Source organism: Bos mutus, chromosome 8, assembly GCF_027580195.1.
Source record: "Bos mutus isolate GX-2022 chromosome 8, NWIPB_WYAK_1.1, whole genome shotgun sequence".
Classification (NCBI taxonomy): domain Eukaryota; kingdom Metazoa; phylum Chordata; class Mammalia; order Artiodactyla; family Bovidae; genus Bos; species Bos mutus.
In genome coordinates this window covers 52,100,407-52,222,302 of record NC_091624.1, presented here as the reverse complement: position 1 = coordinate 52,222,302, position 121,896 = coordinate 52,100,407, and the positions used below count along the sequence as shown (strand labels likewise).

General features: G+C 46.1%; 9 protein-coding genes across 9 annotated transcripts; 2 read left to right on the top strand and 7 right to left on the bottom strand.

The window, feature by feature from the left end:
* Positions 1-327: 327 nt before the first annotated feature.
* Positions 328-1,428, bottom strand: LOC102269886 (olfactory receptor 2S2-like). The gene has a single exon (XM_070374931.1). It carries the CDS (start codon positions 1,426-1,428, stop codon positions 328-330), a length of 1,101 nt encoding a protein of 366 aa, XP_070231032.1.
* Positions 1,429-14,848: 13,420 nt separating this feature from the next.
* Positions 14,849-15,811, bottom strand: LOC102269614 (olfactory receptor 2S2-like). Its single transcript, XM_014482927.2, has one exon. It carries the CDS (start codon positions 15,809-15,811, stop codon positions 14,849-14,851), a length of 963 nt encoding a protein of 320 aa, XP_014338413.2.
* An 8,356-nt stretch (positions 15,812-24,167) lies between these two features.
* On the bottom strand, positions 24,168-25,106 carry LOC102284033 (olfactory receptor 13J1). The gene has a single exon (XM_070376111.1). The coding sequence runs from the start codon at positions 25,104-25,106 to the stop codon at positions 24,168-24,170; it is 939 nt and encodes a 312-aa protein (XP_070232212.1).
* Positions 25,107-29,538: 4,432 nt separating this feature from the next.
* LOC138988976 (olfactory receptor 13J1-like) lies at positions 29,539-30,712 on the bottom strand. The gene has a single exon (XM_070376110.1). The coding sequence runs from the start codon at positions 30,475-30,477 to the stop codon at positions 29,539-29,541; it is 939 nt and encodes a 312-aa protein (XP_070232211.1). The 5' UTR covers positions 30,478-30,712.
* Positions 30,713-38,444: 7,732 nt separating this feature from the next.
* LOC138988841 (olfactory receptor 13C7-like) lies at positions 38,445-39,419 on the bottom strand. Its single transcript, XM_070374930.1, has one exon. It carries the CDS (start codon positions 39,417-39,419, stop codon positions 38,445-38,447), a length of 975 nt encoding a protein of 324 aa, XP_070231031.1.
* A 10,150-nt stretch (positions 39,420-49,569) lies between these two features.
* Positions 49,570-50,507, bottom strand: LOC138988975 (olfactory receptor 13J1-like). The gene is given in 2 exon segments (XM_070376109.1): positions 49,570-50,075; positions 50,078-50,507. Coding segments are annotated over 2 exon segments (936 nt in total).
* Positions 50,508-77,067: 26,560 nt separating this feature from the next.
* On the top strand, positions 77,068-109,887 carry HRCT1 (histidine rich carboxyl terminus 1). Its single transcript, XM_014483036.2, has 2 exons — positions 77,068-78,236; positions 109,598-109,887. The coding sequence occupies exon 1, from the start codon at positions 77,256-77,258 to the stop codon at positions 77,598-77,600; it is 345 nt and encodes a 114-aa protein (XP_014338522.1). The 5' UTR covers positions 77,068-77,255; the 3' UTR covers positions 77,601-78,236; positions 109,598-109,887.
* On the top strand, positions 78,853-83,529 carry SPAAR (small regulatory polypeptide of amino acid response). Its single transcript, XM_070375660.1, has 2 exons — positions 78,853-81,347; positions 81,814-83,529. The coding sequence occupies exon 2, from the start codon at positions 82,154-82,156 to the stop codon at positions 82,379-82,381; it is 228 nt and encodes a 75-aa protein (XP_070231761.1). The 5' UTR covers positions 78,853-81,347; positions 81,814-82,153; the 3' UTR covers positions 82,382-83,529.
* Positions 109,888-119,161: 9,274 nt separating the features above from the next.
* On the bottom strand, positions 119,162-120,337 carry LOC102287779 (olfactory receptor 2S2). The gene has a single exon (XM_005909968.2). The coding sequence runs from the start codon at positions 120,335-120,337 to the stop codon at positions 119,378-119,380; it is 960 nt and encodes a 319-aa protein (XP_005910030.2). The 3' UTR covers positions 119,162-119,377.
* Positions 120,338-121,896: the final 1,559 nt, after the last annotated feature.

Sequence of the window (121,896 nt, the reverse complement as noted above, 5' to 3'; positions counted from 1 at the left end):
TTCAACCTCTGATGGACCTGGAGAGTGAGCAAGAAAAAGAACCTTTGTATTTTTAAGACTCTGCAATTCTGAAGTCACGCCACAGTATAACTAGTTCCCCAGGTGGCGCTAGTGGTAAAGAATCCCCCTGACAATACAGGAAACATAGGAGGTCCTGGTTCAATACCTGGGTCGGGAAGATCCACTGGAGAGGACCTGGCAACCCACTCGAGTATTCTTGCCTGAAGAATGCCATGGACAAAGAAGACTTGTGGACTAGGGTCCATAGATTCCCAAAGGTTTGAACAGGACTAAAGCAACTCAGCACAGACAACTGGCCTGACGGACTTAGAGAACAGCAGGAAAGCAGGCCATCTGCTTGGAGAGATCTCCCCTCAGCAGAGCTACGGTTGCAGCTTTCACCTCTGCATTCCTCATACTGTAGATGATGGGGTTCAGTGAAGGGGTCACGACCCCATAGAACAATGCAAGAAGCTTATCCAAGTAGAGGTCCTTGGCCTTGGGCTTGAAATACATGAAGGAGATAGTCCCATAGTAAATCACCACCACTGTGAGGTGGGCAGAGCAGGTAGAGAAGGCTTTGTGCCGACCGGCAGCAGAGGGCACCCTCAGAATGGCAGTGAGGATGAACACGTAGGACAGGAAGATGAGCAGCAGCGGGGGCAGTGTCACCACAGCTGAAGACACTGTTAATATCAGTGCATTGAGAGAGATGTCCCCACAGGCGAGTTTCAGCACTGCTAAGATCTCACAGAAGAAGTGGTTGATGATATTGTGGCCACAGAAGGGGAGGCTCCAGGTGAGAATGGAATGGAGAAGGGAGTTGGCAAAGCCTGCCCCCCAGCTCAGCGCCACCATCCCTGTGCATGTCTGCCGGTTCATGAGCTCTGAGTAGCGAAGCGGCTGGCAGATGGCCATGTACCGGTCACACGCCATCATGGCCAGGAGCACGCACTCTGTGGAGCCCAGTGCCAGGGTCAGGTACATCTGCAGGGCACAGCCAGGGAAGGAGATGGTGCTTTGGGTTTCCAGGAAGTTGACCAGCATGAGAGGCACGAAGGAGGATGTGCCACAGATGTCCATGAGGGCGAGGTTGCTGAGGAAGAAGTACATGGGGGTGTGCAGGCGAGGGTCCAGCATGTTCAGCCCGATGAGGAGGGCGTTCCCCAGCACATTCACAGAGTAGATGCCCAGGCAGAGCACAAACAGGACCATCTGTAGGTTGTGGTGGTCGTGTAGCCCCAGCAGGAGAAATTCTGTCACGACTGTCTGGTTTGCCCCATTCGTCTCACTCTCCATCCATCTCATTCTCACTCTTTTTCCCGTCTGTACCACGAAGATGTAAGCACCAGTGGGCCTGGGAGGCAAGCAATGTGGATGTGTGACCTTGAGCAGGTCAAGCCTGCCTCTGGAACTCAGTTTCACCATCGGTACAATGAGAGAATGGACTTCAGGTCTGCAAGCCAGCCCTCTCAGTTCTATAGTTCTGGTGTAACTTACCAGAGATGGGGTCCATTCTAATCACCTAAGCTCCTCTCTCTTCTCCCCAGGCTGGCCTAGGGCAGACAAGAGAATAAATTCATGTTTCTCGAGCTCTTTTTGAATCTGCAGTGTTCTTGGCTGTTAAGAGGAAGCACATTTTCTAGGCTATGACTTCTCATGGCTAATGACGCCAGTGGGATTTCAGATTCATTCACTCACTGAGGATTTGTTGAGTGCCTACCCTGTGCAGGGTGTTTAGTTGCTGGGCTATAGCAGTAAGAAAACTACATGGACCAAAAGATGCCACATTTGTAACAAGTGTTGCTCTCTTTCTAAAATTAAGTGGGATGAGCTTGGGAAGGCAGGTGGGTGATGAATGATGGTCACCTCATTCCTTTGGGCATAAAGGTTGAACATTTCTACTGCATAGGATGTACAAGCCTTATTCAGGTGTCTCTCCTTAAGACCAGAGACCATGCATTGATTTTTAAAAGAGTATATTAGAACATATATATCCCAGTAGAGTCATTGACACAACATTTAATCCTGGTCCTAAAGACCAAATGAGTCTCCTCTTGGCCTCCGTTTTTAGGATAAATGATATTGACAATAACATTTCACCGGAGGGAAAGGCAGGTTCTAATCTGGCAGAAGTGTCCTGGGTCACTGACCAGCTCTATAAAGGGAAGGTGGGAGGCAGCCACATTCTTTTCCCAGGAGCCTCCGTGTCTCTTCTGAGCTGGTCTCAGCCCCTTGGTAAATGCCAGTGTCTGGAGGGAGACAAGTGTCAAGTGTTAGATGGAAAGCTGTCTTGTAGCCCATGTGATCCCTGTTCTAAGGGAGGAACGGGAACTGATGGTGAATTTTAACCTTTCAGAAGACATAATTACTCTTCCCTCTGTCCCTTCACACCTAGATGACTTGAGGCCAGTGTCCTGTGAAAACATTAGAGCCAGGTCTCTCCTTCAGGGCTGGCTATATCCCTGAATTCTCCTGCTAGATTGTATCTATCATTCATATAGGCCAATGGACCTACCCTTTTCTGAATAAACCATGCCTATTCCCAGAGCTACATCTTTGCTCAAGAAGTTTCCTTTTGAAGGCGTGTCCTTCCTTGCTTCCCCATTAGGGGATCTCCTCTTCCTCTTCAGAACCCAGTTCATCTCTCTTCCTCTCCCACCTGCCCCCTGCAGAGTTACCTGCTCCCTTCTTCCTCCCACAGCCCTTGGCCATCCTCCCTGTTCCTATGCTGCACATCTGTCTCCTCTGCCACACCGGAGAGCAGACTCTCTCTGTCTACCTCCCTCCTGTGTTTCATACAGCAAGTGCTGCCAATGGCAGTCCCACAACAGATAGTCAACACACAATTCAAAAACCCATTGTTAACATAGAAAACCCTAAAGATAGTACCAGAAAATTACCAGAGCCTATCAGTGAATTTAGCAAAGTTTCAGATATAAAATCAATACACAGAAATCACTTGCATTTCTATATACTAACAACAAAAAATCAGAAAGAGAAATTAAGGAATCAATCCCATCCACCATTGTAAGAAAAAGAATTAAATATCTAGGAATAAACTTACCTAAGGAGACAAAAGAACTGTACACAGAAATTGTAAGACACTGATGAAAGAAATCAAAGATGACATGAACAGAGGGAGAGATATTCCATATTCCTGGGCAGGAAGAATCAATATTGTGAAAATTACAATACTACCAAATGCAATCTACAGATTCAGTGCGATCCCTATCAAATTACCAATGGAATTTTTCATAGAACTAGAACAAAGAATTTCACAATTCATATGGAAACACAAAAGACCCCAAATAGCCAAAGCAGTCTTGAGGAAGAAGAATGGAGCAGGAGGAATCAACCTTCCTGACTTCAGATTATACTACAAAGCTACGGTCATCAAGACAGTATGGTACTGGCACAAAAACAGAAACATAGACCAATTGAACAAGATAGAAAGCCCATAAATAAATCCATGCACCTATGGGTACCTTATTTTTTACAAAGGAGGCAAGAATATACAATGAAGAAAAGACAGCATCTTCAATAATTGGTGCTGGGAAAACTGGACAGCTATATGTAAAAGAATGAAATTAGAATACTTCCTAACACCATACACAAAGATAAACTCAAAATGGATTAAAGATCTAAATATAAGACCAGAAAGTATAAAACTCTTAGAGGAAAACATAGGCAGAACACTCGATGACATAAATCAAAGCAAGATCCTCTATGACCCACCTCCTAGAGTAACAGAAATAAGAACAAAAGTAGACAAGTCAACCTGATTAAACTTAGAAGCTTTTGCACAGCAAAGGAAACTATGAGCAAGGTGAAAAGACAACCCTCAGAATGTGAGAAAATAATAGCAAATGAAACAACTGATAAAAGATTAATTTCAAAAATATACAAGCCACTCATACAACTCAATACCAGAAAAACAAACTACACAATCAAAAAGTGGGAAAAAGACTAAACAGACATTTCTCCAAAGAAGACATACAGATGGCTAACAAACACATGAAAAGATGCTCAACATTGCTCATTATTCAAGAAATGCAAATCAAAACTACAATGAGATACCATCCCACACCGGTCAGAACGGCCGTCATCAAAAAGTCTACAAACATCAAATCTGGAGAGGGTGTGGAGAATGCTCTTGCACTGTTGGTGGGAATGTAAATTGATACAGCCACTATAGAAAATGGTAAGAAGATTCCTTAAAAAACTAGGAAGAGTACCACCAAATGACCCAGCAATCCCACTCCTAGGCATATACCCTGAGGAAACCAAAATTGAAAAAGACATATGTATCCCATTGATCATTGCAGCCGTATTTACAATAGCTAGAACATGGAAGCAACCTAGATGTCCATCAACAGATGAATGGATAAAGAAGTTGTGGTACATATACACAAAGGAATATTCAATTCAGTTCAGTTCAGTTCAGTTGCTCAGTCGTGTCCGAATCTTTTGACCCCAAGATCTGCAGCACACCAAGCCTCCCTGTCCATCACCAACTCCCGGAGTTTTACCCAAACTCATGTCCATTGAGTCGGTGATGCCATCCAACCATCTCATGCTCTGTCATCCCCTTCTCTTCCTGCCCTCAATCTTTCCCAGCATCAGGGTCTTTTCAAATGAGACAGCACTTTGCATCAGGTGGCCAAAGTACTGGAGTTTCATGTTCAACATCAGTCCTTCCAAAGCACATGTTACTCAGCCATAAAAAGGAATGCATTTGAGTCAGTCCTAATGAGGTGGGTGAAACTTGAACCTATTATACAGAGTGAAGGAAGTCAGAAAGAAATATAAATATCGTATTCTAACACATATATATGGAATCTAGAAAAATGGTACTGAAGAATTTATGTACAGAGCAGTAATGGAGAAACAGACATAGAGAATAGACTTATGGACATGGGGAAACGGGAGGAGAGGGTGAGATGTATGGAAAGAGTAACATGGAAACTTACATAACCATATGTAAAATAGATGGCCAACAGGAATTTGCTGTATGACTCAGGAAACTCAAACAGGAGCTCTGTATCAACCTAGAGGGATGGGATGGGGAAGGTGATAGGAGGGAGGTTCAAAAAGGAGGAGATATGCAGAGTACATCATGAGAAACGCTGGACTGGAAAAAACACAAGCTGGAATCAAGACTGCTGGGAGAAATATCAATAACCTCAGATATGCAGATGACACCACCCTTATGGCAGAAATTGAAGAGGAACTAAAGAGCCTCTTGATGAAAGTGAAAGTGGAGAGTGAAAAAGTTGGCTTAAAGCTCAACATTCAGAAAACGAAGATCATGGCATCTGGTCCCATCACTTCATGGGAAATACATAGGGAAACAGTGGAAACAGTGGCAGACTTTATTTTTTTGGGCTCCAAAATCACTGCAGATGGTGACTGCAGCCATGAAATTAAAAGACGCTTACTCCTTGGAAGGAAAGTTATGACCAACCTAGATAGCATATTGAAAAGCAGAGACATTACTTTGTCAACAAAGGTCCGTCTAGTCAAGGCTATGGTTTTTCCTGTGGTCATGTATGGATGTGAGAGTTGGACTGTGAAGAAGGCTGAGTGCCGAAGAATTGATGCTTTTGAACTGTGGTGTTGGAGAAGACTCTTGAGAGTCCCGTGGACTGCAAGGAGATCCAACCAGTCCATTCTGAAGGAGATCAGCCCTGGGATTTCTTTGGAAGGACTGATGCTAAAGCTGAAACTCCAGTACTTTGGCCACCTCATGTGAAGAGTTGACTCATTGGAAAAGACTCTGATGCTGGGAGGGATTGGGGACAGGAGAAGAACGGGACGACAGAGAATGAGATGGCTGGAAGGCATCACTGACTTGATGGACGTGAGTCTGAGTGAACTCCGGGAGTTGGTTATGGACAGGGAGGCCTGGCATGCTGCGATTCATGGGGTCGCAAAGAGTCAGACACGACTGAGTGACTGAACTGAACTGAACTGATATGAATACCTATAGCTGATTCATGTTGAGGTTTGACAGAAAACAACAAAATTCTGGAAAGCAATTATCCTTCAATAAAAAAATAATTTAAAAAAACCATCGCATAACAGCTTCATCACTAGCCTAACTGTGTGATGTTGACCAAGTCACTAGACCTTTGAGACTCAATTTCCTTCTGAAGAAAGGGGATTCTGTGTAGTGCAGATGAGACTCACAGAGAAAAAGGCTGCTGATCCATCCAGCAGCAAGTCTCCAGATCAGAGATCGCGCCTTCAGCTATTGACACCTGCTGAACCTGTGCTCCCTGCCTCCAGGACAGGAGCTCCAGCATCTGCCATGACCCTCTCTCTCCCCAGAGGCAATGCTGATTTTCCCTCTTCCAGCTTAAATCAGGATGATTGTTAAGGGAGTTTATGAAACAGACAGGGGTAGTTGTTTAATCTGTGTTAATCATTGACCATAAATCTTATCCATGTAAACATTAAAGGTAGGAATTCTCCTGCTGAAGTCTGGCGAAAACGGTGAAGAATTGCCTGAGTACGATGGCTCATCCATCCACACATCCAGCAAATTATTACTGAGCACCTCCTATGTGCTGGTGCTGGGAACACAGCAGAGGCAAATAGGGCCTTCTGCCCTCGCAGTGTTTATAGTCATCCCTTGTCCCTTGGTGACTTGGTCATATCCCTTCCTCTCTCAGGGCTTTAGAAACCTCTAGATTCTCTTTGAGTCTAGGATGTAAAGACAAAATAAAACCTGAGGTCTGGGAAGCAAAAGTTAAAAGGGCGCCTGGGTCATGACTTTATGTGGCTAGATTAATCCTGCCGCTTAACTTAATTCATTTATAAGAACTTGGTCTTTGTTGGTGTGTTGCTGCAAAAAGAACTGGTAACCTCCAGTATTGACCCCAGATACAGGTATGGGGAGTGTTTTCAGGGAGATAAAAGGCAGGATACCACCTGACTCTGCTTTTCTCTTCAACACCCTTGTCTCCATCAGAGAGATCAGGTGGGAATGGATGGACACCAGAGGCCTTTGTCATCAGGCTGTGGCCTGTGCCTGCCCTCACCTCCTACACATCCCTTTGTGCTGGCCTGCTCCAGCCTCAGCAGACCACTCCCCGCTGGTGGACAAACCCCACAGGCTCCTGTTCCCTCCCTCTTCTCATGCTTGCCTCAGGCCGGAGCACCTTTCTCTCCGACCCATCTTCCAAGGCTCAGCTCACACCCACCTCCTCTGTGGGGTCAGCTTCTGAGACGTCTCCACAGCACTGACCATCCTGACAGCATGATGCCTACAGCTGTTAGCACGATTAATTTGTTGTGTGTGTGTATCATTCTCTCTCACACAGTGAGCTGCAGAAATCACAGGGCTGTGTGCAACTCCCCCCCAAAACCTTCCAGCACCCCACACAGGAGCTGCCATTTGAGATGGTTCTTTCCTTTTGCTAAAATCCTGATCCCGGATTTCCTAGTCACTCTCGTTCCCATTTCCCCCATGTACACAAACAGGATTTGACTATAGGGACAAGAGATTTGGGGGTCCATTTTCTCCATGCAAGAACAACTGCTCTCTCTCAAGAGCTAAATGAGGAGACAGGTGGTTTTCCTTGCAATTTAAGCAACTGATCAGAACATTTTCATGGAAATCAGCAGCAGCCCATGAAGCTATAGGCTTGTGACCTCAAAGAAATAAGATTCTGTCTAGAAAACACCATGCTGCCAGGTTACTGACAGCTTGGACTGCAACATGGGCTCAGGTTGGCGCCACAGACAGCAACTGTAGTTTTCTCGGCCCATCAATTAGGATGAGCTGAGTTTTGGCTATTTTCAGAATGGATAACCAACAAGGACATATTGCACAACACATGGAACTCTACCCAGTGTTATGTTCCAGCCTGGATGGTGGGGAGGGGTAGGGGAGAATGAGTCCATGTATCTGAATGACTGAGCCCCTTCCCTGTTCACCTGAAACTACCTCAATATTGTTCATCAGCTATACTCCAATACAAAATAAAAAGCTTAAAGTTTGAAAATATAAAAGATCTTACAGTGAAAAGAAAAAAGATGAGCAGAGTCTTGCTGCAGTAACACACAGCCTTGTGATTTTAGTGGCTCGCCAGGACAGAGGTTTAGTTCTCACCCTTCGTGTAGATTGGAGGTTTTCAGGGGGCTCTGTTCCAGATTGTCAACCTCAGAGACTCTGGTTCCACCCTCTGGGACATCACCAGTTCTCACAGCTGGGGAAGAACACAGCAGAATATCTCACACTGACAGGTCATTCCTCTGACTCAGAAGTGAGATGTGTCCCATCTGTCCACAGCCTGCTGCCCTGTGTAATTCTACCACATGCCCAGAGGAGGAGGACCAGACACGCTGCAGAGCATTTTGGTGCAATGGTGTTTTGCAGTAGACTCAGGAAACCACTCTAGCATCTGTCTGACAGGTCTCTCATTCCATCATGTCCTGAAAAGTCAGGTTTACAGAGTGATGGGAGATTGAGTGTCTCTGAGAATCACTGTCTAATTCTCTCCTCAGTTTTACTCCTCCTGAGAGGCAGGGTGATGCCATGGAAGAAGCCCCAGGCTGAGAGTGAGGGATCCAGGTTTGATTCTTGCCTTTGTTCCCTTTCTTCTGTATGACCTTGGATGAGTTTCTCTTTGTGTGAAGTGGAGCCATTCGATATGTGATCTCTGGTACTCTGTACCATCACCAAAACATTCCCTCATCTTTCTGGCAACTTCCAACCCAGGTAAATATCATGTCAATTTCATTGGCTGGTAATTCTAGTTTGAACCATTTCGTTTTTATTTTAAGCTTCAGAAATGATTTTAAAGGAAGGTGAGTGGCACAAGAAGAAGCTCCTGTTACAATGTCCCAGAAGTGCCTGCATCTGGATTCCTGAGTCACTCCTCCTCACTGTGATGGCAGAGCCGGTGAGTGTGGGCTTTGGAGTCAGACTGCCAAGCCCAAGTCTGAGACCTGCCATTTGTTAATGGTTTTCGCAGTGTCAGCCTCCTTACCTGTAGAAATAAGAGTAGCATTTCTCATGGGATGATTTTGAGAATCCAGTGAAAGGTCTTAGCAGAGAGCTTGACACAGGGTAAATATTCAGTAAGTGGCAACCGATATTATTAATATCATTATGTTCCCTTCTCCAAGCAGATATTCTGGTTTCAGTATGTTTAAAAAAGATTTCAGGAGAGTAGTCAACACGCTAGATGGACTCTCCTTGCCTCCCACCTGTTGTCCAGTGACATTAGTAAAGGCAGGTAGCTGAGCTGCTGCCAGGTGAGGTGACCCAAGGCTTGGGAGAGCAGAGTGAGGGAGTGCTGAGTTCATTACCAGGAAACACACTGTGCTGGGGTGGGCCCGGATCGAGGCCCGAGCCCCCGAGGCCCAGCCCCCTGGTCCCCTGCCACGTAGACATCTCTCCTGCTCCCTGCCCCCAGGGACTTCGCAGTCCCTGCCCAATTTAAAGTTCAGACTCTGCAATGACACAGGTTTGCAGACTTGGCACGATGGGGCTTCAGAGACCCCAGGTTCCCTGTGCTGCCCCAGGAGGGCCTGGCTGGGTGAGGTGGGCCCAGGAGAGACCCTGGACTGGAATATGAAGACTGGGTCTCACTGCAGTCCTTCCCCTTGGACGTGAGGCTCGAGGGTTGTGATTCTGTAGCCTCGCCTGGGTGTCCAGGGTGTCTCCTGGCAAGAGTGCTGTGGGGACCTGCACTCATGAAAGGTTAAGGAAAGTGAATTGCTGTAGTGGGTGAAGTGCTGGACACTTGTTGGGGATGTGAAGTCAGGGATTGAGGGGGTGGGTGAGTTTGTGCAGGTCCCCTTTCATTTTTCCCTTCTTATGCCATTCTCTTTCCTTCACACGAAACAATAACTTGACACAGTTCAGGGCTTACAAAGCAGCCTTAAGTAACACTGCAGCAATTGTAAACTTCCCGTTTACTGTGATTTGTCTCTTGGAATTTTTTTTGGTCAAAATACAGGTCAAATAAAATATTGGCATTCATCACCACTTATTTTCTAGCTGCTCAGGACCGGGCCCATCTTGGCACCCCATGGATGCCCACAAACATCCAAACAAGCTCCTTGACAGCACTCCCTCACCCTCCAGCCTACTTCTCTTTTCTTCCCAATCTCTCAGGGTGTCTCACAGCATAGAGCACTATCGGCCCAAATAACCCAGAAGCCTGTCATGGCCCTACAGTCCCCTCCTCCCTCAGCCACCTCTGCCATCAGTTGACTGTCCCCAAGCTTTCTCAGCTCCACCCTCTTTGCCTGACTGCCCACCTGGGTCAGGCCCCATCGGTGTTTCCTCACTTCCTGCCCTTGGGCGGGCGCCTTTCTACTCTGTGCTCTATCTGAAGCCACATGATCTTCCATTTCTTAAACATAATATTTTTTAAAATTCAAAACCATGTTCATTTTAGAAGTATTGACCATTACTGGAAAGAATAATCAGGAAAATAGTATTTATCGGTAATCCCATCTCCCAGAGGAATCAATTGTTAGCCATATTTTTTATAGTTTTCCATAATACTCTATAGACATACTTATTCATATATCCATAAGAAAAATACCTTTAAAAAGTGGGATTATATGGAATACAAACTTATTTGTTCTGCCTTTTTCTGTTAATTACAGTGTGAACATTTCAAACCATCAAATATTCTTAAAAATATAAGATTTCTAATGGCTGGGTCACAATCTATGATTGGGCTCCACCAGGATTTATTTAAACATTCTGCTATGGTTGCGCTTGAAGAGTTTTACAATTTTTTTTTTTTTTACCGCAAATAACTCTCGGATTAATACCCATATAGAAATCTTTGCACCTCTAGTAATTTTCTCAGAGTATTTCCTAGAAGTATAGGGGTTGGGTCAGAAGGTTTGGTGTTTTGAAATCTCTTGATGCATACCCATAACTTAAATAGCTGGGATTCAGGACACAGTCAGCATAGCACAGAAGGCCCTGAAGAGGGAGACAGAGCTGAGACAGACCTCACCCAGGAAGGAGGGATCAGAAGGGGCTTTCTGGAAGGGGGGTGGGTGTGGGCACTGAGTGAGAACTGAATGAATTTCCATAATGCCAAGATATTGGGGAGGTGGTCTCTCTGGCCCCTAGTGTGCATACTGCATTCCTCACATGAGATTTGCATCATCCCATCTGGTCCCCAGCCAGTAAAGCCCTGAGGACACTAGTACAGTGCCTAGCCTGGTGTGTGATAAGTGTCCAATATAAGTTAGCTAAAGGGCCAGAGGTGTTTGGACATGAGAGGCAACAGCAAGGGGAAGACAGAGAGGCCAGAAGGGGCATGATGTTCATGGGGAAACTGGGACTAGTTTAGTGTGTCTGGAATGTGTGTGTGTGTGGTGTGTGGTGGAAATAAGCAAGCAGTGATGAGGTTGGGCCGGTAGATGGTCTGGCTTTTATCCTATGAGCAATGGTGACATTGGAGGGATTTAAGCAAGTGTGTAGTATGATCAGATTGGTGTGATTTTTTGTTTTCTTTTCTCAGAAAGATTTTTTTTTTTTTTTTTTAGTGCAGAGGATGGATTTTAGAGTCTGGCACAGCTGTTTCACTATCTGAGAGAGAGAGGAGGTGACAGTGACATCAGAGGAAGGAGAGGACTGACCAGGAGCTGCTGTGAGGTGGCTGCTCTGGGCCGTGGTGATGGATTGGATGTGTGGCGTGGTGAGCGTGAGATATATATGCCTCTGATGACTGCCTGGTTTCTGGCTGGGTGACTTAGGGAGTTTTGGTGCTGTTCCCTGAGAGGGTGACAGACCTTTAGGGGCAGAGGGATGAGTTCAGCTGTGGGCAGTTTAAGTGTGAGGTGCCTTTGGGATTCCTGGAGGGGAAGGGCCAGCAGGAACACCTTGCTGGGAAAAGCAACTGAAGCACGTCTGGAACCGTGGTCTCCTGGCTCCCCAAATGGTGGTCCTTTGCTGTCTCCTGACTTGTTTCAGTGACTTCCTAGAAGGCAGGGCTGTCACCATGAGATACTTTTGCTCCCCACTCGTGTCTGTTCAGACTAAGCCCCTGACTGCTTAGTACAGCACAGGATCCAGTCCCCAGATGTGACATGTGAGGGCTTTTGAGTGACAGTTCAATTCAGTTCAGTTCAGTTGCTCAGTCGTGTCCAACTCCTGTGATTCCACGGACTGTGGCATGCCAGGCATCCCTGCCCATCACCAACTCCCAGAGCTTACTCAAACTCATGTCCATTGAGTTGGTGATGCCGTCCAACCATCTCATCCTCTGTCTTCCCCTTCTCCTCCTGCCTCCAACCTTTCCCAGCATCAGCGTCTTTCCCAATGAGTCAGTTCTTCGCATCAGGTGTCCAAAATATTGGAGCTTCAGGTTCAGCATCAGTCCTTCCAATGAATATCAGGATTGATTGCCTTTAGGATTGATTGGTTTGATCTCCTTGCTGTCCAAGGGACTCTCAAGAGTCTTCTCCAACACCACAGTTCAAAAGTATCAATTCTTTGGTGCTCCGCTTTCTTTATGGCACAACTCTCACATCCATACACGACTACTGGAAAAACCACAGCTTTGACTAGACAAACCTTTGTCGGCAAAGTAATGTGTCTGCTTTGTAATATGCTGTCTAGGTTTGTCATAGTTTTTCTTCCAAGTCGCCAAGTGTCTTTGAATTTCATGGCTGTGGTCACCATATACAGTGATTTTTGGAGCCCAAGAAAATATTCTGTCACTGTTTCCATTGTTTCCTCATCTGTTTGCCATGAAGTGATTGGACTGGATGCCATGATCTTTGTTTTTTGAATGTTGAGTTTTAAACCAGCTTTTTTGCTCTCCTCTTTCACCTTCATCAAGAGGCTCTTTAGTTCCTCTTCAATTTCTGCCAATAGGGTGGTGTCATCTGCGTATTTGAGTGACAGTTCAATAACCTTCTGTTGGGAAAGCTCTGTGGAGCTGCAGAGACAAGCCCCTAAAGAGTCCTGTCCTTAGGCACCCACATTGTTATGAAACATTGTGGACACAAAGCAGAAGGGCTTCAGTTCAGTTCAGTCACTCAGTCGTGTCCGACTCTTTGTGACCCCATGGACTGCAGCATGCCAGGCCTCCATGTCCATCACCAACTCACGGAGTTTACTCAAACTCATGCCCATTGAGTTGGTGATGCCATCCAACCATTTCATCCACTGTTGTCCCCTTCTCCTCCTGTCTTCAATCTTTCTCAGCATCAGGGTCTTTTGAAATGTCAGTTCTTTGCATCAGGTGGCCAAAGTATTGGAGTTTCAGCCTCAACATCAGTCAGAAAGGTTTACATAGCAAACAAACTGTGCCAACAAAGTGTGGTGGGACACAAAGAAGAGCCCCTTTAAAAAGCTAGGAAAGGCTGTGTTCAAGTGATGGTGTCTAAGGTGGCTTGAATAAAAGTCCCAGATCTCCCCAAAGAACAGCATGAACAGCATACAGAGATGTGGGGAGTACCGACAGTGTGGAGAGGGGTTGGTGGTGTGCGGGGGTGAGTAGAACATCAGGCTCACAAAGTGGGGGCTCTTTTCTGGAGTCCCGAGGACTCAGCTGAAGAATGTGATCTTCCTGCTCTGATAATGGGGAGCAAGCATAGGTTCTTGGGTGGTGAATCAGCCAGAATCCAGCCAAAGTAGCAGGACCAGTGTGAATGATGTAAAGCTTTGTTGTGGAGAACAGAGCTGTCATTTGCGGGAGCTGTAGGAGAAGCCTGTGCCATGCTGGGCCTTTGCACTTGGTGTCAGGTCTGAAGCTGCGCTCGGGTTGCATGAAGGGGCAGGTGGGGACAGACCAGCACCCAGGAGGACACACTGGAACTCGTGTCTGGCCCTCGCTGCCTTGGACTCAGTGACACTGGTGACTCACAGGAGGAGCTGGCACTCTCTGCATTGGAGCTCCCTTCTCTCGGGCCTCAGAGCGGGTGCAGGTGGCCTGGCAGGAGCCCGAGGGGCTGCACTGACAGCAAGTGAGGGCTCTACCACCTCAGCACGGCCTTGCCTCTGCCTTTCTACCTCTTCCAGATTCTCTTGTGCTCAACCTGAACCCAGAACCTGAGAGCAAAGAAAGCTCTTGGAGGGCCGGTGGAAACCTAGCTGTATACTCCAGTCCAGAGTCACCACAAGCCAGCTAAGCAGTGCTCCCTGGGTTGATTAACCTGGAAGCAGCCAGTGAGACACAGCTGGCCAGAGAATGGAAGCTCTAGAAACCTCTAGTAGCTCCTGGGTTGATGGTAGGGTAGTGGCATTGTCACCAGGCTCTTCAGGATTCCTTAGTGTTCCCCCTCCCTCCAGAAATGGGGTAGGTGGGCATCCCCAGGCCTTGGTGTCTGCTCTGGCCTGTGCCTTGAATGATTGGCCAAGGAGGTAGAAGTGGAAGTACCAGGTCATTTCTGAGTGGGAGCTGAAAGAATCCACACAGGCTTTGTCATCTTCTCTTCTTCTTTTGCCATTTGACCAGTAGTGTGCATAAGGCAGATGCTTTATCATCTTGAGGCCCACAGGATGAAAAAGATGAAGTAGATCCCCCATCCAACCTCTGATGGACCTGGAGAGTAGCAAGAAAAAGAACCTTTGTGTTTTTAAGCCTCTGCAATTTTGAAGTCACGCCACAGTATAACTAGTTCCCCCAGTGGCGCGAGTGGTAAAGAACCTCCCTGCCAATACAGGAGACATAAGAGTTCCTGGTTCAATACCTAGGTTGGGAAGATCCCCTGGAAGAGGACCTGGCAACCCACTCGAGTATTCTTGCCTGAAGAGTGCCATGGGCAAAGAAGGCTGGCGGACTAGAGCTCATAGATTCCCAAAGATTTGGCCAGGACTAAAGCGACTCAGCACACACACACCTGCCTGATGGACTTAGAGAACAACAGGAAAGCAGGCCATCTTCCTGGAGAGAAGGTCTCCTCTCAACAGAGCTATGGCAGCAGCCTTCACCTCTGCATTCCTTAGGCTGTAGATGATGGGGTTAAGCGAGGGCATCACGACCCCGTAGAACAATGCAAGAAGCTTATCCAAGTAGAGGTCCTTGGCCTTGGGCTTGAAGTACATGAAGGAGATAGTCCCATAGTAAATCACCACCACTGTGAGGTGGGCAGAGCAGGTAGAGAAGGCTTTGTGCCGGCTGGCAGCAGAGGGCACCCTCAGGATGGTAGTAAGGATGAACACGTAGGACAGGAAGATGAGCAGCAGCGGGGGCAGTGTCACAACAGCTGAAGCCACCGTTAATATCAGTGCATTGAGAGAGATGTCCCCACAGGCTAGTTTCAGCACTGCCAAGATCTCACAGAAGAAGTGGTTGATGATATTGTGGCCACAGAAGGGGAGGCTCCAGGTGAGAATGGAATGGAGAAGGGAGTTGGCAAAGCCTGCTCCCCAGCTCAACACCGCCATCCACGTGCACGTCTGCTGGTTCATGAGCTCTGAGTAGTGAAGCAGCTGGCAGATGGCCACGTACCGGTCACACGCCATCATGGCCAAGAGCACACACTCTGTGGTGCCCAGCGCCAGGGTCAGGTACATCTGCAGGGCACAGCCAGGGAAGGAGATGGTGCTCTGGGTTTCCAGGAAGTTGACCAGCATGAGAGGCATGAAGGAGGATGTGCCAGAGATGTCCATAAGGGCGAGGTTGCTGAGGAAGAAGTACATGGGGGTGTGCAGGCGGGGGTCCAGCATGTTCAGCTCAATGAGGAGGGCGTTCCCCAGCACGTTCACAGAGTAGATGCCCAGGCAGAGCACAAACAGGACCATCTGTAGGTTGTGGTGTTCGTGTAGTCCCAGCAGGACAAACTCTGTCATGACTGTCTGGTTTGCCCCATTCATCTCACTCTCCATCCATCTCATTCTCCCTCTTTTCCCGTCTGTTCCACGAAGATGTTGGATTAAGCACCAGTGGGCCTGGGAGCCAAGCAACATGGATGTGTTACTTGGGGTGACTCAGCCCTGCCTCTGGAACTCAGGTTCACCTTCGTTATAATGAGAGAGTGGACTTCAGGTCTGCAAGCCAACTCTCTCTGTTCTGTAGTTCTGGTGTAAGTTATAGGAGATGGGGTCCATTCATACTTCTAGGCTCTTCTCTCTTCTCCCCAGGCTGCCCTAGGGGAGACAAGAGAATAAATTCTTGTTTCTTGAGCTCCTTTTGAATCTGCAGTGTTCTTGGCTGTTAAGAGAAAGCACGTTTTCTAGGTTATGACTTCATATGGCTGAATGATGCCCATAGGATTTCAGATTCATTCACTTACTGAGGATTTGACAGTGCCTACCCTGTGCAGGGTGTTTAGGTGCTGGGCTATATCAGTAAGAAAACTAAGTGAACAAAAGATGCCACAATTATAACAAGTGCTGCTCCTCTTTCTCAAATTAAATGAGATGAGCTTGGGAAGGCAGATGGGTTTTGAATGATGGTCACCTCATTCCTTTGGGCATAAAGGTTGAACATTTCTACTGCATAGGATGTACAGCCTTATTCAGGTGTCTCTCCTTAAGATCACAGACCATGAATTGATTTTTAAAAGAATATACAAGAACATACTTATCCCAATAGAGCCACTGGTCACAACATTTAACTCTGGTCATAAAAGCCATTTGAGTCTCTTCTTGGCCTCCATATAGCTTTTTAGAATAAATGATATTGACAATAATATTACAGAGGAGGGAAATGCAGGTTCTAATCTGGCAGAGGTGTCCTGGGTCACTGACCCACTCTATAAAGGGAGGTGGGAAGCGGCCACAGTCTTTACCCAGGAGCCTCCATGTCTCTTCTGAGGTGGGCTCAGCCCCTTGGGAAATGCCAGTGTCTGAAGGGAGCCAAGTGTCAAGTGTCAGATGGACAGCTGTCTTGTGGCCCAGGTGACCCCCTGCTCTTAGGGATAAATAGGAGCTGATAGTGAACTTTAACTTGTCAGAAGATCAAATCATCCCTCCCTCCATCTCTTCACTCCTTGATGGACGTGAGGCCAATGTCCTATGACAACATTAGAGTCCTCTCTGTCCTTCAGCAATGGTTCCCTCCCTCTCATTCTTCCTGTAGAATTGCATCTATCGTTCATATCAGCCGGTGAGCTTACTCTTCCTAAATAAACCATGTCTGTCCCCAGAGCTATACCTTTGCCCAAGAAGTTCCCTTTTGAAGGCCTGTCCTCCCTCTCCTCCCCACTAGGGGGATGCTTCTTGTCCTCTTCAGAGCCCAGCTCCTCTCTCCTCCTCTCCCACCTGCCCCCTGCACAGTTGTCTGCTCCCTTCTTCCTCCCACAGCCCTTGGCCATCCTCCCTGTTCTTGTGCTGCACACCTGGCTCCTCTGTCACACCTGAGAGCAGACTCTGTCTACTTTGTCCAGGCACCTCATACTGTGAATGCTTCCAAGGCCAGTCAGTCAACAGACAGTCAGTTCAAAAACCCAGCACTGCATGACAGCTTCATAACTAAGTATAGCTCTCCAATATTGACCAAGTCACTTGGCCTGTGAGCCTCAATTTCCTTTTGAAAAGTGATTCTGTGTAGTCCAGATGAGACTCACATAAAAAAGTACTGGTAAATCACCTAGCGGCAAGGCTTCAGGTCAGAGACTGTGCCTTCAACCATGGCACCTGCTGGATCAGTGCTCCCCTCCTCCCAGACAAGACCTCCAGCATCTGTCAGGACTCCCTCTCTCCCCAGAGCTTGTGCTGGTTTTCCTTCCTCCAGCCTAAATCAGGGTGATATTGTTAAGGAAGTTTCTGGATCATATGGGGTAGGTGATTAATCTGGATCAGTCATTGACTGTAAATCTTACCCATGCAAACATTTGAAGGTAGGGATTCTCTTGCTGAAGTTTGGCAAACAGGTGAATAACTGCCTGAGTGTGATGGCTTATTAATTCGCACATCCAGGATATTATTATGGAGCACCTACTATGCACTGAGTGCTGGCGACACAGCAGAGGCTTATGTGCCTTCTTCCCTCGCAGTGTTTGCAGGCATCCCCTTTCTCTTGGTGACCTTGATCCTATTCCCTCCTCTCACTTGGCTTTAGAAACATCTAGATTCTCTTTGAGTCTGGAATGTAAAGACAGAGTAAAACTTGAGGTCTGGAAAGCAGAAGTTAAAAGGGCAGGTCTCTCCCAGGTTATGACTTCATGTGGCTGGATTAAGTCCACAGCTTCATTTCAGATTCAAGTATAAGGCCTTTGTCTATGTCCAAGAGTCCTGATAACCTCCAATTCCGACACTGGACACAGGAGTGGGGGTGTTTTCAGGCAAGTAAATGGTAGGAAACCACCTGACTCTGCATTTCTCTCCCCAAACTTGTCTCCATCAGAGAGACCAAGTGGGAATGGCATGGACATCGGAGGGCTTTGTCATCAGGCTCTGGCCTCCCCTCAACCCGCCTCACCTCCTGCGCCTTCGGGCATGCCTCCCCACCTCAGCAGACCACACTCCCCATTGGTGGACAAACCCCACCGGCTCCTGTCCCCTCCCTTTCTTCTGCTTTCCTCAGGCTGGAGCACCTTTCTCTCTGTACTCATCCTCCAAGGCTCAGCTCACACCCACCTCCTCCCTGGGGCTGCCCTCTCAGATGTCTCCACAGCACTGACCATCCTGACACCGTGATGCTCACACAGTCATTAGCACGGTTTGTTGTGTGTGTCATTCTCTCTTATATAATAGACTGTGAGCCACGGAAATCAAAGGGCTGTGTCCAGTTTACCCCAACCTCCCAGCACCCCACACAGGAGCTGCTGTTTAAGATCCAGTGCTTTCCTTCTGCTAAAATCCTGATCCCCGATTTCCTACCTTGAGATCACCCTCCTTCTCCTTTCCCCCATGTGCACACACAGGATGTGATCACAAGGACGAGAGCTTTGGGGGTGCCATCTCCTCCATGCAAGAACAACTGCTCCCTCTCAAGAGCTAAATGAGGAGACAGGTGGGTTTCCTTGCAATTTAAGCATCTGATCAGAACACATTCATGGAAATCAGAAATAGCCCATGAAGCTGTAGGCTTGTCACCCCAAAGAAATAAGACTCTGTCTAGAAAACACCATGCTGCCAGGTTACTGCCAGCTTGGACTGCAACATGGGCTCAGGCTGGCACCACAGACAGCAACTGTAGCTCTCTTGGTCCATCAAGATGAGCTGAGTTTTGGCTATTTTCAGAATGGATAACTAACAAGGACGTATTGCACAACAGATGGAATTGTACTCAATGTTATTTGCCAGCCTGGATGGTGGGGAGGGGAGGGGAGAATGGGTCCTTGTATCTGAATGACTGAGTCCCTTCCCTGTTCACCTGAAACTACCTCAATATTGTTCATCAGCTATACCCCAATACAAAATAAAAAGCTTAAAGTTTAAAATCAAAAAGATCTTACAGTGGGAAAAAAAAGATGAGCAGAGTCTTGCTGCAGTAACACACAACCTCAGGATTTTAGTGACTTAGCAGGACAGAGGTTTAGTTTTCACCCTTCATATCCATTGCAGGTTTTCAGGGGGCTCTGTTCCAGGTTGTCATCCTAAGAGGCCCTGGCTCCACCCTCTGGGACATCACCAGTTCTCACAGCTGGGGAAGAACACAGGAGAATCTCACACCAGCAGGTCACTGGTCCAACCCAGAAGCAACATGTGTCCCATCTGTCCACAGCCTGCTGCCCTGTGTAATCCTACAAATGCCCAGAGGAGGAGGACCAGACATGCTGCAGAGCATTTTGGGACAATGGTGTTTTGCAGTAGACTCAGGAAACCACTCTAGCATCTGTTTGACAGGTCTGTCATTCCATCATGTCCTGGAAAGTCAGGTTCACAGACAATCACTGTCTAATTCTCTCCCCACTTGTAGCCCTTCTGAGAAGCAAGGTGATGCCCTGGAAGGAGCCCTAGACTGGGAGTGAGGGGTCCAGGTTTGATTCTTGTTCTTGTTCCCCTTCTGCTCTATGACCTTCATTGAGTTTCTCCTTGTGTGAAATGGAATCATTCAATATGTGGTTTCTTACACTCTGTACCATCCCCGAAATATTCCTTCATCGTTCTAGCAACTTCCAACCCAGATAAATATCATGTCAGTTTCATTGGCTGGTAAATCTAGTTTGAACCATTTCATTCTTATTTTAAGCTTCAGACATGATTTTAAAAGGAAGTTGAGGAGCAGAAGAAAAAGCTCCTGTTAGAATGACCCAGAAATTCCCTCATCTGGATTCCTGGATCACTCCACACTGTGATGGCAGAGCCGGTGAGTGTGGGCTTTGGAGTCAGACCGCCAAGCCCAAGTCTGAGACCTGCCACTTGCTATTGGCTATCTCAGTCTCAGCCTCCTTACCTGTAGGGATAAGAATAGTATTTTCTTGTGGGGGAATTTGAGGATTCAGTGAAAGGTGTTAGCACGGATGTTTGCACAGGGTAAGTATTCAGCAAGTGAAGTGGATATTATAGTGTGACTTTGTTCCCTTCTCTAAGCAGGTATTCTGGTTTCTGTATGATGAAAAAAGATTTCATGAGAATAGTCAACATGCTAGATGGATTTTCCTTGCTTCCTACCTGTTGTCCAGTGACATTAGGGCAGGCAGGTGGCTGGAGAAGCTGCCAGGTGAGGTGATCTGAGGCTTGGGAGAGCAGGGTGAGGGAGTGCTGAGCTCATTACCAGCAGACACACTGTGCTGGGGTGGGCCAGGATCGAGGCCCCGAGCTCCCGAGGCTCAGCCTCCTGGTCCCCTGCCACGTAGGCATGTCTCCTGCTCCCTGCCTTCCGGGACTCGTATTCCCTGCCCAATTTAAAGTTCAGACTCTGCAATGACACAAGTTTGCAGACTTGGCACAATGTGGCTTCAGAGACTCCAGGTTCCCTGTGCTGCCCCAGGAGGGCCTGGCTGGGTGAGGTGGGCACAGGAGAGACACTGGACAGGAATCTGAAGACTGGGTCTCACTGCAGCCCTGCTCCTTGGACCTGAACCTTGGGGGCTATGAAGTGGGGTGTCCCCTGGCAGGAGTTTTGTGGGAACCTGTGCTCATGAAAGGTTGTTGTTATAGTTCAGCCGCTAAGTTGTGTCTGACTCTTTTTGTGAGTTTTGTGACCCTGTGGACTGTAGCCCAACAGGCTACTCTGTCCATGGGCTTTTCCTACACAGAAATACTGGAGTTGCCATTCCCTTCTCCAGGGGATCTTCCACCCAAGAATCGAAACTGTGTCTCCTGCACTGGCAGGCAGGTTCTTGACCACTGAGCCACCAGGGAAGGTTAAGGAAAGGGAATTGCTGTACAGGGTGAGGCCCTGGGGCCCTGTGATGGATGTGAAGTCAGTGATTGCGCTGGGTGTGTGAGTTTCTCCAGGTCCCCTTTCATGTTTCCCTTCCTGTGCCTTTCTCTTTCCTTCACAAGAAACGATGACAACTTGACAGAGCTTAGGACTAAAAACAGCCTTAAATAATGCGGCAGCAATTGCACATTTTCTGAATAAACTGTGATATGTCTCTGGGAATATCTTTTTGTCAAGAACACAGGTCGAAATAAAACATTGGAAGACTGTCACCGCTTGTTTTCTAACTGCTGAGGAACGGGACCGTCTTGCCACTCCGTGGATGCCCACAGACAAGCTCCCCCCATCCCTCCTGCCACCTCCAGCCTACTCTTGTCTTCCTTATCTCTCAGGGCGTCTCTCAGGGTGATACGATATACACCCAGAAAACCCAGAAGCTCAAGCATCAATGCATAGTCTCCTCCTTTCTCAGCCATCTCTGCCTTCAGCCCGATGTCCCCAGGACATGAGCTCCATGCTGTCTCTGCCTGACCGCCCACCTGGCTCAGGCCCCATCCCCGCTTCCTCACTTCCTGTCCTCAGGCACGGGCGCTTCCCCTCTGTGCTCTATCTGGAGCCACGTGATCTTCCATTTCTCACAAATAATACTATCTTTTAAGTTCTAACTCATGTTCATTTTAGAAGTATTGAACAAGGTTGGAAAGAATAATTCAGAAGGCAATATTAATCTGTAAATCCATCACCTTTAGGAAACATTTGTAAGTTAATATTTTGTCCTAATTTTCCAGGAATTTCTTTATACATACTTATCCATATATCCTTAAGAAAATATCATTAAAAAATTGAGATTATATTGAGTACAAAGCTACTTGTTCTACCTTTTTTATGTTCATTACAGTGCGAGCATTTTCCATCATCAATTATTCTTCAAAAAATAAGATTTACAATGGCTGGGTCACAGTCCATCATTGGGCTCCACCAGAATTTACTTACACATTCTGCCCCAGTTAGACATTATGAGTCTTACAATTTTTTGTTACCAAAAATACCTCTGTGATTAATGACATATAGATAGATAAATAGACAAATCTTTGTACCTGTAACAATTTTCTCTGAGTAATTCTTAAAACTAGAGGTGTTGGGTCAAAGAATGTGAAGTTTTCATGTCTCTTAACTAATACCCAAACTTACTTGGCAGGAAGTTCATACAAATTTATTCACACCCTCCCCAGCTGTGTATGATATTACCTGCTTCACCGCACTATAGTTAGCGATATATGTTAGAAAAGTTCTTTGCCAGTTTCATGGGTGAAGTATGGTGTCTAATCAGTGACCCTGCTAAAAGGAAGTGTGATTGTAAACTCCCGTCCCCACAGCATAAAGTCCAAACTCCTGTCATGGCATCAAAGGCCTAGCAGAACATCTCTGCAGAAGCTTCGCCCGGGCTTGGTCAGCTGTGGGCTGCGGGCTACGCTGCTCTCCTCTGTGCCTCTGTTCTGACCAGCAGAGGAAGCAGGAAGACAGAGTGGAGGGTACCTGAGGGCTCAGACAAGCACTGTGCTTACCTACCGGGCGCAGGAGAGCTGGCCTGCTGCTCGGTGGCCGAGCTCTCCCATCACACAAGATGGTACCACTGAGGCCAGAGGGGGCAGGGAATGGAGATGCTGTCAAGCCTGAGTCTGTTTCCTCTGTGTGTTCAAACCTAGGAAGAGGCTGAGCTCCAGGAAGAGGTGGAAATGGCAGGGTCTTAGTAGGTGGGTTGAAGACGGGTGAAGCAGAGTCTCCCCAAGGCCACATGAAGCCTGGACGCTCGGCAGGGAGGCAGTGGAGTGGCTGCTGCTAAAGCGACAGAGGAAGCCAGACCCTCCACTGCTCCGGTGACCAGCGTCCCAGGGCCTGGGCTGGGCTGGAAATTGTGGAGGCTGGGCCACGGCACTGCCTCTGCTGTGAGCTCCCCAGGTGCTAGACTGTGCCTGTCATCTGTGAACTTCATCTCAGCTCTGCTCAGATTTGGGGAGGACCCCAGGCTCTGCCCTACATTGATGTATTTTCTGTTTATTTGAGAAACCGGTGTGGGCTTGGGGTTGGGCAGGGCCAGACCTTGGGACAGAGTGAAATCCCGTATTACTGGCTCTTAGAGCAACACTGAAATAAAGCAGGAGGAGCACAGTGAGAGGTGCAGAGTGGGGAGGCTTCCTGGAGGAGGTGTCATTCAAGATGGGCCTTGAGGTGGGGGAGGGGTAAATCAGGAGTTGGGGATTAACAGATTTACAGTACTCTATGTAAAATAGGAAAACAACAAGGACCCCATGTGTAGCTTAGGGAATTTCATTTTAAAAATATAAAGATGGGCCTCGAGGATCAGGCAGTCCTTTTACACATGGAGCTGTGTGCTGGGTGGGGGCTGCCTTGTGGGAAGAACCAAGAAGGACACAGAGACGGGCATTACTGGGCGCAACTTCTGCCGGGTTAGTGTGTGCAGCTGACAGGAGGGAATCTGTGGGGCACAGGGTGGGGAAGGGGATTGGTCATGACCAGCAGGGCCAGGCTACAGGGGTCTGGAATGCCCCCAGTGAAGCTCTTTCATTTCATCCTGAGAGCTCTGGGAGCCATTCAGGGGTTTCAGCCAAGAGAATCATGATCAAATAGACCTTTCCGAAATAACCCTTTGGATGACCCTTGGAGGATACATTGAGAGGAACAAGACTGAAATTTTGAGGACAGCAGGGAGGCTGATGGGAAGACGCGGGGACTAAAGCTGAGAGCTGGCCCAGGGCTTTTGCTTGGGGAAGGAACAAAGGCGGAATTGTGAGCTCGGATCTGTGGCAGGAATAGTGGGAGGTGGTGCTGCCTTTCTGGGTTGAAGATTCCAGACCCCCAACCCTGTGCCCTATCCATCCTCTCTGTAGGGGAAGGCAGACCTGAGCTGCTAACCTGCAGGAGCCCCGGCCTCCCTCACCTGGAGGTCTGTATCCTGCCCCACACCTTCCTGGCAGCCTCCTTCACCTCCTTGTTCCTCAGGCTGTAGATGACGGGGTTCAGCATGGGTGTGACCACAGCACAGAGGACCGTGAAGACCTCGTCAGAGATACGGGCCTCCTTGCTCTTGGGTTTCATGTACATGAAGATGACGGTGCCATAGAAAAGCATCACCACGGCCAGGTGTGCTGAGCAAGTAGAGAAGGCTTTGCGGCGCCCGGCGGCTGAGGGTACCCTCAGGGTGGTGGCCAGGATAAGCGTGTAGGACAGGCAGATGAAGGCCAGGGGCACGGGCAGCAGCAAGATGGCACCCACCAGCAGGAAGACCTCACTGATGGACGTGTCACCACAGGCCAGCTTCAGGACTGCCAGGATCTCGCAGGCGAAGTGACTGACCACACGGTGGCCGCAGAAGGGCAGCCTCATGGCGATGACTATCTCAGTCACTGACATAAAGAGACAGAAGACCCAGGCGGCTCCCGCCAGCAACCAGCAGAGCTGGTGGCTCATCAGCACGGGGTACCTAAGGGGCCGGCAGATGGCCAGGTAGCGATCATAGGCCATGATGGTGAGCAGCAGACACTCTGTGGAGCCTGTAGACAGACTCAGACACATCTGGAGTGCGCAGCCAAGAAAGGAGATGGTCTTCTGGGCTGACACGAGGTGGACAAGCATCAGGGGCACAAAAGTGGACGTGTAGCAGATGTCCAGGATGGAGAGGTTGCCCAGGAAGAAGTACATGGGTGTGTGCAGGCGGGCATCCAGCACGCTGACCACCACGATGCCTGTGTTCCCCAGCAGGGTCACCAGGTACACGGCTGAGCACAGAGGGAAGAGCAGGTGCTCCAGGGCAGGGTAACCTGAAAATCCTTTCAGGAAGAACTCAGACACCTCTGTGCTGTTGACTGGCTCCATATCACAGAGCTCTGGAGGGACACACGGCTGGGAGGCAGGGAAAGAGGGTGCAGGGTTTAGGGGTGAAGCGTATTGCTAGGGCTTTTCGATCCCTGACACACTTTCTCTCTGAAACTCTGGGCAGTCCCCATACTTCTTCCAATCTTCGATAGATCCACGTAAAATGAGGAATGAGGTGGGTCAGAATTTCTCTAAGAGAGTGTTAATGGAAATGTGGGCAATCTGAAAAAGCAATTTGAAACAACGTTGGATTAATCAAAAGCAAAGAATTTACTGTGGAACTTCTCAGAGTCGTTAACACACCACTGTGATTGGTGACTTTCTGAAAGTGATGCAGAGAGCAGGTAGTTCCCAAACTTATTTGACCATAGATCCTCCTTTTACAGAGCACCCGTTAACCTCCTGCAAATAAGTATTCTAGCAGCACAGTTTTGGGAACAATGGGCTGGATGGAAGGTCCTCAAATCTTAGAATCACCTGTAAGGATTACATGAGAATCACCTGGAAAGTTTGTGAAAACAGAGTTTCTATCTTATTCAGTCTGAGTGATGCTGTTCTGTTGGTCAGGGGACCACACTTTGAGAATCACTGGGCTAGATGGTCTCTGAGGGTCCTCCTGGCTTTCAGGAAGCCTTGAATTGTATCATACTGTTCCCACGGATGAAGATGCCTGTCTCATTTATCCCCCAGCCCGCAAAACTCTGATTTACCTCTGCAGTCAGCTCTGGTCTCCATGCATGAAGCACACGTGCTTTGTATTGAGGGGCTCCTGGCCTCTGAGCCTATTAGGGGCTCCTCCACCTGTGAGCCCATAAATCCTGCTCATCAGCTACTGTGGATTGACCTTCAGAATTCATCCTCACCATATTCATTGGAAGGACTGATGCTGAAACTGAAGCACCAATACTCTCATTCCATCATGTCCTGGAAAGTCAGGTTCACAGACAATCACTGTCTAACTCTCTCCCCACTTGTAGCCCTTCTGAGAGGCAAGGTGATGCCCTGGAAGGAGCCCTAGACTGGGAGTGAGGGGTCCAGGTTTGATTCTTGCCCTTGTTCCCCTTCTGCTCTATGACCTTCGTTGAGTTTCTCCTTGTGTGAAATGGAATTATTCAATATGTGGTTTTTAACACTCTGTACCATCCCTGAAATATTCCTTCATCTTTCTAGCAACTTCCAACCCAGATAAATATCATGTCAGTTTCAATGGCTGGTAAATCTAGTTTGAACCATTTCATTCTTATTTTAAGCTTCAGACATGATTTTAAAGGGAAGTTGAGGAGCACAAGAATAAGCTGCTGTTAGAATGACCCAGAAGTTCCTGCATCTGGATTCCCGGATCACTCCACACTGTGATGGCAGAGACGGTGAGTGTAGGCTTTGGAGTCAGACCGCCAAGCCCAAGTCTGAGACCTGCCACTTGCTAATGGCTTTCTCAGTCTCAGCCTCCTTACCTGTAGGGATAAAAATAGTATTTCCTTGTGGGGGAATTTGAGGATTCAGTGAAAGGCGTTAGCACGGACGTTTGCACAGGGTAAGTATTCAGCAAGTGGTAGTGGATATTGTAGTATCACTTTGTTCCGTTCTCCAAGCAGGTATTCTGGTTTCTGTATGATTAAAGAAGATTTCAGGAGAATAGTCAACATGCTAGATGGATTTTCCTTGCCTCCTACCTGTTGTCCAGTGACATTAGGGCAGGCAGGTGGCTGGAGAAGCTGCCAGGTGAGGTGATCTGAGGCTTGGGAGAGCAGGGGGAGGGAGTGCTGAGTTCATTACCAGCAGACACACTGTGCTGGGGTGGGCCAGGATCGAGGCCCCGAGCTCCCGAGGCTCAGCCTCCTGGTCCCCCCTGCCATGTAGGCCTCTCTCCTGCTCCCTGCCTTCCGGGACTCGTATTCCTTGCCCAATTTAAAGTTCAGACTCTGCAATGACATAAGTTTGCAGACTTGGCACAATGTGGCTTCAAAGACTCCAGGTTCCCTGTGCTGCCCCAGGAGGGCCTGGCTGGGTGAGGTGGGCACAGGAGAGACACTGGACAGGAATCTGAAGACTGGGTCTCACTGCAGTCCTGCCCTTGGACCTGAATCTTGGGGGCTATGAAGTGGGGTGTCTCCTGGCAGGAGTGCCGTGGGAACCTGTGCTCATGAAGGGTTGTTGTTATAGTTCAGCCGCTAAGTTGTGTCTGACTCTTTTTGTGAGTTTTGTGACCCTGTGGACTGTAGCGCACCAGGCTACTCTGTCCATGGGTTTTCCTACACAGATATACTGGAGTTGCCATACTTATTCATATATCCTTAAGAAAATATCATTAAAAAATTGAGATTATATTGAGTACAAAGTTACTTGTTCAACCTTTTTTATGTTAATTACAGTGTGAGCATTTTCCATCATCAATTATTCTTCAAAAAATAAGATTTACAATGGCTGTGTCACAATCCATCATTTTGCTCTACCTGAATTTATTTACACATTCTGACCCAGTTGGACATTATGAGTCTTAGAATTTTGTATTACCAAAAATACCTCTCTGATTAATGACAAATAGATAAATAGACAAATCTTTGTACCTGTAACAATTTTCTCTGACTAGTTCCTAAAAGTAGAGGTGTTCGGTCAAAGGGTGTGAAGTTTTCAAGTCTCTTGACTGATACCCACAACTTACTTGGCAGGAAGTTCATATAAATTTATTCACACCCTCCCCAGCTGTGTATGATATTACCTGCTTCACCGTACTATAGTTAGCGATATATGTTAGAAAAATTGTTTGCAATTTCATGGGTGAAGTATGGTGTCTAATCAGTGACCCTGCTAAAAGGAAGTGTGATTGTAAACTCCCGTCCCCACAGCATAAAGTCCAAACTCCTGTCATGGCATCAAAGGCCTAGCAGAACATCTCTGCAGAAGCTTCGCCCGGGCTTGGTCAGCTGTGGGCTGCGGGCTGCGCTGCTCTCCACTGTGCCTCTGTTCTGACCAGCAGAGGAAGCAGGAAGATGGACTGGAGGGTACCTGAGGGCTCAGACAAGCACTGTGCTTACCTACAGGGCGCAGGAGAGCTGGCCTGCTGCTTGGCGGCCGAGCTCTCCCATCACACAAGATGGTACCACTGAGGCCAGAGGGGGCAGGGAATGGAGATGCTGTCAAGCCTGAGTCCGTTTCTCTGTGTGTTCAAACCTGGGAAGAGGCTGAGCTCCAGGAAGAGGTGGAAATGGCAGGGTCTTAGTAGGTGGGTTGCAGACGGGTGAAGCAGAGTCTCCCCAAGGCCACATGAAGCCTGGACGCTCGGCAGGGAGGCAGTGGAGCGGCTGCTGCTAAAGCGACAGAGGAAGCCAGACCCTCCACTGCTCCGGTGACCAGCGTCCCAGGGCCTGGGCTGGGCTGGGCTGGAAATCTTGGAGGCTGGGCCTTGGCACTGCCTCTGCTGTGAGCTCCCCAGGCACTAGACTGTGCCTGTCATCTGTGAACTTCATCTCAGCTCTGCTCAGATTTGGGGAGGACCCCAGGCTCTGCCCTACATTGATGTATTTTCTGTTCATTTGAGAAACCGGTGTGGGCTTGGGGTTGGGCAGGGCCAGACCTTGGGACAGAGTGAAATCCCGTATTACTGGCTCTTAGAGCAACACTGAAATAAAGCAGGAGGAGCACAGTGAGAGGTGCAGAGTGGGGAGGCTTCCTGGAGGAGGTGTCATTCAAGATGGGCCTTGAGGTGGGGGAGGGGTAAATCAGGAGTTGGGGATTAACAGATTTACAGTACTCTATGTAAAATAGGAAAACAACAAGGACCTCATGTGTAGCGTAGGGAATTACATTTTAAAAATAAAAGGACAGGCCTCGAGGATCAGATAGTCCTTTTACACAGGGAGCTGTGTGCTGGGTGGGGGCTGCCTTGTGGGAAGAACCAAGAAGGGCACAGAGTCGGGTATTGCTGGGAGCACAAGGCTCCTGCCGGGTTGGTGTGTGTGGCTGACAGGAGGGAGTCTGTGGGGCACAGGGTGGGGAAGGGGATTGGTCATGTCCAGCAGGGCCAGGCTGCAGGGTCTGGAATGCCCCCAGCAAAGCCCTTTCACTTCATCCTGAGAGCTCTGGGAGCCATTCAGTGGTTTTAGCCAAGAAAGAGACATGATCAAATAGACTTTTCTCAAATATCGCTCTGGATGACCCTTGGAGGATAGATTGGCTGGAACAAGACTGAAATCCTGAGTCCAGCCGGGAGGCTGGGGTCAAGTAGCGGAGACTGATGCTGAGAGCTGGCCCAGGGCTCTGCCTGGGGAAGGAACAAAGGTGGAATTGTGACTTGGATCTGTGGCAGGATCAGTGGGAGGTGGTGCTGCCTTTCTGGCTTGAAGATTCCAGACCCCCAACCCTGTGCCCTATCCATCCTCTCTGTAGGTGAAGGCAGACCTGAGCTGCTAACCTGTAGGAGCCCTGGCCTCCCTCATCTGGAGGTCTGTATTCTGCCCCACACCTTCCTGGCAGCCTCCTTCACCTCCTTGTTCCTCAAGCTGTAGATGACGGGGTTCAGCATGGGTGTGACCACAGCATAGAGGACCGTGAAGACCTCGTCAGAGATACGGGCCTCCTTGCTCTTGGGTTTCATGTACATGAAGATAACGGTGCCGTAGTAAAGCATCACCACGGCCAGGTGTGCTGAGCAAGTAGAGAAGGCTTTGCGGCGCCCGGCAGCTGAGGGTACCCTCAGGGTGGTGGCCAGGATAAGTGTGTAGGACAGGCAGATGAAGGCCAGGGGCACGGGCAGCAGCAAGATGGCACCCACCAGCAGGAAGACCTCACTGATGGACGTGTCACCACAGGCCAGCTTCAGGACTGCCAGGATCTCACAGGCGAAGTGACTGACCACACGGTGGCCGCAGAAGGGCAGCCTCATGGCGATGACTGTCTCAGTCACTGACATGAAGAGACAGAAGACCCAGGCGGCTCCCGCCAGCAACCAGCAGAGCTGGTGGCTCATCAGCACGGGGTACCTAAGGGGCTGGCAGATGGCCAGGTAGCGATCATAGGCCATGATGGTGAGCAGCAGACACTCTGTGGAGCCTGTAGACAGACCCAGACACATCTGGAGTGCACAGCCAAGAAAGGAGATGGTCTTCTGGGCTGACAGGAGGTGGACAAGCATCAGGGGCACAAAAGTGGACGTGTAGCAGATGTCCAGGATGGAGAGGTTGCCCAGGAAGAAGTACATGGGTGTGTGCAGGCGGGCATCCAGCACGCTGACCGCCACGATGCCTGTGTTCCCCAGCAGGGTCACCAGGTACACGGCTGAGCACAGAGGGAAGAGCAGGTGCTCCAGGGCAGGGTAACCTGAAAATCCTTTCAGGAAGAACTCAGACACCTCTGTGCTGTTGACTGGCTCCATATCACAGAGCTCTGGAGGGACGCACGGCTAGGAGGCAGGGAAAGAGGGTGCAGGGTTCAGGGGTGAAGCATATTGCTAGGGCCTTTTTGAGCCCTGACACACTTTCTCTCTGAAACTCTGGGCAGTCCCCATACTTCTTCCAATCTTCGATAGATCCACGTGAAAAATAAGGAATGAGGTGGGTCAGAATTTCTCTAAGAGAGTGTTAATGGAAATGTGGGCAATCTGAAAAAGCAATTTGAAACAACGTTGGATTAATCAAAAGCAAAGAATTTACTGTGGAACTTCTCAGAGTCATTAACACACCACTGTGATTGGTGACTTTCTGAAAGTGATGCAGAGAGTAGGTAGTTCCCAAACTTATTTGACCATAGATCCTCCTTTTACAGAGCACCCGTTAACCTCCTGCAAATAAGTATTCTAGCAGCACAGTTTCGGGAACAATGAGCTGGATGGAAGGTCCTCAAATCTTAGAATCACCTGTAAGGATTACATGGGAATCACCTGGAAAGTTTGTGAAAGCACAGTTTCTATCTTATTCAGTCTGAGTGATGCTGTTCTGTTGGTCAGGGGACCACACTTTGAGAATCACTGGGCTAGATGGTCTCTGAGGGTCCTCCTGGCTTTCAGGAAGTCTTGAGTTGTATCATACTGTTCCCACGGATGGAGATGCCTGTCTCATTTATCTCGCAGCCTGCAAAACTCTGACTTGCCTCTGCAGTCAGCTCTGGTCTCCATGCATGAAGCACACATGCTTTGTATTGGAAGGGCTCCTGGCATCTGAGCCTATTAGGGGCTCATCCACCTGTGAGCCCATAGGTCCTGCTTCATCAGCTACTGCGGATTGACCTTCAGAATTGATCTTTACCATATTCATTGGAAGGACTGATGCTGAAACTGAAGCACCAATACTTTGACCACCTGATGGAAAGAGCTGACTAATTAGCAAAGACCCTGATTCTGGGAAAGATTGAAGGTGGGAGGAGACAGGGAAGACAGAGGATGAGATGGTTGGATGGCACCACTGACTCAAGAGACATGAGTTTGAGCAAGCACTGGGATTGATGATGGACAGGGAAGCCTAGCATGCTGCAGTTCATGGGGTCACAAAGATTTGGACACGTCTGAGCAACTGAACTGACTACTGATGTGTTTTTGAGTGAAAGTTTGATGGGCCTTTCAGCCTGCCTCTTATTTTCTCTTAACCTTTGCCCAGGGCTCCTTGGGCTTCATGAACTCCTAGGCATCAAATTGCAATAAGCTCTGAGAGATTAATCCACTGGAGCTCCCACTGTGCAGGTAGGGAAACTGAGGCTGCACAGCAGGTTCCTGGCAAGATGAGTCTAGAATCCTGTTCTCCTAACAGCATGACAGCTGCACTGAGCTCACAGCAGATGTTTGCTTCTGTTAAACCCCAAATATTGGTTGTTCTTTCATCACCCTAGATGGACATCTTTCTCCTAAGTGTCTCCCCCTACTCCCAATCTTCTCACCAGCTAAGGAGCAGGACTTAAACTTTCCCTCGTGTTTTGGGCTCTTGGAACCCGTGGGACACACTGTCCAAGCCTGGTCTGGGCTGGGCACCAGTCCTCTCAATGCCACCCTTGCGGGAGACAATTTCCTTCTGTTAGTCCTACCATGTTTATTGCTTTCAGAATCGAGAAGGGATTGAGTTCCTCTCACACCCCAGACAGGGTGCTAGGCATTAGCGGAAGGAATGAGAACACATGTGCCTCCAGGCCAGGAAGCCTCAACCATTCCCTGATAAAAATCCTCTCCAGTTCCTAGCTGAGCCTCATCCTGCTTCTGTTGGCATGCCTCTAGTGACGGGAAGGTTACTCCCTTAGACACACTTTTCTTTTTGCTGTCAGGCCACTCGACGCGTCACAAAATCCTTCCTGATGTGGACTCTCTCTGGGTCTCCCTGGGCCTCCAGCACCCAGTCAGGCCCAGGCTGGGGCCCCTGTGGACTCTGCCCTCACATGCACAGACGTGGGGTCCCGAGCTTTGCGCGCTGCCTCGGAGGCGGAGGGGCATTTCTGCAACAAAGAGAGCACTGGCCTTGCCCTGGGATCTCAGATAGAAGGCCTTCCCTCACTTTACCTGTTTCTATGTACATTGCTGGGTCAGCAGAGCGTGAGCTGGGAGCTCCCTTCAAGTCTCAGCAGGGAAACTCCAGGCTGGCTTCCTGGAGAGGCACCCTGGACAGAGTAGCAGTGGCAGCAGGAGGCATGCCAGGGTTGGGGAGGCACAGAGGTGGTGGGCACTGTGCTGCAGCCCCAGTGGCTGGGTCAGACCATGGCCTCCTTCTTTGCGTAGTTCAACGGACCACAGAATTTATCCCCTAAAGTCATTGGCAACTGTCTGCAGTCAATGGCTGCAGACACGCCTGTCAGAAGATACATACACCCACACAGGCCACCACACAGGCACCTACCTGCCTGTGTGCACAAACACTTGACTGGCAGCCAGGTGCACACATTCACCTGTGAGTATACACACCACATCAGGCTCATGTGTGCATGTACAGTCCTTTGCTTGAGTGTATGTGCAGCAGGCACTCACTCTTGTTCTCTTTCACACACACACATGCACACACACAAACACACACACAACCAGTAGAGCAGGCCCTTGGACCTGTGGCCAGAGCTTCAGAGGACCAGGCAGGACAGAGGAGGTGCGTGGAGACCAGGCAGGGGCCCTGGGCATATCACAGGAGAAGCAGCAGCCCTGCGCTTGGGGAGCAATCTCTGCCTGGGATGAACCATGAGCACAAAGAAAGCTCAGACCCCTGGACATGGTGAGCAGACCTGCTCAGTGCTTCATCTGCATTCTGGCCTGAGTGCTGAGAACCTGAGAATCTGAGCCGCTCAGCCCTCTCTCCTGGACTGGGTGCCAAGAAGAGCCAGGAGGAGCGATGTGGCTGCAGGCTGTGGGACTCTGCTTCCCAGAGCTGGGCCAGGGAGCTTTGTTTGCAGAGCCCACAGTGTCTTTCAGTGTATCTTCTGGCCAAATGCTATGTGAAAACCAGTTCAAGTGCCACTTCCCCTGGGGAGCCTCCCTTTATCCTCTCCCAGCCCACCTGAGCCCTCTGTCCTGTATGCATCATGGCCGTGTGTGTGCACCTGGAGGATGGTGCTCACCTTTCTCACTGGCTTCCAGCCTGTTGCTTAGCCCCACCAGCCCACAGGGAGGTCTCCCACTCCGCTTCTCACCCAGATTCTGAAGGCCAAGCTGAAGCCCCTAGCCTGGCCACAGCCAACTTCTTCCTGTCCCATTGCCACTTCCTGAGGCTAAGACACATTGGGAGTGAGCAGCTGGCTGCTCAATCCAAGCGGTTCCTAGCCTGGATGACACCTGTCTGAACTGGGAGGGGGCTTGCAGATCAGCAAGACCACCCCATGTTATGTATGGGAGAAATGAAACTCAAAGAAGGAAGGGGCTTGCCCAGTGCTGCACAGTGAGTTAGAGGGGAAACCAGGGCTGCAGGAGTTCCCTGGGGCTCCTGATCCCAGCCCTTTCCTCTGCCCCATGTCACCATTTTTTTACTTACCTTCAGCCTCTTCCAGATCCATGTGCCTTGTTTCCTGGAAGATGTTTCTGAGACCAGGAACCTTCACTGGCTGTAATCAGGAGAAAACAGGTCCAAGAAGCAGGTCTGAGCCCCCTCTAGCCAGGGAACCTCAGTGGACAGGACCCGGAGTTTCACATTACTGGAGCTTTCCAAACTAAGAAGACACACCTAGGCTGTCGTAGAGTTTAGTGAAGTGTTTGCAATATGATACAGTTAAGTGGAGCTCTTAGAATTTGGGAGAAGTAGACCACTTTCACTTAGAATGCAATGGCAACCCATTCTCTGCAGGGACAGGAGAGCCTGTGTCAGGTTTGGTAGAACTAGGAGATTCTGGTGGGCTCAAGGCTGAGCAGGGTGCCCCGTGGTTCACTGTCAGCAGCCAGGGACTGCCCACCTGATCAGCTCCCAGCCCCATGCTGGCTGACAGCCTCCTGGGGAGCAGGGACCTTTCAAAGCTCCCTGCACCAGGGGAATGCACCATCCCCAAGGCAATTTAGAGGCAGAAGGGGAAATTCACCCAGCTTAGAAACTTTGGGGTACTTCAGGGATGATGTCCCAAAGACCCAATTACACAGAGTCTACTTAGAGATCTTAATTGGTGTAGAAAAGTTGGAGGAGGTGGCTCAGGGCCAGGAATCCACCCTCACAGGTCAGTCCTCAGTGTGGGCCATGAACGTGTACAGGATCAATAAATGAATGGATGGATGGATGCACAATTAAGTCAATGTATAGGCCACTCTTGGTGAATACATTTAAAGACATTGGGGTGACTGAATGAACAATTGATAGGCAGTTTCACCTTTAAGGGAAACTCTGTCCCCATTAACAGCCACACTCCATTTCCACTCAAGTCTCTTCTGGCCCTCAGTTCAGTTCAGTCGCTCAGTCATGTCTGACTCTTTGCGACCCCATGAATCACAGCATGCCAGGCCTCCCTGTCCATCACCAACTCCTGGAGTTCACTCAAACTCATGTCCATTCATTGGTGATGCCATCCAACCATCTCATCCTCTGTCTTCCCCTTCTCCTCCTGCCTCCAACCTTTCCCAGCATCAGCATCTTTCCCAATGAGTCAGTTCTTGGCATCAGGTGGCTAAAATATTGGAGCTTCAGGTTCAGCATCAGTCCTTCCAATGAATATTCAGGATTGATTGCCTTTAGGATTGATTGGTTTGATCTCCTTGCTGTCCAAGGGACTCTCAAGAGTCTTCTCCAACACCACAGTTCAAAAGCATCAATTCTTTGGTGCTCAGCTTTCTTTATGGCACAACTTTCACATCCATACACGACTACTGGAAAAACCACAGCTTTGACTAGACAAACCTTTGTCGGCAAAGTAATGTGTCTGCTTTGTAATATGCTGTCTAGGTTTGTCATAGTTTTTCTTCCAAGTCGCCAAGTGTCTTTGAATTTCATGGCTGTGGTCAGCATATACAGTGATTTTTGGAGCCCAAGAAAATAGTCTGTCACTGATTCCATTGTTTCCTCATCTGTTTGCCATGAAGTGATTGGACTGGATGCCATGATCTTTGTTTTTTGAATGTTGAGTTTTAAACCAGCTTTTTTGCTCTCCTCTTTCAACTTCATCAAGAGGCTCTTTAGTTCCTCTTCAATTTCTGCCAATAGGGTGGTGTCATCTGCGTATTTGAGTGACAGTTCAATAACCTTCTGTTGGGAAAGCTCTGTGGAGCTGCAGAGACAAGCCCCTAAAGAGTCCTGCCTTCGAGGCACCCACATTGTTATGAAACATTGTGGACACAAAGCAGAAGGGCTTCAGTTCAGTTCAGTCGCTCAGTTGTGTCCGACTGTTTGTGACCCCATGGACTGCAGCATGCCAGGCCTCCCTGTCCATCACCAACTCCCGGAGTTTACTCAAACTCATGCCCATTGAGTTGGTGATGCCATCCAACCATCTCATCCTCTGTCGTCCCCTTCTTCTCCCACCTTCAATCTTTCCCAGCATCAGGGTCTTTTCAAATGTCAGTTCTTTGCATCAGGTGGCCAAAGTATTGGAGTTTCAGCCTCAACATCAGTCAGAAAGGTTTACATAGCAAACAAACTGTGCCAACAAAGTGTGGTGGGACACAAAGGAGAGAGCCCCTTTAAAAAGCTAGGATATAATAGCCAAGACATGGAAGCAACCTAGATGTCCATCAGCAGATGAATGGATAAGAAAGCTGTGGTACATATACACAATGGAGTATTACTCAGCCATTAAAAAGAATACATTTGAATCAGTTCTAATGAGGTGGATGAAACTGGAGCCTATTATACAGAGTGAAGTAAGCCAGAAGGAAAAACATAAATACAGTATACTAACGCATATATATGGAATTTAGAAAGATGGTAACAATAACCCGGGTATGCGAGACAGCAAAAGAGACACTAATGTATAGAACAGTCTTATGGACTCTGTGGGAGAGGGAGAGGGTGGGAAGATTTGGGAGAATGGCATTGAAACATGTAAAATATCATGTAGGAAACGAGTTGCCAGTCCAGGTTCAGCGATGCTGGATGCTTGGGGCTGGTGCACTGGGACGGCCCAGAGGGGATGGTATGGGGAGGGAGGAGGGAGGATGGTTCGGGATGGGGAACACATGTATACCTGTAGGATTCATTTTGATATTTGGCAAAACTAATACAATTATGTAAAGTTTAAAAACAAAATAAAATTAGAAAAAAAAAAAAAAGCTAGGAAAGGCTGTGTTCAAGTGATGGTGTCTAAGGTGGCTTGAAAAAAAGTTCCAGATCTCCCCAGGGAACAGCATGAACAACATACAGAGATGTGGGGAGTACTGACAATGTGGAGAGGGGTTGGTGGTGTGCAGCGTGGGTAGAACATCAGGCTCACAAAGCGGGGGCTGTTTTCTGGGGGCCCAAGGACTCAGCTGAAGAATGTGGTCTTCCTTCTGTGGTAAGGGGGAGGCACCATAGGTTCTTGGGTGGTGAATGAGCCAGGATCTGGCCAAAGAGGCAGGACCAGTGAGTGATTAAGGCTTTGTTGTGGAGAACAGCGCTGTCATTTGTGGGAGCTGCAGGAGAAGCCTGTGCCACGCTCGGCCTCTGCGCTTGGTGTCGCGTCTGAAGCTGTGCTCCGGTGGGTATGGGGCAGGTGGGGACAGACCAGCGCTCAAGAGGACATGGTGGAACCCATGTCAGGCCCTCATTGTCTTGGGTTCAGTGACACTGGTGACCCACAGGAAGACCTGGCACTCTCTGATTGGAGCTCCCTTCGCTCGGGCCTCACAGCAGCTGCAGGTGGCCTGGCAGGAGCCCGAGGGGCTACACTGACAGCAAGTGAGGGCTCCACCACCTCAGCGCGGCCTTGCCTCTGCCTTTCCATCTCTTCCAGATTCTCTCGTGCTCAACCTGAACCCAGAATCTGAGAGCAGAGTAAGCTCTTGGAGGGCCGGTGGAAACCTAGCTGGATACTCCAGTCCAGAGTCACACAAGCCAGCTAACCAGGGCTCCCTGGGGTGATTAACCTGGAAGCAGCCAGTGAGGCACAGCTGGCCAGAGAATGGAAGCTCTAGAACTCTCTAGTAGCTCCTGGGTTGATGGTAGGGTAGTGGCATTGTCACCAGGCTCTTCAGCATTCCTTAGTCTTACCCGTCCTTCAAGAAGTGGGGTAGGTGTGCATCTCCAACCCTTGGTGTCTGCTCTGGCCTGTGCCTTGAATGATTGGCCAAGGAGGTAGAAGTGGAAGCAGGAGGTCATTTCTGAGTGGGAGCTGAAAGAATCCACACAGGCTTTGTCATCTTCTCTTCTTCTTTTGCCATTTGACCAGTAGTGTGCATAAGGCAGATGCTTTATCATCTTGAGGCCTACAGGATGAAAAAGATGAAGTTGATCCCCCGTCCAAAATCTGATGGACTTGGAGAGTGAGCAAGTGCACTGGGATGACCCAGAGGGAGAGTATGGGGAGGGAGGAGGGAGGAGGGTTCAGGATGGGGAACACAGGTATACCTGTGGAGGATTCATTTCGATAATTGGCAAAACTAATACAATATTGTAAAGTTTAAACATAAAATAAAATTAAAAATAAAATAAAATAAAATTAAATTAAGAGAGGAAAAAAAAAAAAAATAAAAAAAAAGAAAAAGAACCTTTGTATTTTTAAGCCTCTGCAATTTTGAAGTCACGCCACAGTATAACTAGTTCCCCAGGTGGCGCTAGTGGTAAAGAATCCCCCTGCCAATACAGGAGACATAAGAGACCTTGGTTTGATACCTGGGTCAGGAAGATCCCCTGGAAGAGGACATGGCAACCCACTCGAGTATTCTTGCCTGGAGAATACCATGGACAAAGAAGCCTGGAAGACTAGAGTCCATAGGTTCCCAAAGATTTGGACAGGACTAAAGTGACTCAGCACACACACACCTGCCTGATGGACTTAGAGAACAACAGGAAAGCGGGCCATCTTCCTGGAGAGGAGATCTCCGCTCAGCAGAGCTACGGCAGCAGCTTTCACCTCTGCATTCCTTAGGCTGTAGATGATGGGGTTCAGCGATGGGGTCACGACCCCGTAGAAAAATGCAAGAAGCTTATTCAAGTAGAGGTCCTTGGTCTTGGGCTTGAAATACATGAAGGAGATAGTCCCATAGTAAATCACCACCACTGTGAGGTGGGCAGAGCAGGTAGAGAAGGCTTTGTGCCCGCCGGCAGCAGAGGGCACCCGCAGGAGGGCAGTGAGGATGAACCCGTAGGACAGGAAGATGAGCAGCAGTGGGGGCAGTGTCACAACAGCTGAAGACACCGTTAATAGCAGTGCATTGAGACAGATGTCCCCACAGGCTAGTTTCAGCACTGACAAGATTTCACAGAAGAAGTGGTTGATGATATTGTGGCCACAGAAGGGGAGGCTCCAGGTGAGAATGGAATGAAGAAGGGAGTTGGCAAAGCCTTCCCCCCAGCTCAGGGTCGCCATCCACATGCACGTGTGCCAGCTCATGAGCTCTGAGTAGGGAAGAGGCTGGCAGATGGCCACAAACCGGTCACACGCCATCATGGCCAAGAGCACGCACTCTGTGGTGCCCAGCGCCAGGGTCAGGTACATCTGCAGGGCACAGCCAGGGAAGGAGATGGTGCTCTGGGTTTCCAGGAAGTTGACCAGCATGAGAGGCAGGAAAAAGGATGTGCCAGAGATGTCCATGAGGGCGAGGTTGCTGAGGAAGAAGTACATGGGGGTGTGCAGGTGGGGGTCCAGCATGTTCAGTCCGATGAGGAGGGTGTTCCCCAGCACGTTCGCAGAGTGGATGCCCAGGCAGAGCACAAACAGGACCATCTCTAGGTCATAGTGGTCGTGTAGCCCCACCAGGACAAACTCTGTTTCGGCCGTCTGCTTTGCCCCTTTCATCTCACTCTCCATTCGTCTCATTCTCCCTCTTTTCCCATCTGCACCATGAAGGTGTTGGTTAAGCACCAATGGGCCTGGGAGCCAAGCAACATGGATGTGTGACCTGGGGAGGGTCAGCCCCGCCTCTGGAACTCAGGTTCACCATCAGTATAATGAGAGAGTGGACGTCAGGTCTGTAAGCAAGCCCCCTCAGTTCTGTCGTTCTGGTGTAACTTACAGAAGATTGGGTCCATTCTAATCTCCTAAGCTCTTCTCTCTTCTCCCCAGGCTGACCTAGGGGAGAAGAGAGAATAAATTGTTGTTTCTTGAGCTCTTTGAATCTGCAGTGTTCTTGGTTATTAAGAGGAAGCACGTTTTCTAGGTTATGACTTCATATGGCTGAATGATGCCCATAGGATTTCAGATTCATTCACTTACTGAGGATTTGACAGTGCCTACCCTGTGCAGGGTGTTTAGGTGCTGGGCTATAGCAGTAAGAAAACTAAGTGAACAAAAGATGCCACAATTATAACAAGTGCTGCTCCTCTTTCTCAAATTAAGTGGGATGAGCTTGGGAAGGCAGGTGGGTGATGAATGATGGTCACCTCATTCCTTTGGGCATAAAGGTTGAACATTTCTACTGTATATGATGTACAAGCCTTATTCACGTGTCTCTCCTTAAGATCAGAGACCATGCATTGATTTTTAAAAGAATATACAAGAACATACTTATCCCAATAGAGCCACTGGTCACAACATTTAACTCTAGTCATAAAAGCCATTTGAGTCTCTTCTTGGCCTCCATATAGCTTTTTAGAATAAATGATATTAACAATAATATTACAGAGGAGGGAAATGCAGGTTCTAGTCTGGCAGAGGTGTCCTGGGTCACTGACCCGCTCTATAAAGGGAGGGTGGGAAGCGGCCACAGTCTTTGCCCAGGAGCCTCCATGTCTCTTATGAGCTGGTCTCAGCCCCTTGGGAAATGCCAGTGTCTGGAGGGAGCCAAGTGTCAAGTGTTAGATGGAGAGCTGTCTTGTGGCCCAGGTGACCCCCTGCTCTTAGGGATAAATAGGAGCTGATAGTGAACTTTAACTTGTCAGAAGATCAAATCATCCCTCCCTCCATCTCTTCACTCCTTGATGGACATGAGGCCAATGTCCTGTGACAACGTTAGAGTCCTCTCTGTCTTTCAGCAATGGTTCCCTCCCTCTCATTCTTCCTGTAGAATTGCATCTATCATTCATATCAGCCAGTGAGCTTACTCTTCCTAAATAAACCATGTCTGTCCCCAGAGCTATACCTTTGCCCAAGAAGTTCCCTTTTGAAGGCTTGTCCTCTGTCTCCTCCCCACTAGGGGGATGCTTCTTGTCCTCTTCAGAGCCCAGCTCCTCTCTCCTAGTCTCCCACCTGCCCCCTGCACAGTTGCCTGCTCCCTTCGTCCTCCCACAGCCCTTGGCCGTCCTCCCCGTTCTTGTGCTGCACACCTGTCTCCTCTGTCACACCTGAGAGCAGACTCTGTCTACTTCGTCCAGGCACCTCATACTGTGAATGCTTCCAAGGCCAGTCAGTCAACAGATAGTCAGTTCAAAAACCCAGCACTGCATGACAGCTTCATAACTAAGTATAGCTCTCAATATTGACCAAGTCACTTGGCCTGTGAGCCTCAATTTCCTTTTGAAAAGTGGGGATTCTGTGTAGTCCAGATGAGACTCACATAAAAAAGTACTGGTAAATCACCTAGCGGCAAGGCTTCAGGTCAGAGAGTGTGCCTTCAACCATGGCACCTGCTGGATCTGTGCTCTCCTCCTCCCAGACAAGACCTCCAGCATCTGTCAGGACTCCCTCTCTCCCCAGAGCTTGTGCTGGTTTTCCCTCCCCCAGCCTAAATCAGGGTGATATTATGAAGGAAGTTTCTGGATCATATGGGGTAGGTGATTAATCTGGGTCAGTCATTGACCGTAAATCTTACCCATGTAAACATTTGAAGGTTCTCTTGCTGAAGTTTGGCAAACAGGTGAATAACTGCCTGAGTGTGATGGCTTATTAATTCGCACATCCAGGATATTATTATGGAGCACCTACTATGCACTGAGTGCTGGCGACACAGCAGAGGCTTATGTGCCTTCTTCTCTCGCAGTGTTTGCAGACATCCCCTTTCTCTTGGTGACCTTGATTCTATTCCCTCCTCTCACTTGGCTTTAGAAACATCTAGATTCTCTTTGAGTCTGGAATGTAAAGACAGAGTAAAACTTGAGGTCTGGAAAGCAGAAGTTAAAAGGGCAGGTCTCTCCTAGGTTATGACTTCATGTGGCTGGATTAAGTCCACAGCTTCATTTCAGATTCAAGTATAAGGCCTTTGTCTATGTCCAAGAGTCCTGATAACCTCCAATTCCGACACTGGACACAGGAGTGGGGCTGTTTCCAGGCAAGTAAATGGTAGGAAACCACCTAACTCTGCATTTCTCTCCCCAACTTGTCTCCATCAGAGAGACCAAGTGGGAATGGCATGGACATCGGAGGGCTTTGTCATCAGGCTCTGGCCTCCCCTCAACCCGCCTCACCTCCTGTGCCTTCGGGCATGCCTCCCCACCTCAGCAGACCACACTCCCCATTGGTGGACAAACCCCACCGGCTCCTGTCCCCTCCCTCTTCTGCTTTCCTCAGGCTAGAGCACCTTTTTCTCTGTACTCATCCTCCAAGGCTCAGCTCACACCCACCTCCTCCCTGGGGCTGCCCTCTCAGACGTCTCCACAGCACTGACCATTCTGACACCATGATGCTCACACAGTCATTAGCACGGTTTGTTGTGCATGTCATTCTCTCTCACATAATAGACTGTGAGCCACGGAAATCACAGGGCTGTGTCCTATTTACCCCCAACCTCCCCAGCACCCCACACAGGAGCTGCCGTTTGAGATCCAGTGCTTTCCTTCTGCTAAAATCCCAATTTCCTACCTTGAGATCACCCTCCTTCTCCTTCCCCCATGTGCATACACAGGATGTGATCACAAGGACGAGGGTTTTAGGGGTGCCATCTCTTCCATGCAAGAACAACTGCTCTCTCTGAAGAGCTAAATGAGGAGACAGGTGGGTTTCCTTGCAATTTAAGCATCTGATCAGAACATTCATGGAAATGAGGAATAGCCCATGAAGCTGTAGGCTTGTGACCCCAAAGAAATGGGACCATCTTGCCACTCCATGGATGCCCACAGACAAGCTCCCCCAGCCCTCCCGCCACCTCCAGCCTACTCTTTTCTTCCTTATCTCTCAGGGCGTCTCTCAGGGTGATACGATATCCATCCAAAAACCCCAGAAGCTCAAGCATCAAACCACAGTCTCCTCCTTCTTCAGCCATCTCTGCCATCAGCCCGATGTCCCCAGGACATCAGCTCCACGCTCTCTGCCTGACCGCCCACCTGGGTCAGGCCCCATCCCCGCTTCCTCACTTCCTGCCCTCAGGCACGGGCGCTTCCCCTCTGTGCTCTATCTGGAGCCACGTGATCTTCCATTTCTCAAAAATAATACTTCTTTTAAGTTCTAAGTCATGTTCATTTTAGAAGTATTGAACAAGGCTGGAAAGAATAATTCAGAAAGCAATATTAATCTGTAACTCCACCACCTGTAGGAAACATTTGTTAGTTAATGTTTTGTCCTAATTTTCCAGGAATTTCTATATACATACTTATTCATATATCCTTAAGAAAGTATCATTAAAAAAATTGAGATTATGTTGAGTACAAAGTTACTTGTTCTACCTTTTTTTTTTTAATTACAGTGTGAGCATTTCCCTTCATCAATTATTCTACAAAAAATAAGATTTACAATGGCTGTGTCACAATCCATCATTGGGCTCCACCAGAATTTATTTACACATTCTGCCCCAGTTAAACATTATGAGTCTTACAATTTTTTGTTGCCAAAAATACCTCTGTGATTAATAACATATAGATAGATAAATAGACAAATCTTTGTACCTGTAATAATTTTCTCTGAGTAATTCATAAAAGTAGAGGTGTTGGGTCAAAGGGTGTGAAGTTTTCAAGTCTCTTGACTGATACCCACAACTTACTTGGCAGGAAGTTCATATAAATTTATTCACACCCTCACCTGCTGTGTATGATATTACCTGCTTCACCGCACTATAGTTAGCGATATATGTTAGAAAAGTTCTTTGCCAGTTTGCTGGGTGAAGTATGGTGTCTAATCAGTGACCCTGCTAAAAGGAAGTGTGATTGTAAACTCCCGTCCCCACAGCATAAAGTCCAAACTCCTGTCATGGCATCAAAGGCCTAGCAGCACATCTCTGCAGAAGCTTCGCCCGGGCTTGGTCAGCTGTGGGCTGCGGGCTGCGCTGCTCTCCTCTGTGCCTCTGTTCTGACCAGCAGAGGAAGCAGGAAGACAGACTGGAGGGTACCTGAGGGCTCAGACAAGCACTGTGCTTACCTACAGGGCGCAGGAGAGCTGGCCTGCTGCTCGGCAGCTGAGCTCTCCCATCACACAAGATGGTACCACTGAGGCCAGAGGAGGCAGGGAATGGAGATGCTCTCAAGCCTGAGTCCATTTCCTCTGTGTGTTCAAACCTGGGAAGAGGCCGAGCTCCAGGAAGAGGTGGAAATGGCAGGGTCTTAGTAGGTGGGTTGAGGACGGGTGAAGCAGAGTCTCCCCAAGGCCACATGAAGCCTGGACGCTCGGCAGGGAGGCAGTGGAGCGGCTGCTGCTAAAGCGACAGAGGAAGCCAGACCCTCCGCTGCTCCGGTGACCAGCGTCCCAGGGTGCGGGGAGCTGCCCGTGAGAACGGGGTCCTTTGTCTGAAGGACACAGCTCTGGGAGCTGCCTCAGTCTTTGAGGGTTTGCTTGCAAACATAGCTCTCTGTCCCGCCACCCCAGAGATTAGGCACTTATTTACTGCAGGCACCTGGAGTTTTGTGCAAACTTCTCATGCACAGAGAAATGTTATCTGGTGTAAGAAATAATAACAGGGAGCCATTCCCATGCTCTCAAGATTTCTTGTGACTGTTTGTAAGATGTATAGGCCAACCAAGAAAAAATGTCAACTGTTTTGTCTCTCTCACGCTTTTCTGTATAAATATGAGATGTTGAATAAAGTTGGTGTCAGACTGCGTCCCTTCGTGGTGACGTGTCTGAACCTCTCGACCCCATCTTTGTAGTCTCTTGCTTTAGTTTCTTTCTTAGCCCCGCCGTGCACGTTCTCAGGACCTGATCGACTTTGCCGGCTGGCTCCGGCAGGTGGCGCCCGAACAGGGACTCGAGAATCAGAGTGCGACGACGGCCGCTGCCCGCCAAGATTGAGGTAAGTAAAGAAGAATTCCTAAGTAATTAAAAGTAAAGGGCAGGGAGGGTAATTGTCGAGAGTAATAAATCATGGGACAAGGCAATAGCCGCCAGTTATTTGTACATATGTTGAAAACTATGTTAAAAGGTAGGGGAATTCATGTAAATAAGTTACAGCTAGAAAAGTTTTTACTTTTTATTGAAGAGGTTTGTCCTTGGTTTCCAGAGGAAAAAACAGTTAGTCTGGAAACTTGGAAAAAGGTAGGAAAACAATTGCAGACATATTATTCCTTACATGGTCCCAATCGTGTTCCTGTGGATGCTTTTTCTTTGTGGACTCTCATAAGAGACTGCCTGGATCCTGAACATGAGGGACATAAAATTCAAACGGCTCTCAGAGATTCCACAGGACCCGAAGTTACAGAGCCTTCTGCCCCTCCACCTGAGCCGCTTTATGCTGTGCCTGAGGGAACAGCTTATAAGGCTGGAGGGAGTGATGATGTGTTAAGCTCTGATGAACAGAAAGAGTTAAATGAACAAGCGGCTCAGTACCATAGAGAGGATATGCCTTGGGAGATGATGGTTAACATGGAATCCCCCCCGGAAAAAGGGGAATTAAAGCATTCAGGGCTTTCTGAAGAACAGCTAGAAAATTTAATTCAGAAGATTGTTATAGCAGTAAAAAAGGATGCACAGAGAGACTCCCACTCCAGCCAGCCTGCGCCTCCAGCATATCCTCCCTCGGTTCTTGCTGGACTCGATCCACCTCCGCCTTTCGTAGAACCGTGAGAGCTTATATCTATCCCTGCTTCTTTGCCCGGTAAAAACATAAAAATTAAAAGTGAGATATTATTATCTCCTCTTCAACAAGCAATTAAGCGAGCTAATGAAGAAAGAAAACGTATTCCCGGGTTTTCAAAAATCTATCCAGTGTTTGAAAATACTCAACAACAGAGGTATTATGAGCCGCTGCCCTTTAAGCAACTGAAAGAGTTAAAAATGGCTTGTGCACAATATGGCCCGACTGCGCCGTTTACTCAGGCTATTATAGAGGCTTTAAGAAATCAAAATCTGCCACCTAATGATTGGAAACAGGTTGCTCGAGCTTGTTTATCTGGAGGAGATTATTTCCTATGGAAATCTGAGTTTGCTGAGCAATGTGGGATCACAGCCGATATCAACCGGCGACAGGGACTGAACACCACTTATGAAATGATGGTGGAAGAGGAAAAATATCGAGACACTAATAGTCAACTTAATTATTTACCTGGAGCCTACCCTCAAATTAGTGCTGCGGCTCTACAAGCATAAAAAAAGCTTCCAAATTCTGATAAAAAGACTGAAGATTTATCTAAAATTCGCCAGGGGCCGGATGAGCCATATCAGGATTTTGTTGCCCACCTGCTTGAGACAATTGGTAAAATGATAGGGAATGAGCAGGCGGGGATGGTGTTGACTAAACAGCTTGCTTATGAGAATGCCAATTCGGCTTGTCAAGCTGCCCTGAGACCTTACAAGAAAAAGGGAGGCTTATCTGACTATATACGGATTTGTGCTGATATCAGCCCTTCATACGTTCAAGGCATAACTTTGGCCACTGCATTACAAAAATTATTGCCTTAGCTGGTTTTAGTGGACGGCTTGATAATCATTATCCCTCAGATAAAATTTTGCAATTTGCTCATTATCACCAATTTCTCTTCCCAAAAATCATTGTTTCTCAGCCCCTTGCCAACGCCCTAACTGTATTTACTGATGGCTCTTCTAATGGAATAGCTAGTTTGATTATACAAGACAATACTACCACCTGGCATACTAATTATAAGTCTGCTCAAGAAGTAGAACTATTTGCCGTTTTTCAGGCTTTATTACAAATTTCTGCTCCATTTAATTTATATTCTGGCAGTCAATATATCATAAGAGCCTTAAACACTATTGAGACTGTTCCTTTTATTGGTACCCTGAATTCTACTATCCAAACTCTTTTTCGTGATATACAACATTTAATTTGCTCCAGAGTTAACAAATGCTATTTTGGTCATATTCGTGCTCACTCTGGACTTCCTAGACCTTTAGCACGAGGCAATGCTTTGGCTGATGAAGCTACACGTATGATATTTCCTTCATTGGAACAAATGGCAAAAACTTCCCACAGCTTACACCATCAAAACAGCAATAGCTTAAGACTTCAATTTGGCATTACTTGAGAAGCTGCCAGACAGATTGTTAAACAATGTCAAACATGTCCTCAGTTTTTTAGCGTCCCCCACTATGGAGTTAATCCTCGAAGATTGTTGCCAAACGATATATGGCAAATGGATGTTACCCATATTCCTGAATTTGGTAAACAAAAATTTGTTCATGTTACTATTGACACCTTCTCCGGCTTTTTACATGCCTCTCTACAATCCGGAGAAGCTAGCAAACATTGTATAGCTCATTGCATTAAATGTTTTACTGTTATGGGAACCCCTAAAACCATAAAAACAGACAATGGTCCAAGATACACTGGAAAAAATTTTCAATTATTTTGTACGCAATTGTCTATCTCACATAAAACAGGTATCCCTTATAATCCTCAAGGTCAAGAAATTATTGAACGGGAACATCAAACTCTCAAACATCAATTGCAAAAACTAAAGAAGGGGGAATTGTATCCCAATACCCCCTCCAACTCTCTAAACTATGCTTTATTTGTTCTAAATTTTTTACAATTGGATATAAGTGGCCGTTCAGCAGCACAGCGATTTTGGAACTTTGATGCACAAACAATAAAACCTAAAGTCTTTTGGAAAGACCCACTTGTGGGAAAATGGTATGGACCAGATCCAGTACTAATCTGGGGACGAGGGCATGTTTGTGTTTTCCCACAGGATGCCGAAGCGCCGCGCTGGCTGCCGGAAAGGTTGGTACGCACGGCGGAGACAGTCTCTAGCAAATCAGATGAAGAGATTGACAATTCAAGAGCATGATGAATTACCATCTCGGGAACAACTTCAGGCATTGATGCGAGAGGCACAGAATCGTGTTGTGGTGCAGGGCGATCCGATATCGCCTTTAAGCTTCCTGATAACCTTATTAATTATCTTAAATCAGATTAACACTGCACACTCTGAAGAATATTCAAATGCTTACTGGGCTTATTTTCCTGACCCTCCCCTTCTCCAACCTGTGGGCTGGGAGGGTCAGTCCATTCCCATATACACTAATAAAACTGTTTTATTTCTTGCACCTTGTTTAATTAAAAAACTGATTGATGATCTATGGATCATAAAGGCTTCCATCTATGGAAATGCTCTGCGGTTAAAGGAACATAAGTATGTGCCTATATAAAAAGAAAGGGGGAGATGCGGGGAGCTGCCCGTGAGAACGGGGTCCTTTGTCTGAAGGACACAGCTCTGGGAGCTGCCTCAGTCCTTGAGGGTTTGCTTGCAAACATAGCTCTCTGTCCCGCCACCCCAGAGTTTAGGCGCTTATTTACTGCAGGCACCTGGAGTTCTGTGCAAACTTCTCATGCACAGAGAAATGTTATCTGGTGTAAGAAATAATAACAGGGAGCCATTCCCATGCTCTCAAGATTTCTTGTGACTGTTTGTAAGATGTATAGGCCAACCAAGAAAAAATGTCAACTGTTTTGTCTCTCTCACGCTTTTCTGTATAAATATGAGATGTTGAATAAAGTTGGTGTCAGATTGCGTCCCTTCGTGGTGACGTGTCTGAACCTCTCGACCCCATCTTTGTAGTCTCTTGCTTTAGTTTCTTTCTTAGCCCCGCCGTGCACGTTCTCGGGACCTGATCGACTTTGCCGGCTGGCTCCGGCACCAGGGCCTGGGCTGGGCTGGAAATCGTGGAGGCTGGGCCTCGTCACTGCCTCTGCCGTCAGCTCCCCAGGCGCTAGACTGTGCCTGTCATCTATGAACTTCATCTCAGCTCTGCTCAGATTTGGGGAGGACCCCAGGCTCTGCCCTACATTGATGTATTTTCTGTTTATTTGAGAAACCGGTGTGGGCTTGGGGTTGGGCAGGGCCAGACCTTGGGACAGAGTGAAATCCGGTATTACTGGCTCTTAGAGCAACACTGAAATAAAGCAGGAGGAGCACAGTGAGAGGTGCAGAGTGGGGAGGCTTCCTGGAGGAGGTGTCATTCAAGATGGGCCTTGAGGTGGGGAGGGGTAAATCAGGAGTTGGGGATTAACAGATTTACAGTACTCTATGTAAAATAGGAAAACAACAAGGACCTCATGTGTAGCTTAGAGAATTTCATTTTAAAAATAAAAAGAAGAGCCTCGAGGATCAGATAGTCCTTTTACACATGGAGCTGTGTTTCGGGTGGGAGCTGCCTTGTGGGAAGAACCAAGAAGGGCACAGAGTCGGGCATTGCGGGCACACGAGGCTCGGCCGGATTGATGTGTGCGGGCTGACAAGAGGGAGTCTGTGCGACACAGGGCGGGGAGGGGATTGGTCATGAGCAGCAGGGCCAGGCTACAGGGGTCTGGAATGCACCCAGCGAAGCCCTTTCATTTCATCCTGAGAGCTCTGGGAGCCATTCAGGGATTTCAGCCAAGACAGACACATGATCAAATAGACTTTTCTGAAATATCCCTCTGGATGACCCTTGGAGGATAGATTGGCTGGAACAAGACTGAAATCTTGAGGCCAGCAGGGAGGCTGGTGTGAAGATGCGGGGACTGATGCTGAGAGCTGGCCCAAAGCTCTGCCTGGGGAAGGAACAAAGGTGAATTGTGAGCTCGGATCTGTGGCAGGATCAGTGGGAGGTGGTGCTGCCTTTCTGGGTTGAAGATTCCAGACCCCCAACTCTGCGCCCTACCCATCCTCTCTGTAGGCGAAGGCAAACCTGAGCTGCTAACCTGCAGGAGCCCCGGCCTCCCTCACCTGGAGGTCTGTATCCTGCCCCACACCTTCCTGGCAGCCTCCTTCACCTCCTTGTTCCTCAGGCTGTAGATGACGGGGTTCAGCATGGGTGTGACCACAGCATAGAGGACCGTAAAGACCTCGTCAGAGATACGAGCCTCCTTGCTCTTGGGTCTCATGTACATGAAGATGACGGTGCCATAGAAGAGCATCACCACGGCCAGGTGTGCTGAGCAAGTAGAGAAGGCTTTGCGGCGCCCGGCGGCTGAGGGTACCCTCAGGGTGGTGGCCAGGATAAGTGTGTAGGACAGGCAGATGAAGGCCAGGGGCACGGGCAGCAGCAAGATGGCACCCACCAGCAGGAAGACCTCACTGATGGACGTGTCACCACAGGCCAGCTTCAGGACTGCCAGGATCTCACAGGTGAAGTGACTGACCACACGGTGGCCGCAGAAGGGCAGCCTCATGGCGATGACTGTCTCAGTCACTGACTTGCAGAGACAGAGGACCCAGGCAGCTCCGCCAGCAACCAGCAGAGCCGGTGGCTCATCAGCACGGGGTACCTAAGGGGCCGGCAGATGGCCAGGTAGCGATCATAGGCCATGATGGCGAGCAGCAGACACTCTGTGGAGCCTGTAGACAGACCCAGACACATCTGGAGTGCACAGCCAAGAAAGGAGATGGTCTTCTGGGCTGACAGGAGGTGGACAAGCATCAGGGGCACAAAAGTGGACGTGTAGCAGATGTCCAGGATGGAGAGGTTGCCCAGGAAGAAGTACATGGGTGTGTGCAGGCGGGCATCCAGCACGCTGACCGCCACGATGCCTGTGTTCCCCAGCAGGGTCACCAGGTACACGGCTGAGCACAGAGGGAAGAGCAGGTGCTCCAGGGCAGGGTAACCTGAAAATCCTTTCAGGAAGAACTCAGACACCTCTGTGCTGTTGACTGGCTCCATATCACAGAGCTCTGGAAGGACGCACGGCTAGGAGGCAGGGAAAGAGGGTGCAGGGTTTAGGGGTGAAGCGTATTGCTAGGGCTTTTCGATCCCTGACACACTTTCTCTCTGAGACTTTGGGTAGTCCCAATACTTCTTCCAGTTATCAATAGATCCACGTGGAAAACGAGGAATGAGGTGGGTCAGAATTTCTCTAAGAGAGTGTTAATGGAAATGTGGGCAATCTGAAAAAGCATTTTGAAACAACGTTGGATTAATCAAAAGCAAAGAATTTACTGTGGAACTTCTCAGAGTCGTTAACACACCACTGTGATTGGTGACTTTCTGAAAGTGATGCAGAGAGTAGGTAGTTCCCAAACTTATTTGACCATAGATCCTCCTTTTACAGAGCACCCGTTAACCTCCTGCAAATAAGTATTCTAGCAGCACAGTTTCGGGAACACTGGGCTGGATGGAAGGTCCTCAAATCTTAGAAGCACCTGTAAAGATCACATGAGAATCACCTGGAAAGTTGGTGAAAACAGAGTTTCTATCTTATTCAGTCTGAGTGATGCTGTTCTGTTGGTCAGGGGACCACACTTTGAGAATCACTGGGCTAGATGGTCTCTGAGGGTCCTCCTGGCTTTCAGGAAGTCTTGAGTTATATCACACTTCCCACTGATGAAGATGCCTGTCTCATTTATCTCCAAGCCTGCAAAACTCTGACTTGCCTCTGCAGTCAGCTCTGGTCTCCATGCATGAAGCACACGTGCTTTGTATTGGAGGGGCTCCTGGCCTCTGAGCCTATTAGGGGCTCGTCCACCTGTGAGCCCATAGGTCCTGCTTCATCAGCTACTGCGGATTGACCTTCAGAATTGATCTTCACCATATTCATTGGAAGGACTGATGCTGAATCTGAACCTCCAATACTTTGACCACCTGATGGAAAGAGCTGACTAATTAGCAAAGACCCTGATTCTGGGAAAGATTGAAGGCGGGAGGAGAAGGGGAAGACAGAGGATGAGATGGTTGGATGGCACCACTGACTCAAGAGACACGAGTTTGAGCAAGCACTGGGATTGATGATGGACAGGGAAGCCTAGCATGCTGCAGTTCATGGGCTCACAAAGATTTGGACACGTCTGAGCAACTGAACTGACTAATGATATGTTTTTGAGTGAAACTTTGATGGGCCTTTCAGCCTGCCTCCTATTTTCTCTTAACCTTTGCCAGGGCTTCTTGGGCTTCATGAACTCCTAGGCATCAAATTGCAATAAGCTCTGAGAGATTAATCCACTGGAGCTCCCACTGTGCAGGTGGGGAAACTGAGGCTGCACAGCAGGTTCTTGGCAAGATGAGTCTAGAATCCTGTTCTCCTAACAGCATGACAGCTACACTGAGCTCACAGCAGATGTTTGCTTCTGTTAAACCCCAAATATTAGTTGTTCTTTCATCACCCTAGATGGACATCTTTTTCCTAAGTGTTTCTCCCTACTCCCAATCTTCTCACCAGCTAAGGAGCAGGACTTAAACTTTCCCTCGTGTTTCGGGCTCTTGGAACCCGTGGGACACACTGTCCAAGCCTGGTCTGGGCTGGGCACCAGTCCTCTCAATGCCACCCTTGCCGGAGACAGTTTCCTTCTGTCAGTTCTACCATGTTTATTGCTTTCAGAATCGAGAAGGGATTGAGTTCCTGTCACACCCCAGACAGGGTGCTACGCATTAGGGGAAGGAATGAGAACACATGTGCCTCCAGGCCAGGAAGCCTCAACCATTCCCTGATAAAAATCCTCTCCAGTTCCTAGCTGAGCCTCATCCTGCTTCTGTTGGCATGCCTCTAGTGACGGGAAGGTTACTCCCTTAGACACACTTTTCTTTTTGCTGTCAGGCCACTCGACGCGTCACAAAATCGTTCCTGATGTGGACTCTCTGTGGGTCTCCCTGGGCCTCCAGCACCCAGTCAGGCCCAGACTGGGGCCGCTGTGGACTATACTCTCACATGCACAGACGCGGGGTCCTGAGCTTTGCGTGCTACCTCGGGGGCGGAGGGGCCTTTCTGCAGCAAAGAGAGCACTGGCCTTGCCCTGGGATCTCAGATAGAAGGTTTTGCCTCGCTTTGACTGTGTCTAGAGACACACCTGCCTGCCTGTGTGCACAAACACTTGACTGGCAGCCAGGTGCACACCTTCACCTGTGAGTATACACACCACATCAGGCTCATGTCTGTGCATGTACAGTCCTTTGCTTGAGTGTATGTGCAGCAGGCACTCACTCTTGTTCTCTTTCACACACATACATGCACACACACACACATACACACACACACAACCAGTAAAGCAGGCCCTTGGACCTGTGGCCAGAGCTTCAGAGGACCAGGCAGGACAGAGGAGGTGCATGGAGACCAGGCAGGGGCCCTGACATATCACGGGAGAAGCAGCAGCCCTGCAGTTGGGGAGCAATCTCTGCCTGGGATGAACCATGAGCACAAAGAAAGCTCAGACCCCTGACATGGTGAGCAGACCTGCTCAGTGCTTAATCTGCCTTCCGGCCCGAGTGCTGAGAACCTGAGAATCTGAGCCGCTCAGCCTTCTCTCCTGGACTGGGGGCCAAGAAGAGCTGGGAGGAGGGATGTGGCTACAGGCTATGGGACTCTGCTTCCCAGAGCTGGGCCAGGGAGCTTCGTTTGCAGAGCCCACAGTGTCTTTCAGCGTATCTTCTGGCCAAACGCTATGTGAAAACCAGTCCAAGTGCCACTTCCCCTGGGGAGCCTCCCTTTATCCTCTCCTAGCCCACCTGAGCCCTCTGTCCTGTATGCATCATGGCTGTGTGTGTGCACCTGGAGGATGGTGCTCAGCTTTCTCACTGGCTTCCAGCCTGTTGCTTAGCCCCACCAGCCCGTAGGGAGGTCTCCCACTCCCCTCCTCACTCAGATTCTGAAGGCCAACCTGAAGCCCTCAGCCTGGCCACAGCCAACTTCTTCCTGTCCCATTGCCACTTCCTGAGGCTAAGACACATTTCAAGTGAGCAGCTGGCTGCTCAATCCGAGCGGTTCCTAGTCTGGATGACACCTGTCTGAACTGGGAGGGGGCTTGCAGATCAGCAAGACCACCCCTTGTTATGTATGGGAGAAATGAAACTTAAAGAAGGAAGGGGCTTGCCCAATGCAGCACAGTGAGTTAGAACAGAAACCAGGGCTGCAGGAGTTCCCTGGAGCTCCTGATCCCAGCCCTTTCCTCTGCCCCATGTCACCATTTTTTTACTTACCTTCAGCCTCTTCCAGATCCATGTGCCTTGTTTCCTGGAAGATGTTTCTGAGACCAGGAACCTTCACTGGCTGTAATCAGGAGAAAACAGGTCCAAGAAGCAGGTCTGAGCCTCCTCTATCCAGGGAACCTCAGTGGACAGGACCCGGAGTTTCACATTACTGGAGCTTTCCAAGCTAAGGAGACATACCTAGGCTGTCGTAGAGTTTAGTGAAGTGTTGGCAATGTGATACAGTTAAGTGGAGCTCTTAGACTTTGGGAGAAGTAGACCAAGCACTTAGAATGTAGCGCATTCTCTGCAGTGTGTCAGGTTTGGTAGAACTAGGAGATTCTGGTGGGCTAAAGGCTGAGCAGGGTGCCCCGTGGTTCATTGTCAGCAACCAGGGACTGCCCGCCCGAGCAGCTCCCAGCCCCATGCTGGCTGACAGCCTCCTGGGGAGCAGGGACCTTTCAAAGCTCCCTGCACCAGGCGACCGCACCATCCCCAAGGCAATTTAGAGGCAGAAGGGGAAATTCACCCAGCTTAGAAACTTTGGGGTACTTCAGGGATGATGTCCCAAAGACCCAATTACACAGAGTCTACTTAGAGATCTTAATTGGTGTACAAAAGTTGGAGGAGGTGACTCAGGGCCAGGAATCCACCCTCACAGGTCAGTCCTCAGTGTGGGCCATGAACGTGTACAGGATCAATAAATGAATGGATGGATGGATGCAGAATTAAGTCAATGTATAGGCCACTCTTGGTGAATACATTTAAAGACATTGGAGTGACTGAATGAACAATTGATAGGCAGTTTCACCTTTAAGGGAAACTCTGTCCCCATTAACAGTCACACTGCATTTCCACTCAAGTTTCTTCTGGCCCTCAGTTCAGTTCAGTCACTCAGTCGTGTCTGACTCTGCGACCCCATGAATCACAGCACGCCAGGCCTCCCTGTCCATTACCAACCCCTGGAGTTCACTCAAACTCACGTCCATCAAGTCAGTGATGCCATCCAGCCATCTCATCCTCTGTCGTCCCCTTCTCCTGCCCCCAATCCCTCCCAGCATCAGAGTCTTTTCCAATGAATCAACTCTTCGCATGAGGTGGCCAAAGTACTGGAGTTTCAGCTTTAGCATCATTCCTTCCAGAGAACACCCAGGACTGATCTGCTTTTGAATGGACTGGTTGAATCTCCTTGTAGTCCAAGGGACTCTCAAGAGTCTTCTCCAACACCACAGTTCAAAAGCATCAATTCTTCGGTGCTCAGCTTGGCCCAGGCCACCACTAATCTACTTTCTCTATATATAATTCTATTCTGGTCATTTTATATCAATGAAATTATATGATATGTGTCCCTTCGTGACTAATTCTTTCATATATTAACAGCGTAATGCTTTTAAGTTTGAGCTATATTGTATAGCATGGATCAGTACTTAATTTGTCAATTAAATTCCATGGTGTTTATATATCTTCCTCTATGTGGGCTGCTAGAACAGAATACCATAGATTGGGCAGCTTATAAGCAACAGAAATTTATTTTTCATAGTTGTGGAGGCTTGGCTATTGTAAATTATGCTGCAATGAACATTGGAATCTTTTCAAATTATATATAGTTTTGTCTAGATATGTGCCCCAGAGTGGGATTGTTGGATTATGTGGCAACTCTAGTTTTTTGAGGAACCCCCATACTGTTTTCCATAGTGACTGCATCAATTTACATTTCTGGGGTCTATTTTATAGAAGCACTAATCCCATTCATGTTGCTTTTGAACTGTGGTGTTGGAGAAGACTCTTGAGGGTCCCTTGAACTGCAAGGAGATCCAACCAGTCTATCCTAAAAGAGATCAGTCCTGGGTGTTCATTGAAAGGACTGATGTTGAAGCTGAAACTCCAATACTTTGGCCACCTGATGCGAAGAGCTGACTCACTGGAAAAGACCCTGATGCTGGGAAAGATTGGGGGCAGGAGGAGAAGGGGATGACAGAGGATGAGATGGTTGGATGGCATCACCAACTCAGTGGACATGGGTTTGGGTGGACTCCAGGAGTTGGTGGTGGACAGGGAGGCCTGGTGTGCTGCAGTTCATGGGGTTGCAAAGAGTCGGACACGACTGAGTGACTGAGCTGAACTGAACTGAATCCCATTCATGAGGGCTTAACCCTTTTGACTTAATCATCTCCCAAAGGCCCCACCTCCTATGATCACATTAGGGTTAGGATCACAACATGTGAATATTTGGAGGATACAGTATTGTCTACGACAATGGATGTTTTCATTCATGTATTCATCAGTTGAAGGACATTGAGTTCCCACTTTTTGACTGTTATGGATATTATCGCTATGAACATTCATATAATACAAGTTTTTGTATGGATATATGTTTTCATTTCCTTGGGTACATACCTAAGAGTGGGATTGCTGGGTCATATGATAACTCTCCTTAATCTTCTGAGGAATTATCAGACTGTTTTCCAAAATGACTGTACCATTTTACATGCCATCAGCAATCTGTTGGGGTTCTAATTTCTCCAGAACCTCACGAACACTTGTTATTATCTGCCTTTTTGGTTATAACCATCCTAGTGGGTGTGATCTCATAGTGGTTTGCATTTCCTTTATGATAAGTGACGTAGAGCATTTCTCACATGAATATTGGCCATTTATATATCTTTTCTGGTGAAACAGTTATTCAGATCCTTTGCCCTTTTTAAAATTGGGTTATTTGTCTTTGCATTACTGTACACTGTTTCCTGGGGCATGTTTAGGATTAACTTCTACTCACTCTGTTTCAGATGGAGTCAGTTCCTTTGAAGGAGAGCTTTGGAATTTTCCCTTCTTATAGACTTCCTCTTCCCCTGGATGAAGTCTCTGAGCCACTGCTCTGGGTGCTGGGTGAAGAGTAGTAGGTAGTAGCCTCTTGTCATTTTAGCTTGTCTCTCCCAGCACCCTGAAAGCTGGGGTGAGTGAGATTGGGGCCCAAGTATCCTCTGCTGCTCCATCTGGTGTAGAGCCTCCACCCTACAAGAGGGGACTCTGGGGAGAAAGGGAACCCCTAACTTCTCAGCTGCACTGACCATAAATTTATCCTCTGCGAGTCAGAGTTGGAGGGGATGAGAAATATTGGTGGCCTGCCCCGCCTCATGATAAATGTTTTCTATGCATTTTGAAAAAAAGTGTGTATCCTGCTGTTACTGGATAAAGTGTTTTATAAATATCAAGTTAGAGGAGAATGTTGTTCAAATCTTCTCTGTCCTTCCTCACTTTCTATTTTTTTTCAATTATTGAAGGAGAGGTCATGAAATCTACAGCTCCAATGACAGATTTGTCTATTTCTCTTTCTGTTCTGTCAGTATTTGCTTCATTTACTATGAAGTTCTACCATTAGATCCATGAACTGGTAGGATTGTTATGTGTGCTTGATGAATTGATCCCTTTGTCATTTTCAAATGATTCTGTTTATCACTGTTGTTGTTTAGTCACTAAGTTATGTCCAGCTCTTTTGTGATCCCATGGACTGTAGCTCGCCAGGCTCCTCTGTCCATGGGATTCTTGTCCATGGCAAGTATACTGGGGTTGGTTGCCATTTCCTTCTCCAGGGGATCTTCTCAACCCAGGAATCGAACGCAGGTGCCCTCCACTGGCAGGCAGGTTCTTTACCACTGAGCCACCAGGAAAGCCCTTTATCATTGTTAATATTCTTTAAAATCGACTTTATACACTATTAGGATAGATTTGGGTCTTTAAAAATTCAATCTGACAACCTCTGCTTTTTAATTGGGATGTTTAGGCCATTTATATTTTAAATGATTATGAATATGGTTGGGTTTAAATCTTCCATCTTGCTTTTTATTATCTATTGTCCCATCTGTTATTTCCTCCCTTTTAAATTGTATTCTGTATTCTTCTGGATTAACTGAGTATTCATTATGATTTCATTTTATCTCGTGTATTGGCAGGTGGTGTGTGTGTGTGTGCTTAGTCACTCAGTCGTGTCTGACTCTTTGCAATCCCATGGAATGTAACCCACAAGGCTTCTCTGTCAATGAAATTTCCCAGGCAAGAATACTGGAGCAGGTTGTCATTTCCTACTCCAGGGGATCTTCTCAACCCAAGCTTTGAATCTGCATCTCTTTTATCTCCTGCATTGGCAGATGAGTTCTTTACCACTGTGCCACCTGGGAAGCCCCGTAGTGGCATACTAGTGATCATTTATTTTTAGTGGTTGCTTTAAGTATAACCTATCAGTTTAGCTTTAATTAATACTGTATCACTTCACCAATAGTGTATAAACCTTTTAACAATGCACTTTTATTTCCCATCTCTTGGGCTTTGAGCTATTGTTGTCATATATTTTCATTTCACATATGTTATGTATCCTGCAGCATTGTACTACTTTTGCTTCAAATAGTCAACTATTTTTAAAAGAAGTTTAAAAATTAGAGGAAAAAAACTGCTATATGTATTTATATATAATATTAAAATCTTTTATATGTATTTATACATAATATTAAAATCTTTTATATTATTTATATATAATATAAAAATCTTTTATATTATATGTATTTACACTTCCAGGTCTAATTGCTTTGTATAGATCTAGGTTTCCTTCTGGTATCACTTTTCTTTTACTTGAAGGAATTCTTTTAACATTCTTATGGATATGGTCTACTGATGATAAAGTATTTCAACGTCTGTGTATCTGAAAATATTTTTATTTTGCCTTCATTTTTGAGAAGTAGTCTTGCTTGGTACATAATTCTGATGGTATTATCTCCCTAACCCCTCCACCCCCATATTTTAAAGATGTTTCATAACTGTCTGGCTTACATGGTTTCTAGAAGGAAGTCTACTGCCATCCTTATGTCTGTGCCTTTGCATAATGTGCCTTTTTCTCTGGCTGCTTTTAATATTTTTTTTATCATTGGTTGTAAGCAATTTGATTATGATGTGCCTTGGTGTAGGTGTTTTCATGTTTCTTCTGCTTGAGGCTTGTTGAGATTTTTGGATCTGTGGGTTGGTAGTTTTCATCATATTTGGAAAAATTTCAACCGTTATTTTTTTACACTATTTATTCTGTCACCCTTTTCCCAGTTGTACTTATCTTAGGGCACTTGAGGTTGTCCCAAAGATCACTGATACTCTACTCTTTCTTTTCTTTTTCAGTTTTTTCCTCTCTATGTTTTATTTTAGATAGTTTATATTGCTATGTCATCAAGTTAACCAAATATTTTGTTCTGCAGGTTTTGGTCTGCCATTAATTCCACTCAATATATTTCAAAGAAACCTATAAAATGTTTTAGGTTGGCAGAAGAATTCCAGAACAGTACCTAGGTTTCCTATATACCCTTCACCAAGCTTTCTCTAATGTTAACACCTTATATAAACATAGTACATCTATCAAAACTAAGAAATTAACACTAATACAATACAATTAAACTACAGGCTTTACTCAAATTTCACCAATTTCCCACCAATGTCATTTTTATTTTCTGGAGCCAGTCAAGGGTACTATGTTGCACTGAGTCATCTAATATAATTTTTATCTCAGAAATAATATTTTTCATCTTTAAAATTCTATTTGGGTCTTTAAAAAAAATTCTGTCTTTCCTTAACATGTGAAGCTTGCTTTGTAACAAATCACAATATAGACATTTACAATGTAGACATTTCCATATACTTACTTGTTTCTTGATAATATGGTGCTTAATAATTTATTGTATAAATATACTAAATTTACTTGACCATTTCCTGTTTTTATCTCCAGCGTTTTTCTTTTTGCCATGCAAAACAATCTGCACAGAATGATTCTATGTGGCTCTTTAACACACACATCTGTTTCTCTAGGATAGATATCTTGGTAGGAAATTATTAGGTCAAAAGTATAATTATTTAAATTTTTGAAAGATGCAACCAAATTACCCTCAAAAATGCTGTCTTAATTTAGATCTCCAAGTGTGCAACAGTACTCATTTCTCCATACCCTGACAGATATTGTGTGTTACTAGCCTTTTGTATTTTGCATTATGAAGGTGTAAATGGATATCATTGTTTTACTTTGCATTTTTCTTATTACTAATCCTGTTAAACATAATTTTATACATCAGTTTTTGCTGTTAAATATTTTCCTTTTGTTAATTGTCTTCATATTTTATGCCCATTCTTCTAATTTTGAAGACTACTGATTTCTAAGAGTCCCTTATGTATTCTCTACGATATCCTTTGTTTATTATATGTGTGGTGAATATTTTCTGTCATTTGGCCTTTTTGTTTGTTTATGGTGCCTTTTGTTATATAGAAGTTTAATGATTTGGAGTAATTAAATTTCTTTCTCTTGCTTCATATCTCCAAACTTTTAAATACATTTCTGTTCTATATTTTACCTAGTACTTTTAAAAAGTTTGGTTTTTCAATTTCACTCTTGTTTTATCTGGGTTTATTTTCTAGTTATTTACTTGCAAGATAGGGTAAGTTTGTTTACTTGCCCCAACAGAATTTATTGTAAAGGCTATCCTTTTCTCAATATTTAAAAGTGCTATTTTTATCAATACTAATTTTTCATACATGTATGAGTCTCTTTCTAGACTCACTGTTTTGTTCTAAAGAAATATTATTGTTTTTGTTTTTGTTTTTTACTGTCCCCATACGCACTGTTCAGTTGCTATAGATTTGTAGGGTGTACTGATATCCTTTAGGGCAAATTTTCTCTTACTAGCCTATTCAATAATATATTGGCTATCCTTGCAAATTTTCTTTTTCAGAAAAATTTTGCAATAAGCTTGTCAAATTTCATAAAAATCCTGAGATTTTGCCTTTCATTTATTGACTAACTTGGGGGCAAAAGTGACATTTTCGTGAAATCAAGCTTTCCCCTTTAGGAACACTGCTGCTCAGTCGCTTCAGTCGTGTCCCACTCTTTGTGACCCTAAGGGCTGTAGCTCACCAGGCTCCTCTGCCCTTGAGGATTCTCCAGACAAGAATGCTGGAGTGGGTTGCCATGCTTTCCTCCAGGGGATCTTCCCCACCCAGGAATCAACCCGCATCTCCTACATTGCAGCCGAATTCTTTATCACTGAGCCACTAGGGAAGCCCTTCAGAAACATTGTTTCTCCATTAATTCAGGTCTTTTACTGATCACACAGCTCTTTTGTAACCTGTTAATGAAGTGATTCCCATCCATATTGTTACCATATTGAACTCTCCTTGTATTTCTGAGATAAACCCATCTTCCTCATGATAATTCATTCTTGTCTGTTTAGGATTGTCTTGGGTTGAGCTGAAGGGCTCCAGCTCCTGGGCTCCACCTTGTGGACAACAGGCTATTCTTCTGGACTTCTGGGGCTGGGGAGTTGGAGTGGCTGTGAGACCTTGAATTACAGGGCTCAGGCCCAGGCAGATCTCTATGGCAGTAGAATGATGGATCTAAGAATCTGGTAGAAAGAAAATCTGTGTACCCCAGCTCTGTGGCTCTTTATCTGGCCACCGTGGGCTTTGCTAGTTTCTTACTGCTTGGAGACTCTGAGAGAAGAGAACAAATCTGTGTTAAAACAATCTATTCTCTTAGAATCCAGCCGTCTGTTCACTGACATGTTCTTTCTTTAAGCTTTATATTTATCTTTATGCCATTTTCAATGAGAATAATCCCTCAAATATAATTTCATTCTTATAAATCTGGATGGCTTTTCACATCAACAAATTCAAAAATCAGAAAACTATGTCCCAACTTTGGTCCAGAAAGTAAGATCCTGAGTCTTTGGTACCAGCCTAGTGGTGACTTTGTCTGACTTTGGTATCAGGGTGATGTTAGCCTCATAACATGAGTCTCTAAGTGTTCCTGCTTCTTCTATCTTTTTCTTTTTGGAAGAGTTTTAGAAGGATTGGTTTTAATTCTTCTTCGAGTGTTTAGTAGTTATCACCTGTGAAGCCAACTAGTCCTGGGCTTTCTTGTTGGAATTTTTTGGTTACTGATTCAGTTTCCTTATTTGTTATTGGTCTATTCAGGCTTTCAAATTTCTTCTCAATTCAGTTTTGGTAGGTTTCTAGGAATGCATCCATTTCTTCTAGGTTATTAAATTTTTGTGTTCAATTGTTCATAATAATTGTTAATACTCCTTTTTATTTCTGTGTGATCACTTGCACTGTCTCCTCTTTCATTTCTGATTTGAGTCTTTTCACTACTTTTTCCTTAGTTCTATTAAGAAAAAAATTAACTTGGTTTTGTTGGCTTTTTCTATCATTTTTCTATTCACTGATTTATTTCTGCTCTACTCTCCATTATTTTCTTTCTTCTGCTAACTTTGGGCTTCTTTTTTCTCACTTTTAAAATCTCATTAAATTACAGACTTTCTTTCTTTTTTCTAATATAAATGCTCTTTTCTTTTCATGCCACAAGTTTTGATATATACTATTTTTGTTTTTGTCTGGTTCTAAATAATTTCCAACTTTTACTTATTATTTCTAGTTATTATTTTCTAGTTTCTTAATTTCCAAGCAAATGGAAGTTTTTAGGTAAATCTTTCTAATTTTTACAATTGATCTAAGCTTGATTTCTAATTTAATTTCATTATAAAAATTAATTTCATTGTAGTCAGCAAATGTGGTATATATGATATCTATTTATTTAAAATCTGTTGTGATTTGTGTTATGACCTACTCTCTGAACGTTTTTCATAAATATTATCTGAGTGTTTGAAAATAATGTGTCTTCTCTGTGTTTCTATATATGTCCATTTTATCAAGTTTTATAATTCCTTTGTTCAAATCCAAATCCCTACTGATTGTTTTGTCAGCTTCATATCTCAGTTACTTACATATATACACTATAACCATGGTGGGCTACAGTCCACGGGTCGCAAAAAGTCAGACACGACTGAGTGACTTCACTTTCACTATATGCTATATCCATTTTCTTCGTTATGAATTTATCAATTCTGGTTACAGTTCTATAAATTTTTAATTTATATATTTTGAGACTATGTCATCAGGTACACACAAGACTGGAATTGGTATATCCTGCTGGTGAAAATAATTTTTTAACATTTATTTTTATTTATTTGACTGTGTCGGGTCTTAATTGCAGCACTCAGGCTTAGTTGCCCACGGCATGTGGGATCTTAGTTCCTGGCCAAGGACTGAACCTGCATCCCCTGCACTGGAAGGCAGATTCTTAATCGCTGGACCACCAGGGAAGTCCCCAGAAAACAATCTTTTGTGTGTATGTAGAGATCCTTTTCAGGCTTCCCCTGTGGCTCAACGGTAAAGAATCTGCCTGCAATGCAGGAGATGTGGAGACCTGGGTTTGGAAGATCCTCTGGAGGAAGAAATGGCAACCCGCTCCAGTAATTTTGGCCAGAAAACCCTGTGAACAGAGGAGCCTGGTGAGCTACAGTCTATGGTGTTGCAAAAGAGTGGGACATGACTGAGCAACCGAACAACAACAAGAAATCCTTTTAAGTAATCATTTTTGCTTGAAAATTTTATCTTGTCTGTTATTAATATTATACCATCTTTCTTTTGCTTAACATTTGATTAACATATCTTTTTCTATCCTTTTGCTTTTTTTAGACTTTTATAATACATAGCACATACCTTAAAAAAAAAAAAAATGTGGGCAGGAAGCAAGAGGAAGCAAGCCCAAGGGGGAATAAGTTCAAGTATCTAATTGACTGGACTCATGACATCAGACCCTGAGACCAGGACTCAATCTAAAAACATCCCACTTGATCCTATCCCTGGTCCTAATCCTTCTCTTTCTCAGGAACCTCATTTCATGAGTTACTCTTCTCCCCTAGTGACTCCTCTGAGAGCATAAAGCTTAACCTTGTTGTATCTTTAAAATAAAACCTGCTTTGACATATTGTTTTTTCCCTCCAGCTGCCGCCTCATCTCTCTCTTCCCTTCACTAACAGGTTTCTTGAAGTTATTCCTGTCCGATTCACCACTCAGTAGGTCATTCCAGATACTTAAGAGATATACTTGACTCCTTAATTTTCCACATCAAAGAGTTAGAATGTCCGCTCAAAAATATACTTTACATCTGTCCATCTGTTCCTCTCCCTAATACTGCCTTAATGCAGGCACCCGTCATCTCTTGTCTGGACTTCTGCACCTTTTTCTAAGAAGGAATTTCTTTCTTTTTTACTTTTTTGGGCACAACATATGGCATGTGGGATCTTAGTTCCCCGGCCAGGGGTCAAACCCATGCTCCCTGCAGTGAAAGTTAGGAGTCGTAACCCCTGGACCACCAGAGAAGTCCCTATAAAGGGATTTCTGAGCTTCTCAAAAGCTGGCTGTGATTCTCCCTCTTCCTCTGAGTCCTTCCACATTTACCAGTTCCTCAACTAAGGCCCTCTGTGGTTTGTGGAATGTTGAGACTCCATGTCCTTCAACCTGAGTTATGTGGGACACCCCTTCACACTCCCCATCTCCCATAGGTCCAGCCCCTGAGATCAGACCAAAAAGATGACTCATTATCCCCGGGCACCACTCCAGAAATATTCTGTGCCTGTGGCATCTTAGGGCTGATGCTGGAGGTGGTGCCCTGACTCTGGAGACAGGCTCTCAGAAGGCTAAGTAGGCTGGGATAATTGAACGCTGTCTATTGGCAGTCTTTATAATCAGACAGGTTTCCTGCTGGGAGCCAAGCCCTTGGGCTTCCCTGACTATCCCTGGGTGTTTTCCCTACCCTTAAGGAGACAGGAATTGGATTATGTGATTCAGGAGCCCAGGAAGTTCCTTGTTCTTGCCACCACAGAAATAATGGTGCTGCCCTCTGTGGTTTGGAGAACAGGCCTCAGAGCCCTTATCCAGAGGGTAGGAACAGATGCGTTACTCTTTCTTTACTTCTGGGTTTCTCAGCAGGTACCCTACTGGTGTTTTGGATAGAAAAATTCTTCCTGGACTATCTCTGTCACTGCGGTAATTACTATACTACACCCTACTTGTGAGATGCTGACCGCCACCCCGGTCAACCTGACAACTGCTCATACCCCAACATATTTCCAAATGTTCTCTTGGAAGATTCAAATGGACACCTACAAGCAGGGAAGTCAGTGAGATTCCTAAGGTGCTGAAATTGTGAAATTATCTGATGTTTTCCAATCTGTGTTGGCTTGTCCCCAGGACTACGACCTTCAGCTCTCTGTGACTGTTTGATTCAGCTTCCCTGGCACAAGGCTTGGTCCAGAGCAGGTGTGAGTAACAAAGGACCAGGACCAGCGGTGACTGGACGCTCTAGACGGCTCTGTCCATTAGAAATGTAACACGAGCTGCATATGTAATTTTTGTTGTGGGATTAAGTATGTAAAAATAAATAGGTGAAATTAATTCCAATAACATTTTATTTAACCCAATATATCAAAATGATCATTTCAACATATAAAAAAGATAAAAATTAATCATGAGCTAGTTTCCATTCTTTTCTGTATTAAGTTTTTGACGTTTAAATTACTTATATAGAAGCTCTCAACTCAGACTAGCCATAGTTTATGTTATGTGCTCATAGCCATGTGGCTAGTAGCTACCATATGGGACAGTGCTAGGAAAATCTATTCTCCTACTGCCCCCTCAACTATTGCTTAATTTCCCCTGCCTCCAACATTTGTGTGTGTGTGAAAATATTCAAACACATAGAATTGAAAAAATTGTCAACAGCCATATATTTAAAGTCTAGTCTCCACAGTTGTTAACCGTCTGCTAACATTTGCTCGATCCATCTATCCAACCATCTAATTTTTTTTTAATTGCCTACTTTTTCCTTCCATTTTTTGGCCATGGTACATGGCATGCAGGATCTTAGCTCCCTGACTAGGGATCGAACCTGTACTCCCTGCAGTGGAAGCATGGTATCTCAACCACTGGACCACCAGGAGAGTCCCTATTATTGTTTCCGTATTTACTTATTATAGCTATCCTGGGTCTTCATCGCTCTGCATGGGCGTTCTGTAGTTGTGGCGAGTGGGGGCTGCTCTCTGTTGCAGCGTGCAGGCTTCTGTTTTGGTAGCTTTTCTTGTTGCAGAGCACAGGCTCTAGAGCACAGTCTCAGTAGTTCTGGTGCACATGTTTAGTTGCTTTGTGGCATGTTTTTCAAATTTTTAGAGCAAAAGTCCTTGAAAGAGTCTTCCTTTTTCCTCTCTGTCACCCCCTCATTTCCTCCTTTTCCCTTTCTGTGGATCGTCAGAGGCACAATTTCTATTTCCAAGGGAGGCATCATGCTTTAATGGGTTCCATCTCTCAGTCTAGCACAGTGCCGCCAGGGATTCAATGTAGGCTTTGGGGTCAGGCAGGCCTGGACTTGATTCTGGCTCTGCCATTTCCTAGCTGTGTGACCCAGAGCAAGTACGTTAATTCTGTAAGCCTGATATGTGACATGGGGATAATGGAATTGTGAGGATTAAGTGAGATAAGTTTAAATGTGTATTAAAATAGTGGGTTGGAGAGGAAAAGGAAAGGAGTTTATTACTTATAAATGACCCTCTCCTTTGCACTTTCCTGGGGCCTTGAAAACACTCGGGTTCCAGAATTTACCTAGCATCTCGTAATCATTTGTATTTCTGTCTCCCATTCAAGGTAACAAGCTCCTAGAGGGCAAGGGCTGTGTCTGTCTTCTCCCTAGCCTCAGCACCAAACACAGGGCCTGGCTACATGAATGTTAATTAAATAAATGAATAGAATTCTAAGTCACAATTACACTATTATAATTACAGTATTAGAAGGTATACAGTATATACCTTATCTGTGTTGTTGCTTTCTATGGTTTCAGTTACATGTGATCAAATGAGGTCCAAAACTATTAGATGAAAAATTCCAGAAATAAACAATTCATGTTTTAAATTGAATACTGCTCTCAGTAAGAGGATAAAATCTTGCCAGGGTCATAAGGCCCTTAGTAGCTATCTAGGTTATTCAGATTGACTGTCTGGGACAGCAGTACTTATGATCAAGTAACTCTTATTTTACTTAATAATGGCTCTGGAGCGCAAAAGTAGTGATGTTGGCAATTCAGATGCACCAAAGAGAGGCCATAAATGCTTCCTTGAAGTGAAAAGATAAAAGTTATTCTTAGTAAAGAAAGAAAAAAATCGTATGCTGAGGTTGCAGAGATCTACAACACACAGAAGAATCTTCTATCTGTGAGATTGTGAGGAAAGAAACAGAAATCACCTGGAGCAGTCAGGTCATGGTAGCCTAACACCGTATCACAGTGCCTCCATCATTCCCCTCACTTCATCTCATCAAAGGCATTGTGTCATCTCCTGTCATCACAAGAAGACGGGTGAGTACAGAACGCTAAGACATATTGTGTGTGTGTGTGTGTGTGAGACAGAGAGAGAGAGGAGTACATTCACATAATTTTTTATATTTATATATTTAGTATATATTAGTATATTGTTGCTGCTGCTGCTGCTGCTGCTAAGTCACTTCAGTCGTGTCCGACTCTGTGTGACCCCATAGACGGCAGCCCACCAGGCTCCCCCTTCCCTGGGATTCTCCAGGCAAGAACACTGGAGTGGGTTGTAATTTCCTTCTCCAATGCATGAAAGTGAAAAGTGAAAGTGAAGTTGCTCAGTCGTATCCGACTCTCAGAGACCCCATGGACTGCAGCCTACCAGGCTCCTCCGTCCACGGGATTTTCCAGGCAAGAGTATTGGAGTGGGGTGCCACCGCCTTCTCCGAGTATATTGTTAGAATCATTCTATTTTATTATTCAGTTCGGTCGCTCAGTCGTGTCCGACTCTTTGCGACCCCATGAATCGCAGCACACCAGGCCTCCCTGTCCTTCACCAACTCCCGGAGTTCATTCAAACTCACATCCATCGAGTCAGTGATGCCATCCAGCCATCTCATCCTCTGTCATCCCCTTCTCCTCCTGCCCCCAATCCCTCCCAGCATCAGAGTCTTTTCCAATGAGTCAACTCTTCGCATGAGGTGGCCAAAGTACTGGAGTTTCAGTTTTAGCATCATTCTTTCCAAAGAAATCCCAGGGCTAATCTCCTTTAGAATGGACTGGTTGGATATCCTTGTAGTCCAAGGGACTCTCAAGAGTCTTCTCCAACACCACAGTTCAAAAGCATCAATTCTTCAGCGCTCACTTTCTTCACGGTCCAACTCTCACATCCATACATGACCACAGGAAAAACCATAGCCTTGACTAGATGGACCTTTGTTGGCAAAGTAATGTCTCTGCTTTTGAATATGCTATCTAGGTTGGTCATAACTTTTCTTCCAAGGAGTAAGCGTCTTTTAATTTCATGGCTGCAATCACCATCTGCAGTGATTTTGGAGCCCCCCAAAATAAAGTCTGACACTGTTTCCACTGTTTCCCCATCTATTTCCCATGAAGTGATGGGACCAGATGCCATGATCTTAGTTTTCTGAATGTTGAGCTTTAAGCCAACTTTTTCACTCTCCACTTTCACTTTCACCAAGAGGATTTTTGGTTCCTCTTCACTTTCTGCCATAAGGGTGGTGTCATCTGCATATCTGAGGTTATAGATATTTCTCCCGGCAATCTTGATTCCAGCTTGTGCTTCTTCCAGCCCAGTGTAATGATAATAATATTTATTATTAGCTATTGTTAATCTCTTACTGTGCCTAATTTATGAATTAAACTTTATCATAGGTACAAATATACAGGAAAAGATATAGTGTATATAGAGTTCAGTACTATCCATAGTTTCAGGCATCTGCTGGAGGAGGGGATTTTAGAACCATATCCTCCTCCTCCTGGATGTGGGGGCAGGAACTCCTGAAAGCCCGGATCTTATCAGTCAAATCCATTCCACCTGCCTTCAATAAGCAAGGTTATTTTAAGACTGGTAAACAGAAAGTAGCCCAAACAAGATGTTTGCCCGAGTTGTTTTCCAGGAACTTGAAGTCAGCTGTGTCTAGTTCAAGCTGAGCCAGTTAAGACTGGGGTGGACCATTGAGCCTCCAACTGGGTGTCTGCTTGGTAACCTCTTGATATCAGAGGGCCGAAAACTCCACCCTTAGATCATGCTAAGCCTCTCCATTTGTGAATGTTTAGAACCTGTAGCTTAGTTATACCTGCGAGGAATGATGGTGACCACAGCTTTTCCCAATCACCTTACCCCACACTCCCCACGCTCCCCAAGCCTCAGACCACCCTGTTGCTGTATTCTTTATCCCATAATTATCCCGAACCCCTTGCCTTTGGGAGGCACACCTGAGACTTGTTCTCCACACTTGGCTGCCTTGTAAATAAACCTCTTTGCTGCAAATCTCAGCATTTTCTCATCTCAGCATTTTCACTGGGCTTCTGAGGTGGCTCTAGTAGTAAAGAACCTGCCTGCCAATGCCGGAGACTTAAGAGATGAGGGTTTGATCTCTGGGTTGGAAAAATCTCCTGGAGGACGGCATGGCAATCCATTCCAGTATTCTGGCCTGGAGAATCCCCATGGACAGAGGAGCCTGGCGGGGCTCCAGTCCATAGGGTTGCAGAGTCGGACTCGACTGAAGCGACTTAACACACACGTTGGGCAAAACATTGTGTATGTTTTTCTAAAGAATAGAAATGTATTCTCTCACGTTCAAAAGGCTACCAGTTCAAAATTAAAGTGACAGCAGGGCCGAGCTCCCTCTGAAACCTGTAGAGGAGAATCCATCTTCCCTCTCCGCAGCTTCTGGCGGCTGGTGGGGGACCCCAGCTCACAGTGCAGCACTCCAGTTGCTGCCTCCGTGGTCATAGGGCATAGTTGTCTGTATCTCGGTGTAAGGACACAACTCATATTGGATTAACAGCCCACCCTTCTCCAGGATAATCTAACCTTTGCTGATTATACCTGCCATGAAGCACTGCTTTTTTATTTTTTGGCAGAGCCATGTGGCTTATGGGATTTTAGTTCCCAGATAGGGGACTGAACCCTGGGCCTTGGCAGTGAGAGCACAATGTCCAAACCACTGGACCACCAGGGAATTCCTGACCCTATTTCCAAATAAGGTTACATTCTGAGGTTCTGGTTCAATGTATCATCCTTGGGGAAGCCAGTTCAAACCATAACACTTGGGGTTGTTTTCTAGTCCTCTGTCAGTTCCCTGAGCCCTGCCCCTAGCTCTTTAAAGTATCTTTTCATGGAAACTTCTTTAATTACCCCCTTTGTATATGCTCTGAAGTCAATCCTTGCTCTGACCCTTATGAGCTGTGTGACCTTGGGCAAGATAGCTAACCTCTCTGAGCCATGGTCGCTTCACCTCTAAAGTGGAAGTAATTGTCATACCCACTCTATGTACTTTTCCGTGTTGCTGAAAGTGCTTGATAAACCAAAAAGGCCCATAGCAATGACTGGGGTCACAATTATCCCGTGTGTGTTGCAAGGTACAGTTGGAAAAGGGCTGTGTCTATACTTCCCTCGTGGTCCAGTGGTTAACACTCTGACCTCACAAGGCAAGTGGCCTGGGTTCGATCCCTGGTCAGGAAACTAGATCCCACATGCTGCAACTGAGTTCTCACACCGAAAGTAAAGAACCCTCCATAACTGAAAAAAAAAAAAGAGGAGGCAAGTCTTCCCCTGGCCCTGGGTAGCATGGCCTTCATCTTCCTTAGAGTTTCACACCTCTGCTACTTGGCTGTCATTTGTGGGACGGGGTGGTTTCTGCATTATCAGGGAACATCATGGGCTGGTCCTCAGCTTGTTTCTTCATTCAGTATATTGAAAGGGGGAGGAAAAAGGATTTAGATCCTCTCAGGAAAATGGCTTGACCTGAAAGACAAAGCCCTACTTTTTTTTTTTTTTCTTTGTCCTGGGCTGGATATGCTTGAAGGACTGGATTGTGACAAAGCTAGGCTGCTATTTTTCCCAACCTATGACTGCAGTTCCTGACCCATCTCGTCTCAGGCCCAGACTCCGTTGGACTCAAAGCCCTACTTTAAATGTCAGAGATTGCATGTTAACCCCTCTTTATATACTTTCTGTAATAATTAAAATCTCTCTCCAGATGGATGCCCTGATGAAGGAGGAAGAAGTTCACATGTTTGCTGCTGCTGCTGCTGCTGCTAAGTCGCGTCAGTTGTGTCCAACTCTGTGCAACCCCATAGACAGAAGCCCACCAGGCTCCTCTGTCCCTGAGATTCTCCAGGCAAGAACACTGGAGTGGGTTGCCATTTCCTTCTCCAATGTTTAGAAAGGCAAAATAAAACAGCACATTCATATGTTGCAAAAAACCACCTTTATCACATGTAACAACTAATCCAACAGATGCCAGTGAATGTTGATCACATGACTGGTTTTCCCCCCGCTTAGCGTGGACTTATAACAGGGGTCATGCTTGTTAGACACATGTGTGTGGTTCCGGTTCCTCACGTTTTCCTTCACAGCCCTCAGGAATACGGTGTCTTTTTTTCCTGCCCATTAGTAAGTACTCTTGTTAATTTTATTGTAAGACATTTTTAAATTTTTGTTGCTGATTTATTTATTCTCTGAAATTTTGAATTAGTTATTCCTGTTATACAGGAAAGCACTGCTCTTTGTATTTTTATTTAAAACTTTTCTTCACTAAAGTCTTGTTAGTGTGAATAGTTTTCCAGCATATTCTTTTAAATTTTCTACCTTTTATTTTATGCTCTTATTTAACTATACTAAGCTAAGTAAAAGTGGTGATAGGTAGCATGCTTGCTTGTTCCTGATTTTAATGGGAATGCCTGTGTTTTCATTAATCATGATATTGGCTATTGGTCTGAGATATTTTTCTTTTTAGTCACGTTAAGAAAGTATCCTATTTTTCTGTTCATTTGCAAAATTTATCAGGAATGCTTAGTGAACTTTATCAAATGTGTTTTTGCCATCTGTTGAGATGATTATATGGTTTTATTTTTTTCTTCTCTTTATTTAAGTAATTACAATAGATTTCTAAAATTATCAAACCACCTGACTTTCCTGGAACAAACTTTACTTGTTTATGGAGTATTAGTCTCTCAATATTCTGCTAGGCATATAAATATGTTATTTATTTTTTAGGATTTTGAGGTTTGTTTGCAGTGTTTTTGTACTGTGGTGAGGGTGTCTCAGGGTTATGCTAGTTGTATAAAGCAAATTATATACATTTAAAAAAATTTTTTAAGATTTCTTTCTTTCTCTAATCTTTGACACAGTTTAAACAGTTCCTGCTGTTTCTAGAATTATTCCCTTAATTCTCTTTATTATTTTTAAAATTGTGTTTGTTTATTTAAGGCTGTGCTGGGTAGTCACTGCTGCACGCTGACTTTCTCTTGCAGCGAGTGGGGCCACTCTCTAGTTGAGGCGCGTGGGTGACTCATGACTGGTTTCTGTTGTTCAGAGCGCAGGTCTTAGGTGCAGATCTTCAGTAGTTGTGGCACGTGGCCTCAGTAGTTGTGGTCCACAGGTTTAGTGGCTTCATGGCATGTAGGATCTTTCTGGGGCTGAACCCATGTGCCCCGCATTGGCAGGTGGATTCTCAACCACTGGACCACCAGGGAAGTTTCCCCTTTTTCTTTTTTAAAGTAGACTTTATTTTTAGAGCAGCTTATATTCACAGCAAAATTGAATGGAAGGTAGAGAGAGTTTCTGTATACTTCCTGCCCCACATACAGATAGACTTCCCCACGATTAACATCTCTGTTTGTTACAATTGATGCACCGACACTGACAGAGCCCCAGAGTCCCTAGTTAACTTTAGGGTTCACTGTTGCTGCCGTACATTCTAACGGTTTACCAATGTATGATGACATATATCCACATTGTGATGACCTACAGAATAGTTTCTTTGACCTAAAAATCCTTTATGTTCTACTTATTCATCCTTTCCTCCTCACTCCCTCCTGGCAACCACTGATTCTTTGTCTCCATAGTTATGCCTTTTCCAGAATGTTATATAGTTGGAGTCACATAGTATGTAGCTTTTTCAGATTGTCTTCTTTCACTTAGTAATATATATTTAAGATTCCTCCGTGTCTATTCATGACTTGACAGCTCATTTTTCCTAGTGCTAAATAGTGTTCCATTGTTTGAATATACTTAGCTTTTCAATCCATTCACCTACTGAAGGGTATCTTGGTTGCTTTCAAGTTTTGGAAGTTATGAATAAAGCAGCTACAAACATCCATGTATAGGTGTTCATGTGGACATACGTTTTACCTTTGGGTAAATACCAAGGAGTGTGATTACTGGATCAGCTGATAGAGTGTGTTTAGTCTTGTAAGAAACTGCTAAACTCTTTCCAGAGTGGCCTACCGTTTTGCTTTGTTATATATTTTTTTCACATACACTTCTACTATTCAAATTTCACCTAAATATACCTTGCTGGTTTGGCTTGGCCTGGCCTCTTCAAATAGTTTGCCTAGTACTCAGGGCAACTTTTGATCAAAAGACAATGCTTCAGATAGGAAATTTTCTTTATTTCTTTAACAATTGTTTCTCCACAGGCTCTGTTCTCTACTTCCGGAATATCTATTATACAAGAATGCAGTTGACCCTTAGACAACATGTATTTGAACTGCATGAATCCATTACACGTGTTTTTTTTTTCAGTACTAAATACTACAATACTACACAATGCATGGTTGCTTGACTCACAGGTAGAGAACCCCAGATATGGAGGGCCACCTACAAAGTTGATTTTCAACTGCCTGGGGGTTGGTGCCCCTGTACCCCTACTGTTGTTTAAGGGCCAGCTGTGTTTCATTTCCTAGGCATTTCTTTCTTTAGTCTTTTTCAGAGTTATAGGGAAGGTTCTCAAAGCAGTCTTTCTTGATTTGGTTTTTAATTTGAAAGTAAGATTTTGCATATTTTTCCAAACTTGTATATGAATTGACTTTTTGAATATTATTTAGAACATAAATTTGGAAATTTTACTAAGTCTCCATTTTCAAGATTTTAGCAACTCTTGTAATAAGGATACAATACCTTATATCTTTTCATGTGTCTAGTAATTTTTCTTTATTTGTTCACTTTACAGAGGGACCTACCTAGATCTATGTTTGGGATTGGAATTTGAAGTGGTTCTAGAAAAGATTATGCAGATTATTTTCAAGCATATTGGTTCCAGGCCCACTTTTTAACGGTTTAGTTTTCTAGGTGGGGGCATCCAGTTGGCCATGATTAATGCATGGGAGGGCTCTTGAGAGAAGTTTGCTGCTGTGTTGGGCAACTTTGCTTTCAGGATTTATGGAGGCAGCTCAAGTTTAGCTGGAGGAGTGTCTCCTTTCTCTAAGTGAGCGTACAGGTTAGGAATCTTCTGACCAGTGTGTCTGCTTTTATGTGCAAACCAAATGTTGGGCTAAGTCTTGGCCAACTTATTTGCAAGCAGACACTTGTGCAGTTCCCAGCATCACCAAAATTACTTCCTGCCTGTGCCAACCTCACCCTAATGCATAGCCCTGGCATCTATCATGGGGCTTAGAGTGGCTCTGCTGGGGCAGCACCTCCATCGGGCTTCCCAGGGATGCCCTTCCATAGTCAATACATCCATTGTACTGCTTCCATCTGCACTGTGTATTGCAGAGATTCCTTACACATTCTTGACCAGAATTTGGAACAGAGGAGAGTTAAGTGGATGGTTTCAAATTATGATCTATAAGCAAAGATCAGGGAACTATAGTTTTTGACAAGTCTGAATACAAAACTGGCTTATTTACAGTGTCACCACTAGGTGGTGCCACCAATTGGTGAAAACAATGGTTACTGTTGTGGGCTGACCAAAATCCACTTGCAGCTGGTACCAGCACAAGTTTGTGAGCTTTTAGGGAGCTTGTGTGTACTTGTGTGTAAGTGTGTGTACACATAGTTCTTGGTGCATGAATTTGCTTCAGTGCAATGTTGGTTTACAAGTGTTCACATGCATGCAAGTATATGCAGAGATTAGGGTTAGGGTGCACCTTCATATCATATCAAGAAGCTAATGATATGAACTCCAAAAGGCTGCCCCATCAGCCATATGTATTGTCTGGAACTCTGTTCCCTCAGCTTGAAAGGCTGCTAGTGGAGTGTGCAGAAGCCCCAACCTTAAGGGAGAAATACAGTGACAACGCCACAGGAAAGTTTTTTCGGGGCAGGGAACCCACAGTCACATATCCTCTAAGGTCATCTGTCCTGCAGCCCCTCCAAGAAAGTCTCAGTCACTTGTAATATCCTGGAGGACCATGGTCTCAATATCTCCCTGAATACCCAAAGCTTCAAATCAAATGCCCACATTAGGACTGCATCTTCTGTCCAGATAGTGAGTGACTCTGCACTTGAGAAAATAAATGTGGGGGTGGGGGTGGGGAAGGCCCCAAATCCCTTCCCCACCAGAGTCATCCATATCAGCACATCCTTTCCCTGTTATCACTATGGGCAGTCCCCAGCTGATCTCAGACTCTCACTCAGGAGACTGGCCCCCACTCCAGGAATCTTGCTGCCTTGATTACATGCTGTACAGAATAGCCCATGAGGCTGGGAAACTTAGACAAGCCTCTTCCCTTCTCTGGCATCAATTTCTCTAGCTCTCAGTGAGGGCTGAAGCTGCATGATTCCAAGGGGCCCTTTGTGCTGATGGGAGTTCTGCCAGTTGCAGGGCCTTGCCCTCCTCCCATGGCTGGTATGCAGTGGGAGTCTCCTTGGAGAAGCTCCCAAGTAGAAGAAAGTTCTGCTTGCCTTCCTCCTCCTCCTTCCAGCAGACTTCCCTCCTTAACAGGCCCCCAGGGGAGGCAGTTGGCCTCCCAGGCCTCCAGAAGCTGTAGGAGGGAGTGCTCACTTGAGCATCATTAAAAGTTCAAGTGGCTTCCTCCCTCCACCCTGCACCCCATGGGGTGCATTAAACCCCAGGACTCATTAAACCCTCTGCCCCAGAGCCCAATTTGGTTGAAGGGAATGTTTGATCTTTTCATCCAGAGGAGGTCTGAACTAAGGGTATGGGGCCTCCCTGAGACAGCTCATTTTAGATCCAGGTCAGAGAGGGAGGGTCCCCAGAGGTCACCTCTTGCCCTGGCACTTTTCCAGAGGAGGAAACAGGCTGCAGGGAAGGGGTGTGTCCAAGGTCACACAGGAGGCTTGCTGCTGGAAGCATTCCTCTGGGTGGCAGAGAGTTGAGCGGGGGCGGGGTGGGGGCTCTCTGTGGAGTGTCCCCAGGGAACTCATGGTCTCAAGATCGAGGTGCAGAGCTGTGGCTTTGGGAGAGACCCTGAAGCATGTGAGGAAGGCCTGTAAGAACAGCCTGACAAGCCCACAGTGGGAGGGGCTGCCTGGAAAGATAGCGAGCAACTGTCCCTGGCCCCCTGGCCATGTGGTGGGGTGGATAAGTGCTTATCTAGATGAACAGAGGGTTCTGGACTGGATGGGCAGAGGGATCTGCAACTGTTCAGGTCCTGCCTGCTCTGTGAATTCTCCCCCAAGCAGGAATGGTGTGTCTTGACTGTTGAGCGGGGAGGCTCGGGTGGAGTGGAGAGCCTGCTGTGTATGGGCAGTTGAGCCTGTTGACTGGGAGCCAGGAGGCTGACCCTGGGGCCTGACCTCAGCGGCCACCGTCCTGCCTCCTGCAGCCCTACACTGACACCCGGCTCCCAGACCCAGCAGTACTGAGGATGCAGAGACAGTTGTTCAGCTTTCCTGCCTGCTGGGCTGGCCTGAGCTTCTGAAGTGTGAGGCAACTGCAGGACAGAACGTGACTCAGTCCCCGTGGCCTCTGTGGGCTGCAGGACAGGGAGCCGCAGTCTCTCAGATGACGCTCGGTCCCCCCAAGTCAGCCGGTCCAAACTCCACGGCCTTAATATCAGTGGCTTCCCTGGTGGCTCAGGTGGTAAAGAATCTGCCCGCAATGCAGGAGACCCAGGTTTGATCCCTGGGTTGGGAAGATCCCCTGGAGAAGGGAATGGAAACCCACTCCAGGATTCTTGCCTGGAAGATTCCATGAACAGAGGAGACTGGTGGGCCACAGTCCGTGGGGTCGCAGCATCCGTCTGATACGACTGAGTGACTTTCACTCACTGACTCAATATCAGTGGCAAACATGTGTCAAGACCTGGTTTAAGTGCCTTATAAACACTAATTCCTTAAATCCTTAGAAAACCCTACTAGGAAATATACTCTAATGGGCCCTTTTACACATGAGGAAACTGAGGCAGAGGGTATAGGAAACTTGTGCACAATCACAAGCCTGGAGAGTCATGTGGTTCTAGAACCCACGATCTTAGCCGCTGTGCTGTACTGTCTCTAAGAGAGCAGGGCCCTGAGGCCCAGGGAGGGGACCGGGCTGGCCCAGTCACTTGGCTAGGTGGCAGGGATGCGGGCCCAGACTCTTATCTCTAGCCTCTGGGCTCTCCCCCCGCCCCGAGTCCCCTCCTTCCAGCTCCTCTCTCCCCACCTAGCCTCACTTGGGCCTCCCCAGAGTTAACAGTTGCTGGGCCTCCCCTCAGCTGGCAGCTCCAACCCAAAGAGGCTGCACCCACATTCCCTGGCTGCTCTCCAACCCACAGGAGCTGAGAAAACAAAGTCCAGTGACTGCGAGGGCCGAGCAGAGGCTGCTGAAGGGGAGGAAGCAGCGAGAAGCCACCAAGTGGAGGCCACTGTCAGCTCCCAGATGCTGGACCTCCTGGAGAGCACGACCCTCGTGGGCTTGATCATAGGCACTGCGGCGGCCTTTCTACTGCTGTTGCTGCTGCTGGCTGCCTGCTTGTACTCCAGACAGGAGGAGCCTGACGTGGAAAGGAACCGCCCCGCCGCAAGGAGAAACAGAATCAGGTGGGCCCAGCCTTGGATCTCCTCAGGCCGGGGCCATCTAGGACACTTGCACCATTTCCGTCATGCTGGCCATGTGTCTCACATGCCCCATGCGAACCTCCACCACCACCACCACCTCGCCCACCACCATGCCCACCATCATGCCGCCCACCACGCCGCTCGTGCCCACCGAGGCCACCATTGATGCCCGTGCAGGGCAACCACTGCCTTCCCTGCCATCACCAGACGAGTGGACCTGCCAATGCTCCCATGCAGAAGGGCACCTCCCTGCAGTGAACACCGGGTCCTGCTTGGGCTTCATCTACCTACTACGCCCAGTGTGCTGTGGAGGAGAACTGAGGAGCGCCAGGGCTGGCCCTGCACACACAGGAGGGTGACAGGGCTGAGCACAGGGGGTGCTGGTGGTCCTTTGGGGGAAGACACCACCCTGTGACCTTAACTCCAAAGGGTACCAGAGTGGACAGCCAGTCCGGTCGGTGCAGGTGTGCTGGTATGTGCAGATGTGCAGGTGTACCCTGCTCTCTCTCAATGACCAGGCCTCTGGCTGGCAAGGTAGCTGGGAGGGGCCCTGGCAATGCCCCTTTGTTTGAAGGAAGTCGTGAGGCTGCACAGTCAAGTCAGTGGTGCCTTAATCCAAGAAAATAAAAACCATTAAGAAGCTTTGTGAAGAGGCTCTTGATTGTAACTCAAGTGGGAGGGAGGGAATGGCCAGGACTATTTCTGCCTTTCCCTGGACCTTCTTCTCTGACGGGAAGTGAATGTCTGAGTGGGCCCTGCCGTGGGGAGACTGGACGGCTGTGCTGGGCTCCGTGGACAGTAGGTGAGAAGGCCTGGGGCCTGAGGTCTGACGGTGGGGCATGGTTAGGATTTGCAGGCAGCCCTGCACAGACAGGGCTCTCTGTGTACCGGTGGGGCTCAGAGAGAAGGAGCGAGGCCATCCAGGCTCGCCCCGAGGGCTCTTTCCGGTCCACCTCTAGGGCAGACTATGCTCTGGGCCTGAAGAAGCCCCCTGCGTGGCTGTGCTGAATGAATGTTTCTTTGGTAAACTGGTCAGGGTTTCTGATCCAGATGTTGCGTCTCAGCCAGACTGACGCCACCGATGCGTGCGTGTGTGTGTGTGTGTGGCTGGCTGGAGTCTGTGTGTATGGCTGTGAGGTTAGGAGGGACGATGTGGTGCTGGGTGGCCCTGGAAGAGGGCTTGCCTCCTCGGAGTCTCAGTTTCCCCTTCCCTAAGATGAGATAGGTGACAGACACTTCTTGCCAAAGCCTGCTCCCAGCTACCCCAGAGCAGCTGATGGGATTCTGCAGCCAGGGCGGAAATCTAGTTCTGAGGCCTTCAGTGAGGAAGGAAGTCCTGTGAACTGGGGTGGGGAGTGTGGGGGAGAGGCTTGAGGGCCAGGCGAGGTGGTGGGGAGGGGCCGGAGAACAGGCCATAAAGTCAGGGGCCTCGTGACTGACTCACTGGAACAGAATGTCCTGTTTCTTTTCTATTTCCCGGTGGATTCTCTATGAGGCCTGGGGTGGGAGGCAGGGAGAGGGAGGCAAATTCACTGATAGCAGGGCCAGATTTCAGGCTTGGGAAAGAGGATCCAGGGTCTATAGCACTCTTTGAATCTGCCTCCCCTCCCTTACCCCTATGGTTGCCCTTAGTTCATCCCTGATCTGGATTTCTGCCACAACCCCTCCAAGTCTGCGCGCCTCCAGCCCTGCCACTTTGCGAAGCCTCTGCACACTGCAGCCTCCTCATTGCCCTTGGGACCAAGTCTCTGCCTCTTGGCTGGCCACCCAAGGCCCCTGTTCTGATTCCTGCCTACTCCTGTTCCTTTTTTCCTGTCCACGCTGCTCCAGTCCTCAGGCTCAGAAAACACCTTGCACGTTCCCCTCTCTGTGTCTTTGCCCAAGAAGAATTTGTCATTCACTCCTATGGGTTTCTAATTTATTATTATTGTTGTTGTTGTTGTCATTTCTGCTGGTGCACTCAAATCTCTTTCCCTAGAGATTCAAAGGCCCCTGTCCTCCTAGATTAGAGAACTCTTGAGGGCCACCCCATGCCCAAGTGTGGAACCAGCCCACATGACAGATGCTCGAGAAAGGTTTCCAGAGCTTCATGCTCTCTGGAAAAGTAAATGTACTTGGAATCATCACTGCCCAAAACTTAGGGCTTGAGGGCTTCCAAGTATAGTAGTGGGGCATTGCAGGGATTAGTCCTTTAAGCTTCTAGGGCCTTGCTGAGAGAGCTCCTGCCTTAGTACCCCATCTGCTCAGTGTTGAGGTGTGTGGAGGTCAATAGCCTGCTGGCCTGGACCTCCCTCATCCCTCTGCAGAGCCCGATGTGAGCCTTGGATGGCCTGCCTTTCCTATGTGCGGCCTCGAGCATCCTCTGGGAGGACCAGGATGCTTGCCATCACCTTCCCCTTCTTAATGTAAATGGAATCTATGAAGGACTTCTCTGGTGGTTCAGAGGTTAAAACTCCGTGCTTCCACTGTAGAGGGTGATGGTTCGACCCCTAATGGGTAACTAATATCCCACATGCCATGTGATAAGGCCAATATCACATATATATATATATATATATATGTAATAGGAATATATATATTTATATGTGTGTGTGCATGTATATGTATATGGAATATGCAATGTATGGGCCACAGTCTTTTCTCTTACCAGTTGACAGTGATGGATGCTGGGAGGACAGATCTATGTTTAAGTGGTAGACATCTTTCAGAGCCCCATTGTGTCTGGGGCTCATGGATAGGGGCTGTTTGTCATAAGATTACAAAATCCACAAGAAAAGAAAATATCTGGAGAAACCCTTAGGACAAGAAGTCCCCCTGGTGCCCTCCACCTCCCAAAGTGACTGACATTGATAATTCAATCTGAAACCATAGGCCCCACAGAGTGGTTCATCATATTTCCTGACCCCTGCTTCTGGTCACTCCAGTTAATACAAGTAATTCAAGATGTCCAGCTTTCTGTTGCAGCCCCAGCTGGCTCTGGGCTCCTCCTCTGTGTGGGTTGTCCAGTTATCTTAGAAAGGGGAAGAGAGAGAATTTGGCAGAGTATCGTTTACTCCAAATAATCACTCTCCCATTCTGTGCATAAGCAGTTTCCTAACACTAGTACCAAAGAAAGTTCACTGGGCCTTGAAGAAATTGAAAAGGATCCAGGCTGTGTGGCCCTGGGCTAGCCCTTGGCCCTCTCTGGGTCTTCACACTCTGATCAGTAAATCTATAGAAGGAGACAATTGCCCTGTGGAGTGGTGGTACCTGGAGAGAGCTCTGAACTAGGAGAAAAAGAAGGGAAGCCCCTCCTTGGCTATTTGGTGCTCTAGTTATCACTGCTAATAGCAATAGGCCATGGGCTAGGACTATCCCTAAAATGGGGAAAATGCTACTTCGCAGTGTTGCTGGAACCATTATATAAGATAGTGCCTGGCTGTGTCTGATACCTGAAATTATTGTCTGTTATGACACCCTTTCTCAGGGTTTGGATGAAGTATGGTTAATAATTCAGCCTCCTTTCTGGAAGTGGTGGTGGTCTTAGGAGGTGCTGGCTGTGGAAAGGCTGAGATCAAGTGAGGATGGGAGACAGAGTGGCCTGGATCTGGCTCACCCCTGCTCCCCTGACCCAGTGAAGCAGAGAGCTGGCAGGGGGCAGGGCTGGAGTGGCATGGGTGTACATGGGAGGTGGGGTGAGTGCAGTCACCAAGGGGGCCGGCAGCTGTGCAGGTCCTGGGCCCTCACTCACAATTGGAGGAAGGAATTCAGGAAGTGCTCACAGCTGCTCAGACATCTCAGAGCTTCGTCCCAGGCAGCACCAAGGCTGAGGCACCCAGGGATGAGCGTTCCATGGCCTGGGCCCTGGGGTAGCCATCAGGTCAGGAGACCCCGGCACTGCATACAGCCACAGCTGCCCCTCTGGAAGCCAGGGGTAAGTTTTCACAGCACCTGAGTGTGAGCAGCAGGCACGAGCAGGCAGCAAGTTGTGGGTGGGGGGGGTGGGGGGCAGAGAATGGGACTAAGGAGCCCTCAGGAGTTACTGAAGGGCTCAGGTATCCCACCCGGAGAGTGACCTGCCCCATCTAAACAGCACTCTCCCAGTATGAGCAGAAAAGGAGGCCAATGAGACGGGCGCTCGTGGTGACCCTGTGTCTGGTTCAGAGCTGACATTGCCTCCTCCCCTCCTTCGGGGAGAGGTTCGAGAGTCAGCAGTGGGGCTGATTCAAGGACTGATCTAAGGTTCCTCCAAGGGAGGAGCCTGGGCTCATCCCGGATCCACAGGAGGAGGAGTGTTGGGTCTTTCGTCCGAGTGTACAAACACTCCTGAAATCCGTAGGCGTCACCAGAGGGCTGAGCGGGGCTCCCTCTGAACAAAGACTTCTGCGCTCTCCTTCCAGCTTCCGCATCCAAGAAGTCTTGAGCTTACGTCTTTCAGGACAGCGCTTCTTCCAGAGCTGCCAGTGGAGTTGCCCACGGCTCTTGGAAGCCTGGCCCAAGGCTGAGAAAACAGTGACAGAGACCCAGTGAGGTCGAAATAGAGCCGTGTGGGGTGCCCAACAGCCCAGAGTGGGTACCAGCCAGGGCCTCAGACCAGTATCTCCTTAGAAGACCACAGGGAGAGCAGCCGGAGGAGCAAGGGTACCTGCCATCACCAGCAGCTCCTCGCTTCAGATGGGGAGCGAATGAGGTCCAAAACACACCCTGGGTTGCTCAGTGGGTTAGTGGCCATACGGGGCCATGGAAACAGCAGTGATTGGAGTGGTGGCTGTGCTATTCGTGGTCACCGTGGCCATCACCTGTGTCCTCTGCTGCTTCAGCTGTGACTCAAGGAGCCAGGATCCTCAGGGGGCCCCGAGCCCCAGCTTCACAGTAGCCACGTTTCGCAAGGAGGCTTCTCTCTTCACTGGGCCAGATCACAATGCTCAGCCAGTGGCAGGTGCCTGGGACTTCTGGACCTTCATGTGAAATATACCAGCCCCCCAGGATTTGCTCTTGTTGTTTAGTCGCTCAGTCGTGTCCAACTCTTTGTGACCCCATGGATTGTAGCCTGCCAGATTCTGCTGTCCATGGAATTCTCCAGGCAAGAATACTGGACTGGGTAGCCATTCTCTTCTGCAGGGGATCTTCTTGACCCAGGGACTGAACCCAAGTCTCCTGTATTAGCAGGCGGATTCTTTACCATGAAGCCACCAGGAAAGCCCAAGATTTCCTCTGCTGCTGGTCAGACTCCTCTTCCCCCAGCAAGCCTTCTCTGGTGACCCACTCCTCCAGCCTGGCATTTCTGTCCCATCCAGCCTGTATCCAGCAGACTCCTGGCCCATCCTATCCTGGTTTGCCATGCCCTCCAGCCTGGGAGATCTATGGTGATGGGACCAGGTAGGAGTTAGCTCTGACCCCTGAGAGTTCAGCTGGACCCTACCCACAGGGTGGGGCTTACGAGAGGTTGAGAGTGAGTGACCAGGCAATATTGGATGGCATGGTGGGCCAGCTCTTCTGATCTACAAGGTGCAGTGAAATATCACTGGACTTTATTGTGAAAAGAGTGTTGATTATCTCAAGTTGTCCCTGTGAAACTGGTTCTATTGCCACCAGAGGAAGCAGCGCCCTCAAGTGGACAGTTTTAGAAACCACTTTTTATCTCTCAAGTGAGTCATTTTGCTATTTGCCTGCGCATGTACTGCAGAGCCCACTTCTGAGACCTGCCTCCTACCTGTTACCTGAAATCCGCCCTGAAATTCTGAAACCAAAGGGCTGCTTCCTGGGAACTGGCGATTCATTTTATAATTGAAAATGCATATCCTTTTATGGGTCTCCCAAGAATCAGGGCTGGGAAACCACAAAAGGAAACAAAGAAAAAAAGTCACAGAAAGTACCAGATGTTTTATTAATAGGAAAGCCAGAAAGAAGACTTTGAAACATATTTGCATGAGACTTTGTTTCTATATTCTTATGGGTCACTTCTATTCTTAGAGACTGTGACTTGCATCACTCAAGAATGATGGAAAAATCACCAACTGAAAGGTAATTTCGAATAAGTTAAAATGTTATATTGTATTGACAGTATGTAACAAAGCTCTTGTTTGCATCACAAATAAAGAGATGTTCTGCTTTTATTTATGGAAGAGCCGTTTTCTCTGTACCCATGAAATGCATGCCAGACCATATTTAGCAAATTGTTTGAAGGATGCAGAATTGAGTCTCCTGACTCATGTCTCCATCCAGCACTGAAGGAATGACTCTCCCAGGACCTGCCGTTGAAGGGAGCAGGACTGACCTAGAGAGGAGGTCTGGTCCCTAAGGGTGCCTGGATGGGCCACCCTGGCCATGTGGCTGCCATAGAAGGACTCGCAGAGAGAGATGCTTGGGGCTGTGAAGGTGCAGAGGTGTAAGGAGCCAGGGAGAGAGTCAGGCTGGTGGAGAGGGGTGAGTATGGCAAGGGGAGAGGCACAACACAGGGAGGGCCCGGAGCGCCTAAGGACCCTGTATCGGTCTCTCTGGACCCTAGAGCCCGCAAGCAGAGCCTTCACAGATGCATGTGGAGCGCTACAGGGAGGACCCGGAGGGCCTCAGCGGAGTGGAGTGAACGGTTCGGTTCACGTTCTCTGAAAGTGAAGCCCAGACAGAGTTTGGGGTGTGAGATGTTTGTAGGGATCAACAGCTGTGAGGGGAAGGAGGGGGAAGCAGGATTAGATAGAGGAAGGAGTCAAAGATGATGCAGGCCCTTAATATCCCCCCATCTTTGCTCTTCTCTGGGTGCCCCCACCCCCTGAGGTTTGACCTCAGGCAAAGTGGCTCTGGAGCAGAGGCTGGCCCTGAAGTCCTTCCTTGGAGGGGTCCTGTGTGGCACGTCTCCACAGGAGCTCAGCAGTGGCCTGTTCTCAGAGTTGGGTGAGGGTGTCCAGGCAGAGAGAAACACCGGGCACAGGAGCTCCAGGTGGGCAGAGCTGGTGGTACAAGGCCTGGGAGGAGACAAGAGTGGGCCTCAGCCTCTCTCTGTCCTCAAGCAGAGTTAGCTCTGCTGGAGGTCCAGCACCTTCAGCTGGACCCAAGTGTCAGGACCCTGGGTCCAGGGCTTTGCCTCTGTGTGGTGTGGTCACATTCTTCCCTGAGTCCATGGAGGAAGGGTCTGTAGGCTGGACTCAGCTCTGAGAACAAGCAATGGTGAGGGGACAGCCTCGCTCTGTGGGTGGGCAGTCTGTCAAGCCCCAGGTTCTCATGTGCTCACTCACTCATCCACCCACCTACCCACCCATCTGTCCATCTGTCCACTGACTCCACCTACTTGCTGAGCCTTACTTCCTTACCTACTCATGCATGCATTCATTCATTCCATCACTCATTCACTCCTCCATTTAATAAACACTGGCTGAGCACCGACTGTGCACCAGGCCCCACCCAGGGAATGTGAAAGTCACCAAGACCCAGTCCCAGCAATCGATGAACACCCAGTTTAGTCATCTGGACAAGGGTGCTCAGGGGAGAGAGAGCTGGGAGTCCCCGGGGAACCCGGGAGGAGGTGATCTTTGAGTTGGACTTGAAGAAAAGTAGGCACTTCAACAAGAAGAGTTTGGGGGAGGGCCCCCCAGAGGGACTGGCAGGATTGGAGATTCAGAGAATGTGTGCGGCAGGGCGTAGGGGGTCAGACTGAGTGGGGGCCAGGAGACGAAACACAGCCAGCTCCTGTGGGAACCCCTTATTGCCACACTTGTCCAGTATGTTTCTGGGCAAGCGAAGGCAACGAAAAGGCAGCCTGGCTTGTTAGTCTGGGCAGGAGAAGTCTTTCCCAGCACACACACATGGGCACTGCAACCTGCCGTTGCTACAGGGGAGTGGTAGCTTCTGCAGTAAGAGCTGGAGGAAAGGTCCCGGGAGACTCAGAGGGTGGCCAGCACTGGGCGCAGGTGGAGCTGAGGGCTAGGGAGAGGATGTCCCAGGAAAGCAGGGCATTTGAGAAAGGCAGGCAGTCAGGCCAGCACCCTGGAGCTGGCTGACAAGAGGGAGAGGGGACCAGGAGGAGAAGCTAGAGAAGGGGCAGGAAGGTTGGGAGTAGGGTTCCAGATTTAGCAAATAAAAATATAGGGCATCTGGTTAATTTTAATTTCAGGTAGACAACAAATAATTTTCAGTATACACACGTCCCAGGCAGTACTGGGAATATACTTACACTAAAACATTACTCGTTGTCTATCTGAGGCTCAGATTGAACTGGGGTGTCCATATTTTGTCTGGCAATCCTACGAAGGTGGGAGTGGTTCTCAGAGAGGGGGGTTAACTGGCTGAAGCTTCAGGGAGGTGAAGGTGAGCATCCGGAAGAGGCCTCAAATTTTGCAATGGACTGTCGACAATGACCTTGGTGAGAACAGCTTGAGTGGAGTGAAGGGAGCAGCCCTATGGGCAGTGTGCAAGTGTACACGTGTCTGCAGTGTGTGTGTGTGTTCAGGTGAGTGTGTGTGTTCACATGTGTGTGTGTGCTCAGGGGCAGTGGAGTCAGTGGGAGCTGAGTCAGCAGAGGATAAGGACTGAAGATAATCTGAAGGGAAGAAGGGCGAGGTATTGTGGCCCGAGGGGCATGGCCTTGAAGGAGAGTTTATTATTGGTGTTTTTAAGCAGGGGAGGGAGGTTGAGCATGCGGAAGACCTGAAGGAGAAGGATTGCAGAGGGAGACAGTGACAATTTTCAGCAAGGAGGAGCCCCACGGAAGGGGTGGGGTGGGAGTCAAGGAGTCAGGCAAGTGGGGGCAAGGGAATGCTGCTGGAAAAGATGCTCAAGAGTACGGGTAAACGCTCATGTTGTGTGTGTGGTGGGGGAGGAGGGAGATGAGGGCATCATGCCAGATGGTTTGTTTACTCAGTGAAGCAGGAGCATCTGCTCAGAGATGGGTTTGGGGACCTGAGGTCAAGGAGAGCCTGGACTGATGACCCAGAGCAGAGAGGAGCAGCCGTCCTGCTGTTCTCACGTGAGGAGTATGTGTGTGGCATCTCTGTGTGTATGCTGTATGGTGTGAGTGTACATGTTGTGTGGTATGTATGTTGTGCATGTGTGCATGTTGTGTGGTGTGTATTTATGTTGTGGTGTGTGTTGGCCTGAAGTGCTCTGCCCTTTCACCCAGGGCAGCCCATCATGTAAAAAGGGGGTGGGGAACTCTGTAACAGGCCAGCATGAAGCACCTCTGGAGACGGAGGAGACGGCAATGTAAGGACAGAAGCTAAAGCTGGTACCAAGAGGCTGGCAAGACTGGGAGTGTTCACTTGGTGGCAGCAAGGGAAGGGGCTGCTCAAGGTCACCTGGAAACCTGGGCAGAGCTGCATTTGAACCCCCGTCTCTTAGTCTCCAAATGCAGCATTCTCTCTGTTCATTCAGTTACTTATTGTTGTTCAGTCGCTCAGTCGTGTCTGACATTTTGCAACCTCATGCACTGCAGCACTCCAGGCTTCCCTGTCCTTCACTATCTCCTGGCACTTGATCAAACTCACGTTCATTGAGTCGATGATGTCATGCAACCATCTCATCCTCTGTTGCCCCCTTCTCCTTTTGCCTTCAATCTTTCCCTGCATCAGGGTCTTTTCCAATGAGTTGGCTCTTTGTATCAGGTGCGCTTCAGCATCAGTCCGTCCAGTGAACATTCAGGGTTGATTTCCTTTAGGATTGACTGGTTTGATCTCCTTGCAGTCCAAGGGACTCTCAAGAGTCTTCTCCAACACCACAATTCAAAAGCATCAGTTCTTCAGTGCTCAGCCTTCTTTATGGCCCAACTCTCACATCCATACATGATTAGTGGAAAAACCATAGCTTTGACTCTATGGGCTTTTGTCGGCAACGTGATGTCTCTACTTTTTTAATATGGTGTCTGGGTTTGTCTTAGCTTTCCTTCCAAGGAGCAAGTGTCTTTTAATTTCATGGCTGCAGTCACTGTCTACAGTGATTTTTTTCCTATTTATTGGACTCTTACTGGGTACCAGGCATTATGCTTTTTATCCAACCTCTCTTCGATGCTCACTGTGATCCTATCATAGTAAACGCTGTGATGAGCATCTTTTCCAGCAGCAGATCAGATCAGGTCAGATCAGTTGCTCAGTCATGTCCGACTCTTTGCGACCCCATGAATCGCAGCACGCCAGGCCTCCCTGTCCCTCACCAACTCCCGGAGTTCACTGAGACTCACGTCCATCGAGTCAGTGATGCCATCCAGCCATCTCATCCTCTGTCGTCCCCTTCTCCTCTTGCCCCCAATCCCTCCCAGCATCAGAGTCTTTTCCAATGAGTCAACTCTTCGCATGAGGTGGCCAAAGTACTGGAGTTTCAGCTTTAGCATCATTCCTTCCAAAGAAATCCCAGGGCTGATCCCACCATTTCCATTTTATAGTTGAGAGACCTGAGTCCCCACTGCGGGGTGCTCTCGAACAGTGCCTCCCAGTGCTGCTGGAACCTGCAGGCACAAAGCTAACCCGCCCTCTCTGTAAACGGGGCTGGAACTCTCCCCCGACCCATTTCATATCTTTAGGATGAAGGGAAGGCAGGAACACCAGGGGTTGGATTTACCCTGGGTTTTCCTGGACAAAAGCCTTGCACGCACATGCCCCACCTGGATCTGTCTTTGAAGAGGATGCGGTCTTTGCCATATACACTTTAAAGGGGCAGCCCACGAAACCTCACCCCAGATAACTCTGCTGAAGGTTGCACTTCCGGGTTAACCGACCTGAGCCCCGGGCTGCCCCGCCACGGCCTCCCTGCTGTATGGACTATGTCTCTCCATGCCCAGGTCTGCCCCAGGACAAAGGGCCAGAGAACCCTGCTCTGCTCCACCCAGCTTTGTCTCCCCTCTGCCCCCACCACTCGCTAGCTGGGCTCCAGCCAGGTGTAGAGGAGGTGAGAGTCTTATCCCCTTGTCTAGAGGTTGTACCAGAGAGGGAAGAGCCTGGAAACCCAGCTGTCAGGAGCCCCTGCCCCCACCCCCCGACCCGACCCCCGCCCTTCCTCCACAATCCTGGCCCGCCACCAGCCTGGTGTTTCTCTCTGGAACACACTGGATTCTGGAATCAGGAGTCCCTGAAATAACATGTTTTCCGGAAAAGTACCTTCCTTAAAGGAAACCACTTGTTCCAAGGAATTGAAAAGGGTCATTGTGCGCTGCCAATTCCTGCTCTCCTCAGGACATGACACTTGAAAAGACAGACACGGCTACACACACACACACACACACAGACACTCTCTCAGATGCATTCATCCAGTGCGTTTGTAAGAGTGAAAGTTAGGAGTGGGCTCAAATACCAATCAGAGGAGGCTGGTGGGGCAAATCCTAGCAGAGACACATCAGACACTAGGCAGGTATAAAAACAATGAGGTAAATTTAAACCCATTACCATGAAAGGGCATTTATCATATATCAGTAAGTTAAAAGTAGAGGGGATTAAAGAACTATAAATGTGCCCTGTGGCAAAATTCAATTTCTGTTAAAATACACTTGGATGCAAAGAAGAATGGATGGATAGTGACATGCCCAGGTGCTAACTAGTGATTGTCTCCAGTTGGTGGGGCTGCTTATGTGTTTCAGGTTTTTCCTTTTTGTCTATCTGTATTTCCTGTGATCAGTGGTTTGCTTTTGAATAAGAAAAAGCAAGAAACCAACAAAGGAAAAGAACAAAATTAATTTTTCTAAGTTAAAAAGTGAACCAACTTCAATCTGAGAAGGAGATATAAAAACCCAATCAAACACAGACATATAATGGTGACAAATTCTCAGGACAGACAGACACACAGACACATTCTGCCTAATTCACATGGTTGAGGTAGGTAAGGCAGAGGAGTAGGGAGATGGTTGCTAAGTTTCTAGAAAACTCTGGGATCTGGATGTGAGGGTGACTGCAGGAACTTCAGGGACTGAGAGGGGCGTTTAGGTGGGTTTGGGAGGGTAGAGGGAGCATCCTGGGACTCAGCCGAGCCTTGGCTACATACCTACCTACCTTCTGCCTCCTGAGATAGCACATGGATCCTGATCCCAGGTCTCCAGTTCAGGCAAGGCTGTGAACTTGCCAAGGCAGCTCCCCACCCCTGCCCCCTCCTGGCTCCTCCCCACCTTGCTGTATAGGGAGATAAGAGGGCCCACTGCTGGGAAGGGCTGCCCCAGTTGTTCAATTGCTCAGTCGAGTCTGACTCTTTGTGACCCCGTGGACTGTAGCACTCCAGGCTTCCCTGTCTTTCACCATCTCCTGGAGTTTGCTCAAACTCACGTCCATTGAGTCGACGATGCCATCCAGCCATCTCATCCTCTGTTGCCCCCTTCTCCTCCTGCCCTCAAGCTTTCCCAGCATCAGAGTCTTTTCCAAAGAGTTGGCTCTTTGCATCAGGTGGCCAAAGCATTGGAGCTTCAGCTTCAGCATCAGTCCTTCCAATGAATATTCAGGGTTGATTTCCTTTAGGATTGACTGGTTTGATCTCCTTGCTCATATACCTGGAAAAGGGAATTACAGTTGCTGGTGGAATTACAGTTGCTAATTAGTTGCCCTTAAAATAAGATTATTCTGGGTTATCCACATGGGCCCAGTGAAATCAAAATGGTCCTTAACTGTGGAAGAGGGAAGTCTGAAAAGCAGGTCAGAGTGATGTGATATGAAAAAGACCCCAAGATGGAAGGGGGCCACCAGCTAAGGAATGAGGACAGCCTCTAGAAGTTGGAAAGGAAAAGACAAGGAAACAGACTCCCTCCTAGAGTCCCAAGTGTTTCAGGAATGAGAGTGGGGCGAGAGAAGATGGTCACATCCCAGGTCACATCCAACCAAGTCCCTGGGATGGCTGTCAAATGTGGGTTCTTGGTTCACACAGGAAAGCATTCAAGAGCAAGCCATAGTAATGAGAAAGAAGATTTATTGAGGGAAGAAACACACTCCATAGACAGAGTGTGGGCCACCTAGGAAGGCAAGAGAGGCACCCGGGTATCGGGTTGTCATTTTTTATAGGGGTGGGTAATTATATAGGCTGGGCTTCCCAGGTGGCGCTACTGGTAAAGAACACGCTGGCCAAGGCAGGAGACATAAGAGACTCAGGTTTGATCCCTGGGTCAGGAAGATCCCCTGGAGAAAGCCATGGCAACCCACTCCAGTATTCTTGCCTAGAGAATCCTTTGGACATAAGAGCCTGGTGGCCTGCTGTCCATAGGGTCACACAGAGTTGGACACGATTGAAGCGACTTAGCATGCATGCGTGCATTGGAAAAGGAAATGACAACCCACTCCAATATTCTTGCCTTGAGAATCCCAGGGACAGAGGAGCCTGGTGGGCTGCTGTCTATGGGGTCACACAGAGTCGGACACAACTGAAGCAACTTAGCAGCAGCAGCGGCAGAAGCAACTGAGTATGCAGGCAATTATATAGGCTAATGAGTGGGAGGAATATTCCAGCTATATTGGGGAAGGGGTGGGGATTTCCAGGAATTGGGTCAGTGCCCACTTTCTGACCTTGTGTAGTCGTCCTTGGAACCATCATGGTGTCTGGGGTGTGCCGATATGCTACAGCGAGTGTACTGAGGCTCAAGCTCAGATCCACCATCTTGGAGCTAGTTGAGGTCATTCTTTTGCCCTGCTGCCTTCCTCCCTCACAGGTATTAGAGCTGAAGAAGGCTGTTGGGCTCCAGGCATAGATGGGATGGACTACTTTAGAGAAAAGGATGAGAAGACAGAAATCATACTTCTCAAATGAGCGGGGTGAGAGGGACAGCGTGGTGACTGCCAGGTTGTGCTAGGTATTATGTGATGTGCACCCCCAGGAATCCCACTCCTATCCTGTGGAAACAGTGAAGCATGCTAACAAGGACAATCAACAGAGAAATATATGAATATAAGTGAGGGATTGAAAGTCACTCAGTCGTGTCTGTCTCTTTGCAACCCCATGGATTGTAGCCCACCAGATTCCTCTGTCCAAGGAATTCTCCAGGCAAGAATAGTGGAGTGGGTTGCTATTCCCTTCTCCAGGGGATCTTCCCAACCCAGGGATTGAACCCGGGTCTCCTGCATTGCAGGCAGATTCTTTACCACCTGAGCCACCAGGTAAACCTATATTAATATAAACAAAGCCACAAAATGGGATAATAGTCCTTGCAAAATGTACTGACTTGGAAACTGCCTATTATAAATAGAGAAACAAAAGTAAGTTATAGAAGGTTCTTATAAGAAGAAAAGGGGAGCAAATAAACAAATATCCTTTCTTCCTAAGGGAAAAAAAAAAAACTCCTAAATTACACATATGTTTGTATGTTTGTATAAACACAGAGAAAAGTCTGGAAGGATATGATTACCACTGGGGATAGGCTTGGAGGGAGCAGGAAACACTGTTTACTTTATAATATTCTGGGTTGTTTGAACTTGTTTTAACAAGCCTGTCTTGTTTTTCATTCCATGTAACATTATTTTTTTAAAAGATAGTACAAAGGTTAAGAAAAGCAAACTTTACTCTGATTCTTATTATTTGCAAAAAAGAGCTCTCTGGGCAGAGGAATGGTGGGGCTCCACTTAGCAGGAACACTCTGGACATGCATGAACAAAATTGATTTCTTTTTCTATGTGAGCATAGCTGGGGAACAAGGCAGCACGAATCCTGTGAGTGGAAAAATGAAGTCACCCGAGCCCTCCCGGCCTTTTACAGACTTGTGATCTGAGGTTCTGTGAGGGAACTGACATTTCTCTACATTGCATGGCAATTCCAGGCTGAAATATTGAGTTGGACGAAAAGTCCATTCAGGTTTCCATCCCATGTTACAGAAAACCCTGGACAGATTTTTTGGCCAACCCCGTACAATATTCTGGCCCCCATTTTGGTGAACTTAGAAATTCTTCAAAATTCAAACTCCCCTTTTTATAATTCATAGTTTTTATGTGAGGAATAAACACTTCTGTGTTTCGCTGCTTGATCCCACACTAAGGTCTGGTTTACATCTTGAAGTCGCAGTCCTTAAAAGGGAGGGACACCAGCAGAGACAGTCCTAGGAAAGCAGCCGAGGGGAGGCGGGGGTGGGGGGGGCGTATGGAGTTTGGGGTCCTTGCTCTCCCCTTGGGCTCGCAACACAAGGACTGGATCAGTTGCGTGCAAGTCCTCTATCTGTCCAGCATCTGATGCTCTGCAAGCTGTCTCTGGATTGCAGAGCTCTTCTGCAGCACTGTCGCAACTGTCTCCAACAACATGCCCAGGGACCTAGTGGAGCAGTATCAACTGCAGTTTACAGATGAGGAAACAAAGACCTCGAGACACTAAAGTGATGAATCCCAAGTCTTTCAGCCATTTGGTTGTAGAGTTTAGGACAGAATCAGATCTCCTTATTCTTCCGTCTCTTTCAGCCAGTTTCATTTTTATCTCCTTTATACTTTTGGTTTCCAAGATAAATTTTGCTTGATTAAAAAAAAAGCAAAAGTTCTGCTGCTTCAAGAAGTTTGAAAGTCAATGATCCAGGATAATGTTTCCAAATTCCCAGCTGACACTAATGCTCAACGGTCAGGAGTGACAAACTGGAATTTTCAGGAATCCTTGAGAATTTCTGAAATCATGAGTTATTATGCATTATTCATAACAATTACTTACCTGCTTTTAAATAATGAGTGACCATGATAATAAATACTGAACAATTTTCTGTGATAGAATGATGCTGAAAGTTTCAGAAGTTTTCAGTAAACAACATGGTTTTATAGTTTCCTAAGATTATGAATCAATATATTATGACAAGATTATTTCAATAACATGGGAAAATGTTCTCTACCTAATACAGACACTGGATATATAATGAAGAGGAACTAAAAAGCCTCTTGATGAAAGTGAAAGAGGAGAGTGAAAAAGTATGCTTAAAGCTAATGTTAAAACGAACAGAAAAGGAAGATCATGGCATCCGGTCCCATCACTTCATGGGAAATAGATGGGGAAACAGTGGAAACAGTGTCAGACTTTATTTTTGGGGGCTCAAAAATCACTGCAGATGGTGACTGCAACCATTAAATTAAAAGACGCTTACTCCTTGGAAGAAAAGTTATGACCAACCTAGATAGCATATTGAAAAGCAGAGACATTACTTTGCCAACAAAGGTCCGTCTAGTCAAGGCTATGGTTTTTCCAGTGGTCATGTATGGATGTGAAAGTTGGACTGTGAAGAAAGCTGAGCGCTGAAGAATTGATGCTTTTGAACTGTGGTGTTGGAGAAGACTCTTGAGAGTCCCTTGGACTGCAAGGAGATCCAACCAGTCTGTTCTAAAGGAGATCAGCCCTGGGTGTTCTTTGGAAGGAATGATGCTAAAGCTGAAACTCCAGTACTTTGGCTACCTCATGCAAAGAGTTGACTCATTGGAAAAGACTCTGATGCTGGGAGGGATTGGGGGCAGGAGGAGAAGGGGACGACAGACGATGAGATGGCTGGATGGCATCACTGACTCGATGGACGTGAGTCTGAGTGAACTCTAGGAGTTGGTGATGGACAGGGAGGCCTGGCGTGCTGCAGTTCGTGGGGTCGCAAAGAGTCAGACACGACTGAGAGACTGAACTGAACTGAAGAGGAAAGGAGTGTTAACCCCCAATAAAGGCCAAATAAAGTCACTTAAAATTGAAATAGAATACTGTAAATATTTGATATTTAAAAGTTATCATTTGAAAAATGAACTATAGGGTCTTTCCTGGTGGTCCAGTGGATAAGACTCCAAATTTCCAATGCAGGGTTGGTTACTGGGTTCCATCTCGAGTTGGGGAAGTAAGGATTCCCATGACACAATTAAAAGATCCTGCATGCCATAACTAAGACCTGGCACAGCCAAATAAATAAATATTTTTAAAAGGAAGAAAATAGAATGTAGAAAAAAATGAATCAATTGTTTCAACTTAAAAAAAAAAAGAGTTAAAGATAGTCTTGACCATTGCTTTGTGACAAATATTCCAGATGTAGGAAACTTTAATTTTGCATTGATGTTGGCTGAATTAAGAAGATGTCCCAAACATCTTCCCTTCTACACTAGTGACCATAGCTCAGACAGTAAAGCATCTGCGTGCAATGCAGAAGACCTGGGTCAGGAAGATTCCCTGGAGAAGGAAATGGCAACCCACTCCAGCATTCTGGCCTGGAGAATTTCATGGACAGAGGAGCCTGACGGCCTATAGTCCATGGAGTTGCAAAGAGTCAGACACGACTGAGCGACTAACACTCACTGAGCATGCAAACATCTTCAAGGTGGGTGTCCCAGAGGGTACATGTTGCTTCACAGAAGCTCATTTCCTTTATATATAAATGGACTATATATATATATTGGTTTGCTTGCCCTAGTCTTGATTTTGCCATTGAATTCAATATTTCTCTTGCTGGTGGCTGCTATCTGGGCCTGATTGGAGATCCCCTGTCTGGTTGTCCTTACTTTACTGAAAGTAAAACGCATACTGAGCAAATAAATCCAGTCCTTAGTTTTCCAAAAAAAATATCGCTCTTGCCAATTCAGATTTTGGAGCAGTTTCTGATTTCGTGTTTGTGTGTCCTATAGCAACAATCACATCTTTTTCTTTTTGCAGCTCATCTGTTAAGTATTTACAAGGAACTGTAGCCTATGGTGAATACTGCAATATTTGGAAAAGACAGCAGTCATTACTGGAAAGTTTTCAAATGGCATGAGTGTTCAGAACTGCTAGCAACTTTAATAGAACCACACAGAATCACTTGTTGAAACTGCCAATATGAGGCAAATGCCAACAAACTGCTTCCAAAGTTTGTTGTTTTTCCTGACACCACTCATAGGATTTGTTTAAGTATCCTATGTGTATGAACTTACCAGTATTTATTTTATTTATAGAAATGACTTACTGTTAGAAACAGACCAGGCTACAAACATACACTTGTAACCAGTGTGTGCTGGTAAGTCGACCCTCTGCAGGGCAGGGAGGGACGTCCTGATATGTAGCTTTTGCCAGTTTCTGAGGAGGGGAGGTATAAATATTCCCACCAGGGTCAATTTTGAACTATTGATGTGACGCCGCTAAAAGTCAGAAAAAGATGCTCTTAACTGGCTGCCACACTCTCTCTCTCCTTTGTGCGCCTGCTCCTCAACATCACTGCTGCTAAGGTGGCAGCAGCTACAGGCCAGGCCGATTAGACTGTGACCACTTCCCTCCTTCCTGTTCCCCTTCTGTTCAGGAGCTGTCAACCTGACTTTTCCAATCCATGTTTCAGTGTTTTCTACTCTTGCTTATGATATGTTATCAGTGGATTCCTTTGAACTAGTGACAGCTCTATGTTGATCATTAAGTTTTAATTCTCACAGGGGAATAGTTTCCCAGGCTTCTAGATTTCTTAACTTATTTTTATTAGGGTTTTCAGGCTCTGGAAACACATTACATGTCTGAGAAATGCTGGGAAGGAATTCCTGCAGAGAAGCACTAAACCAGTAGGTCTGAGTTAAAACAGTCCATTTGCTTGAATGATCATGATTCTCCTGGATGTATTTTCATTGGTCCCAATTTTGCCCACTGGTCACTGTCAGCCATCTTATTTTAGGGGATTTTAGGTGTGGAGTCCTATACAATGTGATGTTAAGTATAGTGATTTTACAGAATGGCTGACCACTAGGATTGATTTGTGATCATTTGACCTCTGTCTGGTCTTGCACATGTGGCACAAGCTAGCTGTCAACATAGCTGGTTGTCTCCAACCTCCGTTTTCCCCTTCATTCTTATTATTAGAACAACAACAACAACAACACAGCCTCCCTCAGAGCTAGAAATGACCAACAGAAGTGGGGTGCAATGTCTGGAAAATGTCCTTAAATAGGCAGGGCGTACTAGTCTTCTCTTTGATCACTCATAGCTAGAACAAATTAAACGGCAGACTAACCCATCTGTTCCTAGTGAAAGCACAGACCACTGGCAAGAAGCTTAGGAAGGTCAGTAATGGAGTGTGATCCATGAAAGAACTCAGCATTGTTCAGTGATTCAGAAGGCGTGGGTGAGGAGAGTTGACCTCCACCTACAAATGATACACTTTGTAATATAAGATACTGTAGCCCCAGGTGCCTACTGCCTGTCTGCCAAGAAGGTTGGTGAATAAGTAGACTTCTCTACAGCTCTGAATTGGTTAGCCTTCTGATTTCTAATTTCCCGGGATCTTTTCTGGAATGTCTGTAATCTTCACTTTGTAGGAACCATACTCCTAGAAGGCTTAGAATGTACTTTATTGCTCTGCCAGCTTAGGGTGTAAATACTGGCTGAGGGAACAAGGGGATTCAGCCTAGGAACGAGATCATGGGAGGTGAACACTGGGGATCAGAGAGCCACTTTCACACATCAAAATAAAAAACGGTTTAGGCTTTTTCATGGAGACTGCCCGGGACCAAAATCAGGACCTATGTGTTAAGGCTGCCAATTTAACTCTTACCTAAAGAGAAATCTCCTACCTACTAGGGCTGGAAGGAGGTAGTGGAGGGGGCACGTCTCCAGTGCTGGGAATACTGAAGCAGAGGATGTTGAAGAAAGAATTTATCAACTGAGCAGCAGTTCCCAATTACCAAGCTGTACATTGGTACCTGTCCATAAAGTTTTCCAGGTCTCATTTTCCTATTAAGAAAGAAAAGACAGTGTGGTACATTTTAAATTTGCAATTTGAAGTACATTTCATTTATTCTGAGACTATGTTTGATCTATCTTCTTGTTGTTAAATAGTAGATAATAGTTGTTATTGTTGTTGTTTAACATCATAACTCAACAAAAAATAGAAAACCTCAACAACTCCATGTAAGTCGCCATTAAAAATAAATAAAATTTCTGTGAAATCTGGAAATCTGGTAACCCGCAAGATGGATGAAATGACTCTCAAACTTTCTCCGACTTGACCTTTCAAGGAGCTGTAGTTCATCCTAGTGGCCACTAGATGGCACTCTTGTGTATTTATAGCAGCTACTACCGCTGCTGCTAAGTCGCATCAATGGTGTCCGACTCTTCGCGACCCCACGGACTGCAGCCCACCAGGCTCCTCCTTCCATGGGATTCCCCAGGCAAGAGTACTGGAGTGAGTTGCCATTGCCCTCTCCGGTACTTACAGCAGATAAATAATTTCCGTGCAAATAGAGAATCCAGAAATGGGATCTACTTTCTTTCAGTTCTGTGCAGTCTCTCAGTCCTGTCTGACTCTTTTGCGACCCCATGGACTGCAGCACGCCAGGCCTCCCTGTCCATCGCCAACTCCTGGAGTTTACTCAAATTCATATCCACTGAGTCGGTAATGCCATCCAACCATCTCATCCTCTGTCGTCCCCTTCTCCTCCTGCCTTCAATCTTTCCCAGCATCAGGGTCTTTTCAAATGAGTTAGTTCTTCACATCAGGTGGCCAAAGTATTGCAATTTCAGCTTCAGCATCAGTCCCTCCAATGAATATTCAGGACTGATTTCCTTTAGGATGGACTGGTTTGATCTCCTTGCAGTTCAAGGGACTTTCAAGAGTCTTCTCCAACACCACAGTTCAAAAGCATCAATTCTTCAGCGCTAAGCTTTCTTTATAGGCCAACTCTCACATCCATACATGACTACTGGAAAAACCATAGCTTTACCTAGCTTTGTTGGCAAACTAATGTCTCTGCTTTTTAATATGCGGTCTAGATTTTTTCTTTTTTTAACTTTTCTTCCAAGGAGCAAGCATCTTTTAATTTCATGGCTGCAGTCACCATCTGCAATGATTTTGGAGCCCCCCCAAAATAAAGTCTCTCACTGTTTCCACTGTTTCTCCATCTATTTGCCATGAAGTGATGGGACTGGATGCCATGATCTTAGTTTTCTGAATGTTGAGCTTTAAGTCAGCTTTTTCACTCTCCTCTTTCACTTTTATCAAGAGGCTCTTTAGTTCTTCACTTTCTGCCATAAGGGTGGTGTTATCTGCATATCTGAGGTTATTGATATTTCTCCCGGCAATCTTGATTCCAACTTGTGCTTCCTCCAGCCCAGCATTTCTCATGATGTACTCTGCATAGAAGTTAAATAAGCAGGGTGACAGTATACAGCCTTGACATACTCCTTTCCTATTTGGAACCAGTCTGTTCTATGTCCAGTTCTAACTGTTGCTTCCTGACCTGCATACAGATTTCTCAAGAGGAAGGTCAGGTGGTCTGGTATTCCCAGCTCTTTAAGAATTTTCCACAGTTTGTTGTGATCCACACAGTCAAAGGCTTTGGTATAGTCAATAAAGCAGAAGTAGATGTTTTTCTGGAACTCTCTTGCTTTTTCCATGATCCAGCAGACGTTGGCAATTTGATCTCTGGTTCCTCTGCCTTTTCTAAATCCAGCTTGAACGTCTGGAAGTTCGTGGTTCATGTACTGTTGAAGCCTGGCTTGGAGAATTTTGAGCATTACTTTACTAGCATGTGAGATGTGTGCAATTGTGCGGTAGTTTGAGCATTCTTTGGCATTGGAATGAAAACTGACCTTCTACAGTCCTGTGGCCACTGCTGAGTCAGTAAATTAAACTTTACTGGGGCTTCCCTGTTGGCTCAAACGGAGAAGAATCTGCCTGCAATGCAGGAGACCCATGTTCAATCCCTGGGTTGCCCCTGGAAAAGAGAATGGTTACCCACCCCAGTATTCTTGCCTGGAGAATTCCATGGATGGAGAAGCCTGGCAGACTACAGTCCAGGGGGTCACAAAGAGTCGGACACAACTGAGCAACTCTACTGACAAAGTACTCATTTTTTCCATGTAAAGCAACGTTTTAATAAATACTAATTTTTATTATTGTTTGAAAACAACATTAACTTTCAAAGTTCTAAAAACAGAAATGGTTACTACCTTAAATGCTTTCTCTAAATAAAGGTCTCAATATCCTCATAAGTTTAGTGTACCTGCAATAAAGTGTTCCTCTTGGTCAAGAGCTTTCCGTGAGCATCTCAGCTGGCTGATGACTTTATTCACATGAGCAGGGACTACGTCCTGCCCATTTTACAGAGCACACAGCATCTAGCACGACGTCACATTAGTGATCATAATCTGTATTTGTTTGGTGGTTTACACTTTATGAAGTCCTTATAGTTCATTCCCTCTCAATGGTAGTTCAAGTTGCAGAGAATGACCTTTCCTTTGTCCTTCTCTGTAATAAGTCAAAGTGAATGTAAAACAGGTTCTTCACACTGAAAGCTTTCTACCTCATTCATTCATTCAACAAACATTTATTGAGCCCTACTATGTATTAAGTGCTCTACTGTGCCCTGTGTTAGTAATAAACACTTTCATCTGTGGGAGCAATAAATCACGTTCTATGTCTTCCAGGAGCCTGGTTGCTACAAAGTTAAGATTACAGACATTCCTAAAAAGATCCTGTGAAGCTGTCATATAAAACCAACATGTTCCAAGACATACAAAGCATATTTTGAAAAGCTAAAAATTACGCTTTTCTGCTGAATTTTACTTATTTAGAAGTTACTTCGCTTCTGAATGACAGTTGTATTGACTGGAGAGGGCTTTCCTTCAGCACTTCCTGCTGGTGACAGCATCAGATATCAGATGATAGCTGCTGAACCAGCAGTCCCCTTCTAGAACTCAGTCCTAAGGAAATCATTAAAAAAAGTGGATCAGGGGACTTTCCGGGTGGTCCGGGGATTAAAACTCTGTGCTGCCAATAGAGGGGATGTGGATTTGCTCCCTGGTCAGGAGCTAGATCCTACATGCCCTGCAGTGCAGCCAAAAAAATTCTTTTAAAAAAAGTGGATCAAGTTTCCTCAACAAAGATTTTCATCTTAGAGTTATTTACAAGAGAAACATTGTTAGCAAAGTCATTATCTACTAATAAATGGCATCCTCAATAACTGTGGTATATTCATGGAAACAGAAAGTGGACAATTACTCATATTTAAGCATGTCAACAAAGCATTTGCGGTAACATAGTAGAGACGGTTTTGATATAAAATTCAGTGAATTGTAAGATATAAATGTGTACATACAATATAATCTCAATCATAAAAATATTTATGTGTAAGGATGACTGAACAGAAGGAAATTATTTCAAACTTTTTAGAACAGTTAACTATAAGGAGATCAAATTCCTTCTTATACTGCTTTGATTTCAGCTAAACTTGCTACAAAGGCCACGTGTCATTTTGTGCTCTGAAAAAAAAAAAACCATCTTTGGATTGAAAATAATGAAAAAGAAATAGGGTAAATGAAAAGAACTAACTTTGGCCTGAGGATCAGAGCTAAGGATTTGGGTCACTTCTGAGCTCACCTTTTAAGCAGGAAGGCTTCTTCCTCTGAGCCTCAGGTTTCTTACCTTCAGAATGTGGGTAAGAATTCAGCCTGTTTCCCTCTTGGAGTGAATGTGAAGATATAACTATTATGCCAGCAAAGGGGCTGATTCCAGAGGCAATTCAAAGACTGGAATGTGAGATGGGAACCCCAAGGCTCTAGGGAAGATGTCCTGCCTTCCCACGAGTGCAGAGTTAGTGGGAGAAGGTAACTGAAGAGGGACGGGTTTCATGAGCACAGCATCTCCTCTGGGTACCCTGTTTTGTGCCCCAAGGAAGTGGGCTCAGTCGTCCGCCGGGTGTGGGCCCAATCCTGACTCATTCATGCCTTAGCGCTTTGGTAGTTAGATGGGAGAGATCTCAGCACATATCTGATACTAATACTTATTGTATAGTTGTAGTTATTGAAAATTCACAATTCCTCAGGCACTGAGCTTGGTGCCTTTTTACTAATTTTGTTCATCAGTTCCACCCAACAAATATTTATTGTGCACCTTCTATCTGTCCTACCTGTGCAGTTGGCATTAACTCCATTTTTATGTGGCAGGATTTCCCCTCTCCTTACTCCTTTAGTAGGGCTCATCACACACCAAGTCTCCCTTTTGGCATGAGTTAGACTCACCATACCAAGCTGGGATAACAGGAGTTCGCCTTTTGCAACACAAGTTGAAGCACAGAAAGAGACAGAGACTTTGTGGCATAATAATACATACATGATATACTAAGGGAATATCAGCTACATGGTAGTGAAGCAACTTGCATTCATTTCTGCAGTTAAGTGATAGAGCTGAAGACAGAACCCAGGACTGTTTGTCTCTATAGCCTGTGCTCTTTATGACAATGTTACTTCACCTGTTTCCAGCCCATCCAGGGTGGGGGCCATTCTCCACAGCATCTTCCACTCAAGCTCTGCTGTCTACATACCTCCCAAGTCAGGGCATCCCATTGGAAGGTTCTTTTCCAGGAGGAGCTATAACTTCGATTCCTTCATCCTGTCTCTTGCTAGAGGAGTCTTCCCTGTCCACTATCACCCCAGGCTAGGTTAGGCAGCCTGTCCTGGATTACCGTCCTTCATGGCACTCACCATACTTACACTGGCTCCTTCAGTGTTCATCTTCTCCTCTTGGCCCTAGCCCCATGGAGGCAGGGTCTTCCTTGCTACATTCACTGCAGTGTTGCTTGTCACTCAGGCTGTTTGCTTGATGTGGAGGAGGTGACCAGATCACTAAATAAGGATGAGTTCCCTGGAGGGCTGGCATCCTGGAAGACCCCAGTCAGAGGACCCATAAAGTCCTCAGCTCTAAGCCCGTGGTGCTTTCTTTGGATTAGAGACACATGTGGTGGGATCGGTACCTAGGGAACCCTGCAAGAATTAGATTATTTCCATGGGGGCTGACATTTTAGAGGTAATTGAGTATTGGCAGTTATCTTTAAAGGCAATAGAATATGAAAACCAGTGAAGGCAAGGAGGAGATGTTTAATCTTATGAACAAAATTGCAACCTCCATCCTAGATCATAATGGGATATTCTTAGAATTGCTAATGAATTGCTGCTTTATCATTTTATCTGCTTTTTTTTCCAACGTTGAAAAGCTCCTGAGATTTGGCCAAAGGGATTGGAATTCTAGGTAATGAGCACTAGGATGGAAGATGACTGTAGAAGAGCAATTGGAGTGTGGGTGGAGGGTGCCCAGCACAGGGATTTCAGCCATATGGAATGGCTCTCACCTGATGTTTATGGTCTGGTTCTTAGGGAAGGTGATGACATAGGGGCTTATGGAACTTGTCCTACTTAACTGTTTGGGTAAAAGCTATCTCATGGCAAGGCTTGTTTTCTATGATAATTTTTATTGATTTGTTATTTTTATTTTGTAAATCTAAAGATAAAAGGAAATCTAAATTTGCTATCTGAGGAGACTAAAAGGATAGATTTTTTTCTTCCATCTTGAAAAGAATGTGTGTTTATTCTTCAAGAATAAAAGTTAGTTTCTAATTCCCTTATTTATATTTTAATGTTATTTTCCATTTTTATTTGCATTACCTATTATGAAAGTCTCAATTTTCACTTATGAAACTACACTGATATTTTTTACCATGGTAAAATATACACAACATAATTTTTATGATTTCAAAGTGTACAGTTCAGTAGCATTAAGTACCTTCCCATTGTCCTGAAACCATGATTACTATCCACCCCTAGAACTGTTTGCATTTTCCCACACTGTAACTCTGTACCAGTTAACCACTACGTTCCCATCCCCATCCCCCAGTCCCTGGCAACCACCACTCTACTTGCTGTCTCTATGAACTTCAATACTCGAAGTACCTCATATAAGTGGAATCATACACTATTTGTCTTTTGGTGACTGGCTTATTTCACTTAGAATGTCTTCAGGGGTCATCAGTGTTGCAGCATGCCTCAGGATTTTTTTCCTTTTTAAGAATAATATTCTGTTGGATGGATAATTTTTATTTTAAAAATTCCTGTGCAACTCCTGTGATAAACGGTTGGCAGGGATAGTCCCTGGAGGAAGGGACAACATAAAAGAGGAGACTGAAGGCAGGGTTTTTAACCACAATCCAAGGTAAATCTTTCCTTTCTTCTCAGGGTTTTATATTAAATTTGGGCTGCTAGATAAAACATAGGTTGCTGGTAAAATTGCAATTTCAGATAAACAGAGAATGCTTTCCAAAGTTTAAGTATGTCCCAAAGATCCTTTTTCGTGAAGCAGTTCTGCTGTAGATATCTTTGCTGCAAGCATTTTCACCGCGATATTTTTGCCACATAACTAATTGGCTCTAAAGCAATTTTGCATGAAAGAGGAAATAATGGGTTGACAGTTTTTGGTTTAACTGGTTGAAATGTGTTAGCATTGCAGTCAGTGACATTATTGATGGCTTTGTGGAGCTGACAGATAAGGATGATCTGCGGCCATAGTCGGCTTCCTGTTTTGAAACATACTGGGATGGCAGGGAAAGAGGCCTGGGACAGCCTTAAAGGCATAGAGTTGAACCCACATTTCCCACAGAACTTTGGAAGGTCTATCAACAGATGTGACGATGTGCCAAGAACAAACAACAATGGAGAAGCTTTCATAATGCAATACAAAGCTTGTTTACAAATATGCCTCATAGTATTTGCAAACTGATACCTCTCTTAAATTTATTCTTATTGAAGTATAGTTGATTTACAATGTTATGTTAGCTTCCAGTGTACAGTGAAGTGATTCAGATACATGTATAGATAGATATTCCTAATCTTTTCCACTATGGTTTATTAAAAGATATTGAAATATAGTTCTCTGGGCTATACGTAGGACCTTATTGTTCATTTATTGTATATATAATAGTTTGCATCTGCTAATCCCAAATTTCCAATCCAACCCTCCCTATACCCTTGACAACCACAGGTCTGTTTTCTATCCGTGAGTCTGTTTCTGGGAACTGACCTTCTCTTAACAAAAGAAGAAAGCAAAAAATTAAAAGCATGATGTTGAACAAGAAGAGGAATCAACAAGCAAAACAAAGGGAGACGGGGGCAGCAGCGGCGGCGGCCAGGGAGCGGGGGTGGGGGGGTGGGTGCCATAAAATACTATGAACGAAAGATTCTGAGGACAAGGGCTTAGGTATAATGTGCAAATAAAATCAGTTATTTGAGCATTATTGCCATGAAATCTACACACATTTTAAGTATATTCAAATATTTTGTAATAAAGTCCTTTTAATTTTGCTATTCATTCCTCATGTTTCATTATGTCCTTTTAAATGTTCGTTCCCCTTTTATTTTTCGTTATTTTATCTTTTACTGTCAAACTGCCTTACGGCCAATGCGGGAGGTGGGGGTAACGCTTGCGGCAAAGGTGATTCTAGTGGACATACCAGACGCAGTCCAGGGTATGTTGATATCTGTACACTAAAAAATGTGTTCATTGTTTATCTGAAATTCAAATTCAATTGACCATTCTGTACCTTTGGGCTTCCCTGATAGCTCAGTTGGTAAAGAATCTGCCTACAGTGCAGGAGACCCAGGTTGGATTCCTGGGTCTGTAAGACCCCCTGGAGAAGGGATAGGCTACCCACTCCAGTACTCTTGGGTTTCCCTTGTGGCTTAGCTGGTAAGGAATCTGCCTGCAATGCAGGAGACCTGGGTTTGATCCTTGGGTTGGGAAGATCCCCTGGAGAAGGGAAAGACTACCCACTCCAGTATTCTGGCCTGGAGAATTCCATGGATTGTATAGTCCATGGGGTCACAAAGAGTCTGACACAACTGAGTGACTTTGACTTTCATTCTGTACTTTTATTTGCTAAATCTGGTAACTCGCATCAATAGGTAAGCACTCCACCAGTCAAACAGGGTGTTTGACCTTTAGGCCTCTCAAGGTTTTCTTCCTTGGAGGATGGTTGGATTTTCATTTCTTTATTCTTTCTTCTTGTTCTCCTGTCTACTTAATACTATAGCTTTATATAAAAAATTGATCTAATTTACATTAGCACCAATAGAATATGAGTATTTATTTCGCTCTATCCACATCAATATCTAAAGCTATTATTAGTCTTAATTTCTGCTAACCTTCCAGACAAAATGTTGGAGAATTGCTGGTTTAGAGCACTTCTTAAATGAGATGAACTTTTCTTTTGTGATGCCTAGCATCAAGCTTTTGCTTAAAAAGAAGTTTAAATTTTCTTCTATATTGTGAACAATTTTACAATGAGAGATAAAGACTTACAACACATTAGCTGGTTTAAATCCCAACACTGGATTTCCCAGCAACTCCCACCAAAACTGATATTTTCTGTGCGTACTCAAGGCAACGCTCAAGAATTTCAAATTAGTTTTCACAAAAGCAAATATTTATATTTAAAAAAGAAAACATTTGAACTCAGAACTCGTTAAGATAAAGTTAAAAAGCTGAAGATGTCTTGTGAGTTAATGCCCCTAATGGCAAAGTCAGGGTCAGATAAATTGTAGTGACTTAAAACAGCATTCCTGCTGGCTTTGTGTAACCATATTTGTAAATGTTGCAATAAGGGATTTAAAAAGTCCCCTAGTCTCTCTACATTTCCACAAAAAGCTATTGAAAGAACAAATTTCTGCTCAGTTGTTTTTTCCTTTGCTTAAAAAAAAAAAGGTACCAGGAATCCCACCCCACCTTGCTGCTGGGTAACAGTAAATCATTTATTATTCCTGGATCAAACACAGGCATTCATGTCTAGGAAAACATTTTGCAATGAATGGGATCTTGGTCTCTACTAAAAACAAAAAATGGCTAAAAAGAGACTTCAATTTATTTTCAAATTCTATGGCTAAATTCCTGTAATTCCTAACTGGTGAAAATATTCGCAAGCTACTAGATTTTTACTTAGAATCAGATTTACTTCTTTGGTGTCTGCCCAGAGGAGCTATTGAGAGCTATTTGTAGCTAGCTTTTAAGAGACCAAATGGACCTCAGATGGAATGAGTGTTGACACGAATGTCCAGTGCACAAGGAAAAGCAGGAGAGAGAATTGAATACTTTTATTTTTTGAATAAGTATAACCAATTTTCACTTCAGAGTTTTAAAATTTGGCAAACCAAAAAGATTACTTCTCACAATGACCAAATATAACTTTGCATTTTGGTATTAAACTGGGAGTTATATATCTTATCAAAATTCTTATCTAATCAACTAATTTAGTCTCACCAAATACAGTCACTGTCAATCCAGACATACTCAATAGTCTTCTTTTCCTCAAGCCTAATTAGGCCTAAAGCTAATAACTTCCCCTAAAGTAACCAATTCCCCTCAAAGTGATCAAATTCCTTCCCCTAGCATTCCCAGTCCGGAGAAGGTGATGGCACCCCACTCCAGTGTTCTTGCCTGGAAAATCCCATGGACAGAGGAGCCTGATAGGCTGCAGTCCATGGGGTTGCTAGAGTCGGACACGACTGAGCGACTTCACTTTCACTTTTCACTTTTATGCATTGGAGAAGGAAATGGCAACCCACTCCAGTGTTCTTGCCTGGAGAATCCCAGGGATGGGGGAGCCTGGTGGGCTGCTGTCTACGGGGTCGCACAGAGTCGGACATGACTGAAGCGACTTAGTAGCTTATCAGCAGCTTTCCCAGTCATCTAGTCAACCACTAGTCATGCTCTTGCAGTCATTAAATAAATGTCATTGCAGCAGAGACCAATAATCTTTCAATATACATTTTTCATTTCCCCTTTCAATAAATAGAAACTCCTAAATTTTAACTAAGCTCTGACTTCCTGGCTGGACACTCTATTTCCTACCATTCTTTGTATCTGGGTGGCCACGTGGGATTGAGTGGAAATGTTTTCAAGTTCCAGGTCAAGTCCTTGAGAAAGAAACTGTCCATGCCCTCTCTGTCCCCGTTTATTTTGGCTGGAACGTTTGAATTGAAGAGATAAACCAGCTTTGATCAGTTGGGTGACGATAACAACATGGGGAGAGTGGAGCAAAAAGAAAGAAGTGGGTTCCTGGATCACCTGGTGGAGCAACATGACAGAAATACCGGTGAAGTCTCGTGGGCATCCTTTCCAAATGCATGTAGGCCAAGGGCCATTTCTTTACACCTACAGTCAAAATACAGCATCTTCCTATCTGACAGGTCAGATCCCAGTGTGGGCAACCTCAGCCAGGTTTTGAAGGGCTTGGTACTTTCCAAGTCCACGTTACTCAGATGCTGAAGCCTGTGATTAACCAACAGGATCAGAAGTTGGCCCCCAAGTACTCCCCGCTTGTAGTCTAGGAAGATGAAGTCACCTAAGACTTCTGATGAGAACTTTATGTTCCCTTAGAGGTGAGCATTTGTGAGAAACTAGTGAGATCCTTTAGAGTTATAGGCTAAACTAAATCTGGACTGTAAATCTGCGTAGAGTAGGAGCCTTTAGCAAGATCTGTGGGTCGTAACTATAGGCATTTAACACCTGTGGATGGGTCAAAATGTTATCAGTTCTCAGTATTTTCAAATGGATGGTGAACCAGCCTCAGACACCTCTCTGTAGTCCCTGCAGCCTCCTTGTATGCCCTTGAGTTTGGTGAAATTGGTTTGATTATATCATTAGGCCCAGATACCTCTTGCGACTGGGGATTTTCTGCCAGAACATTCAGTTGTGCACTTTGAGGACTGTTTGCAAGAGTCTGTGAAGTAGAACAGTGAAGTGTTTCATTAGTGGGAGAATCAATTCTGTTCTAAAGTGGTCTTTATGCTCTTACACAGGAAAATTATTAGAGAATCAGAGTGTATGCAGAGACATTTAGTTAGAGTGCAGTATAGGGAGAAGGGAAACTTTGCATAGATTGTCTCCTTGGACAGAGATGAAGGTGAGGTTTATAAAAACAAAACCTGCAGATGATCTTTGTTTTGGGGTAAACTGAATGGCTCCAAGGAAGGAAATTTGTCCTTGAAAAGGGCTGACAGAGTTATGAGGAAAGGCAGTTCTTAGTTGTGTGTGGGTTTTTCTGAGAATCCTTACGGTTTCAGCTATAGTGAGTTTGCTCCGTGTCCCTGTCTGTATCATAGCAGCCAGTGTCCTTCCATTGGTACCTGCATGATTTTTCTCATTGGAATTTCTTTGGGGGATTAATAGTATGGGAATTCCATGATGGTCCTTTTGGACCCAAATTGAAACATAAACATATATGTCTGTCATTGCTGTTGATCTCTAGTTTACAAATAAGGGTATGAAGCGAGCATGCTGCCTTTGTTATAAGACTGTAGGTCATCTGGCTGTATGCTTGATGTGGTACAACACATGATGAGCTCTTAGGCAGCCTAGATGCTGGGAGAGAGAATTGTGATAACTATTATAAATACATTTCATATTCTCCAAGAAACACAAAGTGAAGCTTTACTATCATACTTGTTGGGAGCATGTCCCAAAAGGTAAAAGACATTTTAATTATCTGGATCCACTCAAAGGACCTGACTCCACATCCAAACGTATTATTTATTATTTTAGATGTACACATAATCCGAATCATAGTTATGTTACCCAGGTCCATCTCTGATGAAACTGAGTGAGAATTAAAAGTGAAGAATGTGTTGATGACTTGATGAAGAAATTTGTAATGCCATATTAGCTAAACTTGATGTGTATTGCCCGTAGTTTAAAGACGTATAATAGCTAATTTAACATGATCTGGCATTGTCCTGATGATTGTGAGACAGGCTGGGAAACAGATACATATGGAGATTTAATTTTTAAGAAACTATTTTGTTAACTCTTATTTTTTTCCCAATGCAACTAAATTTCGATTGACAAAGAGCTTTCTGGGAGTAAATGGCAGCTTTTACGTTTAAAGCAATACAGTGCAGAATTAGAATTATGAGGACTTTGTGGTCAAAACTGTTTAGAAGGAGAAAAAGTGGAAGCAGTAACAGGTTTTTACTTTTGAGGGGGCTCCAAAATCACCGTGGATGGTAACTGCAGCCATGAAAAGCAAAAGATGCTTGCTCCTTGGAAGGAAAGCTATGATAAACCTGCTGCTGCTGCTGCTGCTAAGTCACTTCAGTCGTGTCCGACTCTGTGCGACCCCATAGACGGCAGCCCACTAGGCTCCTATGTCCCTGGGATTCTCCAGGCAAGAGTATTGGAGTGGGTTGCCATTTCCTTCTCCAATGCATGAAAGTGAAAAGTGAAAGTGAAGTCGCTCAGTTATGTCCGACTCTTCACGACCCTATGGACTGCAGCCTACCAGGCTCCTCCATCCATGGGATTTTCCAGGCAAGAGTATTGGAGTGGGTTGCCATTTCCTTCTCCAATGCATGAAAGTGAAAAGTGAAAGTGAAGTCGCTCAGTTGTGTCTGACTCTTCACGACCCTATGGACTGCAGCCTACCAGGCTCCTCCATCCATGGGATTTTCCAGGCAAGAGTATTGGAGTGGGTTGCCATTGCCTTCTCCATGATAAACCTAGACAGCGTATTATTAATAAAAATCAAATATGTTACTTTGCAGACAAAAGTCCGTGCAGTTAAAGCTATTGGCTTCTCCAGTACTCATGTATGGATGTGAGAGTTGGGCCATAAAGAAGGCTGAGCACTGAAGAACTGATGCTTTTGAATTGTGGTGCTAGAGAAGACTCTTCAGAGTCCTTTGGACTACACAGAGATCAAACCAGTCAATCCTGAAGGAAATCAACCCTGAATATTCATTGGAAAGACTTATGCTGAAGCTCCAGTACTTTGGCCATCTGATGTGGAGAGCTGACTTATTGGAAAAGACCCTGATGCTGGGAAAGATTGAAGGTAGGAGGAGAAAGGGGCAGCAGAGGATGAGATGATTAGCATCATCAGCTTAGTGGACGTGAATTTGAGCAAACTCTGGGAGATAGTGGAGGACAGAGGAACCTGGTGTGCTGTAGCCCATGGGGTCACAAAGAGTCAGACATGACTTAATGACCGAACAACAACAATGACATTCCTTCTTTCAAAAATCAAAGAATCCCCCATTTTTAACTAGGTCAGATGTTTGCCCAGAATTGAGGATGTATTTCTCAGCATCTCCTGCAGTTAACTACAGCCACATGATTAAGTTATGGTTAATGGGTTGCAAATAGAATTGAAGCATGACAGTCTCTAGAGACCTTTCTTTTTTAATATAATTTTATTTATTTATATATGTCTGGCTGTGCTGGGTCTAGGTTGCTGTGTGGTCTTTTCTCTAGTTTCAGAGAGCGGGGGGAGCTAGTCTTTAGCTGTGGTATGCAGGCTTCTCAGTGCAGTGGTGTCTCTTGTTGCAGAGCATGGATTCTGGGGTGCACGGGCTTCAGTAGTTGTGGCTCCTGGGCTCTAGAGTACAGGCTTAATAGTTGTGGTGCACGGGCTTAGTTGCTCCAAGGCATGTGGAATCTTCCCAGACTAGGGATTGAACCCATGTCTCCCACACTGGCAGGCGGATTCTTTACTACTGAGCCACCAGGGAAGCCCTAGAAACGTTTCTTATAGGACAGCTGGCATGTGCCCTTGCACCCTGTATTATTCAGAATTCTCCAGAGAAGCAGAATTTATTATGAGGAATTGGCTTACACAAGTATGGAGTCTGGGAAGTCCCACAATATGCTGTATGCAGATCTTGGAGACTCGGTCTGTATCCAAAGACCTGAGATCCAGGGAAACTGATACCGAAAATCCCAGTTTGAGGCAGGAGATGAGATGAGACATCTCAGTGAATTCCTCCTTCCTCCACCTTCTGTTCTAGTCACACCCTCAACATAGTCAATGATGCTGACCCTCATTGGGAAGGGTCGTCTGCTTTATCAAGTTCACAAACGGAAATGCTAATCTCATTGGGAAACACTCTCACAGACACATATAGAAACAGTATTTAATTTGAGCATTCCAGGGCCAGTCAAGTTGACACAAAAAATTAACCATCACCCTCCCTTCTTCTTTGTCATTCTTTCCGTCCCACCACTGTGTGGTGTGGTGTGAGAGCTGGAGCTCTAGCTGCCTTCTTGGACTATGAGGACAACACCACTGGGATAGGAAAGCAGTAAACTAGAAGGAGCTCAAGTCCCTGGAATCTTTGAGGAATAGAGATCCCACAGTATTCCTGGGTTACCTGCCCTGCAGGTCTTTTCACAGGACAGAAAGGAACTGCCGCCTTGTGTGAGCATTGCTAATGTGATGCTCTGCTATATTTGATTAAACCTAATCCTCATTGATCAATAACCTCAGATATGCAGATGACACCACCCTTATGGCAGAAAGTGAAGAGGAACTAAAAAGCCTCTTGATGAAAGTGAAAGGGGAGAGTGAAAAAGTTGGTTTAAAGCTCAACATTCAGAAAACTAAGATCATGGCATCTGGTCCCATCACTTCATGGGAAATAGATGGAGAAACAGTGAAAACAGTGTCAGACTTTATTTTTCTGGGCTCCAAAATCACTGCAGGTTGTGACTGCAGCCATGAAATTAAAAGACACTTACTCCTTGGAAGGAAATTTATGACCAACCTAGATAGCATGTTCAAAAGCAGAGACATTACTTTGCCAACAAAGGTCCATCTAGTCAAGGCTATGGTTTTTCCAGTAGTCATGTATGGATGTGAGAGTTGGACTATGAAGAAAGCTGAGTGCTGAAGAATTGATGCTTTTGAACTGTGGTGTTGGAGAAGACTCTTGAGAGTCCCTTGGACTTGCAAGGAGATCCAACCAGTCCATTCTGAAGGAGATCAGCCCTGGGTGTTCTTTGGAAGGAATGATGCTAAAGCTGAAACTCCAGTACTTTGGCCAACTCATGCGAAGAGTTGACTCATTGGAAAAGACTCTGATGCTGGGAGGGATTGGGGACAGGAAGAGAAGGGGACGACAAAGGATGAGATGGCTGGATGGCATCACCGACTCGATGGATGTAAGTCTGAGTGAACTCTAGGAGTTGGTGATGGACAGGGAGGCCTGGCGTGCTGCGATTCATGGGGTTGCAAAGAGTCGGACATGACTGAGAGACTGAACTGAACTGAACTGAACTGAATCCTCATTGATACAAAACCTTATCTTGATGTTCACTTGATTCTTCATGGGCCTTATTCAGCAGGTCTCTAGCCATTTCCTCTCAGGGGTAAGAGGCCAAACCTTGGTCCTTAGGATAACAAACCCAACAGGATAAGAACAGGGACAGGTCCAGTGAATGTCTCAAGAATTTAAATTTTCTGGCTGTTTCAGTTGGTTCCGAAGAGAATAGTCATGGGCTCTGTGAGGTAATATGACTATAGTTTTTTTCTTCAGAGAGCATTGCTGATGTAAAATATATACCTATCCTTTGCTTAAAGATGTCAATTTGTTTCTGAAAAACACTGCTAAGGGAAAAAGGCCAATAGATAGAATTTTTTTCTATTGATATTATTCTGTTGTTGTTGTTACTTTGACTTGTTTAGCCACTAAGTCATGCCCAACTCTTTTGTGGCCCCATGGACTATAGTCCACCAGGCTCCTTTGTCCATGGGATTTCCCAGGCAAGAATACTGGAGTGGGTTGCCATTTTCTTCTCCATCTATTCATTTTAATATGAAAAATTAGGATATGTTTCATCCTGACCCAGGATACCCTAACAATATTCACAGATAGAAGAATATATTAGTTTAACAGTGAAAGCAGTTTTATGCAATAAACAGCAGTTAGAAAGCAAATAGAGTTTGTATGTAAAAGGTAGTATAATGAAGTTTACAGTACTTTCCAAGGGAGGAAGAAAGACTTGATGGTGGTGGGGCTGGGGTGAGAAGGGATTCTTTGGAAGGTGCAGTCTTCTTCCTGCCCTATTCAACAATATTTCAACATTTTGGAAGTTCATAGTAATTGTGCATTCAAACTGTACTATAAAGTCATATCACAAAATATATGTCTAGGGCAAAATAAAAATAAATACACCAGCGCTTCAAAACAAAAAGAACAATGCGTGTGCCCAGCCCACTGGAGTCTCAGGAGGTACTTACTGCCTTTTCATCGGTCTCACTTGGCGATGCATTTCAGGTTCACCCCTATGTGTCAGGCAGTTCCTAGCTGTTCCATCTGATACTCTCCAGCTAGATACCACTGTGCTGAGTTATAAGTTACTCATCACAGTAATAAGAAGTTGATGACACTTGATGGCAAGTGTCTTTGCCTGAAACCAAAACCTCAAAATATTACTTCCTATAGTATACTTCTCTGGGTAAAAACATGGTTATTCTGAAAAAAAAAATTTTTTTTTTAAATTAAAGGAGTCACTGTCTGTAAAGTGGTATAACCTTCAAAGCCATAATCAGATCAGATCAGTCGCTCAGTTGTTTCCGACTCTTTGCAACCCCATGAATCGCAGCACGCCAGGCCTCCCTATCCATCACCAACTCCCGGAGATCACTGAGACTCATGTCCATCGAGTCAGCGATGCCATCCAGCCATCTCATTCTCTGTCGTCCCCTTCTCTTCCTGTCCCCAATCCCTCCCAGCATCAGAGTCTTTTCCAATGAGTCAACTCTTCGTATGAGGTGGCCAAAGTATTGGAGTTTCAGCTTTAGCATCATTCCTTCCAAAGAAATCCCAGGGCTGATCTCCTTTAGAATAGACTGGTTGGATCTCCTTGCAGTCCAAGGGACTCTCAAGAGTCTTCTCCAACACCACAGTTCAAAAGCATCAATTCTTCAGCGCTCAGCTTTCTTCACAGTCCAACTCTCACATCCATACATGACCACAGGAAAAACCATAGCCTTGACTAGACGAACCTTTGTTGGCAAAGTAATGTCTCTGCTTTTGAACATGCTATCTAGGTTGGTCATAACTTTCCTTCCAAGGAGTAAGTGTCTTTTAATTTCATGGCTGCAGTCACCACCTGCAGTGATTTTGGAGCCCAGAAAAATAAAGTCTGACATTGTTTTCACTGTTTCCCCATCTATTTCCCATGAAGTGATGGGACCAGATGCCATGATCTTAGTTTTCTGAATGTTGAGCTTTAAACCAACTTTTTCACTCTCCACTTTCACTTTCATCAAGAGGCTTTTGAGTTCCTCTTCACTTTCTGCCATAAGGGTGGTGTCATCTGCATATCTGAGGTTATTGATATTTCTCCTGGCAATCTTGATTCCAGCTTGTGTTTCTTCCAGTCCAGCGTTTCTCATGATGTACTCTGCATATAAGTTAAATAAACAGGGTGACAATACACAGCCTTGATGAACTCCTTTTCCTATTTGGAACCAGTCTGTTGTTCCATGTCCAGTTCTAACTGCTGCTGCCTGACCTGCGTACAAATTTCTCAAGAGGCAGATCAGCTGTTCTGGTATTCCCATCTCTTTCAGAATTTTCCACAGTTTATTGTGATCCACACAGTCAAAGGCTTTGGCATAGTCAATAAAGCAGAAATAGATGTTTTTCTGGAACTCTCTTGCTTTTTCTATGATCCAGCGGATGTTGGCAATTTGATCTCTGGTTCCTCTGCCTTTTCTAAAACCAGCTTGAATATCGGGAAGTTCACGGTTCACATATTGCTGAAGCCTGGCTTGGAGAATTTTGAGCATTACTTCACTAGCATGTGAGATGAGTGCAATTGTGCGGTAGTTTGAGCATTCTTTGGAATTGCCTTCCTTTGGGATTGGAATGAAAACTGACCTTTTCCAGTCCTGTGGCCACTGCTGAGTTTTCCAAATTTGCTGGCATATTGAGTGTAGCACTTTCACAGCATCATCTTTCAGGATTTGGAATAGTTGAACTGGAATTCCATCACCTCCACTAGCTTTGTTCATAGTGATGCTTTCTAAGGCCCACTTGACTTCACATTCCAGGATGTCTGGCTCTAGGTCAGTGATCACACCATTGTGATTATCTGGGTCGTGAAGATCTTTTTTGTACAGTTCTTCTGTGTATTCTTGCCATCTCTTCTTAATATCTTCTGCTTGTTAGGTCCATACCATTTCTGTCCTTTATCGAGCTCATCTTTACATGAAATGTTCCTTTGGTATCTCTGATTTTCTTGAAGAGATCCCTAGTCTTTCCCATTCTGTTGTTTTCCTCTATTTCTTTGCATTGATTGCTGAAGAAGGCTTTCTTATCTCTTCTTGCTATTCTTTGGAACTCTGCATTCAGATGCTTATATCTTTCCTTTTCTCCTTTGCTTTTCCCTTCTCTTCTTTTCACAGCTATTTGTAAGCCCTCCCCAGACAGCCATTTTGCTTTTTTGCATTTCTTTTCTATGGGAATGGTCTTGATCCCTGTCTCCTGTACAATGTCACGAACCTCATTCCATAGTTCATCCGGCACTCTATCTATCAGATCTAGGCCCTTAAATCTATTTCTCACTTCCACTGTATAATCATAAGGGATTTGATTTAGGTCATAGCTGAATGGTCTAGTGGTTTTCCCTACTTTCTTCAATTTAAGTCTGAATTTGGCAATAAGGAGTTCATGGTCTGAGCCACAGTCAGCTCCTGGTCTTGTTTTTGCTGACTGAATAGAGCTTCTCCATCTTTGGCTGCAAAGAATACAATCAATCTGATTTTGGTGTTGACCATCTGGTGATGTTCATGTATAGAGTCTTCTCTTGTGTTGTTGGAAGAGGGTGTTTGTTATGACCAGTGCATTTTCTTGGCAAAACTCTATTAGTCTTTGCCCTGCTTCATTCCGTATTCCAAGGCCAAATTGCCTGTTACTCCAGGTGTTTCTTGACTTCCTACTTTTGCATTCCAGTCCCCTATAATGAAAAGGATATCTTTTTTGGGTGTTAGTTCTAAAGGGTCTTGTAGGTCTTCATAGAACCGTTCAACTTCAGCTTCTTCAGCATTACTGGCTGGGGCATAGACTTGGATTACTGTGATATTGAATGGTTTGCCTTGGAAACAAACAGAGATCATTCTGTTATTTTTGAGATTGCATCCAAGTACTGCATTTCGGACTCTTTTGTTGACCATGATGGCCACTCCATTTCTTCTGAGGGATTCCTGCCCGCAGTAGTAGATATAATGGTCATCTGAGTTAAATTCACCAGCAAGTTATTACTGACCTGTCATTGTTGGGGTAAGTGTGTGGCTGAGAAGGGAGAGATCAGGGAGTGGCAGCAACTCAAATCTCTTTACAGGGGTCTCATACTTGGTAACAGTGAGCTGAGTCTTTATGAAGTGTGGTATAGACCCAAAACTGCCACACCTAGTCTTTTTGCCAGGGTTCTGGGCCTAAAATCTCTCCTATTTTCTTTCAGCCAGACTTGAGAGATATGAGGTGTGTGTTTCCCCTTCTGGGAGAAAGACCAGGATAATTCATGGGTACCTGCTTGCTCACCTCTCCGTTTCCCTGAAACCTCTTGAACGTTAGCAGGGTCTATGCTGGCCTCGGTAAGTGCTGCTGGAGCCAAAAGGCATGGACTTTGGAGTTAGACAAAGTTGGATTCAAATCCTGGCATTTCCTACTCTGAACATTTTTAAGTCTTTCTTATTCAGCACCTCCCTCTTCCTTCCCCTCCAAACCTTCCTCTGACCTTGCATTCTCCTCAAATTGCATCATATCATGTTTTTCCTTCTCTAACTTCACCGTGTTACAAGTGTTCAATCTGCCGTCTTATCAGAAAGACTTTTTGTGCTGGAGTTGACCCCCTAGAGTGCTCTTGGAATGTTTTTGTTCCTCTGGCAGTTCACTTACATCAGGAATCTTGTTTCTCTAGGTTCTGTGTGCGCCTCTGTCTGCCTGCTGGGTGCCCTGCTGCTGGCACTCTTTAGGCAGCCACATCCTGGGAGTGGGGCAGACACTGTAGTCCTCATGTGTGTATTAGAGTGTGAGACACTGGCCACTGTGAGTACTTTAATAGGCCCCTATTACTCACCCCTGCAGAGGTGAGTAAAACCTGGGGCATTCTCTGCTCTGGGCCAGAAAAACCCCTGGGCTCCCTTGGGCTCTTGCAGAGACCCTGACATGGAAGCCATAGCCCTGCCCCTGTGTGGTCCAAGAATCGCCCAGCCTGACTCTCTTAAGACAACCACGGAGTTTCGTCCCTTTCTGCCCCAACACCCTGATGCTTGTCTCCAGGATCTCCTTATACAGAGGAGTAAAATTCCTGCACCACTTCCAACTTTTAGGATCCTAATATAGCCTTAGAATTTCCCACAGCTTTTGAGCCTCAGCAGCTGCTTGTTCTCATAAAGTAGAGCAGATGGATTAGGATTTGATTGTGAAGCATGGGGTTGAACAAGAAGACCTATTATGCGACTCCCCAAGTATCTGAAGTTTGCTTGTATGGCCGCTAGATGTCGCTCTTGTATGTTCGCAATAGCAAGGTTTTTTTTTGTTTTGTTTTGTTTTTCGCTGGGACATAGCAGAAATCAGAAACTTGACAGACTAACAAGATAGTGAAATTTTATTCACAAAATGTGCATCCCTATTTTATACAATTCAATTTTAATAAATATAAAAAACTTAAATATCATTTGAAGTAAACATTTCCAAGATCTTCTATATATGCAAAGTTGGGTTTTCTTTCTAAATTTTCTTTTTAAGTTTTCCAATATTCTCAGAACTTTATATAACTTGTCATAAAACTGCTTCTATTCACTTACTGCCATCTTGAATGTCTCATCCATCTTCTGTGTCTGTTTTGGATAGGAACTATATCTTGCTTTGTTCCATATGGCACATTATACTGCATTCATACTTCTAACAATATCTTACATTTCTATGACGCTTACTATTTACAAAGAATTTATTTATGGTATCTTATGTATTCCATGTAAAATAAAGTGGTGATGTTTTCATGAAGAAATAAGCTGAAAGGTGTTAAGCAACCTGCCCAAGGTCATAAGTAAGAAAGTGCTTCCTGGTTTTATTGTGTTAAACTATAGAGATGTTCTTTGGAAGGAATGATGCTAAAGCTGAAACTCCAGTACTTTGGCCACCTCATGCGAAGAGTTGACTCATTGGAAAAGACTCTGATGCTGGGAGGGATTGGGGGCAGGAAGAGAAGGGGACGACAGAGGATGAGATGGCTGGATGGCATCACCGACTCGATGGACATGAGTTTGGGTGAACTCTAGGAGTTGGTGATGGACAGGGAGGCCTGGCATGCTGCAGTTCATGGGGTCACAAAGAGTCGGACACGACTGAGCGACTGAACTGAACTGATGGAGACTCAGAGAAGGCAATGGCAACCCACTCCAGTACTCTTGCCTGGGAAATTCCATAGATGGAGGAGCCTGGTAGGCTACAGTCCATGGGGTCAGGAAGAGTCAGACACTGAGCGACTTCACTTTCACTTTTCACTTTCATTCACTGGAGAAGGAAATGGCAACCCACTCCAGTGTTCTTGCCTGGAGAATCAGAGGGACAGGGGAGCCCGGTGGGCTGCCATCTGTGGGGTTGCACAGAGTCGGACATGACTGACGTGACTTAGCAGCAGCAGCAGCAGGGAGACTCAGGAAGTGCTGTAGACTTTATATCTCTTAGACATTCACAGTATACATTAGTATATTAAAATCTCTGAGAATTCCTGGAGCAAAGAAACTTGTCAGAATTTAACCTACCATCCCAAAGTCTTCAAACATATTTAGCCACTATCTCTTTCTTTATCTATCTATCTGCCTATCATCTTTTTTTTTTTAGAATGTCTTATTCATTATGTAATAGAATACTACCTTTTCTATTCAGAATTACTGTAAGTGATGAAGATCAAATTCAAACCCTATACTCCTTCTTCAATTTAATTTACTATCAGTGTTTCAAAATGGGCAGTCCATCAAGAAAAAAAAAAGGTCTCAATTTTCTCATAGCTAAAAAGAAATTCATTTAATCAAAATAGATTATTTCCACCCAGAGGCTTTATATGTGGTGAACTTTTGTCTCTTCTGAGCACTTCAGGCAAACTGAATGTAATATACAGGAGCCCCAGATGAAATGTCCATTTCCTCCTTGTTCCTCCGACTCTCCTGATGATTCCAACAGGGGTGACAAAGCTGCTGTGAGAGCCATCGCACCTCTCTGTACTAATCTGCAGTTTAGACACAGCATGGACCGTTAGGCTTGCTCTAATGGTCCCTGTCTCCTTGGTTTTAGCACGTGTTCAGAATGTCTTCATCATTCAGTTAGAGGATTTGTTGTCTGGCATCTGTTGCGTGTCAGACATGTGGCCAAAACCCCACAGATAAACTCTGAAAAGGTAAACATTCCCTGAAAATAGACCTTAGGGCAAGAGATCACTCCAGTTAAGTTGACTTGTTGGCTTTTGAATGGCAGCTGTAATGAGTGAAATCCTTTCCTCCATGGGGGTGAGAACCACAGAAGACTTCTCCTACATCATCTCCTGAAGCATTTCTGACTCACCAGGTTCCGCACAGCAGCCTTCACGTCATTGTTCCTCAGGCTGTAGATGATGGGGTTGAGCATGGGGATCACCACCCCGTAGAAGAGGGGAATGAGCTTGTCTGCAAGGTCCTCTTTGTCTGCACCCTGAGAGTCCTTAGACTTGGGCTTTCCATACATGAAAAATAAGGTCCCATAGAATATTATCACCACAGTGAGGTGGGCAGAGCAAGTGGAGAAAGCCTTTTTCTTCCCCTCAGCGGAGGGGATCCTCAGGATGGTAGCAATGATGAAGACATAAGAGACAGAGATGAACAGAACTGGGACCCCCAGGAAGATCACATTGGTCACCTCCATGCTGATCACACTGATGGAGATGTCAGCACAAGCCAACTTCAGGACAGCCAGGATCTCACAGGTGAAGTGGTTGATGATATTGGCCCCACAGAAGGGCAGCTGAATTACCAAGGATGTGTGAACCAGAGAAGCAACACCACCAATAGCCCAGGAGCCAGCAGCCATGGGCACATAGACAGCCTTGCTCATGACCACAGAGTACCTCAGGGGGTTGCAGATGGCCACGTAGCGATCAAACGCCATCATGCTCAGGAGCACACACTCTGTTCCCGCCATGGAAAAGGAGAGGAACATCTGCACGGCACAGGCTGAGAAGGAGATGGTTTTCTGGGGGGTCAGGAAGCTATCCAGGACCAGTGGGACTGAGGAGGTTGTGTAGCAGATATCCAGGAAGGAGAGGTTCTCCAAGAAGAAGTACATGGGCATGTGCAGGCAGGAGTCAAGGATGGTCACCAGGATGAGGACCCCATTGCCCAGCAGGATTACCAGGTACATAAGCAGGATGAGCACAAAGAACGTTTTCTCTAGCTTTGGGTGGGCTGACAGGCCCAGGAGAATGAACCCCACCAGGGGGGAGGTCTGATTAGGTTTTTCCATGTGATATTCCCTCTGTCATCAGCACATTACAAAAGTATCACATCAGGCTTTCCTGAAAAGAACCTCAGCTATCTGGTACGAGGCCAGTCCTGCTGCGTAATAGGAGAGCATATGTGTGTTAGAGAAAACAACTGAAAGAGACAGTAGGGTTGGGCTTCCGTGGTGGTCCAGTGGATAGAAATCCACCTGCCAATGCAGAAGACATGGGTTCTCTCCCTGATCCAGGAAGATCCCACATGCCTCAGGGCAACTAAGGCTATGTGTGCTGAAGCTACTGAGCCTGTGCTCTATAGCCATGACTGCTGAGCCCATGTGCCACGACTACTGAAGCCTGCACCCCCAGAACCCGTGATCTGTAGCAAGAGAAGCCACCCCATTGAGAAGCCTGGACTTCGCAACTAGAGAGTAGCCCCTGCTTGCTGCAATTAGAGAAAAGCCGTTGCAACAACGAAGACCTAGCACAGCCAAAAATAAATAAACAAATAGAATTTTAAATATATGTATACATTTTAAAAAGAGGCAGCAGGGTGTCCTCAGCTCTAAAGATGAGCGAAGGTCAGAGCTGGAGCAGAGCTTACAATGGGTCAGTCCTGGGCGAGGGCCTCAAACAGTCTAGCTGTGTGAGGGATTTTTCCCAAGTTGCTGCATCCTCTCATTGCCCATAAAAGCAACTGAAGTCTCAAAAGGGAAGTGACCTGTCTAAGACTTCTAAGTTGGTGACAGAGACAGGACTTGAGCCCAGTGGAGCGGATCCCCAGTCAAGGAGAGCCTTTCCTCAGCATTATGATTAATGACTGGATTTCCCAGGTGGCTCAGTGGAATAGAATCTGTCTACCAATGCAAAAGACTCGGGTTCATTCCCTGGGTCAGGAAGATCCCCTGGAGAAGGAAATGGCAACACATTCCAGTATTCTTGCCTGGAAAACCCCACGGACAGAGGAGCCTGGCAGGCTACAGTCCATGCAGTCGCAAAAGAGTCGGACACGATTTAGCAACTGAAAAACAACAACAAATAATTAACAGCGAGAAAATCCTATGAATGATTTCTCTTTAATGGAAATGTATAGTCTTTGCATTTAACCTGAGTTTTCTGAGATTCCCAGGCTGGTCCAGTTCTCAGAACCAGCAAATTTTAAAACTTCTTTAAATTTTGCCTACATTTGGAAGAAACTTGTATAAAATGTCAATTCACCTCCACACAGAAACAAGCCTGGGTAAAAACTCAACGATATTGAGGATGACTTCTTCGGTCCGCCCACCATCAGTGACACAGACTTGACCACTATCAGCACTGGGATCGCCCTATTTTAATACAAACTGATAACAGTATATGGGGAGGTACCTATACAGGGAAGAACTTTATGAAGTCAACACAAAGACTGATCAGAATGATTAAAATTGGAATGATTAAACCCACTCTAGGGGCTGACAGCTCTGCAGCTTACTGACCAGTGAACTCAATGATTAATAGCTATGTGAACTACACTTATCAGATGATAGGCTATACAGCATTAACCTCCAACCCCATTTCACTAGAATATTGGTGAACTTCTTAGCCA

What these genes read in the sequence shown, in the direction of transcription:
- LOC102269886 (XM_070374931.1), bottom strand. Translation starts at nt 1,428, where the DNA reads ATGGTGAAACTGAGTTCCAGAGGCAGGCTTGACCTGCTCAAGGTCACA.
- LOC102269614 (XM_014482927.2), bottom strand. Translation starts at nt 15,811, where the DNA reads ATGAATGGGGCAAACCAGACAGTCATGACAGAGTTTGTCCTGCTGGGA.
- LOC102284033 (XM_070376111.1), bottom strand. Translation starts at nt 25,106, where the DNA reads ATGGAGCCAGTCAACAGCACAGAGGTGTCTGAGTTCTTCCTGAAAGGA.
- LOC138988976 (XM_070376110.1), bottom strand. Translation starts at nt 30,477, where the DNA reads ATGGAGCCAGTCAACAGCACAGAGGTGTCTGAGTTCTTCCTGAAAGGA.
- LOC138988841 (XM_070374930.1), bottom strand. Translation starts at nt 39,419, where the DNA reads ATGGAGAGTGAGATGAAAGGGGCAAAGCAGACGGCCGAAACAGAGTTT.
- HRCT1 (XM_014483036.2), top strand. Translation starts at nt 77,256, where the DNA reads ATGCTGGACCTCCTGGAGAGCACGACCCTCGTGGGCTTGATCATAGGC.
- SPAAR (XM_070375660.1), top strand. Translation starts at nt 82,154, where the DNA reads ATGGAAACAGCAGTGATTGGAGTGGTGGCTGTGCTATTCGTGGTCACC.
- LOC102287779 (XM_005909968.2), bottom strand. Translation starts at nt 120,337, where the DNA reads ATGGAAAAACCTAATCAGACCTCCCCCCTGGTGGGGTTCATTCTCCTG.